General features: G+C 44.2%; 16 protein-coding genes and 3 long non-coding RNA genes across 29 annotated transcripts; 6 read left to right on the top strand and 13 right to left on the bottom strand.

Moving 5' to 3' along the window:
- Positions 1-7,268: 7,268 nt before the first annotated feature.
- Positions 7,269-8,018, top strand: LOC129589976 (uncharacterized). Its single transcript, XM_055484957.1, has one exon. It carries the CDS (start codon positions 7,269-7,271, stop codon positions 8,016-8,018), a length of 750 nt encoding a protein of 249 aa, XP_055340932.1.
- Positions 8,019-11,805: 3,787 nt separating this feature from the next.
- On the top strand, positions 11,806-13,285 carry LOC129581230 (uncharacterized). The gene is made up of 2 exons (XM_055472195.1): positions 11,806-11,911; positions 12,037-13,285. Exons 1-2 carry the CDS (start codon positions 11,851-11,853, stop codon positions 13,176-13,178), a joined length of 1,203 nt encoding a protein of 400 aa, XP_055328170.1. The 5' UTR covers positions 11,806-11,850; the 3' UTR covers positions 13,179-13,285.
- A 28,385-nt stretch (positions 13,286-41,670) lies between these two features.
- On the bottom strand, positions 41,671-47,616 carry LOC129600095 (uncharacterized). 2 transcript variants are annotated; one of them, XR_008692028.1, is made up of 3 exons: positions 47,345-47,616; positions 46,840-47,230; positions 41,671-41,965 (listed from the first exon to the last, which is right to left on the bottom strand). It is a non-coding gene; the product is annotated as an uncharacterized LOC129600095 (long non-coding RNA). The 2 variants fall into 2 exon arrangements; XR_008692021.1 differs by lacking the exon at positions 41,671-41,965 and having other exon boundaries at positions 46,617-47,230.
- Positions 47,617-48,012: 396 nt separating this feature from the next.
- LOC129602706 (laminin subunit beta-4-like) lies at positions 48,013-49,397 on the bottom strand. The gene is made up of 2 exons (XM_055501815.1): positions 49,118-49,397; positions 48,013-48,754 (listed from the first exon to the last, which is right to left on the bottom strand). Exons 1-2 carry the CDS (start codon positions 49,206-49,208, stop codon positions 48,231-48,233), a joined length of 615 nt encoding a protein of 204 aa, XP_055357790.1. The 5' UTR covers positions 49,209-49,397; the 3' UTR covers positions 48,013-48,230.
- Positions 49,398-50,762: 1,365 nt separating this feature from the next.
- LOC129602748 (uncharacterized) lies at positions 50,763-53,008 on the top strand. Its single transcript, XM_055501886.1, has 3 exons — positions 50,763-51,639; positions 51,791-52,582; positions 52,658-53,008. Exons 1-3 carry the CDS (start codon positions 50,959-50,961, stop codon positions 52,799-52,801), a joined length of 1,617 nt encoding a protein of 538 aa, XP_055357861.1. The 5' UTR covers positions 50,763-50,958; the 3' UTR covers positions 52,802-53,008.
- Positions 53,009-55,428: 2,420 nt separating this feature from the next.
- LOC129580698 (acidic leucine-rich nuclear phosphoprotein 32 family member A-like) lies at positions 55,429-58,867 on the bottom strand. Of its 2 annotated transcripts, XM_055471361.1 has the most exons (4): positions 58,839-58,867; positions 56,601-57,395; positions 55,741-56,241; positions 55,429-55,683 (listed from the first exon to the last, which is right to left on the bottom strand). In XM_055471361.1, exons 3-4 carry the CDS (start codon positions 56,225-56,227, stop codon positions 55,583-55,585), a joined length of 588 nt encoding a protein of 195 aa, XP_055327336.1. In that variant the 5' UTR covers positions 56,228-56,241; positions 56,601-57,395; positions 58,839-58,867; the 3' UTR covers positions 55,429-55,582. The 2 variants fall into 2 exon arrangements, with proteins under 2 accessions (XP_055327336.1, XP_055327328.1); XM_055471353.1 differs by lacking the exons at positions 56,601-57,395; positions 58,839-58,867 and having other exon boundaries at positions 55,741-56,283.
- On the top strand, positions 56,545-59,699 carry LOC129589753 (uncharacterized). Its single transcript, XM_055484645.1, has 4 exons — positions 56,545-56,670; positions 56,919-57,321; positions 57,486-57,680; positions 58,894-59,699. The coding sequence occupies exons 1-4, from the start codon at positions 56,665-56,667 to the stop codon at positions 59,697-59,699; spliced, it is 1,410 nt and encodes a 469-aa protein (XP_055340620.1). The 5' UTR covers positions 56,545-56,664.
- Positions 59,700-62,178: 2,479 nt separating this feature from the next.
- LOC129589658 (uncharacterized protein F54H12.2-like) lies at positions 62,179-63,516 on the top strand. The gene has a single exon (XM_055484533.1). The coding sequence runs from the start codon at positions 62,179-62,181 to the stop codon at positions 63,514-63,516; it is 1,338 nt and encodes a 445-aa protein (XP_055340508.1).
- Positions 63,517-66,658: 3,142 nt separating this feature from the next.
- Positions 66,659-70,689, bottom strand: LOC129589579 (uncharacterized). The gene is made up of 8 exons (XM_055484418.1): positions 70,626-70,689; positions 69,400-70,571; positions 69,190-69,330; positions 68,049-69,092; positions 67,536-67,969; positions 67,271-67,474; positions 67,127-67,206; positions 66,659-67,065 (listed from the first exon to the last, which is right to left on the bottom strand). The coding sequence occupies exons 1-8, from the start codon at positions 70,687-70,689 to the stop codon at positions 66,659-66,661; spliced, it is 3,546 nt and encodes a 1,181-aa protein (XP_055340393.1).
- A 621-nt stretch (positions 70,690-71,310) lies between these two features.
- Positions 71,311-72,916, bottom strand: LOC129581117 (uncharacterized). The gene is made up of 4 exons (XR_008689445.1): positions 72,749-72,916; positions 72,490-72,655; positions 72,352-72,402; positions 71,311-72,249 (listed from the first exon to the last, which is right to left on the bottom strand). It is a non-coding gene; the product is annotated as an uncharacterized LOC129581117 (long non-coding RNA).
- A 1,612-nt stretch (positions 72,917-74,528) lies between these two features.
- On the bottom strand, positions 74,529-78,003 carry LOC129600258 (MAP kinase-interacting serine/threonine-protein kinase 1-like). 5 transcript variants are annotated; one of them, XM_055498831.1, is made up of 4 exons: positions 77,383-78,003; positions 76,259-77,297; positions 76,019-76,183; positions 74,529-74,836 (listed from the first exon to the last, which is right to left on the bottom strand). In XM_055498831.1, exons 1-4 carry the CDS (start codon positions 77,399-77,401, stop codon positions 74,797-74,799), a joined length of 1,263 nt encoding a protein of 420 aa, XP_055354806.1. In that variant the 5' UTR covers positions 77,402-78,003; the 3' UTR covers positions 74,529-74,796. The 5 variants fall into 5 exon arrangements, with proteins under 5 accessions (XP_055354806.1, XP_055354882.1, XP_055354962.1 ...); XM_055498907.1 differs by having other exon boundaries at positions 76,149-76,183; XM_055499065.1 differs by lacking the exon at positions 74,529-74,836 and having other exon boundaries at positions 75,501-76,183; positions 76,259-77,048; positions 77,107-77,297.
- A 281-nt stretch (positions 78,004-78,284) lies between these two features.
- LOC129598728 (uncharacterized) lies at positions 78,285-81,343 on the top strand. Its single transcript, XR_008691792.1, has 2 exons — positions 78,285-78,590; positions 79,553-81,343. It is a non-coding gene; the product is annotated as an uncharacterized LOC129598728 (long non-coding RNA).
- A 195-nt stretch (positions 81,344-81,538) lies between these two features.
- Positions 81,539-83,175, bottom strand: LOC129589491 (uncharacterized). The gene is made up of 3 exons (XM_055484308.1): positions 82,348-83,175; positions 82,136-82,254; positions 81,539-81,544 (listed from the first exon to the last, which is right to left on the bottom strand). Exons 1-3 carry the CDS (start codon positions 82,853-82,855, stop codon positions 81,539-81,541), a joined length of 633 nt encoding a protein of 210 aa, XP_055340283.1. The 5' UTR covers positions 82,856-83,175.
- Positions 83,176-83,489: 314 nt separating this feature from the next.
- Positions 83,490-84,796, bottom strand: LOC129581629 (uncharacterized). Its single transcript, XM_055472825.1, has 2 exons — positions 83,661-84,796; positions 83,490-83,600 (listed from the first exon to the last, which is right to left on the bottom strand). Exon 1 carries the CDS (start codon positions 84,529-84,531, stop codon positions 83,674-83,676), a length of 858 nt encoding a protein of 285 aa, XP_055328800.1. The 5' UTR covers positions 84,532-84,796; the 3' UTR covers positions 83,490-83,600; positions 83,661-83,673.
- Positions 84,797-87,214: 2,418 nt separating this feature from the next.
- Positions 87,215-93,179, bottom strand: LOC129580733 (uncharacterized). 4 transcript variants are annotated; one of them, XM_055471416.1, is made up of 3 exons: positions 91,984-93,179; positions 90,648-91,287; positions 87,215-88,280 (listed from the first exon to the last, which is right to left on the bottom strand). In XM_055471416.1, exons 1-3 carry the CDS (start codon positions 92,659-92,661, stop codon positions 88,270-88,272), a joined length of 1,329 nt encoding a protein of 442 aa, XP_055327391.1. In that variant the 5' UTR covers positions 92,662-93,179; the 3' UTR covers positions 87,215-88,269. The 4 variants fall into 4 exon arrangements, with proteins under 4 accessions (XP_055327391.1, XP_055327369.1, XP_055327376.1 ...); XM_055471394.1 differs by lacking the exon at positions 87,215-88,280 and having other exon boundaries at positions 90,425-91,287; positions 91,984-92,728; positions 92,877-93,179; XM_055471401.1 differs by lacking the exon at positions 87,215-88,280 and having other exon boundaries at positions 90,425-91,287; positions 91,984-92,668; positions 92,877-93,179.
- Positions 93,180-99,709: 6,530 nt separating this feature from the next.
- LOC129581349 (uncharacterized) lies at positions 99,710-101,368 on the bottom strand. Its single transcript, XM_055472356.1, has 3 exons — positions 101,230-101,368; positions 100,301-101,164; positions 99,710-100,005 (listed from the first exon to the last, which is right to left on the bottom strand). Exons 1-3 carry the CDS (start codon positions 101,314-101,316, stop codon positions 99,880-99,882), a joined length of 1,077 nt encoding a protein of 358 aa, XP_055328331.1. The 5' UTR covers positions 101,317-101,368; the 3' UTR covers positions 99,710-99,879.
- A 7,180-nt stretch (positions 101,369-108,548) lies between these two features.
- LOC129581160 (uncharacterized) lies at positions 108,549-109,973 on the bottom strand. The gene is made up of 2 exons (XM_055472079.1): positions 109,757-109,973; positions 108,549-108,987 (listed from the first exon to the last, which is right to left on the bottom strand). Exons 1-2 carry the CDS (start codon positions 109,920-109,922, stop codon positions 108,692-108,694), a joined length of 462 nt encoding a protein of 153 aa, XP_055328054.1. The 5' UTR covers positions 109,923-109,973; the 3' UTR covers positions 108,549-108,691.
- A 598-nt stretch (positions 109,974-110,571) lies between these two features.
- Positions 110,572-111,408, bottom strand: LOC129580948 (uncharacterized). 2 transcript variants are annotated; one of them, XM_055471723.1, is made up of 3 exons: positions 111,325-111,408; positions 110,958-111,102; positions 110,572-110,903 (listed from the first exon to the last, which is right to left on the bottom strand). In XM_055471723.1, exons 1-3 carry the CDS (start codon positions 111,391-111,393, stop codon positions 110,788-110,790), a joined length of 330 nt encoding a protein of 109 aa, XP_055327698.1. In that variant the 5' UTR covers positions 111,394-111,408; the 3' UTR covers positions 110,572-110,787. The 2 variants fall into 2 exon arrangements, 1 of the variants encoding a protein (XP_055327698.1); XR_008689407.1 differs by having other exon boundaries at positions 110,573-110,903; positions 110,958-111,265; positions 111,325-111,387.
- A 6,965-nt stretch (positions 111,409-118,373) lies between these two features.
- On the bottom strand, positions 118,374-119,452 carry LOC129589400 (baculoviral IAP repeat-containing protein 7-like). The gene is made up of 3 exons (XM_055484195.1): positions 119,362-119,452; positions 118,812-119,027; positions 118,374-118,750 (listed from the first exon to the last, which is right to left on the bottom strand). The coding sequence occupies exons 1-3, from the start codon at positions 119,450-119,452 to the stop codon at positions 118,374-118,376; spliced, it is 684 nt and encodes a 227-aa protein (XP_055340170.1).
- Between the last annotated feature and the right edge of the window lie 19,339 nt (positions 119,453-138,791).

The following is a 138,791-nucleotide window of genomic DNA, read 5'->3' as shown; positions in this document are numbered from 1 at the left end:
TCCAGGCAGTGGTCAAAACTGACCAAACGTTGATCTCGGAGGTCCTGCTTGCTTACAGTTTACAGCCACCTCCATATTAGATAATTACCAAAAAAAATCACATACGAAATGAATGCTAAGCTTTATATGTACAAGAACGAGGCAAAATTTAGAGAAAATCGCTCACTGGTCAGTGCTGATCAATTGAAATACCATATCGACAAGGTTGGGCATGGTCCTAATTTGATTGATGTTACCATGTCGACACGGTTGGGCATGGTCCTAATTTAAATGATATTCTTCAAAAATTGATATAATTGGCAGAAGCATCGTATACGGTACAATAAACTACTAAATGGAGGCCCATAAAAATCTGTAATAACTGATCTGAGATCTGAGAATAATGATCAGCAAAGTGACCACTGGTCAGCACTGACCACGAAACCGTGACCGTGACCCAAATCATTACTAAGTGACCATGCCCAACCGTGTCGACATGGTAACATCAATCAAATTAGGACCATGCCCAACCTTGTCGATATGGTATTTCAATTGATCAGCACTGACCAGTGAGCGATTTTCTCTAAATTTTGCCTCGTTCTTGTACATATAAAGCTTAGCATTCATTTCGTATGTGATTTTTTTTGGTAATTATCTAATATGGAGGTGGCTGTAAACTGTAAAGGCAAGCAGGACCTCCGAGATCAACGTTTGGTCAGTTTTGACCACTGCCTGGATTTACGGGCAAGGTCGAGCTAGAGGTTATACAAATACATTGTATACTGTCGCCCAACATCTGTTTTTTTAAAATAAAACCAATAAAAACAACCTATGACCATAACTGCCAATTAACGCGTTAATTGAGGTTAATGCTACGTCGGCGATGCCCGCTATCCTTCGCCGCCGGCCCACCATTCAGACCGGATGCCGTTTGGACGCTTTGACGGCTCAGCGGCGGCCGCGTGCTTTGTTGTAGCGTTTTGCACACGCTCTTTTCAAGCTGTCTTGTGGCACTTTTCGCATGCTCGCCTCACGAGTGTTCATTTTACGTTAGCTCAGTTCTTGTTCAGAACGTCGCTGATTTTGTTCTAAATTTTTGGCCTTGCTCTCACAGAAATTCGACAGCTTTTACAAGTCTACTGAAACAGTCTCCTTCAGTACCTATCAACTCACTGTGTAATCGTTCATACGAGTACATCTGCGGACAATGTCTGGAAGAGGTCGAAGAGGCATTCGCTCACGCGGCGCCACAAGCTCCCGCAGCATCCGCGGGGGGCCACGGACACGCGCAGCAGCCGGTCTCAACACCGGTGGGAAACGACCAGCGGACAATCCTGACGGCACTTCCGCCACAAAAAGGATAGCGTCTACGGTCGTAGTTCCCCCGGAGTCCTCCATCAATTCTGCATCGCAGATCATGACTTTGTCGTCCCAGATTGCGGCCATGCAGCAACGAATAAACCACCTGGAGTCGCAGCAGGACAGCTCCAGCCGCAACGCGTTGCATGTCGACGGGTCCAGGCCTCAGCGCTCTCTATCCCCGTCCTCTAACCGGGTCACCACGGCGCAAGGTAAGGACACCGATGGTGTGCTAGAGGTTCCTTTACCAGCTCGCCGACCGGTGGCCGAGAGGCTCGGAGACCCAGTCAACAATATTCCGTCCAAGTACAGGGACCTAACCGCTGTTCCAAAGAAAATCAGGGATCAGCTATTGGACCGCGAGCAGTTCGTCGACCTGGCGGACCTGTTGCCACAAAACCGAGCGCCATCCAAGCGGCCAGCTCCCGGCACGCGCATGGTGCTTGACGAAAGCACCGGGGAATACACCTTCACGGCCGCGGCAAAGAAAGAGCAAATCACGACATTTGCTGCCTGGGCGCACGCCTTTGGAGTGTTTATGCAATACAGAACACTGGACGCGCCGGAATTCACGGTGCCAATGCTGAAGTACCTGGGCATGATGAGTCTCTTTGCCGATCCAAGTCGCGGTTACAAGCTGGAGAACGTCTTAGAATACGACGCTCAATTTCGGAATTACGCAACGAATAACCCCGACGACACCGAAATTTGGACCAAGAAACATGACGAATCCTTCCAGAATGCCATCGTGAGTCCTGTTGTCACCGTTGGCAGCACAGTCCCAACGAGCAGCAATAAGTACAAGTCCGCCAAATGTAATCGGTGTCATGAGATTGGCCATATAGCGGTAAACTGTCCCGATCGTGAGGTTTTTCGGACCAACTCCGCCGCAGACGGAGAAATCTGCCGGAAGTTCAACCGCGGCATATGCTCAACGCCATGCGCTGGAAACCGCAAACATGTCTGCAGCTCCTGTGGCTCCGTCTCCCACGGCGACTACGTCCACCGGCAAGCAGGCACTTCCAGCAACGGCGGCCGCTTCAAACAGGAGAACCCCGCTTAAGGCAGATGCATTTGCGCGGCGGCTGGCTGATCATCCCGATCAGCAATTCGTTGCATATCTAGTTTCATGTATCATCAACGGTGCCGACTTGAAATACAGCGGTTTATTGCGTTCTCGTTTTACCCCAAAAAGTTTATCTATAACACTCCACAAGAGCATTGCACAGAGCACCATCGATCAGGAGGTGGAACTCGGACACACGAAAGGCCCATTTGCTACGCCTCCGTTTAAGCATTTTACAATCAACGCCCTGAACATGCGCCTAAAGAAGAGCGGCGGGCATCGCATGATAATGGACCTTTGCCGCCCGGCGGCCGATTCCGTGAACTTGCACATTGCCAAAGACGATCCCCCGTTAAGATTCTGCAGCGTTGACGATGCTGTACGGATGCTGTTGGACTTCCCAGTTGGAGCTGTGATGGCTAAACTGGACGTCCAGTCTGCGTTCCGTTTAGTGCCGGTCATGGAAAGTCAGCACCATTTGCTCAATTACAAGCTGTCCGCAAAATACTACTACGACGTAGTGCTGCCTTTTGGATGCAGATCTTCTCCTGGCATTTTCTGCAAATTTTCTGACGCGATTCTGTGGATTTTCAAGCGCAAAACCGGCCATGCTGCCATCTTTGTTTACGTGGATGACTTTCTTATAATTGCTCACAACGCGAGAGAATGTGCGGATTTAATTCGTAAATTCAGGGATCTATGCGCTAACCTCGGTGTACCGCTAGCCATGAACAAGCTAGAAGGACCGGCGACCGTTATCACCTTCCTCGGGATCCGTATCGACTCTGTTACTCAGACCCTTTCCTTACCAGCTGACAAGTTGAACGACATGACGTCACTCATGACCACTTGGGAGCCGAAGACTGTATGCACGTTACACGATCTCCAAAGCCTAATTGTAACGTTGCAGTTTGCATGCCGATGCGTGCCGGCGGGAAGACTGTTCCTGCGAAGAATGATTCGGCTCATTAGTGGTTGCGATAAACGGCCGCTTACTCAGATACAGCTAAGCGCCGGATTCCATCTTGACCTTCAGTGGTGGATAAAGTTTTTGCCTCTATGGAACGGCACGAGCAAGTTCCTCCATCCAACGTGGTCCTGCCCGAACGTAACTGACCTATTTACGGACGCATCAGCCGTCTGCGGCATCGGAGGTTACCGTGACGGTGAGTGGTTTCAGTCTCGTTGGCCTGCGTGGGTCATCGAAAGGAAACCCTGTATCGAATACCTGGAAATGACCGCCATCCTTTTTGCACTGCACATCTGGGCTCCGGAGCTACACCGCATGCGAGTACTGCTCCATTGTGACAGGTAGCACGACAACTCTATGACTTTCATCTCGCTGACCGACAATTTGCTGACCGACTTGTTGCTGACTACCACAACTTGCTGACCGACAAATCGTTGACCGACACTTCCCTTTTCTACAAACTTGCTGACCGACATCTTGCTGAAACCAATTTGCTGAACGACAACTTACTTGTCGGTCAGCGAAATGTCGGTAATCGACAACTCGTTGACCGACAACTTGTAAAAAACGAAAACTTGCTGACCGACAATTTGCTGACCTGTTCAACGCACATAAGCAAAATTTACGCGAAAATTAAAATCTACGTTTATTTCATAAAAAAGAAGCACTACAGTGACATTTATAACTGAAATCTGACTTTTTGCAGTTTATTACGCCATACTCATTTAACCAATTTGTTGTTGTCTTAGTAAATAATAATTATTTATTAATAGTTTTTATTAATATATTTATAATTACACCGGTGGTATTCGGTCTGCGGCGTAAGTATCTGTATCACCATCAAAACTCAAGTCAAACTTGTATCATTAGTGGTAAAGTGTTTCTGCACAGCACGAGAACGGATTTCGTTACTGCATACGTATGCGCACAATAGCATCCTGCTGTTTGCACAACCTGGAAACAAATATCTGCCAGTAACAGTATTGTTCATTCACTAAGTGACCAGGGTCAGTACCTAGAACCTAGCAGTGCATATTGAGAATGCATTTAGCAAAGTCCGGCAAGGCGACTGAACTTTTTACGGGGATCGCCGGTACTATTTAAACTTTGAACTTTAGTCGCATTAAGTAATTGATTTTAAGTAAGGCAATCATTTTGCCAAGTGATATTCTCGAGGGAGTTTTAACATGGCGCACACTATTTCCTATTCGAAAACACAGCGCGGGAACGCTTTGTTGCTTTTGGATGAAGTTCATTCGTATACGCTTGAGCAGAAGAAAGGAGAAATGGAATACTGGACTTGTCAGAAGCGAGGACGCCCACATTGCTGCAAAAGCCGGCTGCGGTTAACAGCAGGAGAAGTTGTTGCGGTATCCGATCACAATCACCCGGGAAGCAAAGCTGATATTCTGGCCCACGTCGCCCAGCAAGATGTCAAGAAGCGGGCACTTGAAACGAAAGATACTCCGCGGCAGATCATGCAGGCTGTAACCAAAGATATGTCGTTGGTGGCAACTGGTAAAATGCCGGCATATTGCGCCTTGCAGCGGACCATTGAGCGTACTCGGAAAGCTGATGCCGGTAACCTTCCATCGCCAGACTCACTGAGTGATATCGACCCGGATCTCCTGAATGTGCTTACCACGCGTGGACAACTATTCCTCCTGAAAGACACTGGAGCCGCTGATGCCGAACGAACTGTAATCTTCGCCACCACTGAAAACCTCAAACTCTTGGTTAAATCTGCAGTTTGGTTTTGCGACGGAACGTTCAAGGTTGCGCCACCGCTGTTTGCGCAGTTATATACAATCCATGGTGTGGTTGAGACGAAAGTTTTCCCTTTGGTGTACGCACTGCTGCCGCATAAGAATGCGGAAAATTATCAAACCGCTTTCCAGGCCATCAGAGAAAAGATTGTAGATGTGCTTCCACACGGAACTGTATATAACGGACCCGCATACTGCATCATGGACTTCGAGCAGGCAGCAATCAAATCCTTTCATAAGGTGTTCGATAAATCCGCACTTCAAGGTAAAATTGTTGAATCGTGGCTTTACGTTTTAAGGACCGCTAGTTTCTTAAATATTATAAATTAATGCGATGTAGATTTATTGTTTAATTTGTGATAGTCGAAAATAACCGAAAATCCAGTCTATTCAATTCACAGCGTGACAAAAGATATAGCTTTTATTGTCTGATTTATCTAATTTTTTGATATATCCTTTGTTCTTTAAAATTATTAATAATTTCTTTTCTAGGCTGCTTATTTCATTTGGGACAAAGCGTTTATCGACAAATTCAGGACACGGGCAACACTACAAAGTATGCAGCCGACCTAACTTTCAACCTTCACTGCAAGATGGTACTGGCGTTAGCATTCGTTCCTCCCTCTGACGTCAAAATGGCGTGGTTAGAGTTGCAAGGTACGAGCGGTTGGACTTTACCAAGCAATCATGCTTTATCCGAATACTTTGCGAAGCATTACGTTGGGCCTTTGACGCGTAGTGGAGGCCAGCGAGCGCCCACTTACGCCGTGGCGTTTTGGAGCTGTTATGACTGGGTAATCAAGGATATCCACCGAACGAATAATTGTGTCGAAGCGTGGAATAACGCATTCACTCAAACTGTCGGCAAAAAGCACCCCGTAATCTATGACTTTATTCGAGCTTTGCTTCATGAGCAGGCACTACAGGAAGTCGCCATTAACGATCTGCAAACCGGAAAGTCTCCAGCAAAGCGTCGACCAGGGTATGTGAAGCTGAATGAACGGCTTTTAAAGGTCGTGCAAGGTTATGACCGGGCAAATGTGGTCGCCTATCTGCAGAACATCGCAGCTAATATACGGTTCGGAATTTAAGGTTAAATGTTAGAATTTATTTGTTTCGGTTTTTTAGTGAGTACAGACTGATATTCTGGTAACCTTACACTCACACTTGCACTCTGTTGTAATAAGCATGTCATAAGGATAGCACTATAAGATTAATATTAGATAAATAAATGCTTACTGGTATAATATAAGATAACATCTGTGCCATTAGTGTCATCCCTTCTGGGTTGCATTTGTACTTGTAGCATCTTTGTAGCCTTTTATTCGAAATGGTGTTTTTGTTTATTTGTTTATCACAATGATTCGATGGATAACAAAAATAATAAACTGGTGGTCAGCGAGTTGTCGGTATTTCCACGAATCGTCGGTCAGCAAAATGTCGGTCAACAACTTAGTATGTAAGCAAATTGTCGGGTAAACATTTTGTCAGTCAACAAAATGTCGTCAGCAAATCGTCGGTGTCAGCAAACTGTCGTTCAGCAAAATGTCGGTCAGCGTTTCGTCGTTTCAACAAACTGTCGGGTCAACATTTAGTCGGTCAGCAAATAGTCGTCAGCAATTTGTCGGTCAGCAAGATGTCGGTCAGCAAATTGTCGGTGCGCCATTGTGACAACCTAGGGGCCTCCCAAGCGTGGGAGAAGCTGGGTTCACAGCATAGCGGAGCGCTAGACTTAATGCGGCGCATGTTAGCGCTATCAGCCCTGCACAATTTCACTGTGAAAATAATGCACATTAACGGATGCGATAATGGAATCGCTGACGCATTGTCACGCTTTCAGGTAGCGCGCTTCCGGAAATTGGCACCGCTCGCAAAAGAGCTCCCGAAAGTCACCCCGGACATCTGGACCGAATTGCGGACCGCTTTCGATCTCCCGACAGACTAGACGTGACAGTACCACCATCTTGCCATTGCAACAAGAGCGACCTACGGTGCCGGTTGGTCACGGTTTCTGCAATTCTGTATCAAAGACGGCGCCCTGTCTCTACCAGCGACAGAAGTAACCGTGCTACGGTTTGTGGCTCAACTTTATCTCCAAAAGATATCGCCTGCTACAATCAGAGTCTACATGGCCGGAATCGCCAATGCGCATGTTGAAGCGAATTTGCCGAATCCCACTGTTTCGTCGGCGGTGAACAGAGCCATCGACGGCTGCAAGCGCATTTGCCCCACAGTGTCGGACCGCCGCCTTCCCATTACTCTGGACCTCATGCGGCACCTGAAAGATAGTATCAGATTGACCGCCGTATCCCACTATGAGCAGCGGCTTATCTGGTGCATCTTTACGACGGCGTTCTTTGCTGCGCTTCGAGTAAGCGAGTTTGTGTCCCCATCGCCCAGCAAATATGACGAGCGAAGCACGCTGCTCATCAGCGACATACTGGAGAATGATCCCTCGATGACCCTAACGATCCGACAATCCAAGACGGACCAGTTTGGACACGGGTACAGGATCGCGCTGCACGCAACCGGCCGATCAGTCTGCCCTGTCACCGCGCTACGAAACTACATCGCGGCAAGAAAATCTTCCAATCTACACGCACTGCCGCTGTTTGTTCAAGAGAACGGTCAATTTGTCACTAGAACGCATGTCGACCGATGGCTTCTAACCCATCTGCGCGGGATTCCCGAAAAGCATCGGTATGGAACGCACAGTTTCCGCATCGGTGCGGCTTCAACAGCAGCCTCACACGGAGCTTCGGAAGCCACGATTCAGAGGATTGGGAGATGGAAGTCCTCCTGCTATGCAAGATACGTCCGCACAGCTGTTCCGACACACGCCCTCGACGCTTACGGACAGAGCAGTGGTTTAGGGTAGTTTGGGGTTGCCTGTGCGGCTGGAGCGATCAGAGGTGGCCAACGCACTCGCGTTCACGCACCTTGCTCGCGCTTCCGGTCAGCAGCTTCTCCACTATCCCCCCACGCTCTGCCACGATTTGCATAGGAGACGTAGAGCATTAATTACGGATTACAGAAAAGTTTTCCAACATGTCGCCCTAATACGCATGGTGTGGAACGGGTTAATCAATGTGCTAATGCATTTTCTTCCGGCATCATCTGCGGCATAAAGAAGTTAAAAAATAGTTTTACATACTTGTCTTCAAACAACACCTTTTTGACAAATACTGGTAACTAAATGTCTTAACGACTCGTAGTCATTGAGCATGAGAATTCAGCTGAACTAAAATATAACAGAGTCAGTCCTTAATCGGCTGTCCGTGGTCAGGGAGGGCGGTCAGATGAAAACCTGTCTGTTGAGAAAATTTCGAAAAATTGTGATGGAGCGGCATCGAACCGCTGGCTACAGAGTGTGATCCACGTAACACTACCAATGTGCCATCGCCGTTGTTTAAGAAGATCAAGATATTTGTGCTTAAGCTTGAGCCAACCAGGTAGACGGCGGATGGGCGGCTGCTCTGTGTACAGAGGATTCTCCTCTTACAAAAACGTACCGAATGTGCCGGAATGGTAACGCCAACATATGTATCATGCATTGTAGGCACACCTCGGGACATCAAGGAATAACAGCAAGAAACAGCAGCAAACAGCAATAACAGCAATCAGATACAACAGCAAAATTACAACGAAATTCTCGAACTGCGTTTTTTAAATTTGATACCTAGTACTGTAGTAATTACCGCAACTGTTCCCCGCTTCTGCAATTGTCCCCTACTGTTTGCCGCTGTGTATAACTGTTCTCCGCTGTATGTAACCGTTCTTCGCTGTTTGTAACTGTTAACCACTGTTTGCTGCTGTATGCAACTGTTCTTCGCTGTTTGTGACTGTTCCCCACTGTTTGTCGCTATGTATAACTGTTATTCGCAGTTTGTAACTGTTAACCACTGTTTGCTGCTGTATGCAACTGTACTTCGCTGTTTGTGGTTGTTAACCGCTGCAGGTAACTGTTCTCAACTCTTTGCGGCTGTGGGTAAATGTCCCCCCCCCCCTCGTACCGGAAAATGTGTGTTCCTGTAATAATAAAAAAAACTAAAAATTAACTAATTTTTAAAAAACTCATCCTAAATTTCCCCTAATCAAATTTCCTTGCAAATGTACCGAAGAGACGTTGCCTGGATTTTTTTATTGCAAAGCGCACTTGGCAATTGCGGAAAAAGAAGGTTTACCCCTTAGTGCTAAGGCTGAGAAAACGGCGAGGCTTCCCGAAGCGGCTTTGATTGCGGCGGAAAGCGAAACTGGCACACGTGCAATATTCAGTTCTCCGCTGACTTGCAAAAAGAACTTGGGTTTACATAAGTACCTTAAATCGCGATCACGGGGATAGCTGTTTTTTGTAACTGCTGGGGGTATCATCAAACTGTTGCGGGTCTTCCGACCGTGATACACTGTATGTGTAAGTTTCAGCTTTTACAAAAAATATTGCGCCTAATGAAACAGGTTTCTGTTTCTGAATCATCGTCGCAGGTGTTTTTCCATACAGTGTTGAATATCTGCTTAAAGATCTATCCACAGGAGACCCGGCAGAGCTTTCGAAATTTACTTTATGCTATGATGACATGTGCCACTTAAACGCCATTTGATAAGCAGCGAAAAAGTTGCCATATCCGGAATTCCGTTGCCACATCCGTTGCCATTCACGGATGTGATTCGAAATTCAAAAAGTGATCGACAAAATTTCATATGCGGAACCACAGGCCGGAGTGCTTTAAAAGCTATAATGCTGACGAAGTGCTGGCAGCGATACATGGAGCTGAGACATCCATCAAAACGGAATCTGCAGAACAAGTATTTTCTCAGGCTCTCAGCTGCGTAATCTGAAAACTTCGCTGTTTGTCATGGGAAAGAGAAGACAAGAATTCTTTTTGCATGTTATAAGCAGAATGCATGATTTTCAAGTGGAGAAGTCAATGTCAAAAGGTTGTAATACTATATAGCGCTTTTTGGATGGGAAAAGAATTTGTTTGTTATGGAAAAGTTGCGCATGCTTTCTCCTTGGTATAAAAATAAGTGATTGTTGTATTACTTCTGTTATCAAAATGGCAATAACACGGTAAATAATAAACCGATAGAAATTAGAAACCGCGATGTTCCATGACGAGCAGTTACTAACAGTGAAGAACAGTTAGACACAGCAGCTAACAACGAAGAACAGTTACAAACAGCGTAGAACAGCTGCTAACAGCGAAGAACAGTTACAAACAGCGGCTAACAGCGAAGAACAATTAGAAACAAGAATAAGAAACAGTTGTAAACACCGGCGAACGGTTACCAACAGTCTTGTACATTGGCGAACAGCAGAAATAATTGCAAACATCGTTGAAATCACTCTCGCTGTTGTACATATCTGTCACTAATGTCCAGAAGTGTGCCTTCCCTCGTATCATGCAGTAATGTTATTTACAGTTACGACAGCCGACAGAGCCAAGGTGAAAATGTTCTGTTGATGAGTGTCGGTTAACGAGTACATTCCGAAATTCAACTCAATTAAACTTAAATCCTGTCGGCTGTCACCACATGTTTAAACCGCATTCTAAAATAATCTAACACTTTTAATATGGATTATTTCTGTAGCTTACAACTCCAAAGGACGGACAACAATTTTTTAGACGTTGTTATGATCGGCTGCAATGATTAAGCCAGTAAATACTGCATTTACCGATTTACGTATTAGCAAGTGGACAATGACACTAGACACTACACCACTATTCACCACTCGTGCCGTGAAATTTAAAATCGCAAATGAGCACATTTTGCGTCACTTCAGTTTTTTTAGAAAGGTTGATTCGGGTCCCATGACCATTAACCGTCCATCCGCCTTACTTTATGCCGATGACACACGCACTTCCATACCCGGATTTCAGGAAGTCCGATCTTCGCGTTTCTGGCAAATTTGCTACAGACGCACCAAGAACTAGTCAGCAGTTCGTCGTTTATGGTCACGTTCACGGTCCACACCTTTCTCACTTCCCATGGCCTTCTCTTTACTGTCGTTTCCGTTGACCATGCATTGTGCACTGCACTCAGTGTCCAGGGGCGGCGTGTCGCAGTGCGGATGTTTCTCAAACAGATCCACAATGTGCACTACATCGAACCGCCAGGAAAAACGACAGTGGGAATGCAGAACTTAATCAAGGGTATCTACAAATATCCAAGGAGTACCCGTAATTTATTACAGTCAGTTCATTGTCAGCAGCAGCGATCCCGGAATTGAGCGTGACTGCTTTCTGCTTGCGGTGCAGCATGCCAGCTCGTTAAACGTTCTAAGAAGTGCTATACTTCTACGGATGTTTACTGGTGTGCTAATGAATGGGAAGTTCGTAACGACACCGTGACTCGTACTTGCCAGCATGCCAGAATCTGACTCTGTACCCAGCAGAAACGTGCTTTTACGGAACTAGATTTATCATCAATCAACATCGAGCATCACAGAACCCTTTAAGCACAATATGTATCATAATATCACGTTTATGCATCGTAATCAGGATGCAGAACTAATCTGCGGTTTATTAAAAGATTTCGAACTGTTACCGGCACATACGCGCCGTTATTACGCCTTAAGCGTCTCCAGCATTTCATCAATGTGCTACGTTAAGCTAGCTGCTGCATATAAGCACACAATTTAGTGTTATTGGTTAACTGAATTGGTGGCAACATCTTAAATAAGTACATGTGTTCCGTTGTCGTTTCGTAAAATGGGCGCGTTTCGAAATACTGTACTGTTCATTTCCCTGCTCGTTTATACCGGTGATTGCGGTGAGTCTACGTATTCATGCAAAATGAACGTATGCAGCAACCGGTTGGCATTACATTTGTGTGACTTGTGTCGATTCCATTACAGAGAACCACTCATAAGACACATAAAACTGTTACATTTGCAGAAACCCCGTCGAAGATTAAAATTCCCTACGATAGAATACAAATTCAAGTATTTAGCAAGATTTCCGATAGGACGCCGCTGTTTTACGCACCCGTCGGAAGACTCTTGACATCTACTCTGGTTTCGGCTTCCGTGACCATAGAGCCAAATACGAACTGTCTGTTCGGATCGGTTACAATCACTCGGGTGGAGGATGAATGGGCTTTTACCGGTTTTGCACGAGACCAAGCTTCCTGGCTCATGTACCTCCGTGTGCAAGCCAAGTTGCCTCCGTTCGACTTTAAATGGATGCTGGTAGGCTACTCAACCAATGACTCCACCCCAACGACCACAACCAGTGCTTGGCAGTTCCTGACCAACTGGGACCCGACGGCCTCCGTGCGCATTGCCTGTCCCACGGACGCCACGTACAACGATACGATGCGGGACGATAGTGGGATTGTTGCATCGCGTTTATTTGTTGCTTTCGCAATAGACTCGAGCGTTCGTTCGACTCTACTGTGCATCGATACAACCCATCTTCCCAACAACACGATTGTTAACTTCGTTGCGGAACGGCTCTCAGCCGGGCAAAATCACGTGTTTATGTCCGCTAAGGATTACAACAGTTTTACTAAAACGCTCGTTGCAGGAGCCGTTGAAAAGTTGTTAGGCGAAAACGAGTTCGTTGAAGATGACGAAATGGAAAGACTGGAAAGGGAACGGAAAATGGAAGCTGTTTTCCCGTATAATTGTACCACAACCGCTAACTTTACGTCGGAAATGTGGGAGGCAACGTTTTCGTCGACTGAGCGTCCCGATGTCAAAGCACGCCGATTGGATGCCGTTCTCAGCGACCATGGAGATTGGGTGCGAGAGATGCTGAATGGCATTCACAGTACAGCACCAATTCCGGTAATGCAAGCTTATAACGAGGTGTTGGAAGATGACGATTTGTACTTCACTGACATAGCGAAATACACTTCAGGGAAAGTTCACCTGAAGGAGTTGTACGTGTTCTATGTCAATCTGGAAGTCCTCCGTCAAAAGACACCGATTTGCATCGGGAATGTTACTATTACGCCCAAGAGTGCCAATTATACTGCTGCGGTACCTGCGGATGTCGGCGACAAGATCGTGTTTAATGATGGAACCAGTCTATAATTAGACCAAGCAGGTTGTTGCAGAGTTTAAGGACTTCAGCTTCAGTGTTAAGAAGGAAGTAAATATGACGTCTAAGCTGATATTGTCGCTTTAAAGCTATCGCTTTTAGAGTGGTTGATTTCACTTTTGCTATAGCTGATGAAATGTTCAGTGAATAAGTCAGACGACGGTGTCGTGCCAGGATTATTCTAACCGCTTGCCCATTTAAGCTCTATTAAATAAGGTTCACCCGACGCCACAAATCATCCAAAAATGTAGAAAGTAACGCACAGTTGTCGTCCGCCACCGAATATGTCAATCCGTCAATAAAAGTGTCAATGTGATTCACTGTCAATGTGTTTCCCTGTCATTGTGATTCGAAACAGTGCTGTTATAAAGTGACACCGAATGAGCCACGGAAACAATGTAGGCATTGTAGGAACGACGATAATACCTATGAAGCGTTACGGGATAAGCATTCGGGAACGCCCATCATGTTGCGAAAGCTGAAGTGGACAGCAATACACAATATTTGTCGTCGGGGAATCTGTCAAATACATCAAAAACGTCATGGACATCCGCAACGACCGCCCTAAAATGCGAATGTACTTTGCTAGACTTAGATTTCGAAGTGGCTATTTTGCCGCAGTCTTTGCGGCAGAATAGCCAGTAGGCTATTTTACCGCACTATGGTAGGCGCAATAGCCACTAGACTATTTTGCCGCACACTGCGCTTAATTAGCCATTAGGCTATTTAAACGCACTACGGTCGGCCCAATAGCCGTTAGGCTATTTTGCCGCACTACTGATTCAGTAGTGCGGCAAAAGTACTGATCCTAATTGTTGCGCTGTGCCAGAATATTGGTGCCTGTACAGCTTTTAGTGACAAATTCATGCAACCATTTTAGGCAAACAGCTACCATTTATGATCATCATTATCCCGGAAAACTGGAGCGACAAGAGGCGCAGGGCACTTATGAAAGGCGGAAGTGAAAGGCTGATTTCAGCGATGACTGACGTTACAAATACACCTTGGGGGTCACCTGGACAGACTCTTAACCCTCCAGCGGGCGGTACCCGAAGGAATGCGAGTTTCCTTTTGAAAATCGGGATTTCCCGATGAAAAAAATCAATTAAGAATGGGAATTTTTTGTAAGCTTGTGCTGACCATAGATCAGCCGTTGGTGACTAGGGTGTTTGCCAACGCCAATGCCCATGGACGGTCTACAGCATAAAACGTTTAATTTTGTGATAATTAGACGAACGGAAATTAAATAAAAGTAATAAATCCATTAAATAATACAAAAAAAGGACTTCCAAACAAGAGCATAGCAGTGGTCAACAAGTTGACCACTGGTCAGCAAAAAATTAAAAACTGCCATATCCCGTTGCCATGTATTTTGACCACTATTTACAGATGGAACACAGAAAGTAAACGATGCTAACGATATTTCTCTCCCATAACTTTCATTATACTCTCATACGAGACTGCACGAAGCATCATTTTTGAAGTTTAACATTGCTTTTCTTGAATGTCTGGCACGCCTAGCCGCCTTTATACTGCCCGCATAGTGCGCATATGCATTTTTCCTTGGTATGGCCGCAAGTGCCACTGTCCAAAAAGGCGGCGCGGATAGTCCAGCTGCAGTGGTTATTAGCGCAAAATGAGATATTAGACACCGGTCACTAGCACCTTCTGGAACGCGTTAGCGACCGGAAGAAAATAGCTAGGCTGCCGCAAAGGTCAAGATCCCCAATGTGCACGCGTATAGTGAGCACTAGCAGTTACTGTAGTTTTTAACCGCCCGAGACTGATGGAACAAACTTCATGTTTCTGAAAAGCTATGCAGCTCTCGCATAGCTTGCCCAAGCAATACATTAATATGTAGAAACGGGCCGCCGTGGTGTTGTGCCGCCATTTACATTGTTACTGCAACGACGGTATAGAATTACAATTAGGACTATCATGTTCGGTTCCTCTAAGCGTTCCGTTTTCCGGAAGCCGAAAAATTTAGAGACGATTTTGTCTTTTTGCCGACCGCCCGGGGTGTTGATACGCAGAAGCGTTTTTTGCCAGTTTCCGACCAACAGAACCGCGTGGCGCATGTTTTGCGTACGAACCGACAGTAACTTGATCTGATTATGTGATAAAGAGAAATAGTCGAAATTGCACCCGCCCGTGTATTCGAGACCCTTCATGGGCAATGGTGTTGGCACGCTACACAAATTTTTGACGGACTGTGGTCTTCTACGGTTCAACTTACGAGACCCGTGTTAATTGATTTGGAATAGAACGTTGTTAGTTGTCCTTTTTTGATTTATCTCTTGTTTAGTTATTCATCCACTAATTAGTTAATTAGCAAGATCTGCGAGAGCTTGAAAAGTCCGAAATTAGCCATTTTCGGGCAACGGTCATTTGTAAATACACTTGAGATATAAGTTTGAATTATGTTTTTACTGCTGCTTTAAAGTCTCTTATTGCTAATTATGCTAACTGATATTCATTCATTTTTTTTGTTCCCAATCATTGGGAAAAAAATTCAAAAGACCATGTTGCGTCCTGACGCCAATACCCGTCAACGGGTTAACCCCGCACTGTACATCTCCTTTCCATAAATTCGTCGTAACAATGACTCGGAACAACTGATGAAAGCTGTTATACATTTTAGATTCGTACCATTTGCAGCATGGTATGGCCAACAGGAAAATGTATGCGAAGATGTGTTAATTTGAAAAGTTGGCTGCGGATCATTGTCAGATTTTAATAATCGCCGGATGCCGGCCATCAGTCTGTCTAAATAACTGTGATTGTTTGCTTCTTTTTTAGCACAACTGGTAATTTAGAAAGCCAAAACTTTCCCTTCTATAATGTGCGGGATTGGTCCTAATTGATTGACCGTGTAGGAACTGCTCGCTGAACAGCTTCGCTCCTGGGTTCGCAGGATGTAAAATGCACAGTTTATCACCACTCGTGAGCTGAAGATCTTTCTCGTGGTTTTTTAAAAATATTACTGTCCTTTCTGTCATTACAGATTTGACGACGATTCGATAAACCGATTTGTGCAGGCACCGGCGTATCAAAAAATTTTCAAAGTTGAAAAGGGTTGATTGAATGAACGACCAGTGGAGCAGAGCCGTTGGTACAATTCCTTCAGAAAGGCTACGCACGGGGTTCGACCGATGCATAGAAGTAAAAGTCGAATGTCCTCAATGTTCCGCGATCACAGAAAATGTAAAATTTGTTTGTTGATCGCCACTACCTGCAAACATGCGTTGTTTTTGCTAACAGATGTTGGCGCACCAAAGACGTATTAAAAAAAAATCATCGGCCTCACCAAAGACTGTAGATCCTTCTAACCCAAAGCGTATCTAGAAATCTGAGACCGCAGTCAGATCGGTCGTGGTTCATAACCTTTGCCTTTTGGATACGTCCGAACTGAATCCGGGCAGCGCGATGCCGTAAAATGTCAAACCCAATTTTACGGTGACTTTGAAACTTGGAAAGAGTTTGCCTAGACAAAATATTAGACAACATATCTGCGTAAAATAAGTATTGAACATGTAATTAGACTTAATCGAAAAACGGCTTCTTTACTTTTTTTGTCGGCACGCTTGCACTACACATCGTATATGAAGCTCTTAGCCCGGCTAGCCATACAAGATCTGGCCGATGCATGTATTGTACGTGCACTAGTACTGTAAGATTATTGGGGTGCTTGATTTTGCTAGAACACATTCTCAAACTTTTTCTAGAGCCGCATTTTTAAATACAAGAAACAATCCCAATAATTCTGCTCTTCTGGATTCATCAATCATGCTAAATATGTTGAACGTACCATGTTTTCCGGTTAATCGACAGCGCGAATTTACAGCTAAACTACCGCATGCCCCTATCCAGCGAACAAAAAACTACCACGCACTATCTGAAAATACAGTAAGTATTGATTTGTTATCAATGCTATCCAGGTAACTGGTCACTGCACAAAATCACTAGAGGATTGTGACCGAGGTCACCGAGATGCCATCGCAGCACAGCGCGCAAAATCGATAATCAAGACAGTGACAGAGCTACCACCGCTTTTCAGTGCACGAAATCTATAGGTAAGCCAGCTAACGCCATTGTGACGGGCAAACTGGTCTCCAAAATCGCAAATAAACTGCAACCGCTATCCAGTACACAAAATCTTTAGTTGGGTGAGTGACGGAGATCACCGAGCTACCACCATTGCATAAACAAGGCGAGTGAGTGAGCCTGAGGGAGCACCGAGCTAATAATACTTTTCAATGCGTGATACCTCTAGGTTGACTGAGCAACTATGACTGTACAGTTAGCAAAACCGTTAGTTTTGTGAGTCACCGAGCTCACAGGTCATGATTAAGTTAGCAGCACTACTACGCTACTGCTCAAATGAGCAAAATTGTTAGGTAGCTGAGGTGCCCAAGCTGCCGCCTCTGTAGAGTAAACAAAATCGCTAGGTGATTAACTGACCAACATACCACCGCTGTCCACCGCACAAAATGTATTTAGGTAGATGGGCGACGAATCTCACAAATCGTAACAGAGCTATTACTACACGACGGTTCAGTGATTAAAATCGCGAAGTAAGTAAAGGGCGTAGCCATCTACGCTGCTCAGTGCACGAACTCTCGGGAATTGTACATAAATTTATCGTCCATATTGTATGTATTATATAGTCACTGCTGTTAACTGGTGGTGTCCGTCCGTTGGTCATCGCCACTTAATATGAAAAGGGAAACGCTACAGCGAGCGTGTTTCGTTTGTATTTACGGTCTGCAGAAACTTTGGTCTCCTTCAGTTACCGATGCGACAACGCCCATCTATCAGCGCACTCGATAATTTTATGAGATTGCACACATTGTTCTAGAATAGATTCGAATATTTTCCCGCTTCATGAGAATGCGCAACATAGCCTTACACAAGCTGCGCGATGTAACGTGTCCGAAGCAAAGCACACACCGGCCGGGCCTTGCAGCTGTGCAACTAAATCGAGCGGTTGAAGTAATCAAATCGTTTGGACAGAATTTTTCTCTAAAACCATTTTTACGAACAACAGCTATTTTGTCCAAAACTTCAGACGGTCAATTTACTGCAGCTAAGTGGTAAATGGCGAAAAAATAAAAATATACTGAACTTATAGTACTCGGTTCCCGACTCGTGACAAGTAGTTTTTATATCGTCTAGCAGTGCATAGCCATCCGCCGCCTCAAAAAAATGTTCCACGTTTTTAGTTGATGAATGTTTGATTGTAGGTTTTTTTAATACGGGGCTGTGAGCGACAAAAGTGTGGACATTGTGAGCGACCCAAGCGCGGACATGGTGATGCCACATGCGTATGTACTTGTATACCCAAGTTTATTCGGATAAAAGCTCTTTTTATTTACCCAGATAACATTTTGTGATCGACAGATTATTTGCGGGTGCCAAATATAATTGCATGCCCGGCAAAGCAATATAACAAGAACAAAAATTAGAGAAAAGTTGAGCAATAATGGCGCCTTGGTGTAAAGCGACCAATCAACATTCGCACGGCATATGCATGGCCGGAGCTTTTCTGACTGAGATAAACGAGGTCACCAAGATTTTGTTCGAATTTCACTCGCACAGAAACAGTGTGGATGAAGATTTTCAGCGATCCACTATGGAAAAAGATTATTAAACATGTATTCTGCATTTTGAAATATTTTATTCTTGCCTAAATTGCGTCTTTGGGCATTTGGAATACCGTGGCTACGCAAAATGGAAGACAGCGAACTGAGCGAAGACGCTGAAAGCGCTGTGCAGGCACCTTGTGGCGATCCTGGTCAGCGAGCTTCAGTTTCCGAACCTGCTGAATTGATCTTAGTTGGCGGCAATTGGCCGAGCACGAAAGATTTGATGAATTTTATTCAGTCTTACTCCGAAAGAACAAAGCAGGTTTTCCGTAAAGGAAGGACAAAGTTTCGACATGATATGCCAGGCGAGTACCTTAGGCTGGAACTTCTGTGTACTCATGGGAAAAGAACAGGATCCCGGAAACCTATGGAAGTTCGTCCAATTCAGAGCACTTTCAAAAGAGACTGCCCTGTGAGGCTTGTTTTTTACTACAACCAAGGGGCGCTTGCATTCATTGCACACAAAGTTCGCTGCAACACAATCATGAACTTCTGGATGCAGCTTATACTCACTACCCTGCTGTCCGGAGATTGGCACCAGAAGATCGCGAGAAAGCGAAGGAGTTGCTTCGAATGGGAACTGGTGTAAGTGCAATTGTTGCGTCAATGAAGCAAAACATCGGTAAGGAAGTGCGTCCCAAAGATATCCACAACATCCGTACCAAAGACAAATGCAGTGTACGAGGCGGAAAGTCACAAGAGGAGATATTGCAAGAAGGACTGCAAAATGCATTAAAAACTGACCCTGGTCTGGAAGTGAAGTATATGGCAACTGCGCATGGAGACTTGGAAGTGCTAGTTCTTGTTTCAAGCAAAATGAAGGAGACGTTCAAAAGGTAATTAGAAAATGTTTAAATTTGCTCAACTTTTTACCATGTACCATAATTATCGAATTTATGCCGCGAGAATTACACCTATTACAACGCTCGGTTTAGATTTGTTTCAAAAAATAATGGCCCACTCCAAAGCGATTGTTTGAGAAATAGTAGCACCTTATGATAACCGTAACTACCCAAAATAAGCGCACATGCACCAGGTAATTCGAATTATCTGCCGCCCAGTGGTACAAATTCGATAATTACGGTATACCCCGAACTGTTAAAGCCGTACATTAAATATAAGGTTGTTGCAGTCAAGTGCTAGTTTTTTTCAATAAATTTACTAGTTTAGTTGAACCGCTTTTCTTCGCGTGTTTAAGATTTTAGGTAGTAGTGACCGTGGTACGAAATAGCCGCTAATTGCTTGAGTATGAAGGGTAAGGTCACTAAAGTACATATAGTAATGGAAAACGCCTACTTTCAGATTTCCCGAAGTTTTATTCATGGATGGAACGTACAACGTGACTGCTGAACGTTACCCGTTGTATGTGTTGGCGGCCCAAGACAACAACGGATATACGAGACCGGTAGCAGTTGGTTTTATTACGAAAGACACAAGTAATCTGATTGGCGGCTTCCTGAAACTGTTTAAAGAAACCACGACAGCGGAAAACATTGATCGCATTTCGGCAGTATTTGTCGACAAAGACCGGAAAGAGATTGCAGCACTAAGAGAAGAATTCCGGGGTGTCGCTATACTGTTGTGTTGGTTCCATGTACTGAAAAGTATCAAATTCGAAGTGGCTGCATCAGGAGAGACGCAGGAGCGTAAAAAAGCGATGTTTGCAGCCTTTCAGTTGCTTTTATACTCCAAATCAGTAAACGAATATCAGACTGGAATGCAGCAGTTTGCCAAAATCTGTACGGACGAGTTTTATCAGTATTGCGTTCGCAACTGGTTTCCTTGCGTGGATATGTGGGCATTTTATAACCGGAAAGAAATGCGCGCGCTTGGCAACAATACAACGAACCGAGTGGAAGCTCTTAACCGTGCGATTAAATCGCTTCTCCGGTAAGCTGCTTAAAACGGTCTTCATCAATCTTGTAAAACAGTTAGACGAACCCATTGTCCCGTATCTTCTAAAAAGCGTGTAGATCAGTATGGGAATTTTTATCGTAACTACTATGTTGTAAGAGTTTCTTCCCGACTGCAGTAACCTTTCGGTATACATCAGGGAATCTGCCGCCGAAGATTTTTACTGCTCATCTCCATCTGTAAAAAATGCTCTCGGTATCGCCGGTCAATGCACAATCGATGCGTCGCCGGAATTATTGTCTGATTGCATGACGAATGAGATAACTCTTAATGAAGGTTGCTCTCATTTGTGGTGACCACTCCGAGCACAACCCTTCGCTACCTTTTCTCCGTATATAACTTTTTGCACCACCTTTCGTTCCATGTTCAGCATTTTTGCGCTTCATTTCATTCGGCATACACTATCTTTATCAGCAATACCCTTTACTCCGTACATAACAATTGCGTACTACCTTTATTTGCGTGCATACTCTCAGTTTTTTTTTATTTTTTCCCAGTTAAGTTATTTTTAGAACTGCCGCTTTCTAATTAACAGCTGTAATTGCTGCTTAATTCCGAGCAGCATCGGCAGTTCTAACATCGAATTCGCGTAATTAATAATTCTAGGCGCCCGTGTGCCGGATTTTCTTCACAGATTTTGAACATCGCCGCCTTTGAACGAATTTTTGACCCGATTTTGTGGGTCTCTAGCTGAATAAGAAATTGTCGCGCGGGCTTTTCTACAAAGGGCAATCTCTGTCGCGAGCGCCAAAGAATAAAACGCGCAATCTTGACCGTAATTTTATGTTGAACAGCAACGTTTTTAACCCTAATTCCCTTAAGACTTCCGCTTTCTTAAAATTAAGTGTTTTACATATATGTAATTTGGTCGCGGACGCTCAAAGGTCAAACAGAATTATTCGTGCGTAATACTCCATAGTGAATTCAAAGCACTGGCGCAATACTTTTGAAGCTGTTTTGTAGAATAACTTGCAGACCCAGCGCAAAACTGCGCGGAATAAATAAACGATGGATACTCAGGCCTGAATGCAAAACTTAATTGCTTGCAACTGGTAAAGATTTATTTTTAACTAGTTTCAGGGATTATAGAATCATAATTTAACAGTTATCTTTAAAAATCAGCGCCACTGTGACAGTTTTTGTACTGTTGCAATAGCGCACTGCACCGCAACCCCCGAATGGGATTTATAGCGTGTCGTCTTAACCTTTGCACACAAAACTATTTTGCTAATCGTAATAATTATGGTGGTATGAAACTTTCGTGCTGTATCTGTATCAAAACTATTATACAAACAGCCTATACGAGCTATTCGATTGTATTTCGTAATACAGTATTACGTACTGATTAATTTTGTTTGGCCACGCCTTTTGACTGTCGGCAGATGAAATTATTTTTTTAATAATAGTACTATGGTATACGAAGTTTTTGCAAAAGATAAGATTTTTCTGATATGTGCCCTGGTGAGTGAAAGTTAGCGTGCAATTGGTAGTGTACCAAATGAATGGTAGTGTCGAAGGTAGTCTACCGAAGGAAAATTCCCAAAAACGTGGTGCACGGAATGAATTGCAACGAAAGGTTGTGTACGGGGTGGTCACCTTATTTTTTTCCCGAATGCTTGCCTCTGCACAGTTAATTTAATCATAGGTATATTAAGTACACTTTTTTTAGTGTTAAACCCGCGCAGGCGCATTATTATGTGATGTGCAGTCTTGCCTACACAGTCATAAACTAACTGGATCTTTGTGATGGTCAGCAGGCGTATTTAGATCGGTGTTATTTTCAACGAGGCTCTTGAATATGGAAACCGACATCAGCGTTTCAGTAATCGGTGAATGGAGACACCTTCACGGTAACTCGTTCGAAAGCAAGCACTATGTTTCATGTTCGGAGTCCGCCAGCTACATGTAGTGTGGGTATTTTATTTCTTTATATATATAGCCACCGCCAAAATTTCCTGTCGGCACCAACGATCACCGTGCGTGGATAGGGCGGTGACCAAGCAGAAAGTATCTCAGCGCTTATCTAAATTCTGACATTAGCTATTCATACAATACACGTACTTTAGCCCTGATAGTGGTATACACACTTCACCTTACTTCTCTTGTTACTGGAGACTGCACAGCGCTAAAGGTTGTAGCAGTGACACTCTTTTCACTTAACGATGTCAAATCTCATCCAGCACGAGTAGCTACATTCAAGATTACGGGTCATTATTGCATTTGGTGAGGTATTTTCCGCTGCCACGGTATTTTCCGCGCTATTAATTTTCATATGACAGACTTTTTCAGAAACTGGTTGCGCTTTTGTACAAGGTTGTTGTGACATAGTGGTGATGCCATAGAGAATGTGCCGTCCGCTCAGTCCGCTGTGGACTCTGTGTAGTGATTTCGCAGGACAACGGCGACAGCGGCATGCCGATGTTGTCATGTGCACAATAACAAGCGACTTCATGCGCTCTGAGCGGTGGTTAGCATATTGAAGATAATATTATCGCCAATTGAAGTCGTTACACGCATGCGCAACATCAACTAAAAATAATTTTCTACTCTGATGTAGAAGAACTCAAAGAATACCTTGTCTATGGTGTTTGGTACGCGAACCTATATTTTGGGGAGATCCGCTATGCGGTAAAAAAGAAACATCTTAAGTCGTTCCTTCAGTATTGAGGCGTTGAAGATTGGTTTTTCGGCTAACGAGCCGCTAGACCGTGTTATGTATGACATCGCGCAAAAGCATAACAGTACGACTACTATAACATTAATTTTTTCAGATCTGTACAGAGAACTTCGATGCGTACCAGCGAAGCTGTTTCATCGCTGATCCGGTATCTTTGTATGGCGGATGCTTCTTCCCGGCATTCTGAATTTGCAAACCTCGCTAAGATCACGTACGTCAACTGCGAGGAATTTGGATCTACTTTGCAACAGGCGGGACAAGTTTTGACGGAAAGTGCCGTGCGTCTAATTTACATTCAAATAAGAAAGCTGCGAGGTGAACAGATACATTACGAAGTGCAAGAAATCGATGGTGGTAATTGGACACTGGTCAACAAACAAACAGATGCAATGTACTCCCTACCAGACCTGGGCAGTTATTAGATTTCGACTCATAGTTAGAGTTAAGAGTTAATCGCAGCTCGCGAGTTACGCTACGAGTTAAGTTAGCCGCAATAACTAGAGTTAACTGGAGTTAACTTCTAATAAAAAAAATCATGATTTTATTAATCAACTTCAAGTAGTCTTTTATGCATACCGATATCACTTTTACCAGATTTGAGACACAGACCAATTATTAATTTTTTTCTTAAAACTGATTTTTAAAATTCATGCTTTTTCTAATGTTCCTTTTTCATGTTTTTCCTGAGGGAGAGAGCGAGAGACACATTTTTCTTGAGGGAGGAAGATAAAATATAAATAAAACATAAGAAAGAATAAGAATGAAACAAAAGAATGAAACATATACGTAAAGAAAACATGCTTGTGTTTTTTGTGTTTTGTTCTTATTGTTTTTCCTGCCTGTTTTCTCTCACCCTCAAGAAAAAATCAAACATAAGAAGTTCTTATCTGACAAAATTCCTCCCTCTTTTTGACCCTGGCTTTTGGGGCCGAGCGCCGGCAACGCTGAACTTTTTTACTAAGATTTCGCTTCACATGGCTACCGAAGTTAGTGTAGCTGTTTGACAGCGTTGACCGCATTATTACGCTTCCCTAATGGGCAGGTAGCGAACAATTACAGGTAGCAGGTAGCGCACAGACGATCAGTTCCCGTGTGATTTTGGCGCGGAACATGATTTGTCCTCTCGTTGACAAAATTTTGCTCCGCAAAAATTACGTTCTCTGCACGCTGTTAATTGAGCTCAAATTGAACGATCACATTCACTGTCAGCATGGACTCTCCGATGCATATTCATCGACCGAAGCGTAGCGAAGGTAGATTAATACATACTTTCGTTGATTTGTGTCCGTTACGAAAGGTCGTTACGAAAGGTTGTCACGTAAGCCATTTCCAACGAGTAACTGGAAGTCTATGCTTATGTTCCTAAGTCGTTTTGCAAAATAATATAAAATTTCATTATTCAACATATAAAAATAGTATTAAAATACTTAAACAGTTTGTAATATAAAATGTAGTATACTGTACTCAAAGGAAATGCTGCGCTCCGGTCTGTCAAATGCACGCCAACGTGCATTTTTCCTAGTCTAGTCAAAGCCTTGGGCGGTCGTAGTGTACGTCTGCGCGAGAAATTTTGTACAGATACTTTTGTAATTATGGCAATTTATGCGATCCACGGTTAACATAACATTTTTCTGATATTTTCTATTTTTTAATTTCATTTTTGCTTTCAACTGAAACCTCCAGAGTTACGTTAAACTCGAGTTGCGCTATATTATTTTTGAGTTGCGCTAGAGTTAAGTTTTCATCCTGGCGAGTTAAGCTTCAAAGTTAAGTTATAACTCGTTAACTCGAAAAAAACTCGCGTTAAGTTAAATAGTTAAAATTAACTGCCCAGGTCTGCTCCCTACAATTCGAAAAAGGGGACTGTGACCGTTCAATGCCGGAAAAGCCAGTATCCCGGCTCGTGTGCTCATGTTTTTTCAGCTGTGGATTTGGGTTGCCTTGCCGGCATGTGATGCACATAAGACAATCGTTGACTGGGTCGTATGTAGAAATCAGCGATGTGATCACGCGATGGCAGCGTTGTTTCTCGGGGGTTGATTCGGACTTTTTGCGATCAGCGATACTGATTCAAGCCGCACATCGACTAGATGATGACGAAATTGAAAACTACGTGGACAGTGACGCCGTTGTCAAGCACGCGCTGCCGCGTGAAGCCCGATACAACGTCGCACTAGGCACTGCGAAACGGATGTGTTCTGCTATTGCAGTGTATGCAGGACGGCGCTACGCGGAGTACATGGACTTGCTGCACAAAGTAGAAACAGCCATTAAAGATGGCATTCCTGGCAAAGACATTGTCATCGCGATAGCTGAACAGCCCAAAACAACGAGCAGTTCGGAACTTCTCGGAACTCAGGCATCGGTTCATACCGCAGCTGATCTCGCAGTATCAGAGCAACAGCCCGAAACAGTCGTTCTCGATCCCATGACTATCGAACGTCCACCAGCTCTGCAGTCAGAACCTGCTGTGAATGCCAGTAATAACCGTGAGACAGAGGATAAGGTACCAGAGGAAACCAATAAAGGTAACAATACGCGGCATAAAAGCCGTAGAAAACAGCAGTACACGTTTCTATAGGTTCTCCTGCCATACACGGTTCTCCAATAGACAAATCAGAGATGCAGGTCACCTTGCAAACTTTGGAATTTTTATTTATAGCTGCTTTAAAGCCGACGAAATCGAACTGCCCTTCCCCTTCGGTCGGGAAAGACGGCAGCCGCTGTCACGACGTAGACCCGCTTAAGCAACTTCCGTTTAAACTTGCAGCAATGACTTCGCAACCGCCAGGACGACCGAGAGGTGATAAAAGGAAAGCGAAGTTCAACATTCCTAGCAAGAAAACGAAGAAAACACAAATGGAAGAATCTCTCACGGTAAAATCTAACGCCAGTAGTATTTATAAAATCAACTCACCCTCAGCGGTCGCAGTGCGGCCGCAGCCGCGGACGTATGTGACCGGCAAAGCGTTCCACATAACGGAGACTACTAACTTTGATTCAGCAGTAATGTCCCCCATGCCGGACACAGCTAACGTCGTTCCGGCAATGAGGTCTAGCCTCCTGGCAGTGCTACTGCCGTTTCAAGTTGTATTGGCCAGCTAATGCGGCAGTTTTTCAAAGGTCACCAACTGACATTAAAATCGGGTCGGCCAACTTCGCCTTTGCCGTCCATTTGCTTTTGCCGTTTCAGTCTGCCGTTTTCAACTTTACCTTTACCTTTGCCTCTGCCGTTAGCAAAGCTGTTATCATTCCAGTTTTTCGTTTCAGAACGCCGTCTGTAAAAGCCTTTGCCGCTCGAAAACGAATTACTGTTAGCACATTGCCATTTCTAACCTTTTTTTGCGCGTTTCCGGTTTCACGGGTTTTTACACTATTCTGCATTTTGTTATGTGCACAGTCCGCAAAAGTTTTAAAGCTTTTGGTATTTTGTTTTTCTATACACCGCCATAATTAAGCTTGAGATGCACAAGACGTACACTTTAATTCTCATTCGAAATATACTTAAAGGATCAAAACTGTTGGCACTGCAAGGTCTAACGCAATATACAATCCTTAAATGAACACTTTTCAAGATTGTCTGACATTCGAAGAAGTAGCAACGTGATACGCAATGTAGACCTGTGCCTAATAAGGCGAACAACAAAAGTGAAAGTAGCAGACTGCGGATATACAGTCCCCACAGCATCTTGTTGCCTCCAATTATGCTGACCGCAGCAGAATTTCTACTGCTGATATTTCCACTACTTCTCTATAACATACACCCTCCCTTCCTTACATATGCAAAATAATGTGAAAACCCGTGAAACCGGAAACGCGCAAAAGAAGTTTAGAAATGTCAATGTGCTAACGGCAATTCGTTTTTCAAACGGCAAAGGTTATTACAGATGGCGTTCGGAAATGGCAAATTGGAATGCTAAAGGCTTTTCCGACGGCAAAGGCAAAGGTAAACTAAAAGTTGAAAATAGCAAGCTGAAAGGCAAAGGCAAATGGACGGCAAAGGCGATGTTATCCGACGTGTAATTTGGAAGCGACAACCGATTGGTCAGACGTTTGTAAAAAAGGTCACTGTAGCCAGTGTCGCAATACAAAGACCGCAGGCTTCCCCTAGCATTTGCTTTGAAAAGACTGCTGCATATTGTCTAGAGAAACCTGGCATGCTTTTTGCTGTAGTGAGAGCCAATAATTTCTGATTACAAGATCAAAGTTGATAATGAAGCTGGGCTATACTTTACAGGTCACTGGAAAAGATCAACGAGAATCACCACCGCGAGAAAAACAAAATTCCGATGACCGTGGTTCAGCGGAGGACGAATGCGATAGCGATATGCAGATCAGTGACTCCACCGATAAACCTAAAGACCGGTGTACTGCCGAAGACCTTTGCCAACTCGCTTCTATCTTCTCAGCTGACATAATTACTCAAATAAGGTCGTTAATCAAAGTTCCAGAAAATGGTGTCCAAACAAAGGGGATGTTGCGTACTGCGCATTTACGTATCGGCGTAGAGTATCCTAAAAGTATTCGCAGTTGGAGGAATTTTTTTCGCACGCTTTGTCGTTTGGCACCAGAAGCGCGGCGAATGCTGGATTGGACTGTCGTTCAGCATTTTTACCAACTCGCTCAGATCACCTACGTCAAATTTACTGTTCTTGGTAGGTACAGGTAACTAGCACAACTATCCAACATTAACTTTGTCGATGTTGACAGGAAGTTAACCAACTTAATATTTCGCAGCTGATCATTCTCAAATAACAGTAGCAGCGCTCTTTTCTGCGGCACTGTAACGCTGCTAAATGCGTTAGAAGCCTTGATTATGCTCTTGCGATCGTGCGTTTTTAGTAACTAAAAGGCTGTACCATTAATTTTTGTATTGCATTCAGATCGCATGTCAAACCAAACTAAATAAAGAAACTGTATAAACTAAAGAAGCTGTATAAACTCTAAAAGCGACAATTAACCTAGTTTTGTTTGTTTGGCAGAAATAGCGATAACTCGTGACTGTAGCTGGGTTACCTGTGGAGACCAAAGCCTGGGCCTATGGGATCGTTGCGTCATATTGGATCAAACGGGCAGAGGATGGCTTGACGACAAAGTGTGCACAGCCGCTTTGAATCTACTGAAGGAAGAAAACCCACACCTCGGCGGTTTCTTGAACACCGCTTTCTTCCGCACACATGGTTTGGATGATGATGACGAAAGGGGATCTGAAAAATGGAAAGAATCGGGACGTAATTTAGTGTATGCGTGGCGCGAATACGCCATTTTAAAATGGTTCGACCATAATCGATCAGAGTTCAGAAAAGTGCAGATCATTAACCGGAGTAGCTGCCACTGGGTTACCGCGACCAATATCCACGGCGGACCGGACAATTACATCAATATTTTTGATAGCCTAATGATGTCGATTACATCTCTAATGGAGCAGGCGATTGCTTCTGTATTTCAACTTCCCCCGGCTTTTGAGGAACTCCAGCTTTTTATGCCCATGGTGCAAAAGCAGCGCAACGGAAAAGATTGTGGAGTTTACGCAATAGGATATTCCGATCAGCTATGCCGGAACATTGATCCTACGTTCACCACGTTCGACATTCAAAAGGTATTATAAAAAATTGAGCTTGTTGTGAAATGATTTTCATTAGGGCTGCTATAGGTTGACGAGAAAGCTTATGTACGTGAAAATTCTTAAGGAAGGACTGCAGGTCGGCGTGTTGATGTCGCCTGCCAAACAATTCTAAACGGGAATTGGTCAACCCGTAGTGCATATGAATCGCCGCTTATTACATACTTCAAATGCACTAAGTCTGTGTAATCTCTTTCATTTGCACTACGGTGAGCCACGTAGGGCTGGATGGTTTGGAAACTTTGTAGCTCACTCATCTAGCGATTAAGTTGACGGTACATTGTTGGCAATTCGGTCGCTCCCTTATTTACCGATTTTGCTCAGTTGGCAGTGGTGGTATTCTAGGCTTTGGAAAGGAAAAGTCCTTCCCCAGCTTTTAAATTTTGCAATACCTTCCAACCCGTGCACTACCTTAGACTCTGTATAATGCATTCGGCACATACTTCCTTTATCTGTGTGCCCGGCGTTTCATCTCTTTAATCTGTTCATATCAAAGCTATTTCAGGAGCTAGTATCAGCAGTTGAAAACTGAATGTCCGTGAGTTAGTAACTCCCAGCTCCCATGTACAGCTTTCCTTTCGGGCTGGTGTAAATTGCGCATATGGATTTTTCTAATTTTTTGTCTAAGTGTCTGAAGAGTGACCGAGGGCAACCCATTAGAGTTATCAGTTGAAGAGAAAAATATTCTGTTTATTGAGACCTGAAAACTGCAGGAAGAACGGTCACTGGGCGTAGTATACATGTTTTTTTTATTATGCCGGAGGACTGGCAACTTTTCACTCTTTGTGACAGCACTTTGCAGTATCATTGTACTCGTAGCATATTGTTGAAACATTATAACATCAGAAAAGAAGCGGCTAATGATCTGCTGAAATCAGATAAGGTTGAAACGTTTATGTAATCAGAGGACAATCTCGAAAATAGTGAGGGGAAATGCGTCCTGGATGCCACTGAACGGGCGCCGTATTTGTTTACTGCCATTACCCGGGAACGCGAAAGTTCGAACTAGACATAATGCTTGGTCATTCATGAGTCTTCTAAAGGCACTGAACGATTCTCTCGAACTACTTCTCACATAAAATCGCTTACCTATTCCGGTTGTTAAAAATAGTTTGTTGAATAAAGTGGGAAAAAAGCGGTTTAACAAACGATGAAATTACCACTGAAACGTAAAATTCAAAAACGACCTAGACCAGATTTGCATTGATGCAAACTTATGCAACTTTGCTTTAGAATGGGCATGTGCTGACAGTTTCCATCCTATACATAAGCGCAACCTTATCTCTCATTGGCACTTGCAAATAACTCACACATGCCATACCGTTCGGCAAGACGGTTCATTTGCGTTTGTATTCTTATAACGATTATTCCAGAACAGAAACCCGTGCTAAAAGCGAGCACCAGTTGCCGGACTCTGTGAACAGAGACAGATCCCGTTCCTGCGCAACATACATTCATGCACATTCAAGACCCTTGCCGGGCGCCGAGCACGCAGTAGACGCCACAGTTTGCCCGTGCACGCAGCACCGATCTTTAATAATTTTCTTCCGTGCTAAGCTCAGTTTGTGTTACTTCATAGTACTACATCACGGGGTAACTTGCTTAGCCCTACCAGCTAGATAAAGGTGATGAATTCAAATACCTATAATCATTGTAGCTCGTCAGCGTCAGTACACTGAAATACCTATAATCATTGTAGCTCGTCAGCGTCAGTACACTGAAATACCTCAATGGTGATAGATGCCTTCAGAGTCGAACTACTGGCGACTAAAGTTGAGATACGGCTCCCGTTGTACAAAACCAACATTTATTTCTATTGAGCATCCGTGCCCTTTTTGGAACAGCACCGAGTCTGCCGACGATTTCCAGGGCCATCACTAAAGTGTTTCCTTAATAAGGTCCACTTTTGACCTTTCATACGGATGATATAAAAATTGTAAATGTAGTTGCCGTTGGGATAAACAGAAGTGAATGGAAACAAGTGCATCAGCCGAGCTTAATATAGGCTTTGTCGTAAATTTCGCTCTTTTTAAAGAGGACCGATCAACCGTTTCAACGATGTCGGGAGTATTTGGTTGAAAGGCTCGAAGCAGGTTCATTCGCTGCCGGCCACGGATTTCCTTCGGCACCGGATCGTCAGTACACTTCTACCATCCGGAGTAGTCAAGAATCAGCGACCACAGTCAAAATCTACTGTTACTGTCGCATGCCGAAAATGCCCTCTGAATTTACCGACTGTTTCCATAATGACCTTATGATAAAGTGCGCTAATAAGTCATGCGTCGTTAAATATTTTCACCAACAGTGCGTATCGGCCCGCGAAAAAGGTGCAGGACAGGAGCGTCCGAAATGGATTTGCGAATACTGCAGGACCGGGGATATGTGCTCAATTGGCAGCACGGAAAAATGCTCAGTTGTTGGTAGGCCGTATAAAAGTTACGCAAATTTTCATTCAGTTTAGACTAGAGATCATATATTTTTCTTGGTTAAAAAAGTGTCTAGTACAATTTTTTTTGAGACGTCTTTTTGGAAAGTTGCTCACAGTAAATAATCTTGCTAGGAAATCTAAATTTAGCTGTTATTTTGAGAAAACGCGTTGACTTTTGATATTATTGCAATAACGTTTGTGCCGGTACAGGTTTTAATTAGGAAGGCTTCGAAAACGTATTTAAAGCTTTACTTTCCTTCAAAGTTTGTACAACTTAAAAACTGTCAAAGCCATTAAAAAATTCTGTTGACACAGATCAATAATTTCGGATCCTCTTAGTTACAGATAACTGCGCAAACGGCGAGCCAATTGAGTGATCCAACGATTTGGTGTTCACGCAAGCGTCTACCGTCGCAACTGTTTCATCATCCTGTGGCTTCTGAGCTACATGCCAGTGTACCAAAGAAACCCGAGGAGATGCAGCTTGTCTTTTTTCTTAAGCATACCATGAGCTGCCCCGTTGAAACTTAGAAATCTGTCGCTTAATCACTCACGTATTTACCATTGAGGAATTTTACTTTACTGTTTGTTCCGTGTTTTGCTGTCTGCTAATACTGCGCCACTGAAATTAACAGCGTTGCCAACTTTATCTATGTTTTTACTCTAACACTTTTATACAGAACATTTGCTAAACTGCATCAGTTCGCTTGCTAGCAATTGAGTTCGTATTCATCCTTTTTTGTACGAGTTACCATCGTGGCCATTCCGCCTAAAAAATTTTGAAAGTGTGTTACCACTTACGAACACTTCGAAACCAATTAGTATTTATGACAAATTATTATGGCGGTAATATCAGTAACAAGAAACGGCTCCGACTTATTTTGTGGTTTAAAAGCGCTTTCAAAATAGCTTTGTCTGAGCACAATGCGTTAGCTTCTTGCCGGGTAAAGGCAGTATCGCTCTATGTCCGTTTGTTCTCTTGCCGACAGTCATAGGTGCTCCTTACAATTTACACGAACTTAGCAACCGCAAATTCTCGACCGCAAAAAGAATGCAGCAAAAGGTCAGCACATTTGAAGCACCCCTTCTAGTGTAACGACAATAACAAGTTTCTTTCTCCACTACCGAATCGCTAAACTACGTTAACGAGCACTATTATTTTCACGTTATACAAATTGTATACATCTCTAACGACTTCAAAAGGAATTTATTGAAAGGTCAGTTGGCTCAAAATTTTACTTAATTGTTCGATTATTATGGCTATTTTCGCTACAACATAACTTCGATACTACAACATAACTTTGACCACGAGGCAGCAATCCTGATATTTCTCGCTGTTCACAAATTTGATAATAACCTTTATAAGTATCATGGTACGAGTGCAAACTATGCACCAGAACAAAACGGCGTTTACAAAAGAAACACTTTCTCTATGCTTTCCTGAGGGATCGGAGATCGTACCCATTACACAAATCGCGTTTCCCGTTGGATTTGCATAGATATTCGCTGTTTAAAAACTCTTTCGCCCGCTATTGGCCGGTTGAAGTCGCTATACCATTTTCAACCGTTTCTACTAGCTTTTTAGTACCGTCTCCAAAAGGTCCGTAAATTTCGAAGGCTGCAGCAACGAAATCGTATCTTGTTTGCATTCAGCCGTGTTTCGCTAGTTTCTTCCTTTCAGCGAGTTTGGCTGCTGCGCCGGCGTTCACGGAAGTGCGCTCGATATAGGAGGCCGCCAGTGTGTCCACGCAGGTCACATCAACTGCAAGCGGTTTTCCGCGCTTCCACGGTATGAGGGTGATCACATCCGGCCTCTTCTTATCTTTCAGCGATAGACCTTTCACAAATTTCATTTCACTGAGAGGTATTGGAACAGCTCCCTTAAATGCCATTTTAAACTGGCACTGGACAACCGGGAGTGCAATATGTCGCCGCAAATAAATTCGACGCGTGAATTTTTGCCATAAAGACGCTTCAACGCGGAACGTACGAAAGCTGCGACATTTCGGTTTTTTGCAGTTTGGACCGAATTGCTTTGAAACATTTCATCTCTGGGATCTCTTGGTGCGAGCAATCCACAGCAAAACAAATTGATCCGGATAGCTTTCAAGTTTTCTTTGTTTTCTTCTTCGGTTTTCCTATATTTCTTAAGTTTGCATACGTTTATGCTTTCGTCTTTTCGGTTTGTTTTGTGTTTCTTGTTTTCGTATGCTTTCTTATGTTGTCCTTCGTTTCATGTTTTCTAACCTTTCCTAGGTTTCTCTTAGGTTTCTTAAGTTTTCCTAAGTTTGCGTTGAGCTTTTAGGTGTTCTCAGGTTTCACCTCTCTTAGCTTTATTTCGTTTTTTGGTTTGATTTTTACTTCAACAGATTTTATTTTTAACTGCCTGGCTTGAGAATGTAAAAGTTTTGTGAACTCTTTGTACTTGCCAGAATCGCGCGCGTGGTGCAACACAGAGAAGAATTTAGAGATAAGCCGTGCAATTAAATCAAATCGACTACCGGTTAGATTTTAAAGACGGCATGTCGTAAAACCCAAAATTAAGAATTAGTAGTCAAGATGCAAGCTTGCAGATGCAGTGATAACAGGTAATACGGATCGCGGTCCCGTATGTATTGCCAGTACAATGTACGGTACACTGACAATACATACGGCACTTTATTTTTGGCCACGACCACTGAACCATTGCCGACAAAAGTATTTCTTAAGTGTTCGCCACATCTGTCTTTAAACAAAATATGAAATTTTTATGAGGGGGAGGTGGTGACCGGTCCCTCTTAAATTTAAGACTTGCATGCCCTTTAGAAGTATTTTGAGTAGTTCATAATCAAATATCTGGATCTTTTGGATACCTAGCCTCATTAAACAGTGTGATCCTTTAGTAATGCCATGGGCTGTCAAACGCAAAAGCTTGTCCATAGAAGAGACACATTCTGTGTGACATGATCTCTCATAGTCTACGGTGTTGGCGAGTTTAAAAAATTAAAAATTTTTGTTAAAAGATAGTAGCTGGCTCACACAGAGAAACCTTTTAATTTTTATGGTTTTCTTAGCTTTTGTTTAGCATTCCACGCAATAAGTCGAAAAGGCAGCTATAATTCATAAACGTCAGGAAGGCTTTGTTTACTGTTTTCTAATGCCGCGATCGAGCACTCTGCCGTGAATGCCTAACCTCTGCCATGAGCGTTCTCATTTACTTTAAATATGCAGCGCTAAATAACTGTAACTTTGCAGCTACTAGTAAAAGGAAGATTTCGTACTGGAGGCCGTCCCAAGATTCTCAGTTGGCACCGGGACATTTTGCCGAGTACAATTAGTCGAAGTATATTTGGTAGCAGACATCTCGCCGCAAAGGTCATCTCGCCGCGCGACATTTCGTTGCAAGACAGTACGCCAAGAAACACTTCTTCGCGAGGCTGTTAGGCGCCTAGATAATTCACTGAGAGGCCGATTTGAGAAAGAACCATGTCATCTTGCACACAATGCTTTGCTACTTCTATGCATAGTAAAACAGCCATGACGTTTTCACCAGTCCGATGAACACCGTTTAATGAGAATACATACTTACTTCATACGTACATTGGCCAATATAGTTTAAGTGCCGTATGTACAGCCAGTGCACTAGCACAATACATACGGCAGTTAAATTAGTTTTTGGCCACGTCTACTGGACCATTTCCGACGAAAATACTTTTTTAAGTATTCTCAATACCTACCCTGTCTTTAAGCAATATACGAAATTTTTCTGAGGGGGGAGGCGGTGACCGGGCCCTGGGTAGTTAGTTGTCGCCTTGTCGGTAGCAATCTAGCTAACAGAAAGGTGTTTGAAAAATTAAAAATAAACTGCGGCAAAATAGCGTACTAGCTATTCCAACGCAGGCTGCGGCAAAATAGCCAACAAGCTATTTCGCCAACCATAGTGCGGCAAAATAGCCAACTGGCTATCCCGACGCACTGTGCGGCAAAATAGCCTGAGGGCTATTCCAACCCTTATTGTTATACTGCGGCAAAATAGCCATAGCCCTTAGATTTGGCTATTAAAGCATTCGGCAAAATAAATTACTTTACGACCCGCTTTTGATTTCGTTCACGTATCAGTGAAATAAGGATAAACAATTTTCAATCACACAACAATGACACAATGAACAAGAAGCAAGCCACCATAATCACCGTAATATTTTGAATCTCTTTATTTTACCTGTGGTACAACGAAAGCTACTAATAATCGACAACATCAGCAGTTTTGACAACATCAAAATGTCGAATTTTGAATTATTTCCATACTCCACTAACCACTGTACGATTCAATGCGCATCCGCCTTGAGCAGGCGGCTTCCGTGCCGTTTCGGCTGTTGCCTGGTGGCAGTCTGCACTACTGTGCCAGTTTGTCCCCGAGAACAGACTAATTTTTTATCCAGTACTGTCTTGTCTTTGCCGTTCTGGATTAGTTCGTGTGTAATTCCAGTTCTGATCCTGTGCATCAGCAGTTAGTTCTAATTAAGTGCTAGTTTTCTTATCTTCTCTCATCCGCTGAAGTAGGACCTGTCGGTGTGTCTGTCCGCTGTCTCTGCTTATCGCTTACAACATCATGGAGCAGAAACGTTTCAAACTATCTGACGCGGCCCTGCCATCATTCGCGCCTGTCCCAAATGCATCAGCTGCCCCTGGTGTGTTGTCGTCATCCAATGCGTCAGTGACACCGGCTGCTACACGAAGCCCTTTGCTTGCCCCGATAGCCCTGTGCGTGTCACGATTATCCACCCACGCATAGCGCTTACGACGCCACACATACGCTTGCACGAAGCGGTGCCGAAGCTGACAGTGCTTTCTCATCCTCCAGCGTCGCCCACGCTGCCCCCGAAACAACCACACCGTCAATTTGCTCGCAAGCGGGCTCTTGTGCCTCCGCCTGCCAAGAAATATCAGTCCCCAGTCCCAACCGTGCTAAGCCTCAGCGGGCACGCTCATCATCGCCCTCACCGTCTGCCCATCAGGGAAGTCGTGATCCGAGGTCTTCCAGTAGTGATGGAGATATCCAAGGTGCGTGTGAGTGTGTGCTGACTGATCAGCTACAACCTCGTTTCAAAAACCAGTAGTAAGTAGTAGAGGGTATGCACAGTGGATGGTTTAATATCTATTTGTTGCGAGAGAATTCAACATACAGTTGCTGACCAGTGCGCCATTTCGAAGCACACTAAATACTTTCATATCTAACGTTAACGTGATTGATGAATCATAGGCGACGTTAAGGAGAAAATTTAAAACGAAGGGAAATCAGAAATTTCCGAAGCGAGAAGCAATTACTGCCGTCGGGTGTGGTAGCGTAATGTGGTTTCTGCCTTGCAAACATTTCAGATTCCCACTCTATCCGTTTTTGAGTTTCGTTGCGAACGGTAGCTTGAACAGCTGTTCTTTAGACGCGCCGCCGCCTGCCGCTTGCCAGATGTCCATGGCCTCGAAAACCGCCGTGCCGTCGTGCCCAGCTGCCAGCGTACAGCCTGCGAATGCCAGTCCAAACGTTCCGGCTATGGCCGACGCGTATAATGCAGACGCGCATCTGACCCTCAACGCTCTTCTGGCCATTCTGCGGCAGGACTTAGTCCCGAGATTCTCCGAAATGGAGCTCTACCAGGTAAGAATGCTATGTATAGTAGCGTGTGATTTATTAGCGCAAGCCAGTCCCACTCATACAGAATATAAAGAGAACAGATTCAATTACAACAAAAATATTTCCTTGAATTTCTCGGCTCCATCCATGGTTCCGAGTATGGAAACTGCGTTGCCTCTTTGGATTTCAATCGACAAACGCTGACGGAGAAATTCGAGTGAGATGTAACGTAGTGCAGTGGCTATGCGCCATACACGTAGCAATATTTATATTCTTCGACCTACAGAAAGGACGAAATATTTCTGGTATTCTTTAGATATCGCCATCATTTTTATTAATAAACGAACAAAATACAAACCAGTAGGAGTTAAAACCAAACAGTTAAACTGCAGCTTAATATCATAACAGAAAGAGCTAATTTAAATTTTCCACGCCTTTTATTGTCCCCATAACTGAGGCCGCCTTCCCCTGCTGTATCTCCAAGGAAAATCGCTGCCGCAGAAATTGTTGGGATCAAATCTCTCTAGAATGATTCCGCAGGCGTTTTCCAACTTCCTTGGTAATGGCAGTAGCCGATGGTTCCCAGGGTCGCATAGTTTCAAGGGCCATGGATGCTAAATTTTAACGACCGTTTAGATAGGAGTACAATTTGCGATTTCTTTTGATTATTCTTTACTAGTTATCCGGCCATCACTGCGGCACAATGAAGACCCGAATCAATACGTTACGCAGTACAACAGTCGATTTTGAAATTTATTATTCAAATATCGAAAAATTTCGATTCGCAAGTGATCTTGTTCAGAATAGACGAAGGCTGCCCGTCGCCAGCCTTGGTAATTTGTTAGACGATGTGGCCGTGAGGATCGCGGTTGCGCTACGGTTGGGTGCTCCTATTTGCAGTGAGCATAAATGTATTTGTGGTAATATAGTTGACAAGTTCGGCCGCCACGGTCTATCTTGTAAGCGTAGTAAGGGACGGATACCTCGCCACGAGCATTGAAACGATATCACACAAAGAGCGATTGGATCAGCGAAGATATCGTCTATCCGTGAACCACCTGGTTTGGATCGGAAGAATGGCAAGCGGCCTGATGGACTAACTCATTATCCTTGGAAGAATGGCAAAGCGTTGGTGTGGGACGTTACCGTAGCCGACACGTTTGCGCAGACATATATCGGTCAGACATCCGATCATGCTGGCGCCGCAGCAGAAGCGGCCGAACACCGGAAGTGCGGCAAGTATGCTGACTTGGCTGATCGATACAATTTCCAACCCGTAGCGTTGGAAACAATGGGAAGTTGCGGTCCTCTTACCATGGATTTCATCAATGAGGTGGCTAGACGCATCAGAGAGCAGACCGGTGAAATCCGCGCGAAGCATTTTTTGTTACAACGTTTTAGTATAGAGATTCAGCGCGGTAATGCTGCTTGTGTGCTGGGAACTGTTGAGAAGCAGCTTGATCTTGATGATGTGTTTTTGGTTTGTGTATAGTTGAGCAGACGGTTTTGATAGTGTAGATTTTGCAGACCGAAATGCTTTATAATATAATTATATATTGAAGTACCATTAAACAGTACATACAATAATATACTCGTATATATCATAGAAACGATCCATTTTTGAGAAATGTCGGAGTACGAGCCGAAATAGCCAATATCTGTACCTTGTACTAGCTACTGTCTCGCCTGCTTTGACAGAAGGTGATGCAATGGTGGCGCGTCGAATATCCGGCGCGCTGGACGACGGAGACCTTCCAAGCTCTCCTACCGGAGATTCGCTGGGACCTTCTGCCCGACGTTCTGCCCATGGCCATCCTCACCGCTGCCGGACCGCTGCATGATGTCCTCCTGGACCTGCAGACCCGCCTCTTCCCGCCGGCCGCTATCCGTCTGACCGCCGCGCCGCGGGAACGTCACTTCACCGAGGTGGCCTGTCTGTTCTCTGCCGACCGGCACCAAGCCAGTCTGCGCCTGTACGATGCGCGCCAGAACAAACTGCGCCGTATTCCATTGCCGAAGGAACTGACGACGTGGATCATTGTTATACAGATGGGTCCGGTGGTGGGGAACAGGGTGTGGTTCCGCGTGGAGCGCGGCGCACACCTGCGGACGTACGCTTTGACGGTGATGGTGAATGAGAATGTTGCTGCGGATCCAATAAACACGGAAAGGGAGCTCATGAGCAAGGAGCCGACGGGCGCCGTGGAACCGCTGGTTAGCCTCAACGGTCGGGTGTATGGCTGGAGCACCGTCACCATGCAAAGCAGCGCTTCCTACGTGTTCGATCCCGACACGAGCCACTTCCGCCATGATTTCCGCAATGGACATTGGACACATCAGGTTAGTTGGTTTTCATGTCAGTGTACAAAATCATTTAGTTATACACAAATCATGCCGTCGAAAGTCTTCGTACGAGAACAGTGCACTACGAAACTGACTCACCTAGTTTGAGGTTTTCCTGTGGTTCTTATACCTGTACCAGTCTTGCGAAAATTCTCTTGGTTGTTACCATGGGTATTGGGTATCATGCGCAATACGAGTATTTTCATCTTTCGGCTGTCCATCGTTTGATTTTACTGGCCACTGCTGTAAAACGATCGCCGCTAGTCACACGAAGAATTTAATTTCTGTGTTAATGAAATCACTTGGCTACAGAATACAGGACATTCACATTAGCTTTGCCCGACTAATTCTTGTTAACGCAACTATGGGTGCCAAACTCCATTAACAGAAACTTTAACAGGCTACTGGAAATTTGTGGTTAAGTAATTCTGAAAATGGGTTTTTAGTTTTTACGGTGTACACAATATTTTTTATATGATCATTCACAGAAAAGAAGCGGCATTCAACGTGTGGAACAACCAGTACTTCTTCGTCATGGGCGATTATCCGGCCATGGGCCGTGTGGACGCCATCCTGGATACCGGCGAGGTATACAACGGCGCGACCAATCAAAGGAGTGAGCTGCCGGTGATGCGGCAGGCACGCTGCAGCTTCGCCGCCAAAGTGCATACCGGCTACCTGTACGTGACGGGCGGCGTGGAACCGCTCATCCTTAGTAGCTGCGAACGATTACAGTTGGCTGAGTTGGGCGTGGCCGGCTCCCAGTGGCAGCGCCTGGCCGATCTGATCGTGCCGCGCTACGGACACTGTATGTTTGCGCTGCATGACCGGCTGTACGTGTGCTGTGGATACACCCGCAGCGGGGTGCCGCTCGCCGACTGGGAGGTGTACGATATCGCGTCGAATCGGTGGAGTAGTGTGCGGCCGATCGAGAGCCCCGGCGCCCGTTCCTCTCCAGTGCGCGCTTGTGTGACGCTCACCATCAACTCCGAAGCGTTACGTTGATGGCTACAGTTTACACTTTGTATGGGTTCCTTCACTTCCTACCCATCGACCATCGTGGCTTTTAAATCTGTTAGAGGACAGTGTGTTGGTTTTTGTTGAATTCTTCTGTCTTTTATCTGCTGCTTTCATCATCGAAAAATTTGTGTGTATTATGTAAGTATGAAAATAAGCACTATAGGAATTTTTGTTTGACCAGCTTACGCATGTTGTGACTGCCAGCTCCGGTCAGATTGCCATGAGGCATGAGCGACTGACTGTACGACTACATATGATTGATAACATTAGGTACTTTGACTAATACTTTTACTAATTGACAACATTAGGTACTTTCAGTTCTGACTGCCTTATGATAATGCAGCCCAACGGATTGTGCGTCATGGTCCTATGTGTCATTCAGAGATAACGCAAGCGTTGTGCATTGGTTTCTTGCAACAGTCAACACATGCCCACTTTAAGGCAACATTGCCAAACAAAAAATCTAGTCTCGACTAGATTTTCCGTTGGCCATCGTTGACTTATCCATGCATTGTGCGTGTTACGCGTTACACGGTGTACACGAGTGCAATGCAACTGCAATGCATTGCACGTTAATGCTGTTAATACTGTGTTATTGACGCTGTGAAATAACAAATTCAGATTTAACATAATTACAACGCAGAGAGATATATGCTACCATTAATTTATTGACTTTGAGATGGCATTCATTACTAATTAGGTGGTAACTTCGCGCAATAATTATTAATTAAGCAATATTAAAGCTAACTCGATAGTCATTCAAGACGGCAGTAATTAGCTTTACCGATGTACTGAAGATAATTGGATATACAGTAACATTTTCGCGCTCTTTTTTGCATGTGCGATGTGAAGATGCATAAAGTACATGTACTCGGTTGTTTATCAACAGTCTGACTTAGCGTAAGTTCGGTCATTCATTTATCGCGGCAGTGACAGTTGGTATGTTATCGCATTATTGGGTAGTTTTTTCCGCGTCATTTGTTGTTACTCATTGCCACTTGGCTTTTTGTAAGTCTAACTTGCGGTAAGCCAACAGAAATGAATCTCTATATTGATTGTATGTACATACATATTTAGCGGAGCTGATCATGGTGTCTTTAACCCAATTTTAGTGTCCGGCTTTTTCGTTTTTCATACCGGATAGGAGTTATATGTGCATTATTAAAGAAGCCCACTAGAACAACCGAATTTTGGTATTTAACATTGCTCTAACATTTTTCGTCCATAAGTTTTATATTTTTCTGACGGTATAAAACATTTACAAGTTTTCACTGAAAGTAAAAGATCTTTTATGACAGTCTTAGACGGTAACGAAAATAGGCGGCCTAAACATGCAGAACAGAACGTTTCGTCTAAATTAGCCAATGCTGGTGCTCTTCCCATGACAGAGACCGCATTCCCGCGTTGGATTTGGGTGCTGATTCGCCTTCCGTCGCCCAGACCTCGCCCGCTTTCTGTCTTACCATCGACCCAACTTCCGCGACCAAGCGTGAGGCGTCCGGTCCGAGCGTTTCAACGCAGACTGCAAGGAGCATGCAGTCTTGACTCTTGAGTAATTTCCCGATACTTCGCCACTTTATCCTGCTGTGCGCGCGCCGCGGCTGCCCCGGATTTCTCCGAGTTCAACTGTGACCGGCAAAAATGTCCCCCCTGTCCCCCCGGACATTTTTGCCGTGTCCCCCCTGCCACCATCGCCAAAACGGTAACCCTTTGGCCAGAATGGTGACACGGGGGACCTGTTAGGGAAACCTAATTTTCAGCTCAATCGGTGACCTTTGAAAAACTGAAACCAGCGTTACCATAGCGTTACTAGCTACAAACTACTCAGAAATCTAGGTTACCGAAGGGACATTGATGTCAGACTGAAATTTGTAATCTCTGGCACGGGGGACATTATTGCCGGAACGAATTACTAGGTGTCCGGCATGGGGGACATTATTGTCGGAACGAGCTACTAGGTGTCCGGCATGGGGGACATTATTGCCGGAACGAATTACAAGGTGTCCGGCATGGGGGACATTATTGCCGGACCGAATAACTAGGTGTCCGGCATGGGGGACATTATTGCCGGAACGAATTACTAGGTGTCCGGTATGGGGACATTATTGCCGGACCGAATTACAAGTTGTCCGGTATGGGGACATTATTGCCGGAACGAATTACTAGTTGTCCGGTATGGGGACATTATTGCCGGAACGAATTACTAGGTGTCCGGCATGGGGGACATTATTGCCGGAACGAATTACTAGGTGTCCGGTATGGGGGACATTATTGCCGGACCGAATTACAAGTTTTCCGGTATGGGGACATTATTGCCGGAACGAATTACAAGGTGTCCGGCATGGGGACATTATTGCCGGACCGAATTACTAGTTGTCCGGTATGGGGACATTATTGCCGGAACGAATTACTAGGTGTCCGGCATGGGGACATTATTGCCGGAACGAATTACTAGGTGTCCGGTATGGGGACATTATTGCCGGACCGAATTACAAGTTGTCCGGTATGGGGACATTATTGCCGGAACGAATTACAAGGTGTCCGGCATGGGGGACATTATTGCCGGAACGAATTACTAGGTGTCCGGCATGGGGGACATTATTGCCGGAACGAATTACTAGTTGTCCGGTATGGGGGACATTATTGCCGGAACGAATTACAAGGTGTGCGGCATGGGGGACATTATTGCCGGAACGAATTACAAGTTGTCCGGTATGGGGGACATTATTGCCGGAACGAATTACTAGTTGTCCGGCATGGGGGACATTATTGCCGGAACGAATTACTAGGTGTCCGGCATGGGGGACATTATTGCCGGAACGAATTACAAGGTGTGCGGCATGGGGGACATTATTGCCGGAACGAATTACAAGTTGTCCGGTATGGGGGACATTATTGCCGGAACGAATTACAAGGTGTCCGGCATGGGGGACATTATTGCCGGAACGAATTACTAGTTGTCCGGTATGGGGGACATTACTGCCGTAACTAATTACTAGTTGTCCGGTATGGGGGACATTATTGCCGGAACGAATTACTAGGTGTCCGGCATGGGGGACATTATTGCCGGAACGAATTACTAGGTGTCCGGCATGGGGGACATTATTGCCGGAACGAATTACTAGTTGTCCGGTATGGGGGACATTATTGCCGGAACGAATTACTAGGTGTCCGGCATGGGGGACATTATTGCCGGAACGAATTACTAGTTGTCCGGTATGGGGGACATTACTGCCGTAATTTGCTGAGCATATAGCGTTGCGTTTAATAGCTTATTTTCCAGAAAGGAACTCGTTTTAGTTTTTCCATATTTATTTAGTTTTTACGGTGTTTTAGCAAGCAAGTACTTGAAATTAAATTTGTAAGTCTATCCAAATTCTCATCATATTTAGCCTTGTTTTTAGCAACTCGAGGTCAGGAATGGTTTAGGGGCTGAAGAAGCGTTTTGATGTTTGAAATTTTTGCTTTGTTTGCCTCAAAATTTTTCCAGGAAGAGGAAATAATAACGGATGAAAGAATTTTTAAGCTATGAAACTTCTATTTTATTTTCACATTCATCTTTTGGAATGCGATATACCCAGTGCAAACACATAACAGCAAGAACCAGTTTTGAAGAATAGCGTCAACATCTTAATTTTTCCGGTTTTAAATTTTTGAATCTGACAAAGCTTATTAATTTCTGAATTCAGTATACGAATTTTTGGTATTAATTTGACTAGCGCTTTTCGTCTTGCTATTAGTTGCAGGAAACTGTTACTGGTACTGCCGGTGAGAATCAAAACAAGAATCATAAGTACTGAGGATTGCAGCGTTTTTAGTACTGTGCTGCAGCGGTAATTACACTGGTACCGTTTGTATTTAGTGAATCTAACAACGCGATAGCATGTAGTTTTAATTGTTCTACGTATGTGTCACATTACTCACATACGTAATAATTGATGATTTTGTACAGAGTTATTCTTATTTACCTTTTGCATTGGTTCACATTAGTTAATCATTTGTTATGAATAAGTCAATTATTACTTGGGCGGCTTCAGCGTTATCAATTTCCGTATCCTGGAATACCTTTTACTTACGATTAGTCTGCAGACGTACTCCGCTTCGACAATACATGTACAATGCAGGTACAGAGTCAGTACTGTAGCGATCCTCACAAGTCACAACTGATCCTATAGAGTTGGTGTATTGAAATTAGCACTTGCAAGGGTAAACACTGCCCGCATTCGCAAAAGCAAGGCAATACAGTACAAAAATTTCCAAGTGCTACGGGTAGTTATCCGTACAACAACTCTGTGGTATCACTTGATGTGTCTGTGAATGACCGGCAACTTCCACGAACTCCGCAGCCATCTAATCCGAAAGGGCACGGAGATGATTTAAAAGCCAACAGTGTAGCAGTAGCACTAATCAAGAAGTGTGCCGGGGCATATATCAAAATATTACCGCCAGCTCAAGTCGTGACACACTTTTATGTTTCAAAAAAGTTTTGCCTTCCCTAAAAACATGGTAATTTTCTGGAAATTTGTTTCTTTCTTAAGCTCTGTCTGCGTTACTGCCTTGGCGAGGCTCGACAAATATTGGCCTAAATGTTTTTTAAAAACGTAATTGGCTTTTTAAGACCCAGAAGGTTTCTGAGCAGTCTTTTAATGGTCCAAAAGTCATAAGTAACATGGTTTCGTACTATGTAAATATAGGGGGAATTCAACTGCTGAGGCCAGCACTCCCTGTACTTGCTGCCGTCACCCGGCTGGAGTTTTACGTTGTGGCTAAACATGGTGCTTATGTACCGCGCCTGATTTAACCGTATTTGCTGCCGTACCGTCACACTCCAGGCGGGTGACGGCATCAAGTACAGGGAGTGCCGGCCTCAGCAGTTAGATTCCCCCTATATTAGATGTACAATGTACGATGTGGCGGGGTGCCGATGACGGGCCGTTTACCCGTGGTAAGGAGAAGCCTGACCGGTGTCATTTGGCCAAAATAAAGACAAAGTGAGAACGATGGCAATTTTAAACACATCGGAGCTGGCGGTTATTGACAGGAAGCTACGTACCGCCTTTGTTTCATGTAGTCTCGTCATTTTGTCAGTAAGGTCGCAGATGCGGCAGTACATATGGTTTAACCTGTTTCTGGCGCGGTAAGAAAGCGCCAGGTTCAGCCACAACGTCACACCCCAGTCGGGTGACGGCAGCAGTACAGGCGAACGGTGGAAGATGCCTAGTTTTGCCCCCAATATACCGGTAACGCATGGTTTGCAACGGAAATGTGTAGGTTACGGCATTTTATCATTATAAGATGCGCCAGTACTTTGTTTGTTATAACTATTATTAAACCCCATACCGGACACCTAGTAATTCGTTCCGGCAGTAATGTCCCCCATACCGGACAACTTGTAATTCGTTCCGGCAATAATGTCCCCCATACCGGACAACTTGTAATTCGTTCCGGCAATAATGTCCCCCATACCGGACAACTTGTAATTCGTTCCGGCAATAATGTCCCCCATACCGGACAACTAGTAATTCGGTCCGGCAATAATGTCCCCCATGCCGGACACCTAGTAATTCGTTCCGGCAATAATGTCCCCCATACCGGACAACTTGTAATTCGTTCCGGCAATAATGTCCCCCATACCGGACAACTTGTAATTCGTTCCGGCAATAATGTCCCCCATGCCGGACACCTAGTAATTCGTTCCGGCAATAATGTCCCCCATGCCGGACACCTAGTAATTCGTTCCGGCAATAATGTCCCCCATGCCGGACACCTAGTAATTCGTTCCGGCAATAATGTCCATCATGCCGGACACCTAGTAATTCGTTCCGGCAATAATGTCCCCCGTGCCAGAGATTACAAATTTCAGTCTGACATCAATGTCCCTTCGGTAACCTAGATTTCTGAGTAGTTTGTAGCTAGTAACGCTATGGTAACGCTGGTTTCAGTTTTTCAAAGGTCACCGATTGAGCTGAAAATTAGGTTTCCCTAACAGGTCCCCCGTGTCACCATTCTGGCCAAAGGGTTACCGTTTTGGCGATGGTGGCAGGGGGGACACGGCAAAAATGTCCGGGGGGACAGGGGGGACATTTTTGCCGGTCACACTTCGGCCCGCAAAATGCGAGTCCACTTTTCTAGCTCATCTATTACGGATTTTAACAAAGGCCAATTTATCACAATTACTGATTTTAACATTTAATCGCCATCAATTGTCGGATTAACGACGCTGTGCTAATATTTGGATCGTGCAGCGCTGAACTGGGCGCCAGTCGGCACTGGCTAATTTAATATGAGGAATAGTACCGACTTTTAAAACGCAGCGAGTCTGTTCTCTTTACGAAAGCGTTTTACAAACAGTTAAACAGCGCGAAAAATAAAAAACGCCTGCTTAACGACACCGACCGACGCATTGAGGAGTATTCTGCTGAGGATGCTTTCACATGGCTCGCACACTGGAAAGTTACAAAATCCGTCCAGACACGCATCGCACCAGTCGCCGATGATATTGGCGTTTTTGCAGGTGCAAATACCGTGCTCAGTGCAGTCATTGTTTACACTGCCACCAGGCGAGCACCGGCACTCAGCGCAATGGAACGCCGAATGATGGTAGGTGCCAGGTGCGCAGTCTTCGCACGTTCGTCCGACAAAGCCGGGAAGACAGGCACATTGTCCAGTACGTTGGTCACAGGGTGTCGGATGGATTCCGTTATCCTCAATACCCCACGGGTAGCAGTCACAGCTGGCGCACCCGTAGCTGCCGTCCAGAATGTTCCCGTTTCACAGAGCCTGCCGCCTAGAAAAACCATCCATTTTGGAAAAGCTCCGGAAAATGATCAAATGAAAGATTTTTTAGGCTGTTATGCAGCACTGCTCGAGTTGGCGGCGAAGCCGAAGCGCAGCATTTTACCGGATGATTCTGGGTCGCTTAGTCCCGATCCCGCTGTCAGCCCAAGTAGAAATGCCGCGAGACCAAAATATCGTGAAGCACTGGAAAGAGACATTCCGGCATCATATTGCATTTTAAGCAGAAATTCAACAATAGTTCGTTTGTCTAATTATAAGTAAAATTTCACCTATTTACACTGTATTTTAGCAGCTGTTATTATTAGGCGCTTTGCGGCGTTTATTGCCGTAATTTAAGTTATATGTAATAATAAATTGTAAATGGCTGAATTTATTCTGCGGTCTTAAACGCGCAGTAATGTGCACTGGACTGAGCTGTCAGACATCTTTCATGACACGATCACGTTATGCCTCGGGCGCGGTTTGTGCAGGATCGAGAAAAAGCGGTTGTTTCCATTACTTCAGTACAAATTATCTGTAAACAACTTCCCCGCCAACTAAGCGGATGGCTAAGCAAATGGCAAGCAACGGTTTTCGCAGAGATTAAATTTATCAGTAAATTTGGTCAAATATCTGTGAAAGCTCGTTTTTTGTAGCTGTTAAACAGCGATTGTCTTCTTTCCTAGCTAAACTTGCCGCTTTCTGACCAAAGTCTTCGCAAAAAAACAGTACGGTCACTACATGGGTTGGTTTTTTCTTGTACATATCGGATAACAATTCAGGGTTTCGGCATTTACTCGCACTTGCTGCTACATGAATACACGGTTTAATCTGGGCTTAGAGCTATTTTTTTAATGCTGTACTATACAGTACTGTACATAGATTCTGAAGTTGCTGTTCATTTTTCAGTTGTAATATCAGTTTTTTAGGTTAATGAATATTTACCTCTTCTGAAACCACCACAGATCTAAACAAATATGGAGAAGCATCGTATTTCAGCGTTTTTTGGGTTATGCAAAATAACCCCGTGCCATTGTAAAGTAGAAACCACGAAAAATGTTCAGCGTCGCATTGAGCACGGCTGGATAGGCGGCAGAAAGTGCCGCAGCGACAACATTCTCGCACGGCTCACACAGGGGATGACTGCAGAATCCTTTCCGGCACATATCGCACGTCCTGCCAAAAATGTTTGTGTTCCTGCATGTGCATTGTCCCGTCACCGCGTCGCAGGTATCATTTGTACTCGCCTCACGCTCGCAGTTACAAAGCATGCAGCGACCAAGCGGGCCACCGGCAACTCCTGAAGTGTCGTTGAAAGTGAGCGGTGCACACTGATCACATGCCCGGCCAGTATGTTCTCCATAGCATTTACACTGTCCAGAAAAGGCGTCGCACGGCAGTACACCGTCGTAATCTATGTTGAGTGCAGTAATCTTGCCGAGGGGAATACTGGTTCCAGGTCGGAAGCAATCGCAGTTGACGCAACCGAAGGATCCGTTGCGGTACATCCCGTATTCACACACAGAAAGATTTTCTGCAATACACAAGATAAGACAAAAAAATAGGAGTAGAAATCAACCGTTCAGTTTAGAGTTCAAAAAATCATCATACAAACAAAATGTGTGTAACAAGGGAAACGTTCAGCGCGCATAAAATGGAAGCGCTGGGTTACAACACAAAAGCCGTTTTTCTGTTGCTGTGCTTACGCAGCCTACTTGGAGACGAGACATTCAAGTTTCTTTCTGGAAATTGTAGCGGTGACCGGGTTGTCTACATATTACAACTACATACATTGATACATTGTAGAATGATAAAAATTATATAACATTGTCATAACTATGATAACGGCAAGATTACAGTACTTCGAAACTACACAAATATTTTCACCGCTGGCTACCTGTCGGGACTCCCAAGGCCGGCTCCGCATTCCGCAGTACCGAGTACACTGGTATCATAATAATCCATTGGAGTGCTGTAAACCGAAGCATTGTTCTTATTCCATAGCACTTTAGTTCACCTTATATTCACAGGTTTCAGTTATGCCGACAAAACGATATCATCCTGAAATGTTCAAGCACCAAAAGAATACAATTCCTCAGTAACGAACGCAACTCCTCAGTAGCGTTGATGCTTGTTTACAGTAACACTGACAATGAGCACTATCAATCAAGCATGTGTCTATATACTATAATATTAATAAGCAAGTATGTACGTACATGTACTACTATTCGTATATGTAGTAGTACCGCATATGCAACTCGACTACCAGTCTGTCAGGTATCTTTCACGACAGAATCACGTTCTGCCTGCGGGCATAGGTACACGTTTCTGAAACTAGCGGCATTTGTTAGGACCATCGCCCCGTTCACCCAACGTTGACAGTGCATGTACACTGACGCTCAAGCAAAGGCGACGATCGACATTTCTGATGCGAAAATGGGAACCTTTTCTGATCTGCGCAGCAACACATCACTTTACGTTATCCCATACCTTCCTTTACATGATCGTCAAGTGACGGTGATTCCCGCATGTGCTGGTAAAGCTGTGGTATGGAATGCTGCATGCTTGGGCACTGTGGATGCAGGTTTGCAGCCGCCTGGCAGAGTGTCAACTTTGGAAGACAGCAAACGTCGCGAATACACTGTCCTCGACGTGATGGACCACCTGTCTAACCCTTTGATCGTCGAGACATTTGGTGCAGGGTGACGGAGAGTATTCGCATTGTTGGTAGAAAGTTCAGCAGCGTGACTGGGGAACCTTATCGACCGCATTTTTGAGACAGCGTCTGCAATTTGCGACTAAATGGTGACTTGGTCCGATACCCCGCATTCGGTCCCACAACGAGCGTCAGTTTGTGTCAGACCGGTTTTCTAGCAGCATTCAACCGGAAGCGTGTGTGTCTTACTCTCTTCACGTAGAAAACTGTAGTTTGTAAAGTTGGTTAACAACACGGAATACAAAAAATGTGTTCTTCATTTTATAAGTTTGTTTATTACTGGAAGAAACTTTGCTATTGCTTTGGGGCAGTGAATGTTCGGTCTTGAGTTTCGGATAACGCAAATCATTTCACAGCTTCTTAATGCTCAATTTACCTCAGTTTTAAGTGGAGTGACTTCGAATGTCTTTCCGCATTTCTTATGCTGTTGTTGAATAAAAAACTAAAATAACTTGTTAATCCTAGTTGACACAGCACAGTTAGCCATTCGGCATACCAACGTTCACAGAATCATTACCAGTACGTAGATGTACAAGTACAATACGAATCCACTGCAGCTTAACTGTACCTGACCTAATATAAAACGGTTTACTACCACTGATTGACACAATGTTGGTGTCGCTTTGTGTCAGTTTACCTGCAGTTGGTTTACCTGCAGTTATCTCAGCAATATCTCTTTATCGGTTCTTTGAAACGATCGGTGCAACTTATTCGCAGCTTTTGTTCGGTGCGGTTATCAAATAAAGCTCTGATAGGAGCAACATGCATCTGTATAATGCTGCAGATCAACGGAACTTGATGTAATTACAATGTTACAGCATGCTAATTTGGTAATTTTCAACTGGATTTAGCAGCTGCCAAGTTTGGTTTTGTGCGGAATACGTCATACGCTCCTAATATTTGCGTGCTGTCAATATTTTTGCGTATTAATTTTGTGTCGAAGTTTTCTGTCGACAACCAACCAGACCTGGCTGCAAGCGGTATCGTGTATCGCATAGTCAGCCGCATGTTTCAGAGGAGGAATGCATTTTTATGAAATCAATGAGCGGAAAGTGACCGAGTGGAATTCCGTGTACGCTTTGATGGATGAAAACCGGCCGCTGCAGCACGGCAGCGTCGTTAACGTGGTGGAGAACGGGTTGATTGTTGATTTCCACTGTCCAGCCCGACGCTCCGTTCTTGTGGAATTCGGAAAGGTCTTCGATGCATGGTTCGACAAACCGTCATCGTGGTTCTGGTGCGGCAACCCGCGCTTTCCCCATCCCTGGGAGGATGACTACGGTCCACCGCCCGCGAACGCCGACAGACTGGCCGTGCGGGTGCTGCTGCGCGCCCGCCCCGAGGATCCGTGGGTATGGTATCCCGGAAAACTCCTCATTTTTGGGTTTGAGTACGGTGATGATTGGATGTTCGTGGAAGTGGATATGGGCGGAGCGTTGCGCCGCGAACTAATTCATAGCAGTCAAATGCTATATCCGATGACCGACGAAGAGCTGCAACGGATAGTTATCAAGCCCGGCGACTTTGTCACGCGCTGCGTTAATCTCCCGGAAGGGTACTGGACGAGTGTGACTCCAGCGTTGTCAGCGGCGTTATCGCAAAAAATCGACGACGATCTCGGCGGACGATGCATCTCCGTCCTCAGTGAGAAGATGCTGATGATGCAGCACCGCACTGGAAGACCGATTACGGCGGACCACCTCGTAGGTCTAACAATTTAATATGAATTTACTTTTTACTTTAATGTACTATATGTTCTCTTTATTTTAATTTATTATGCAGATTTATTTTAATTTAATCAAAATTTAGTAAGAAAGAATAACCTGAGAAAACGTTCAGAAAAACTGTTCTTAGGCGGGGTGCTTTGAGAAAGCGAAAACTGTTTCCGGCTTGTATGTGAAATGCGGACGCGAATACCGGTGCAGCTTTCATCCACCACCGCTTAAAACCAAACGCAAAAAGCCGCTTACAACATGTGGTCGCGGAATTTCGCTGCCGCTCATACTTCTAGCAGATATCTTCCAGTCACTGGATACCATTGGTCGTTTGCGGTGTCGACGTACCTGCTACGCATGGGATGCCATCCTGACGTCTGCCGAAGTGTGCAGCGAAGTGCGGGTGTCGTTCGACCATGCCGTTTTCACGACGCGCTGGTCAAGCATGGATTTAACGTATTACGCGGTGTACAATTGCATCCTCAAACACATTACACCTGCCACGCGTCGTATCTGTTTCTTAGACTATGATAAAAAGAATTTGTACGCCCGGGATTGGGGCAAACCGGTCATCGATTGTGTGCGGCAGGTGCTGAGCGGCACTGGACGGCGCATCCAGCGATTGGTCTTCTGCAAGCGCTACATTAACCTTCACGATGAGAATCTGGCAGAGTGCTTTGACGAGATGGTCGACAGTTATCGTAAACTGGCTGCGGTCTGCGATAAAACTGTATACAGAGCTGTCATCCTGGAAGATGAGTGCTTACGGTCACGTATCCGGCACGCCGTCATCGATTTGAAAAACTGCAGTGCGACGGAACTTTGGGACATGTTCGAAAGCCATTTGGATGCTGTAATCCCTCCGGCGGCAACTGCAGAGCGGATTGTCCAGGAACTGTGTGCGGACAGAAAAGAAAGCGTCGTTGCAAAGGTAAGTAATACATGGATGCGGGTTCGTGTTTTACGCCCTGAAAGGTTTGTTTTATGGCGTGCTCATTTTGTATAGATTCTGCATTCGTACCAAAGCGCTGATCCACGGCACACAAACCACTACCGCGACTGGAAATGGACGGAAGAGAATTTGCAAGCGTTAGACATAACCAAACTGAACCGCACGACGTTATGTGCGCTTAATGCGAAGGCACCTTGAGAGCTGATTTTTTATTGTAATAATATGCTTGCTGAATCTCTGCTACTCTGCTACGTTTTAAAACTGCACAAGTTCTACACTCCACGTAAAAAAGCGTTTCCCCGGAATAAGAATTTCATCAGTGACTTACGAGAAAATTGTCACAACGATTCACCGATGGGTAAAACAATATCGACATCGAATAGAAACGTTAATACCGACTGTGCAAACCTGTGATAATCAACCGATGTCCGATAAATGTATCATGCACGAATGCTCCGAAACTGTTTGGCGACTGTGCGCGTATCACTTAAAATGCAACACTGGGTACTACAAAAAGATCATTTTTTGGAGGCGTCGATCACTACCGCCCAGCACCTGCTGCACCCAGCCGATCATACAGGCTGACCCTACACCATACCGTTTCGTTGTCCGGAAAGCGTATGTCGGTTGACCTGTATGTAAATATTGCGCCTGTACGAATATTGCGAAAAAAAGCCAGGTATCAGCTGTCCGACTCATGTTACAGCTGTAATGTAATATTTGACAGGTCGATCTCAGCGGGAAAAAGCAGAGGAGTCATGGCAGATCATGGCTCGCAATTGCCTCCTCTTCGGTGCTTGCAAGTACACAATCCTTTCGGCTTTCTGTTTAGAGACAGATGCATCGCGCTTTGTAACACTCGTCGATTTGCTGCCGAAACGCAGCCATTAACGCCGGTGTTATACTCTTCAAGTATCGTTCAGACAAACAAACCAAGCGCGTAAAATCACCGGGTTCAGTGATCTGTTGCTTTTTTTTCCTCGTCATGCGGCGGATGGCGCACCCGCTCTTGGTGCACAAATTCACGAACCGTCCTGCGAAACAACTGCACTTCAGCGGAGACAAATCACTGTCACGGCGAAAATTACAATTGAGCAGATTTCCAGGATGCAACGTCCACGGACCATCGGGACGTGAGCGCGGCAGCACATATACTCCAATCTGCTGGCTTTCGCAGGCGTTAAACAGTAAGAATCTTTCCATTCTGATTCTTCAGGGAAGCGCGGATCGCCAAGCCGTTTGCTTGCTTTTATTGCTATTACTAGGCTACGTTGAGCCACCGATTATGGAGTTCTTTGTAGCAGCTGCACGAAATTGTAATGTAATTAGAAATTTGTTTCTGGTTGGCTGCTTTTTGAAAGCGTTGCAAGTCATTCGGTATTTCCTTAATTATCTTTAACGATGCCTCTGTTCGCTATATATACACCCGGCTTACATATCTAGCGTTCGCATTCGTTCGCAATCTAAACGCGTAGCCAGTTATTTAAGTAACTCTACGACTTACCTAAAAATCTGCAATCATCTACATGACAAGTGGACTGGCATTAATTAGCGTCGGGAGCTCGCTGCAGTCGAAGTCCGGGATAGCTTCCTGCGTATTCTCTTGTTACTTATGGGACCTTTGCTAGGTTCATACAACATGCGTACGAGGCAAGCGACAACTCTTTCCCATCGCTTTAGTAAATTTTATCACTTTCCCTGCTGCATCTTACCCGTGTGCAGGCGCTCACGTGATACTTGATTTCAGCCGTTTCACGTCGGTTTGCAGCTATAGTTGATTGTGCAAACTGATAAAGAATATAGAGAAGAGCACGGCAGGCGAGATTTTATCGCCGGCTCAGTAAGCGCTGATTACAATGGATACGATATCAGGATCACGTGAGCGTCTACACACGGGTAAAATGCAGCAGGAAAGTGATAAAATTTACTAAAGCGATGGGAAAGAGTTGTCGCTTGCCTCGTACCTCTGCCCTGTGTTAAACCATGCCGTAAACCAGCTATGATAAAGGACGATATAAACGTAGTAAAAATTATTTCAGAAAAGAATTTGCGCCGTTTTTTCCCCATGAATTACATGAATTAATCCAAGATGCCCTGCATGTATGAAGACACGTAATGTGAGACACTGTTGCTCAGTTACATCAGACTTCATCAAAGTGGTAGCGCATATCCCCGGCAGGGGGTGTTACCAATGAACTTGAGGGAACCACCGCATGTCCGGAGTTGTGTTCCCATTTAAATCAACAGGAACGGCGGTCATGATTTCCTCCGAATTCTCCAATTCACCAGCCCAGTTCCTTAACAACATGAAGTCGCTTTTTGAAAAGCTGACGGTCAACCAGTGTGCGCTGCTTTTGGTGTCGTAAAACTCTATTGAACTGACGCACTCGTCTCTATAACTGCTCCCGCCACAAACGTATATCCGATCCTTGATAACACAAGCAGAATGTAGGAATCTGGGCTCGCTGAGTGGGGCTATCTTTTCCCACGTAGATGTACCCAGCTCCAAACGCATGCAGTCCGCTGTTGCAACATAGTTGGAGTTTTTCTCTAATTTTCCGCCAGTAATGTATAAATAACCACCGACAATAGTAGTAGAAGGTACAAGGTGGTACACAGGCACTATATTTTCTGTATACGGGATAGCCTGGTACGCAGGCACTATAATGTCTGTATACGGGATATCCTGGTACATAGGAAATATAATTCTTGTATACGGGAGAGTTTAAGCCAATTTTTTTGAAGTGGATGGGGAATAAAATGAAAGTCCGGAGATATACTGTACACGCTGGTGTTGGTAACATTACTGTAAACGTTATGAAGACTGTAAAAGGTTGTTGTAAAGGAGGTAAAACATCGTACGGTATCACCGTTTTTCAATTCATTTATTTTATCAACCGCAGTTAGCGCATTCCAAGTCGCAAAACAATAAACACTTAAACTATAAAGTGGAGAATGCAATATCGATAAATGGAGCATTCAAATACTCTCAAGTAAGTCAATTGGCATGACCATTATTACTTCTAAATTGTCCATCTGATCATCGTCGAATGCCTCATCATCATCGTCCAGGTGTTCATCTATAATTAACGATCTGGTATTTATCAGTATATAAAAATGAGAGGTGACCAACTTACTGCAAAGAATCCGAGTAGCATTACCATCGTCCTCTTCATCGCCGTCCACATCGTACGCGACGATAATAAAATGCGTCACCTGTGGGAACGTGTCTTTCAGCCAACGGTCGTGTCCTCGAATTTCACAGATGTCGTTTCCTTCGACGTCCAAGGCGCGCAATTTGTTCAGACGCGTCAGCGGTTGCAGCTGATCCCGCAGTCTAATTCTATTTCCCACAACGGACAACTTCTCCAAGTTGGGGAAGCAGTTAGGAATGGGGCTGAGGTCGTCCAAATTGTTGTCACCCAGCATTAATATACGTAGATCGGGGAGCCGTGGTAACCCTTCCAGCGAGCGCAAGTTGCAGTCAATCAGGCTGAGCTTTTTAAGCCCTTGAAACTTGGCGAGATCAGGCAAAATAGATGGTGGAATCTGCTTTCGGTAAAAAACCAAGCCTGGTGTTTGGGGGCCCAGCTTTTCGAATAAATTTTGAAACGCTTTCTCCATGTCGGCGGCGGACACTGTTGACATAATGACGTAAGTATGATTAAAAAATTTTTATCTTTTTTCTTTTTCAAAGACAAAATGCTGGTGATGCGCTGCGGGTAGTAGGGGGTTTTATATATTCAATGAGATAATTAACTTTTGGTATCGGTAATCGTTTTCGATTACCTGGATGCTGTTGGTTAATCGTTTATAGTTATCATAATTTAGGTTTATCAGTAGAGTATAATTGAAGTCGGTTATCACTGCATTACAGATAATCTGTTTTTGGGTGTAGCAGCAAATATATAAAGAAGCACAAATAATTACATCGGAGCAAACCGATATAGTGCTTTTTCCAAAAAAGCTTCCAAGCTAAAAAGTTAAGTTAGCAAACCATTTTTTGTTGATACCAGTGAGATATCCAAATCCAAGGATTTACGGCTGCTGCGGTACCAATCATGCCGGTGAGTTATGACGTTAAATTTCGCATGGTTTTGTTCCAGTGATCACTTTGTAAGATTTTTCCGACTCCTTCCGTAACGACAAATGCAGCGAATACCACAAAAAATACAACATAAAGAAGAATCAAAAGCACTTTTTCACATTTTTGCTCCACGTTGCGCGCGTAGCACAGCATATGCTGTAGGTTTGCCATAATGTAAGCGTTAGCAAACGACTGCGTTCTGAGGTCCTTAAATAGACTTTCGTTTAGTTGCAGAATGCTGAGCGGAATATGAATTTTGCCGATCGGTTCAAGACGTTTGAAAAGTGGCCTCTGGCTTACGTTTCCCCACAGTCGTTAGCGGAAGCGGGATATATTTATACGGGTACAGGAGATGAAGTCAAGTGTGTCGTCTGCAACGTCGTACACTTCAACTGGATGATGGGTGACAAACCCATGTTCGAGCACCGGCGATCTAATCCTAATTGCTCTTATGCTGCGATGGTCCCTGATGACGAGCTCTACGTCCCCGCTATGAAAGAATATCGAGAGCGCTTCGCAACGTACGCTGATTGGCCGGGATGGGTTACGCATCGAGCGAATGACATGGCACGTGCGGGTTTCTTCTTCATGGAGGCTGGAGAAGACCGGGTCCGGTGCTTCTGCTGCGGTCGTAAGCTGGAAAAGTGGACAGTGGATGACGATCCGTGGATCGAGCATGCCAAGTTTGAACCGGATTGCGCGTACCTAATCGAAAAAAGGGTCATCATTTTATTTACGATGTTCAAAAGCTCCACAATATGGACACAATGAAATGGTCTCGCGGACCAAAAACAGATGAAGTAGAGTACTTAGTTGCATTGGCGAAAGAGGACGGTTACCACTATACATACCTCATCAAGGCCGTTCAACAGTACAAGCATCGTTTGCAAACGTTTCGTGAATTAAAGGATCTAATAAATGCCGCCAAGCGAATTAAAGCCCGCATCACCGACATGCGACTGGACGAGCAAAGCCAGCTGGACAAGGACTGTAGTGTATGTCTGGATAAGAAGGTATCGTTATGTTTTACACCATGCGGGCATGCGATCTGCTGCGATGTTTGTGCGAAACGGTTGCGAGAGTGTCCGCTGTGCCGTAAACGTGTTACTGGGAAAATTAAGCTTTTTTTTGCTTGACTTATCTATTTAAGCTCTCAGCTACTGTTTTCTGTTGGTATCGTAAAGAACAAAAATGTTTAGCATAATAAAGGATTACCCGCGCTTTTGCGCTCCTTTCGGTATGTGTGTTTGCGGGCCGACAATGTCAGGAAAAACGCAGTTTGTTTACACGTTAATTAGAAACGCTGCCCAAGTTTTTGATCAGTCCATGAGCCGGATTTTGTACTGCTATGGCCAGTGGCAGAAAAGCTTTGAAGATCTGCAAAAAGAAATTGCGCAAGTCGAGTTTGTGCATGGTTTGGATGACCTTTTCTCGGTTATACAATCGGTTAATGACAATGGTCACACGCTGGTGGTTATCGACGACTTGGCTTCGGATTTATGTAAGGACGTACGGTGTTCTGACTTGTTCACCCGTGGTATACACCACAAGAATATTTCTGTTATTATGCTTCTCCAGAACCTGTACAAACAGGGAAAGACAATGCGGGACATAACGTTAAATTCTCAGTACTTAATACTATTTAAGAACGTGCGGGACATTAACCAAATTTCATTACTGGCTCGCCAAACTGGACTAAAACATTTGGTGGATGCATACAACAAAGTCACGACGGAGGCATATCAACCGCTCGTGCTGGACTTACGCCCCATGTGCCCCGATTATTTAAGGGTTCGTTCCCATGTGCTACCGAATCAACAAATGCGTATCTATCTCGACCGAAACCGTTCCCATGATCTACCAAAATGTCCGAACGCGTGAAAGCTTTGGCACCCTTTATAATTACGCTTCAACACCTCAAGCCAAAACAGCGAAAGGTGTTGATGAGCTACCTGACCAAGACTCAGATGAAAGCATTGGAAGAAGTTGCTGTCAACATTGTGAAGAATACTGTGAACCTATCACCAACGCAAGCGGAGAAATGTAAACGCCACCGAAAAGCATTAAAGCTGATCGCTCTGCGCCGGTATCCACTCAAAGAAAAACGGAAAATATTTCAGCAAGGAGGATTCATTGGAGCTATCTTACCCGTCATTGCTGGAGTTTTAACATCCCTGATCGGTAATGGATGAATTCTTTATAGTACCGCGTCGTGTGATGGAGAAGCGGATGCAGAATCAGCTCCAGATCAACAAGGAGCCACCAGAGGCCCACAGCGTCATAACGTTGGATGCACTAGTGGCCGAAACCCTGCAACGAACCGATATAAGTGAATTTGAAAAAGCTGGTCAGCTAAGCAGCATTCTTGAACGGTTCCTCGCTCTGAAACAGAAAGCAATACCCGATGAAAATCCGCTGGAGTTATCGACAGACGTTACTGCACAACCACCACCGATAGCATCAGAGAAGCAACCGACAGTCTCTACCCCACAGACAGTATCGTCGCTACCAGCACGCCCCGTTCCACGCAAGCGGAAACACCCCGAAGAGACGGATGAATCAACAAAGTCTACTAAGCAGCCTCGACAACCTTTATTTCCGGCGGATTTGCCCACGAAAGGACAAAAACGGGACTTGGAAAGCGAACCGGGTGACAGCAATAAACCAAAGGCAGCTCGCGTTGCTTTGTTTCCACCATCACTGCCAAAGAAAGGAAGCAAGCGGCGTTTCCAAGACGAGAGTACAGAACTGCGACCTACCAAAACAGCGCGCATAGCCCTGTTTCCCCCGACTGCACCGAGGAAGGGTCGGAAACGACAACCGGAAGAGGTCGAGAACCCAACGTATCCACGCAAGCGACCGCGGCGACCTCTGTTTCCGGTCACCACGCCTTTGCGGGGTAAGAAAAGAAAAGCGCACCAGATCGAAGGCAGTGTGAAGAAGCTGCGCTCGCGTACCATCCAAACAGGATCTGGTCTGCCCAGAATACAGTGGATTACTCTGACGTAATGGCTAGCTTGCTGCCTAGTGTATTACGGTTATGCCGAATATTTAAGATCAATTGCGTGTCTACCTGTTGTAACAAAGCGAATGGAGAAGCTAATGAAGCGATACCTCAACCCACGCGACCCCGGCGGTCTTGGAGGCGTGGAAAGGTTTCGAAGAAGTCTCAAGACCAGAGCCAACAGACGGAAAGCACAGGAGATTCTGCAGGAGATCGATGCGTACACTGTGACCAAGGAAAATCGCCGGCGGTTCGCGCGCAATCGGATCGTAGTGACCAACCTTCGCCAGCAGTACCAAGCGGATCTGGCTGATTTGTCAAAATATTCCAAAGAAAATGATGGATACAAACACCTGCTCTTTGTGATTGATTGCTTTTCCAAAAGCTGAGCATTCAACCGATGAAAACAAAACGGCCAAAGAAACCAAAAACGCCTTGTCACAGGCCTTTGAAGAACTCGGCGAACCGGAGAAGCTGCAATACGATAAAGGAACCGAAGTTGTTAACACCACCGTCAAGACTTTTCTGAAAGAAAAAAAGATTCATTTCTTCACATCGGAAAACGAAGACATCAAATGTGCCATGGCCGAACGCGTCATTCGCACCATCAAAACACGGATGTTTCGCTTGTTCCGAGCGCGAGTGTCGACGCGGTACATTGATAAACTGCAAGATTTCGTGTACTCGTATAACCATTCAAAACATCGGGCCCATGGATTGCGACCCATTGACGTCACACAACACAATTCATTGGCAGTATTTAACAAGTTGTATCCTACGAATAAGGCCCGGCGACCTCGGTTCAAGGTCGGTGATGCGGTTCGCATCGCTGTGCACAAAACCAAGGTGGAGAAAAGCTATACGTATCGATTTAAGGAGGAGGTGTTCTACGTTAATAAAGTCATTTCCCATACCGTACCGGTATACCGACTACAGGACTACCAAGACCAACCTATCCAAGGAACATTCTATGAACACGAACTTTCCAAAGTGTCGCACCCGGAACACAAAGAACATACCATTGATCGCGTTATTAAACGCCGTGGAGAAAAGATATTAGTACGGTGGTTAGGTTACGGACCTGAACACGATTCCTGGATCAAGGCATCATGTATGAAGGAGCACCGTTCTACGTGACGCTGCCAAGCGACGTCGCCACGGACCCCAACAATACTCCGTCCAATTGGACGACCAAACTGAAGCATCCCATTACCCTGAAAGGGAAATGGGAAATGGCCCTCGTTGAACTACAGTACCTCAACTCCTTTTTCACACTTCCAGTTGAGCAAAAGATTGAGGTGCACATCGTTCGAGAATTCAGATTAAAAAAGGATGAAGCGAATTTTTTGGAGGCCGCGGACCAAGTTGTCCATACCGACGAGATCACTATCCCCCCTGGAAATTACAAAGATGCAGAGTTGTTACTGAAAACCATTAATTCATTGGTACCCAAGGTTGGATCGTACATGGTGGACGATACGGTGCACGCTGACAAGAGCGCTTTGACTGCGGACAGAGCTTTCACCGTTCAACTGCTGACCGCCACCAATCATCGGGTCCGACTAAATATTGGCAACGATCGGGTTTCCGTCGTCTTTCCCCCGTCGTCAATAGTCTTACAAAAAATGCTGGGATTTGAACATAGTGTATTAAAACCGGATGTGCCGATGGAAAGTAACAGCAATGCGTTCATCGGTCCATTTCCTATGGAGACAAAGAACATCAGTATCCAGTACCTATCATTTCTGGCCAAGCCTCCTAATCCCAAATTGACCAGCTTTATTTCGGAGCGACCGGTCAACACTCTGCTGGGTAATCAAAGCCTGTTTGTATACAGCGATGTGGCCGACTACAGCTTGATCGGCGATACCGCAGCGCAGTTTTTACGTTCCGTGCCTATTAGAGGAGAAGTCAATCAGATTGTGGAGGCCAGATTCGACATTCCCCACTATGTCCCTGTATTACGCCAACATTTCGAAACCATAAAGCTGACCATTGCCAACGACCTGGGAGACGACGCCAAGTTTCAAACGGGAAAATCCCTTGTAAAGCTACATTTCCGACCACAACGACTCTACTAAAATGCCTCTCGTTGCGTACGTGCCGGATCCCCGGCGATATGAAAACGTCTTTGTCAGTCAGACGGGTGGCAGCGCATTGATCCGGTACCGAGGAACCCTGCAAAACGGATCCGGCTTCCCGCAGATTTTGAAAAACCTGTTTGCCAAGCTATCAGGATTTGTTCAACCCATATTACGAAAGGCGGCACCGCATGCCAGAGCCGCTCTTGAAGCGGCTACCCCTCACCTGCAAGAAGCGGCGACCGGGGCTATTAAAGAGGTAGCCTCGCGTGCGGGAACAGCCATTGGAAAACGATTCGCTTCCCAAGAAGGTGAAGGTGTCCGGAAAAAACGACGAGTTCGACGTAAAGTTCTACGAGTTAAACGTATTCCTCCTACCAATATCCCCGACTTCTTTTGAAAAATGGCCATGTTGATGATGGAAAATTCGGAGCCGGCCATGCAACTGGAGAACCAGCTCTTTGCATTACCGGCGACTTTAACGGACCGATGGCGCACCGAGCATGAGAAGCTCAACCCCACTACCATCCTAACGGACAACGGATCAGCCGGTGACATCAATTTCTTCATTCCGCCTAGCACGTCCGGACTACTCAGTTTAGCGGACATGATCCTGGAATTAGAAGTGGGTATTAAAGTCCGTAAGAGTACCGGTGAATGGGAACTGATAACAACGGCTGATGGAGTGGCACCAGTTAACAACCTTCTGCACTCCCTGTTTTCCTCATGCCATGTGACGGTAGCCAACCGATTGATCTCGGATGCCGCAACTTTCTACCCGTACCGCGCCTACCTAGAATCACTGTTGTCTCACACACTGGACGCCCAACAAAGCCAACTGACATCTGCCGCTTTTTATTACGATAGCCCAGGTTCCTTCAACAGTGAAACCGCCAATAACGGTGAAAAAAATCGAGCGGCACTATTTAATGCGGGACAATACGTGCAGCTTTCCGGCAAGCTATTTTCGGACCTTTTTGACCAAAGCAAACCGCTGTGCACCGGTGTTCCCGTCAATATTCGCCTAGTGGTAAGTCGACCAGAGTTTGCCCTACGCGTATGGGATACGGACACCACCAAGACCTTCAAACCATTTATCCGTAACGCGCGTTTGTCAGTACGTCGCTACATTCCATCACCGGACTTTCTGACCGCCGTCGCTGGAGAACTGTTGAAAAAGACGGTCAAGTACCATATCGAACGCGTGGTGATGCGCGTGTCGGACATTCCCCAACGAACCCAAAGCACCGTAATCAGCAATTTGCAGATTGGACAAATTCCCAAGGTTGTCTTTATTGGTTTTGTGGACAGCGAAGACTTTCACGGATCGCAAAAGAAAAATCCTTTCAACTTCCAACACTTCAACATTACACAAATCAGCGTCGAAGTGGACGGTCAGAGCTACCCTACGAAACCCTACACTGCCGATTTTGCGCATAATCTATCGTTGGAGTGCTACGACGGGCTGCTGGACACACTGGGACACCGACCCAGTTTGCAAGGCGGCTTACCATTCAATCGGACCCAGTATAATGACGGATACACCATTTTTGGATTCGACTTGACGCCAGGACATACCGGCCGTGGACCACTGACACTGATCAAACAGGGAAACCTGAGTGTCTCGGTGTCTTTTGGCAAACCATTGAAAAATACCATTATGATGGTGTGCATGCTGGTCTATGACAGCATTATCGAAATCAACCAGCATCGACAGCTCATTGCGGACTTTACAACATGAATACACAGGAAATTACCTCAGCACTCCATGGGAAACCTCAGACCACAGCCGTATTTCGTGGGGTGTATGCCAGCGATCAAGTTCCAGCAACACTGGCACCTTTTCCGGGAGCGTGTGTGGTGAATACCGACCCAGCCGACCAAGAAGGCGAACACTGGATTGCGCTGTACCAAGAACAGGCTGGTAAAATGGAAATGTTTGATTCGTACGGGAAAACTTTGGAAAGCTACTCTCCGCATTTTGCGTCACTGGTGGCAGCCAATGAAATAACTCTACAAAATGAACAGTTTCAGTCTGAATTTAGCACTGTCTGTGGGCAGTACTGTTTGTTTTTTATTCTACGACGCTGTGGTGGTGAGTCATACACTAATATTGTGCATTTGTTTACGGATAGCCGAACAAGCAACGACAAAATGGTTTGTCAGTATGTTAATTCTTTTTTCGACATTAATACAACCATGGTGGATGGAGCTCTTCTCCGACAAATGTGTAAGCGTTTAATGAAATAAAAAAATCACTCACCCGTTTCCGTTATTCGTACAAGTAGATGAAAAACAGCAACTTAACAATAATCAGCCGAAATGATATCTCCAACCTTGGTTCGAATTTTATCACCATGTTTAGCCAAAAAACCAACCACATCGAGGTCCAGAGCCTGTTCAACACTTAGCTTATCCAATCCAAACAAGATCCCATGGACCATACGTAATTCCAAAAGGCGCTCCACGGCCCCGTTCCATTCCGCATCGGACGGTACATAGTTGTCTTCATGACAGCGTTGAAACGTCCCGTTGTCCAATTGCTTGACCAGTGGCGCCAAAGCATCAGCAATATTTTCACACAGCGTTGAGAAGGTCAGTCCTTCCTTGATTGGGTCTTGGGTACCCTGTTCCTTTTGGATTTTGGCAATGTCCTTGAACAGCTGCAGGTCCTTCATTAAACCTTTTAACCCATCATAGCATCGTTCACCGAAAGAGATACCGTAACGAGTAGGAATCATATCCCCACCCTTCACTTCAAAGCGCCGAATCGTGGCCACGTTGGTGCCATTGAAACGGCTCCAACCAAAATACATGCTACTGTCCAACAGATACAACGGTGTCAGCCGTCCAGTTTCGGCTGCGCTGGCCCGGGCCGCTTCATCCATGTCGGCTTTTTCGGTCAGCATGAGCGCGGCCAAACGGAGAAAACCGGTTTTAGATAGCGAAACGTTCTTCCCGTAGCTGGCTTTCCAGGAATTGTCCGGTTGCTCCTTCCATTCACCAAAAACGATACGAATCGTACTGATCTTCCCGTCGGTGTTTGGTCCCACGTAAACAAATTTGTCGTTGCCCAAGCGATACACCGGCCTTCCCACTTGCGTGAAAGCAAAGCGCGGATGAGAGTTCACACCATCCGGTAGATTGGCTAGTTTGCCTTTTTCAACATCCGCCTCCTGTCCGCTCGGTTTAGTCTTCTTAACGTCCGTTCGCCCCCCGTCTTTTCGCTTACGCTTGCTAGGGTCCGGCTGAGGTGGCTTTGCGCCAAACAAATCAATGAACTCCATATCTATTCCGGAAACTGGATAGGCAATAGAAAAAAAACTAGATTGACTAGCTGTTTCCTAAAGCTGCTAGGCTTTTATAGTGGGGTTTGTTGGTCGATGGGTTTGGGGACAAAGTTAATCAGTCGCGATTATCCGACGGCGCTTCAGTTATTCGGATTCCATAATTATTCTTGAACCAAGATGACTGTTTTCGGTCATCCATGGACCGTAAGGATAACCGGATACAGTTATCGTTAACCCTCATGGATATTCAGTTTCGGTTATCTATGTACTGTACGGATAACCAGTTTCGGTTATTTACGGTCCAAACGGGGTAATCAGGGCCGATCATCCATGGGCCGCACGGATAATCAGAAACGGTTATCACAATCTTTATGGATTATCAGTTACGGTTATCCGTGGTCCGTACCGATAACCAGTTTCGGTTATCAACTGTCCATACGGATAACCAGTCACGGTTATCCATGAACCATACGGATAACCGTTTCTGGTAATCGACACACCATTCAGATAACTGGTTCCTGCTATCCCGTGGTCCAACGTTCAACCAACTGGTCAGCGAACCTGATCGGCAGCGACCATCAGTTTAGTTGTCGTTTGGTAAACTTTGCGATTAAAAACACTTTTTGAAACATGGCAACACCCTGCATACTGGATGCCGACTGGTTTGTTATCGACGGAACGAAATATATTAAGCAACTGGCTTTCTACTGTCCCGAAAAAGCCGAGCAAAGCCTCTACACCTTCACGCTCCCGCGATTCGCTAGCAAGCATGACCGTGCGCTAAAACAACAAGCTCGTCACTCACATGGATTGGTGTGGTATACAGAAGGCGAGTACCGGCATAACCAAATGACTTGCGCCCTGGAGGACATTTTCCGAAGAATTGGACGGCCGAATGCAATACGGTTCTTTGCAAAAGGTCTAGAGAAGTGCCGGCTGCTGGAGCAGTACCTACCCGAAGTTAGAAACCTAGAGTCATTGGGCTGTCCCCCGTACCATAAACTCACTTCGCTGCCTGTGTCAACCCTCCGTAAAGCCGTTCGATTTGCTTTGTGGTACCACTGCGATGCCCAGAATCACCAATGTCGTTGCCGTTGCGGACTTAAACACTATCCTGGACCTGAGGAGGATTGAAAAAGCGTTACCACTGGCCCAATACATTCCACACAAGTTTTCAGGACTGCTTTTGCGCATTCTAACGCCTTACAAAGCACACTGTCAACTTTATCGAAATGGTAAGATTACCGTAAATGGCGCACGAACTGAAGATGACGCACAAGTTTTGGTCCATCGCTTTGCAAAAATTTTAGTTGGAATTGGTTATCCATGCACTGTTACTAACTATCGAGTGGTTAATATTGTGGGCAATCATGTATTTCCTGAGCGAGTACATATTGAAAAGTTCAGCACGTATTTTCATCTAGAATATACGCCGGAATTATTTAGTGGCCTGGCAATTAAGCTTGATGTTGGATGTGCAGTTTTGTTTCCTTCCGGTAAATGCAATTTTCTTGGATTGAAAACTACTGACCAGCTATGCATAGCCGTAGACCACATTGCGAAGATGATTGAAGAATTTAATAAAGCACCGCATTAACCTAGAATATATCCGTATGGAACAGTATTGTACTCACTATCAAAAATGCGACGTTTATCATACGTCACTTGAAATCTCTTTACCATGTTCACATTTCGGATTGTCATACTAGCTTTGTTACGCTGCAGAACATCAGGATAATCCACAGTAACAATTTTTCGGTTCGACAACATGTCCAACATAGTCTTAAAGTTGATCTGTTCACTCGTTCGCTTGTTTATCGTGAATCCTTTAACTTTCACAACACTGTCTCCATCATTGGTGACGTAGGAATAAGTTTTTGCTCCCAAGCTAACGAACTGTACAATATGCTGGCCCGGTTTCAATTCATTGGTAAGGTCGCCAAGAAACATACCCGTCGGTGGATCCGCAAAACCCGGTCGGCTTACAAAAAATATGGAATCTGTCAAAAGTTAGATTATGGAATTTATTCTATTAGAAATAAAAACTAGTGATTTGCTCACCTGTATCGAAATATAACAAACGACCTTCCACCATTTCCATGAAGTTCAGCAAGTGAAGGCGAGCCCAGCATGTTGTAAACCTACAACCAAGAAGAATAATTGGTTTTAAGTAATATTTCTTGTTTGACAGACCGTTCAGCTTACGCTGCAAGAATCACATTGGTGTTCGGATTCCGATCCACAAAATTGCTTTCGGTAGTGTAGGTGATCTGCACAACGTCATCGTTAAAAAGGTCCCAGGAGTGAACGTGATATTTCCCAGAGAGCAACATGTCATAAAATTTTTCTGGCTCGCTGATGTACATTGTATTCAATTTGTTGTCCTGCATTCCAAGCCGACCCCAAAAGCTATAAAACCAAGAGCTTTTTAAAATGCTGGCAGTGTTTATGCGACACAGTACATTTTTACCTGTTCAAACACAGCTTCGCTAAAGCTCTCAAACCGGGATTAGGATTGATTTTGTTGTACTCCAGATCCACGTTTTCATGATTTTTGAAATCGGTTATGTATTTCTGCTTCTCCCTCTCGCTCTGAATCTCGGTCGGCCAACCGCTAGCCTCGGTCTTGAGTTTAAGGAACCGGTTGATATATTCCTCAAACAACCGGTCTTCGTACTTGTCGAAATGCCACACTTCAAAAATTCTCACAACTGTGTAGCCCTTATCCAAGGCTTTGATGATTTCTGGTGTGCACCACGTGCCGGTGATAGTACGATCGCAGTCCGCGTGCTCGCATCTGCTATTTTGATGCTTTTCCATACATGTTCGGCATAAAGGAAAAGTCAACTTTCCTCCGCATCGATACGGTAACACCGGAAGCTGCAGATCACCAGGGGGTAAAATCTCACACAACACCATTCCGAAATAAGACTGGATATCTTCAAAGTTTTTTGTAATCACAATAGGGTGCCCAACAGGATACCGTCTGTTTTTTGTTAACGAAGGGATACTCGCTGTTGACGTCAAAATAGCAGATTTTTTCATCCTCGGACACTTCATGAAAAAGTTTCACGGCGTTTGTTCTCCCTCCATAGAAAGCATCCCGTGGGTTTAGGCGTTCGGTAAAATGCTGCCGCGTAATATAGGCCTTCATTTCTGGATTTGTTTTGAGTTCTTCGTCGTACTCATGCTCCCAAATAGAGGTGAGCCCGTAACCCTGTGTACGAATGTAATTTTCGCGATCAAGGGTTTCTTGGTAGACATCGGTCATTGGAAGATTGCGAAACGGATGGACAGTTTTAGGCGCTACACATTTCGGGCAGCCATGAAATGTGCATCCGTAGAATTCATAGACCATGTTGATGTCATTTCTGTATCCATCGACAAAGTAGGGTCCGACGCGGTGTTCGGAACCATTGATGGCAGATTGAATTGTACAGTTGCCATCCTCTTCCATCCAAGAAAGCCATTTCTTAGCCTTCACGGATTGATGCCGATTCCTTGCATTAAGTCCATGCGGTAATAGTGCAATTTGTTCTGGTTTCAACATAAACGATCTCCAATACCGGTTACACAATCCCGCGATAGTTAACGAGGAGACAAACGGACATAATCCTTGACTAATCTCTTGAAATAGCTTTCGAAATTGCTGGCAACAGAGTCGTAAAACCGTGACGTCCATCTTGCAGTAGTCCACAAACTCTTTACGAAAATCAAAAAGATTATTTTTTTCAAGCCTCTCTTTTTCATACCAGCGTTGAAATGAATCTTTAGATTTGGCATTCATAGCATTGTAACCGTACTCATCCATTGAGGGAAATGGAACGATGCAATTCCAGTTTTCTTTTCGGTTAAACCGGTGCGGAAAGGTTCCCTTACTGATTTCTGGCAAACCGAATGTCGCTGGCCATTTTGCAAGGCTTTGTGGGTTGTAGTTGATACTATCTCGAAACCGAATGTTCAATTGCGGCACATCCAGTTGCAGAATTTTGCCACCGTTCAAAATGACCTTTGGTACGATTCCGTTCTTTAAAAGCCAACTCATAATGAAGTAGCCATCAAATGACTACAAATAAGCTATTTGTTTTATTGGTACATACCTATTTGATAAAAAAATTACGTACTTTGAAATTGTGTGCGATGATGTAATGGTCGCGATGATCTTCACTGAAAAGGAACGTACATAATTGATTGGTAATATCTCCGTTCAAAGGTTCTTCTTCGCTGGGAAACACCCATTCATTTCCGTTATCATCTTGAACAACCTAAAAGGTATAAGGGAGAGATAAGCGAATCAAAGAAAATGTTTTTTTTTTCTACTTCAGCCAACTTACTGCTAGGTTGGGCACCAAAATTCCGTTTCCTTCCACATATGTTTCGAAATCAAAATACAGAAATTCGGCGTTTGAATTGAGTTCTAGTTCTTCAAGATTAACGTTATGAGGCTTCATGTAGCACCGATGTACTTGAGGCAATTCATGTTTCTGACAGGTTTTGCAGAACACTTCTCCACATTGATGAATATTACCGTTCCTTCGTCCTTTGAGGGAAACTATTCGCAAACATTGTTTACAGAAAAATACAGTGCTGCAGATGCTTTTTCTGGTTGGTTTGTCTCTGGTGCCGGCTTTTTTATGTTGTGCGTAACATTCTTGTCCGAAAAAGTCTCGGTTACACTCTTCACAGTGCACCATGGCAGCCGTGCTAGACGTGCAGGATGACAGAAGGCAAGCTTTGCAGATGCTGGAGCAACGATGGTCTCTTCGATCAGAGTATCCTTTGTTGCAGGAATAGCACCAATATTTTTTTTTAAAGAATGCCGGGAGTGAGTTCAGTAAATCAAAATGGCGGTCATGATGTAACAGAATGATCTTTTTCTCCTGGACCGGTCCGTTGAAAACTATAAGGTTTGCATGGTCGACACTAACAACAATGATTTGGTATTTATGCAGGATCTCTTGAAATTTGTGGACGTGCCGTAAATTGAATTCTTGTTCAACAAATCCAGCTCGATGAACAAGGCATTGCGCTTCTCTTGTCTGCAGTTTTTTCCCACGCATTAACTTGCGGTAAAGGTTGTTGTTTCCATCGGCATGAGCTTTCCCGATAACCAGTGCGCGTGCCAAGCAAATTTGATCCGAATTCTTAATGAGCACGACCGATTTCATCTTTTCTAGTCTCCGTTGCAGGAGGGCGGGCACTTCACGTACACACGTTCCTTTCGGAATATCGGTATATTGCAAGGATATCTCAAAGGACTCATCGATTACAAACTGCTCGTAGGAATTAAGTACACGGGCTACTTCGGCCATCCAGCGCTTTACGGTAAGCTGGGAACGTTGTATCGGTGGCGTCCAAATTGGTCGGTTCAAACAATTAGAGTCGAGTCGCATTCGAACCATTTCGGTTTGACCCACATTGACCAGAAGTGTATCTAGCAAGTTCTCAATGATCTGCGTTATGGCGATAGGGACGTCGGAAAAAGGAATCTTATCCAGCTCGGAAACTTTGACAGAGAAGCACTTAAAGTGTAGTCGATATTTTTTAGAAAATTTCTCACCCGTACACTCCACGTTAAGTAAATCTTCCACTGCATAAGGCACGTCGGTGACTAGGTCGTCCATGATTGAAACTTAAAACAATCAGACTGAGGAAATTAATATTTCGCCTCATTTCTTCGTTAACTCATTTATATATTAACGGGATTTTTTTTTCGATTATCGTGGTAACTGAAAACGGTTACCATCAATAAAAACCAGATATTGTGGATAACCGTGAACGATTACATCGTATATTTTTGGATCTGATTTGGATAATTGAAAATAATTACATAGTATACCCTGCTAGCTGATGTGAATAACTTCTTACAACCCTAGCAAAAAAGATGGATTAATTCGAATATTGTTTAATTCCTACTGTGCTTTTCTGAAACATTCAGATTTTTTCTTCGAATATCGTTGTAATCAAATACGTGTAACAATTTTTCGACCTAGTTGACGATGACAAATTGCTTATATTTTTTTATTTCTTTTTGGCGCCAGTGTCCTTTTGCAGCACTAAACAAATTTATTTTGTTCTCCTGCTAGCAGTGCTTTCTCAAAAGTAAACGAACGAATTTTGTTTTTTTTCTTGATTTTCTTTATCGTCATTCAGAACACATATGTATGGATATTATTGAGAAATCAGCTCAGGCATCTGCATATTTTCCGGAAGAAGAACAGTTAAATGCGCGCGCTGTTCCAAGATAGACTCTACTGCAGCAAGGTTAATATTGACACAACCTTCATAACAACCAAAATGAGAAATTCGCGTCAGCGTAAGGTAAGAGGTCGGCGGTTTCTTTCGCAATTTGGTTTTCGTAGCAAATTTGCGGTACCAAGCAAAGAGCGTTCCACTGAAACGTCGGTACGGCGCTGTTGGTACATCTTTTCCTTTTGTTGCATTCACTGCGGTCGCAACATCCGTGTACCATCCACCAGCAAACAAATACTTCAGCAACACTTGGAGTTCTTCTCGGCTGATTTCCAAGACACTAGGTTTCGTGAAGAAAATTAACATGGCGTGGCTAAACCATCCGTCCCAGTTTGTATTACCGCCGAAATACATGAGCAGTTTCTTGGCCTTTACATCCCACGGTACGCCTCGCAAAACCTCAGGTATCATGTCATGCACGATCAGGGTCTGGTTCGTACGAACCCATGCCAGCGATGCGGGTTGCAGCAGCGACACAGCAATCGCTTCATCGACCCAGTTGTTTTGAGCACGTCCTTGTCCAAGAACCGTAACAGTCGACAAAGCACCAAGATCATAAGAAACCGCGTTGCCACCTAACAAAAAACAGCGCCTGATAATGAGAAGCAGAAAAATTGTTCACATTAAACAAAGGTCCAAGAACTTACTAGTAGCATAATTTTCAGGCATGTAATTTTCAACGAACTGCTGCACCAATGCTGTGTTCAGACGTGAAACAACGATACAATTAATTATTTACATAAAATTGATTATTTTTAATTATTTATTCAGTAATAATTTAGGATTTATCACTGGCCCAAGATCGCAACAATTAGAAATATTTTTATGGGTTTATTGTTCTACTTCACCGTTTTGTGCTATAGCAGCCGCACTCTCGCCAGGGTGTCCATTATGAAGGCTTTGCATACAGACATCTTCGATAACTTGATCTTCTGCGAATGGGTGTTGCGAATAGTTTTGTAAGAAAACAATTGCAAACCAATAATTCGTTTAAAGAAGGTATGTTTTTGCGTTGTTTCTGAAGGCTTGCTCACCTGCAGAAATGTTCTGGTTTCGTAAACCTTCTTCTGAGGACCCTTTCGAAACTACATCGAGAAATTATTATATACAGTAGCGCAGTTTTGAAAACCAATAAAAAAAGAATAGGAATTACTATTGGCTAATCAACTCACGTTGTGTAAGCACACGGTTTAATTCATTGAGGTCCGAGGTTCCAGCGATTTGCGGCCAGTCCACCTCAGCTGCACGCTCATCCAACCAGCTGCTCTCTTCATTCTCCCTTTCAACATGTTGGCTAGCAGCATTGTTAGGTTGCGAGTCACCTATCGCTGCATCTAACTGCGAGATCAGATCATCCAATAAATCGTCCATGGGTATACAAAACCATTAAAAAAAATGTAAAGGTCACGAAATACATTGCAGTAGGCTGACCTTTTATATTATCCGGGAGACGGGACTTCCGATCAGGGATAATCCTACCTAATCATACTACGCTTGGCAACAGTTATCGTGGATCACCGACATCAATTATCCTTGTTGAATTGTAATCAAAACCAATTATCCGCATTGCACCCATCTGCATATAAAAGCAAGCAAGGGCATCGATCCGGTTCGCTGATTTTTATTCTCCCTGAAAATTATTGAAAAATGTTGCTTAAGGTGTTCATCAGTTTTTGGGTTTGCTAGCGGTCTTTGGGTTAGCTAGTCTTCGGGTTTGCTGGCGTATGGATAGCCCGCCTCAACGGGGCTGTTAACAATCACAGCCCTCCGACCCAGCAGTGAATTGTACAGCAGCGATGTTTGTAGACACCGCAATCTACCACCGCCTTGACATTTCGATTTTCCGACACTGTGTCACCAGTCGCTCCCCCTATTTTTGCTCCTGCACGCGTCCATTTTTATTCTCCCAGTGATAGGAGGGTCGGTGTAACTGCGATAATTACGGTATGTGTTGTACGCTCTGTCTTCCGTACGCTAACTGGACAGTATGCATCCTAAAGTACTGTAATAATACGGTAGTACTAAAGTACTGTGTAAAGTGTAGTATTGTTGTTTGTATTGCGTTCACAGAAAGGGACAAATTGTACAACAGTACCGAATATCTTGGTGACCTTACTCCTGTAAATGTTTCCGATCTGTAACCGTAACGTATGTTAGCAAATTTGTACACAAAAATTTTGGTTTCTGTCAAATACAACGATCGACATGGTGTGTTTCCAAATATAGTGAGAGCATTTTGTGAAACGAAAGCATTTTACTGAAGCAACACTGAACCAGTGCAGCACAGCCTTGGATCCGAATGCTAACCATGGCGTTGCCATGCAACCAACGTGACAACAGACAGACAGACAGCAGGAAGACGTACAGAGTACCGCTCCGACTTCGAAAATCTAACTTCAAGTAAATTTTCAATTTATCTTGCTTGCTCAAAAACTAACAATGGCTTCAGCCAAACAGTATCACTGTTTTACTAAAAGTTTGGTACAGAATGACCTTTGCACCAAAACGTTTGCATCTGAAAGAGAGGCATTTGAACACCTTTTCACAGAGGTCAAATTTGGTTGTTGTGAGAACTTGAGAGAAGCGGCGAGTCAGTCTATCAGCGCCTACACCAAATCTCGCAAGACCTTTGTGGCCAAAGAGGATGAATGCCAGTTACTCGTGAACTGCTTCAAGCCGGTCATGCCATTGTATTCAGATCATATTGATCTTATCATGAGAAGCGTAATCACCGCTACAGGACATGATGGGGAAGTCTTGTTCTTCGGTTTTCAGAGCATTTTCGACCTCAAATCCTACCGGGATTTGCGCAAACTTGGCGCGCATATTGGGAAACCTTTGCTGACTAACAGCAAAGCTTTCGATTGCATAATGAAGGCTGACGCTGTAATTTTTCCGTTTTGTTACGGAGGTGACACCATCAACAGTGCCAAGCACTATACGCTGGTTGTGGTTCTGAAGAACAGTAAGCGCAACATGTTGGTACATATACTCTTGCATTGTATTATCTTAAATATGTATAATATAGAAGGCCCACATTGCTCAGGTTCAGATATTCGGGATCTTACAAAGCCTATGTAGATTTTTTTGTGCAATATGCGCAGAAGATAACGACTGGTACCGTGTGTCATCACGATCCGGCGCTTATCTACGCTTGTACTGTACATTCAAGATACCGCGCTGCATAGCTCCGTTTTTTAACATAGCCGTTCTTATTTCTATGAATCATAACTTATGCACCATGGTGCGCTGCACTGGCGGTATACCAGTCAACAGAGAAAGATGTCTGACTCTTCGTATTGTAGTCAAGATGAAAGTTTTGTTCTTTATCTAATGCGTAATCAACATCCGCAGTGTCGTCAAAACGTTATTGTCGTAGCTGTGTATCACATGGATAGTTCAGGAAAATCTTTCACCGATCCGTGGTGCCAGTTTCTGGACAAACTGCGGGAGCTGGATCGTGGTGCAAACCCCCAGCACTACCGCCGGCTCGACCGTTGGCGACGCCCTGTGCAGGTTCTACAAGAGGACATTCAGTCACAGGTACATTCCCGACATGCGTGCTATGTTGCAACATACAACAAGGAAAGCGGCCTACTCAGTTCTAAAAGCAGGGGAACAGTATTGTTTAAAGCGAGGTTATGCCACCTGTGTATAGGAAACATTCTGTTTCGGTGAAAGGTTAGACGAAGTGCGTTACGTACTGAAGTTATTTACCGCGCGATTTTCTGTTTCAACAGTGTATACTTATGTGATTAGCTAGCTAAACTTGTAGGCGGTGACCCTCGAACTGGCTTGCGGCTTACTGGCATCCAATATCGCCACGCAGTTCTTACTGAACTACTGTATTCTGAAGGTGAAGGATAAGCGATGCATCGATCACGCCGTACAGCAGGTCTTGGATTTGTGCCGCCAGATGCAGAAGGCGGAGCGCAATGGCAGCGTGGATAAACCGAAGCGGCTCTGCGCGCGCTTCGTCGGTTACGCCGGATTGGGTGTTTTCAGAACCAAGTGGGACACGTCACGTTATAAAGGTGCTTAACAGGCGGTTATCAGTGCTGTAATATCTGCCCGCGTCACGGTTCATTTTGAACATTATTTAGAATACGCTAAAAGCTGGTGTGGCCTGCGGCGGCAATCAAATGCGTAAAAGCACCATCATATTTGCCGGACAGCGGTTCTATAAGGTGGAGCACAAAAAGTGGGGACCAGATTTTGACAGTACTGCTCCAGAGGACTACATCCCGAAGCGGTTCCGTGTACAACGTATGCGTTTGCGTAAAAAGCGTAACTGAATTAACTGGATGGAAAATTCTTTGATTGTATAACACCTTATTTTGCTTCGTAAAAAGTGTTGCTTTTGTTTGCTTCATACGTTTACGTATATATATATATATGAATCAATAGCTCGTTCTGCTAACCCTGTCTTTATCTTCCTTCCATTTTTTTCGCTAAATTTGTTAACTTTGTTTAAGAAAAAACTGGGTTTTTCGTCATCTTACGATACCGCGTGACTGAGCAGTGCAAATAATAATGGAATACAGACCGTGCAAAATTAAAGTACATACAGTAATCGGTATGCATTAACCTTTGATAACCTTTTCAAAGTGGCGTAAACTGTCCCGTATACAGGAATTGTACTTCCTGTATACCAGGCTATCCCGTATACAGAAAATATAGTGCCTGTGTACCACCTTGTACCTTCTACTACTGACAATAGCCATCGCAAACTTCATGCGCCGGTTTGGCAGCTCTGGTAAGCATTTCCATTTTTTAGTCACCGTGTCATACTGATACAACATGTTCTCCGCTGCGCAAAATATCCGCTCACCGCATTTTGCTACCGCTTGTCCAGGTGGATAAGCACTAAAAAATTAACCTAAACTTCTTTACATTCGTGACTACAGGTCTGGAGCAACAAAACAACTTAGTCTTCATTACCTTCGAGGAATATTTTTCAGGGTAGTCGCACTGCCGTCAGAAATGTTTATTTCCGTAAACATTTCGTCTGAGTTCCAAAAATAAATATTGTCACCTATTGCCACCAGACTTGTATCCGGATGCATATTTAAAGGATGAGCTGGCTCACGTCCCCACCAACGCCACCAATGTCCTTGGGCCACGTTCCAGAAATGGAAATTCACGTTGATCCCGTCATGGTCAGTTACCTTTTCTGTAAATAAAATGGTTCCTCCGATTGTGGTGATTAGCGGTTGATAGTCAAGCTTCCCGAATCCTTGCAAGTACACTGGCGCATGAAGCACTTCTGGAGCGTCTATAGAATCCGTTGATGGATCGAATATCAAACACTGTTTGGAATTGAATCCTCTCATAAAGCGACCACCTGCGAGAAATACTATGACGCTTTTCTTTTGAAGTTCATGCAGTAATTCACTAGCGGATAATCGGCTTCGACTATCTGTGTTCAAACTCTTTCGGATGATGTCCGCTAATTTCTCATTAATCCTGTCGTTCACCACTGGAACGTATCCGTCGATGATCAGGGTGGCGTACTGATAATTGGTCAGTTTACCTCCAGCGTCAACAACATCTCCATCCTTCTCCAGTTGCTTATTACTTACCCATGTGAAGGCTTCGGCCATCTCCAGAATTATACAACCGAGGCTCCACATGTCCGTTTTCCGTCCTGGCGACTCTGTTCCTGACACGACAAATTTTTTTATCATCTCCGGTGACATGTAGCGTGTTGTGCCACGTAACTGGGAAATATCTGCAGAGCAAGTTGCGCTTTCGTTCATTTGCACCAAATCATCTAAATCTCCAATCACCAGTTTCTCGCTGCCAGTTCGGGAAATACTTCGAAGAATATTTCCGGGTTTTAAATCGCCGTTTATTATTTCTTTCCTGTGCAGAAATGACAGTCCTAGGGCAACATCTTTTATTAATCTGATTATGTTTGCGATGCTGTTTAAGAGCCTTTTGGCTTTTTGGACATCCTTTAAAATGGAGGCAAGGTCACCTAAGAAATCAATAGCCGTAATCAAAATCAGCTGTAATGAAAAACCAGTTTCCAGCAATTTGGTAGTTTCACTGCTTAATGTCACCTTTATGGTGGTAGTCCATTGATAGTTCAACGCTCGTCCACCCACCAGCTTTGGTGATAGATACCCTATGATAAACCACCAGGTCTCGTGCTTCAATAGAAAAAGTTGTCTTAAGCTGTTCACGGATTTTCCCCAATTTTTTTGGCAGCAGCAGCTTCGAATTTTATCACTTTGACAGCTAAGAACGCTGGCCCCAAATAATCACCAGCTTCGGTAATTCTGGCTAAATAAACAATTCCGAATGCTCCTTGTCCAATTATGTCGGCACCGGTGTAACGATACTGCAACTTATGACCGATTTCCTCGACTTCGCTGGGATCTCTGAAACTGACGCTCTCCATTTCGGATCACAGATCTATATAAACAAATACGGGTCCGGCTGACGGTAATCTGAACGCTGTTAAGCCTTTTACTGAATCGCGTTTACAGCACAGATTTACTGCTTGAAAACTCTCAAACTCGTAGTATGCCATACACCAGGAACCTTGCCGCAGTGCGTTAATTTTCCAACTGCCTGCAGAAGTCGAACGCAGACACGTATGTTGTATTGATAATTGTGGTATGTCAGATTGGTATGTTATATATAAGTTGCGCTTATTATCACCAAAGCAGTTGATGTTATCATACAGAAGTGGCGCTTGTATCCCTTGACACTTCATCTGAGTACAAGGGGCCCTTGTACTCAGATGAAGTTCACCGTTGTTAAATTGCAGTGTTCTTACGCTGTACGTTTCTGGACTGGTGCAGCTGTATTGAAGTACGAGTAATGCGAAGGAGAGCGTGTAATCTATTTGATATCGCGAAAGTGATAAGACACCATTGCGGTACAACATTTATAGCTCAGCTGCATAACACGCTCAACAAAATTAATAACTGTTAATTCACGTAAAATGAATTCCATTTCACTTGTAGTCACGGGCTCGTGCGGTTTGGTTGCCCCAGTATCACCTTCCATCTGCCAGATTTTGCCCGCCGCCTTGGCAGTTCGAAGTACAGCCGTTGTTGTTATTCACGATTAACCGACTCGTCAACAAGAAGAGCATGAACTTCGCCTCAGAAGTACCATTTCATAATATATTGCTGATTGCTGTAATTAAGCATCGCTGCAGCAGTGAAGTTTGACAGTTATATTTTTTTTAAACGTGATTTGGGTTACCACGTTCAGTGACTGCACGAGACCCCTATCGACCTCGGGGCTTTTGTTTAGAGTAAGTCTGACCTCGGGTTAATTTTCAGCGCATTTTTCTGGTCCCTGTACACCGAATTTGCACATAGTATTGCCAAGTTAGGGTGTTTTGGTTTCAGCAGTTTGTTTCAACGGCTGCTCTGTTGAAACGCGTTTCGTAGCAGAGTTGAAAATTCAGACGCTTTTTTTTCTTCGCGTAGTCACGATAGTCACCTGACTCACTTGTAGGCATACCGTTGTCGCTAAAGTGACTCCTTGTAGGCATTGTCGCAGACTTATTTCCGTCTAGCAGCAACACGTTGACTATGCAAGCGGCTAAGAAAGATGTTTGAGCAGGAGTGGCCTCCCCGTACACCCGCACCAGTGTGGGTGCTAAGTTGCTTTGCTGTATTTTGATGGTATTTTTCTTCATCTACCAGATCTTCAATCTGGTAGATTCTTCAGTTGCTAGCTATCGTCGTCTGAGCTACCTGCTGTCCTTTTGGCTCCGCAGCATTCTGCTGCGGGAGCTTCTGTAGTATCTTGTGAGTTGGCCGATAGAGTGCGCAGTTGATTGTCGGGTGTTTTGCGTTTCCGCATAGCTCGCAGCGTACAACACTGCTCACTCAGCAGGATAGATTCCGTTTCTGCCTTGCCCTTGGATTCTTCCAGAATCCACCGTCATAGATGCGTAGTTGGAAATACTGTCTCTTGTGACCTTGTCCGATATTTTGGTAATCGCTGGCATCGTCTACCTATACATGAGAGTCTCGTGTTTAGGAAAAACGATATCACATTACTAAAACATCGGATGGCATGGCATATCTTTAGCTCTTGTTAGTTAACATAATATTTATGTCAAATTACCCGGTACGTCTGCATACCATCAAGCACGAAATATTAAGTAAGAAGCTGTCTTTTTATAACCTGTTGCATCGTAACGCGTCCAATTTTTTGTTGAATTTGAATTGGATTTCGTTGTACTTTGTATCTTCGGTTACACAGTGGCTAATGGGATTTGAGAATCCGCTTCCGGGTGCTATAATAAACCTTAACTTGGTGGCCAAAGTGGACCAATCATGTGAACGCGGAACTCAATGCCTGGTTCCTAGACGACGGAACCCTGGGCGGTGCACCGACGACGGTTGCTGATTGTTTCCGCCGACTTATTGAAGGCGCGCTTGCTGTCGGTTTGCAAGTTAACGAGGCTAAATGCGAACTGCTGGTATTTGGTGGGTCATCTGAATCGCAGCGCGATGTCACAGCGGAATTCTCGAGCGTTACCCACAACTACGTATTCTGACGGAATCCACCATGTCTTTACTCGGTGCACTCGTACTGGATGAAGCAATCGGGCCTGTACTGAACGAGAAGGCCAGTACCTTGAAGTTGATGTGTGAACGACTTCAGTTACTACCTGGTCATCAAGCCTTGTTTCTCCTTAAAAATTGTCTCGGCGCCCCGAAAATTATCTACATGTTGCGGTACTGTAATGCATGGAAATACCCCGCATTACTATATCAGCTGGACGAAGCAATGCGCTGCTGTTTCCAGAATTTGTCGAATGTACTGACTAATCACAACGACTACCCGCCTTGGCGTCAAGCAACGTTACCGGTTAGCAGAGGTGGAATCGGCATCCGCCGGTCGGAAGAATTATCCCTTCCAGCCTTCCTGGCTTCGATTCATTCCGTATCCGGTTTGCTATCCGCACTGCTGCCTAACCACGCCGCTGCTGACGTCACTGGTGCCTCGGAGTCATGGAAATTAAAAGCCCGTCAACCCGTACTCCCGGAAGCTGCATTTCGGAAGTCCCAAAAGGCCTGAGACTTGCCATTATTCAACGTGTCTCTTGCGGCCCTGCTGGAGGTGTTTCAAGACGAAGTCAACACAGCGCGCCTGCTTGCCCAGTCCAGACCAGAGGCCGGCATCTGGTTGAACGCATTACCGTCCGCTCACATCGGTAATCTACTGGGCGATGACGAACTGAAGATCAGCATCGGCCGCCGTCTCGGTGCTACAATTTGTGAACCCCACGACTGCGTCAAGTGCCACAAACCTGTTGGTTTTTTACGGGCACCACGGGCTGTCATGTGCCTTTTCCGCCGGGCTGCATCCACGTCACGGCGCGTTGAACAGCATTGTCTGCAGAGCCTTTGTATCCGCTGGTGTGCCCGGGAAACTGGAGCCGCAAGGCACCTCTCACACCAATGAACGCCGCCCAGATGGCTGCACGACTTTTGCATGGAAACGCGGATTATGCCTCGCTTGGGACGTGACCTGTGTAGACACTGTTACGCTTTCACATGTCAAGGCCACTTCCACCACAGCCGGAGCGGCCGCCATGCAAGCAGAGTTACGGAAATCAGGACTATATTCCTCTGGTCGGCCGCTAACTATTCGTCCCGATCGCCTTCGAAACACTGGACCCGTGGGGACCGTCGGCGATCGCCATCATCAAAGAACTGGGAAAAAGACTGCAGCAGCACACCGGAGAAGCACGCTCGCACGAATTTCTGCGGCAGCGATTGTCCATAGAAATTCAACGGGGAAATGCGGCGTCAGTGCTGGGCACGATGGAAGGACTGGATAAGCTGAACGAAATTTTTCTGTTATAGTTTAGCGTGTTTTCTTTTCTTCAAATTGGTGTATTGAGGCACTGATTTGACCAATAAAGTAATGAATATCGTATGACATTCTGACTACAGGATGCACGCAAACAATGGAAAAAAATTATTTGTCGGTGCACGAAAGCTGAAATGCATAATACAAATGTATAAACTCATGTTACTTTGATCGTTTCACTTTCCTTGAAACCGAACTACACAGAGCCTAACTTTTCAATCGAATATAATATTATGATTATATGTACAACAGTACAAGTACTTCAATACAAAGTACAGAAAATATAACTGTACGAGTAATCTTCAACCGAAGTTACGGAATTGTTCACGTAATCACAAGATAACTAGGAAAATGCACCGCTGTAGGCTAGCACTAAAAGACCGAAGCGAAGCTAGACATCATTTTCATCTCAGAACATGTGCGGCCAGTTTAATGCATAAGTACAATTAAGTATTGATGTGCACAGACAGCACAGTTAAGAGTGGCCAAAATGAAATGAATTACGCAGAAACACACAGTTGGGCTATTGAATGTTAGTTTTTACGACATGCATTTCAGCCGCTCTAATTCGCGCCTTCTTTGTTGAGTTGCTTTCTTGTGTTTTATTGACTGCAACAGAAGAAACGGAAAGACTGGTTCAATGGCCAAACCGCTCCAAGTTTTAACGCGTGAAAATCCGACGTAGATGAGTCCCGACGCAAATTCCGGTTTTCCAATATGCACCACGGCTTTGTCGCATGTTATCCCTTGGCCTTTGTGAATTGTAATGGCCCAAGCCAATGTTAATGGGAACTGCGTTCTGGAACAGCTTTGAGACCTTTCCATCCACTTGGTAGTTATGGGGGTTATAGGCACGCAATTATTTGCAAACGTTGGGCCAGTGTATTTATCAAATTCCACGAAAATGGCGTACGGCAGGGAATCAGACGGCGATGTTCCAGGTTCGTACACAATGTCCCTTACATATCCCAACGCTCCATTAACGAGCCCCTTTGACGTCCACAGGTTTCGTTTGAGCATAACTCTACTGCCTCGTGACAGATATAAAGTAGGTTCCAAACCCATTGCCTGCTCTTCTGTTCCTGTTGAATGAACAGAATATCCACATTTTAAACAGATAAACAGAAAATACTAAGTTTGTCTGTATGCAGAAATAAAATGGTATGACAATTAACCTTTCGCCGCAGTGCTACCGTTATGGTCCGCCCTTATTCTGGCCACCGGCATGTTAAGCTGTGTCAGGGCGTTCTCATTGTAGTTTTTGGCTGGTTCTCTTTCCGAAAACAGATGTAACGCCCCACGGAAGTTGATCTGCTCTTCAGCAGGCAAAAGTGAGTAAACCCTTGTCATCATTTTATTGTAATCTTCTTCGGTTGAGTCACCGGTGCTGATGCGGTCTAGAGCATCTCGCAAATGTTGCTGGTCAGTGTTGCCGCCGCTTTGCCGGTGGGACGTTTGCAGAATAAAAGACTTATTGAAAGCAGTTCGATATACCATCTGGCCGTAGTCGGCCAACTCCCCGTTAAAGCCATCCCCGTACAGTGGCCTGTCGAGCACCGGTGGTAATTGGTTGATATCGCCGAACAAGCATACAATGAGGCCACCAAAGGGTACATCCGAGTTTTCAGGCTTTGCTTGCCGGCATCGCTTATCCATTTTGGCAAACAATGAGCATCCGATCATACTAAACTCATCGATGATCAAACAGGAAATATTCTCAAACTCTGCCTGGAAACGATTCAGTTCTTCTCCTTCTAAATCCAGAAACTTTTTGTTGACGGGTATATGTAGAACCGAGTGTATTGTTTCTCCTTCGATATTATTGGCTGCAACACCAGTTGGGGCTAAAAGTTTGTATGACTTTGGCCCATATCCAGCGGAGGTCCGAAGTTTGATGATATTACGGTTGACTTGCCACTTCCAGCCTTCCCCTGAACCACGGTAAGCTTATTTTCCACTGTTCCATCCAGTTGTCCGCAAAAATAATCGAACACTGCGCGCTGTTCACCGGATAGCACTACATTAAGCGGTAGATGTGGTTGATCGCCTGCTTCGTTCCCATCCGATTTGTTCCTTTCTAGAAAGGTGTTAGCGCCACCAATGCCGGCGAAGTGGTTGTATGATGCGGTCCAGTCAAAATCCTTATCGATCTGGCGCATGCCGAGTTCTACCCTTGGCAAATCAGCATTTGGGGCGTGCCCTTGCAGAACCATATACTCTTCCTGTTCGCGATGCTCATTGATTTCCTCGTCGTCAGACAGGTCAATATTATCTTCTGCATCGGGCAAGTTGGTTTCGCTGGGAATGTCAAGTGTTACGTAAATGCTTTCCCACGTTTCTTCAGGACCACGGACAGAATCGGAGTTTCTCCAAGGTGAATGTAGCAAAACTTGCTGCCGGTAAAATTCTTCGTCTTTTAGTGCATCGCCTGTAAATATTCAGTGTTAAAATTAATGCTAACAGGTTCACTTCATTGCTGGTCGGTTACCAGTGAGCGTCAGTCAAGGAAATACCCGCACAACGGCTTCCTTGTTCGCCGCTCTTTTTCTCCAGTTCTGTCGAGACCAAGAATATTTCGACGCTACTTCAAACAGCGACAGTCCCTCCATCTCCGGAATACGTAACTTGTATTTCTCTAGGATTGTTTTCCCTTGTCCTTCAGGTGAATCATCATCAGTCTTTACACTTGTCAGAGGAACCCATTCATCGTTTTTTAAAGTGATGTTGACAAAACTGCGCGAACTGCGGTACAAATCGTGCCCCATCAGTAGATGCATGCATTCTTGTGCAGAAATATCTCGTTCTGATATGGATTTAGTGAGCAGTTTCTGAATTGATTTTCTCGCTTTATCTGATCCAGAGGCGCCCGCATCCAAAATTGTGCGAAAGATTTCTGCATAGGTGGCGGATCTAGGTTCACCTTTCGAGGCATACTTTGCGACGTAGTTGATAACGGCTTGCTTATCGGTAATTGCAGAAACGTCCACATTCGCTCGCCAAGCCTGCAGAATCCCTCTGTTGTGGCGGTTGACTCGAGGGTCATTCCGTTTGGGAGTGTAGCCCCACTTCCCGTCCGTTGCACACAAAGTGCTGACAGCTAGCAGCTTTTGCGGAAAATCAAAACGGCATTTTTCTGGACCGCTTTTCTTGACCTTTTTTAAACATGTTTCCGGTTTGCACATTGTATGGCGTTGAACTTTGTTGACGAGATTGACGTAGTCTGTATCCCAGTCGGCAACAGCGGTTGGGCGGATACCAGAAGGATGTTGTAAGGGAGCGATGGCGTTAATATCGGGGTTTGTAGCCGTTATGATTCCATCAAAATAGTCAGTTACATTTTGCACTTCGTCTGCATTCATCTCGTTCAGTCGGGTAACATCAGGTGCTCCGTCAAGCCATAACAGCCCATGCAGGTGAACGCTTCCACGGTGTTGAAACTCATATCGGTACCAGTAATCCTTGATCTTTAGTTTCGGCCCGAGTACTTTATGTATAAATATCTGCGACCTTTCAATAAAGAACCAATCTGCTATCAGCGGATTTTCCTGTAGCGCCTTTGTTTTCTTTCTAAGTGCTTCCCGTTCAGTGCATTTCTCTAAGTCCGTTTGGAGATCGATTAGGTCGTATAACTCTGGCCAGTAAAGATCTGCAGCTGACAAGGTTATAAACAATGTAGGAACTCCAATTGATCTGACCATATCCCCCAATTCCGCACTCCGTTGAAACCAATAGGATCTGGTTCCCCGTAGCTTTGATCCGTAATTCATAATTTGTTTAATTAAATTGGGGTTGGCATTCAGCATTTCACGTAGCTGTTCAGAGGTCACGTTTCCCAGCGAACTTTTTCTAACAAAAATTTGTCCCGTTTGAATTGCTTGCCACCGCATTAGGCTGTTCAAAGCAAAAAATCGAAACGTGGGGTGTTTTGCAAATCGACCATCCGAAATGCGCATCAAGTGCTTGAAATATTCGGCTTCGGATACTGGTGTATGCCGGCCTCTGTTGTCTCGTAAATCTGCATTTCCAGTTGGCAAAAGACAGGGAAATGCTTGCGCCACGTAACCCGCAGTATTGAATTCGTCAATCGGTATATCTGCCATTGCTGGATACGGTACACGGGTATTGTCCGCACCAATTGCGTCCCTTATTTTAGCTGCTTGATTGCTTTGCAGTATGTTAGGGACTCCTGTATCGTTCACACGTCCATCGTCTCCGGGTAGCACGAAATCGTCTCCACTTATACTCGTCAGTAGTGAGTGGATGTTGCCATTTTTTGGTAAAGATTTCAACGCAGCTTCATCGATTTCGATATCTTTATACCACATGTTGTTTCGTTTGAGCCATACCAGGGCGCGCCGTATCTTTACTGATGATACGTTGAACGCCGTGTAATTGTCAGCATCCTGGCGGTTAACAACCACAACTGATATCAGGTCACTCGGAAGATGAGGCAGTTTCTTGGCAAATTCTTTTACGTCTTGAAGAAAATTTATCACGTTGCCAGAATAACCGAGTTGTTGTCCTTTTCCAATTTTGTAAACGGATACAACGGGATGAACTCGGGCAATCAACTGTTGCTCAACAAAGGACAGACACTTTAGTTCTGGTGGCACTTCGCCGGGGTGCATGTTGTTCGCCTTCGTAAATTTTGGATTTGGTTTCCGGCAATGTGCGCAGAGCTGTTTTTTGTCAATTTTCAATCCTGGCCAAGCTTCGTTGCAACCCTTGCAGGTGGACCATTTCAGTGATCGCATTTTTTGCTCAAGTTCTTTTGCTAATATATGTGGGATTAACTGTTGCTGATTTGCCGTACGACGCAAAGCGGCGCGTTCCCTCTTTCGCCGGTTAACGCTTTGTTGTTGTCCAGATTGTGCAATAGCACTTCGTCTTCGGACAGCCGCTTCCCGGTCACGGCGTTGCTTGGATTGGCGCTGCGCAGACGTCATGCTCGCTCTCCTTGTCGCTTGACGGGCATTCTGTTGCCTCTGTTTATTTCGACGTACACTTTCCGTTGCTTGTGCTATTGGGTTTTCTGCTCGGCGCAATGCATGCCGTTGTCGTTCCCGTCGATTTACACTATTTTGCTGCCCATTTCGCGCATTAGCACTACGCCTTCGTGCAGCCGCTTCTCGGTCTCGTCGTTGCTTTGATCGCCGCTGTTCAGACGACATACTGGCTCTTCTTTTTGCCTGGCGCTCATTTTGGCGTTTCCTTTGATCCTTGCGCCGCACGTTGTCTTCGGTTAGTTGGGACGACGAGCTTCTACGGTCTACAAAATTCTAATTAATAATTGTCTGCCTAAAAGTACGTCGAATAATGCTCGCACTTGTTGGTGGAGATAAACGATTACTGGGTGATCTCTTCGACGGAAGTGGTTTTGCTGCGCGGCGCAAAGCGGTATCCCGTCGTTTTGCACTCTGTTGTTGGCTGGATTGCTGCATATTTCGGCGTCTAAGAACGGCAGCATCTCGGTCGCGGCGTTGCTTGGAGCGTCGTTGTGCGGACGTCATTGTGTCTCTTTTTTTTGCTTGGCGAGCATTCTGGTTGATACGCCTCATTGCTCCTTTGCTGTTTTGCGAGGATGAGCTGCTTCGATCTATGCAGTACCCAATGATGATTGTAGCACAAGACTGCGTAAAATGGTTAGCCAGACTACATACTTTGTCGTGGCGGTGTGCGGTAACCGGCTGCCTGAGGAGATTGGTCAGTGACTTTTGAAGGTCCTAATAAAACGGTCTCTCTGTTCGTCACCCACGCAGTTTTTTTCGATAAAGTATCCAACCTACCTGCAGAGTCATCCCGCCTCCTTCGTGGTGATCGTCCCAGTGACGTTTCGGCTTTTCGCTTTCGAGTCATTTCCAAGATAATATCAGATTATGATGAAAATCTATTTTCTATCATGCCGGTATGTGACCTTTCTCTTTTTCAAGCCTTGCCATGTTAGTGCGGTTTTATGAATTAGGTTGTGTGTACATATATCCATAACAACAACATGCAGTACATAGTTGAACTTGAGAACTTCTAAAGTACTAAGTGCTTAAAAATAACATGAATACATATAATTGTATTCAGCGTGACCGACGCGCAGCGTGACCGACGAAATACAGCGTGACCGACGTGCGTGACCGACGCACAGAAATTCCTGTTTTCTTGAACATAGAGGACCTTCGCTTCGCTTCGGTCGATAAATGGAGGAAAAATCGCTAATAAAATTCTACCGCTTAGTGTTACGTTCGGAACGTTTCCCAGTGGTAACCGTATCCAACCCACGTTCCATAGGATCCTCTAAAACATCCGACAATTGCACCACACCGCACAAATTCAGCGGAATTACTGCGCGCGCAATACGTGACGGTCCCAGCTCGTTCGCCGTTAACGTTAAAGATAATTGTGTCACAACATGACGCAAGTGCACCTCGAGCTATCTCTTTAAAGCATTCCATGAGGGGCTAGCTAGAACTACGCAAATGGATGCGACGCCGACAGAAAACCATGCGCTGGATCCGTTGGCCTTCCACACTCAGTACTTGCTGCACACAGTCAAGTACGCCGAAACTCGATGCTTGAGTCTCCCACCAATCTTTGTCATAATCCAGGAAGCAGAGGGTATGCGTCGTTGAGTAGATGTGTTTAAACACGCAGCTGTACACTGCGTAATGCGCCAAGTCCTGATACAACCACAGTGATGTGAAAACACTCCGGTGAAACGACACGCGCATCTCGTTGCACACTTCCGCTGACATCAGAATAGGCTCCCATGCGTGGCACGTGCGTCGACACCTCAGACGTCCGATGGTGTCTAGTGACTGGAAGATCTCCACCACAAGTATTCGATCCAGCGGCATTCCGGGTCGGTCGGTTGCATTCGGCTGCTCCGACGTGGGTATGGCCACTGGATTCCAGCTGCATCGGTATTCTTGTCCACATTTTACGTACTGCTGAACACGAGTTTCAGATGGGACTAAGAAATCCTCCTACAAAATTCGATTCAAACATAATCAGGAATTTCAAGGTGTGTTTTGAAGGTACGGATAGGAAACTTCGCAATTGAGCTGAGGGTATTGCAGTTCTTCCTCCAAAATCGGTCACTTCGGTCTTCAGCTATTTACTATAAATATTTGGTCACTTAGAGTTACAGGTTTCATTTAAGAGTTATCAGCTTCTATCTGGTTTCATTTAAGAGTTATCAGCTTCTATCTGGGATACATTTTGCGTCTTTTGATGATATTGCTTTATGGTATGGTGATATTAATTATTTTTTGATGATATGATTGATTTTGCTTTTTACGGATACGGTAATTATCGAATTACATAAAAGCCATGGGCGTATATTTTTCGGAACACCTCGAGAAGGGCTCCAATTAGGGGTGGGGGGGGGCGGAGGATGTTTATAATTCAGTAATCGCGGTTGCAGTTTGTGCCTTGAAATTCTTGAGCGAAGTTACCATACTTCAAACCAAGAACTGCACATTTATGCGGGTCACAACACATAGGAAACTGATTGCACAGAAGCGTTTGATTAAAGTGACTGTGATATGAGAACCCGATATTGCTTAACCGTATATAAAGCGTAATTTAGTTCAGTTTTAATACCTATTTTATTTTTCAACAAAACAAAAATACTGCACTAGACGCGGGTTCCTCAGAAGAAAACTTGCGAGACAATAACTCCCTTGACTCGCAATATCCGCGCTGCGCTGCAAGTACACAATCCCTTCAGTAGATAAAACCAGGCATCGCGCATCGTACGTGTCATAGATTTGTTGGCAAAACGCCGCCTCTAAAGCAGGCGTAGAACACTTCCAGTACTGGTCGGGCGCTTGAACGGAACGGATGACAAAATCGCCGGGTCCAATGATCCGCCGCTGCATTTCCCTGTCGGACGGGGGAAAGCGTATTTGCGACTGTCTCACTACTTTGCGAACCCTAGTACCGCTTAACTCCACTTCTACGAAGGCGTAATCATGGTCCTCTACGAAATCGTACATGACCAGTTTCCCGGGATGCCACAGCCAAGCACTGTCTGGGCGGTCACGCAGCAGCACCTGTACATCCAGTTTGTCAGCTCCCGCTGGTGGTGGGCAGTAAGAATCCTTCCAGGATTTGGGAAAACGCCAGTCCCAGTGGAGCCGTTTTCTATCGAGCCACGACGCGAAGATCTTTCCGAGTTTGACTCGCACCGATCGCTGGCCGGAACAGTGGAAGTCGATCACCAAATTGGTATCCTCTACGTTAATAACACTGCCGTGCTGCAGCTTACCGCTGTCATCCAGCATTACATCAACCGAATTCCATGCTCTTAATTTCCGTTCGGTAGTTTCGTAAAAGTGCATTGCTTCAGCTGCCAGTTAAACTACTTTACACATAGGAAAAATTTATTTATACTATTTTGCACATAAGAAAAAATATTCAACCTGCCATTAAATAGAGCAAAGTCGGTATTCGTGTGTTCTTCTTTCGCGATTGCGATTTATAGCGTACTGAACAATCGTTCCGCTACTCGGTAGTTACACGAGCTGCAGTAAAAGAAATAAGCTTGCGATACGATAACAGTAACAGATAAAAGTGAATGCCAAATTTTATATTATATGCATATCCTAATGCCGGATTGAGTGGAAAAAGAAGTAGCGAAGGCGAGCAGGTGCGCCCGAAGCAGACACAGATAGTACAAAAATACGTCAAGAAAAGCGGTAATTAAAACATTTACTCTGGTAAATTCCAACTTGTGTCATGAAAAGCTGCTACCTATCACGCAAATTCTTACCGATGCTGCAGTTGCATTCAGGTATGATGTCACGCTCGAATTTCTGTGCTTAATTAAATGGCTGCACTAGCTGCTAAGAGAGATATCGCTGATTTCGCTGAATAATACTATTATAGTGCAAAGATAAGACATATCAGAATTAATTAATAATCAACGCACCGCGTGTCAATTCTTCAGCTTATCTAATGCAAGGCTGAACATGCAGGAAACGCATTGAGACCTTATTTCCAGCCCCGCCAGAAAAGCATGACAATCCATAAAGTGTACAAAAAATCTCACAAACTCTGGTGCTAATTGGTAAATTGACTGAATACGCAATAGGAGATCAATATTTTGATAGTCTAAAATTAATAACCATCTAATAAAAATTGTGCGGCACCGGGCGGAGAATACGATAATTTTGTGAGTCATCCAACTACTTCATTGCGTTCCGAAACAGCAGGCACTCATTATGGAAAAAAAGCACTGCATGGCGCATCAATCGAAACTTTATTTTAACAACATTCGCTTCTAAAAATGTACACGATTTTACGGTAAAGTACGTTAACAATCGCGAAGGCGCTTTTGCCGCTTTGAGTTACATTTTTTAATATTTATTTGTTTTATGAACAATCGCTTCCCAGCAGACCTTCTACATGTTTCCCAAAACATTCCGCTTTTGCACCATCACCATTTCGCTTGCGTTCAGTGGGATAACGGCGTACACGATACGTGATTCCGCGTGCTCGCTTGTCAACACGACGTCTTTATGGATAATTTTTTCACAACATGACGCCAGCGCATCGTAATTTTGGGTCATCTCTTCAAAGCATTCCATCAGAGGCTTGCTAGTGCCGTGCACGTGGATATGAAACCGAAAGAAGACCAGTCGTTGGATGCGACGCCCAACCCCACCCAGCACCTGCTGCAAACAGTCAAGCACGCCGGTTCTCCAATCCTGATTCGGTTGCCAACCATCATCGTGGTCAAGGAAGCAGATAGCGCACGTTGCCGGTGTCACGTGTTTAAGGACGCAGCTGTACACTGCATAGGGCGCTAAATCGTGGTCCAACCACCGAGACGTGAAATCGGTGCGGCCAAACGACACCCGGACATCGCGGCAAGCCTCATTTGACGTAAGAATGACCTCCCACCGGTGGCAGGTACGTCGACACCGCTGGCGTCCGATGGTATCGAGGGACTGAAAGATCTCAACTAGCAGCAGGCGTGGCAACGGAAAGCAACGTTCCTCTTGCATAAGCGGCGTTTCTTCGTTGGTTTTTATGTGCGCGGGGTTCCAGAAGCGCAGATAGTCTCGACCGCATTTCACGTAATGCTTGGCAAAATATTCCGCTTGGATTAAGGAATCCAGCTATTGTACAGAACTTCATTTTACTTAGATCTCACTTTTCACGGCATTTCTGGCGATCGCTGTTTCTTTTTTAGCGTATGAAACTTTATTAAGAACACGTAGAAATAAATTTCTAAACAGAAAGCAAGATCCAAAGTAGATAGAGAATTTAAAAACAAGAAACTTAAGAAGCTTATGACTCTGAGATAGTTCATCAACCTAAGAACAAAAAAAGCGGAAAATTAAGAAAGAAAAACATAGATAACTAAAAATTAAAATACTTAAAAAAATTAAACTCAAAGAAATCTCAAAGAACCAAAACAATCCAAGAAAAGCTTAAGAACTAACCTAGAAACAACTTTGAAAAAGGAAAGCGTGACTCTGCATAGTAGAAAATTAGAAATACTACGACCATAACCAGTACAAGTTCCCTTGTCACTACCAGTACTATTTCCGCGACGGAACGGAACCGACATATGGACCGGGCAGGAAGTGCACTACCTATTATTATCTTTAGGACCCTTATTTATTATTACTGGAGGGATATTATTTATTGTAGAAATTATTATCATAACTTTTTTTATTTACTTGTCATTATTTATCTTTTTATTTATTGTTTTGTATTGTTATTACAATTATTTATTATTACTGGAGTCATTTCCCTATTGTGAAAATGAAAATAAGCAGAAGAGGCACACTGCATTTAGGTGCACGTACGAGATGACGCTTGTCTGGAATCGCGAACCCGTTCGTGCGTTGCAAATAGTGAATCAAATTGCTGAATACTAAAAGGCACCGTGCATGGTACATGTCATCGATTAGCTGACAAAACGCCGCCGTTAACTCCGGCGTGTAAATAAACTGCCAGTATCCGTCCGGCAGATCCACGGTGCGCATAACGAACTCACCGGCTTGAATGATCCGTCGTCGCATCTCGTCTTCGGACGGGGGAAAGCGTACCTGCGACAGACGAACCAATTCGTGAACCGTAGTTCCGCCCAACTGCACTGCCACAAAGACGTATTCATAGACCTCGACGAAATTGCACATGAGCAGTTTCCCGGGATGCCACAGCCACGGACCGTCAGGGTGGACACGCAACAGCACCTGCACATCCGGTTTGTCGGATTCCGCGGACGGAGGGCAGTAGGAATTTGTCCATGATATGGGGAAGCGCGAGTCCAACCACAAACACTTTTGGTCGATCCACGAGGCAAAGACCTTCCCGAATTTCACCAGCATCGACCGCTGACCGGCACAGTAAAAGTCAATGATCAAGCCGCTGTCCCTTACGTTGATAACGCTTCCGTGTTGCAGTGGACCGTGTTTATCCAGCAACGCATCTACCGAATTCCATGCCCGCAGTTTTCGCTCAGTTGTTTCGTACAAGTGCATTTCCGCTCTAGATTGATCACCGCCAACGGATTCAATTTGAGTTTAAGTCTTAGGACAACTTATCTGACTACAAGCCCGTCCGGGTAATGAGCACGTAAAGGTACAGCTAACCCATATTAAGCGCGATGTTAGCGCTTAGCACGATGGCCACTACACTACGTTTGCCACAATGCGTAAATGCGCTCCGCAGTTAGATTGTCCCTTACTGCACCCACCGTTTTCTGGTCACCTTCCGCAGGCAACTACGATTATTTGCATTGAAATATATGGCGTGCACCAGGCCACCAGCCAGCCAAAGGCATGTTACGTGGTTGAACAGTTAAGCGTGGTGTTGCGTAGTATCTTGTTTGGCGTAATCCATGAATTTACATTTTTCGCTGTTCTCTATCGTGCTCATCATCCGGACGGGCTTGTACGTGCTTCATTCATTCCAGAAACAGAACACTTTTCACCCCACAAATTCAGCAACTTTCTTAAGAACCCAGAAAACAGTTTGCTAATACGTAGAGCTAAACTCAGTGTTTGTAAGTGTTTGCACTGTTGGTTGCAGGTACCGGTATTTGTTTATACTGTATATTACTCCGATTTGCGCGGTTTAGTAGCGCATTGAAGTTCAATGTTCAATGATTGAACAGTCATTCCACTGATTGAGAATTGCTTAGCACGCAGGTGCAGCTTTGCATGCGGCGATCAGTCATAAGCGTTATCAAAGATAAAATAGAATTACAGCGAATGTCGGATTACTCATTGCGGTATCTAACCGCAATTTAATATCCGCAATGCAACGCTTGAGTGAAAAAGCAGCGTACGTGCGCACCATTTTAAGGAAACCTACATGCTGAGCGCAATGTTGTTGTTGACATAAAAATTGCCCGACGGAACTGTTGTGTTTGCTTAACGCAAAGGCACGCTAGTAGCCAGTTTCCTGCATCTGCTGAGCAAATGCCACGACCGAGAAATTGCACATATTTCAAAATGCACTTTCGTAACATCATCTGCTGTTTACCAACGTTATTACACCGTATGTTGCCTTATAGCAAGCAGACTGACATCATGCGAAGTGTGGAGCTATAGACAATGACCTCGACTACCATTATCGAAAACAACGGTCGTTCATGTAACACTGCCACTAAAGCACAGCATTCATGATTCATTACGTCAATCATAAAATACTCCAACATAATACTAATTGTGGTTTGATGAATAAATGACTGCCACGTGTGTCCTTGTGGATATCTGAAGCTTCTGTACGTGCCCAACATTCCAGCTTCGATTAGAACAATAAGGGATAAGGCTTGTACATACAGTATGTTCAAGGTATCAGTTTAGTATACATAAAATAAAACATTTTGGTTTGGTTTTCGCGCACTCCCACACTTTCCTGCAATACTTTATTGTTGAATGCCAGCATGCAGTTAGCATCTGCACTGTACAATAGCATTTTGTTTTGCCCTATCAGTAGCATATTGAGCAGACCAGTCAGTTATCCCTGTTTTCCTATGGCGCCCTATATAGTGCAGCTTAAGTCAATGCTGGGAATCAATACTGGTTTTTATACTGATTTTATCTCATACTGCAACATTGATTTTATATCATTTTCTGCAATACTTGTATGCAATGCTGCTTTTATCTCCTTTTAAAACCAAAATAATTTGTGTAAACTCTCCTGACGCCACCCGTGAGTCCAACATCCGGCAACATTAAGCCGATGGCTGAGATATGTCCAATTAAGCTATACAAGCAGTCCATAAAATATGCTCGTCATGCATCAGTGTATCGTAAAACCATCCTCATTCACAGTGAAGGCGGCTTCAGTGGGGAATGATAATAATTATAACAAAACGTTATCTGAAAAAATGCAGCTTCCCTCCATTGCACCAGATTCCCAGCATTGACTTAAGCTGCACTTTCTAATGCGCCATACGAAAACAGGGATGACTGACTGGTCTGCTCAATGTGCTACTGATAGGGCAAAACAAAACACTGTTGCACAGCGTAGATGCTAAAGCATGCCGGCATTCAACTTTCAGCGTATCGATCGAGAGCAGTAACCACATAATAATCTCTCCTGAAAATAACCAGCAGATCTGTCGACTATAGACGTACTTAACAGACGTACTTAACAGCCAGGCAGCAGGTTTAAGCATTTTTTTGTGGCCATGCGCAAAAAATTACAGGACTATAAAAACAGCCTGCCTGTCTTAGGCACTGCCGTGGATTTATAATCCAGAACTAATGATAAAATGCGCGTATTTCCTGCATTTATTGTGTGTTTCGCAAAATTCTTTACGGCTTAGCGTTGCAAATGCGCTAAGAGAGTACTAATGTGCCCTACGAAAAAAATGCCGCGGCTTACCGTTTTTATACTCGCTGTTTTGCCTTTTCCGGTAAGTATTGTAATACGGTGTGATCCATAAATTGTTATTCTTTTTTCATTGACTACTCGTGGCGGCTTGATAATTTTGATTTAAGTCTCTGCAGAAAGTTAGACTGATACTCGTATTACGGAGCTAAAAGTTCCTTCTAAATGAAGAACATAATAATCTTTGTGCGAATGAAATTATTTAGGTAAACGTTACCAAGATATCGGGACACGCAGGAAACCTTTTCACTGCAGGCACTGAAGCTACCGCTCTGAAATGCCACTATTACTTGAAGAATTTGTTGTCGGATTCGGATCCGCCTGGTACGGAGTGAAAGAATGCTCACTGGGCGAAGCGTGCATGCCGCAATCCAGCAAGATTATATTGGATGGCAATGAAGGTAACGTGCGTGCTGTCCACTACTGTAGGTACAAAGGTATCTCAACGCTGAGAAAAAGGGTGCTGAAATCCCAGTGCAAAGAAACTCCCTGTCGAAAAATATGACCTGGCCACTGAGCCAGACTCGGTCCAAACTGCAAGCGGTGGCACTTGCCACTTACTTCTGTAGTTCGTTGTCGTAGTTAATATTGTATCGACTGTTATGTCGCTGAGTAAACATAAATAAAAAGTCAGTAATTGTATCTGTATCACTGTACGCACTATGCAGATATGTTCCATAGAGTTTGCATGTAAAGCATTCCAAAGTTTTGCTGGCATACAGATAGTACATGGCAACCTGCTAGTGCATGCTGCATAGATACCGTATATTACTAATTAGTGCCCCGAGGTTACCAAATTTTTTGCCTTCGCTAGGTGACACTGAACGGGAGGGGGGCTGTATTGCGGACAGTGATAGTGTAGATTTTGTCGTTGATTGTTCCTCCAAAAACAAAGCGAATCTGCAACATAGTCAGAAAAAACACGAGAAAATACCGGGTTTTTAAGCTTTTTGCATGTGAAAGCCGCAAATTGCGCGGATAATGAGCAAAAATCGCGAAAAAATCAGCAAACGTAATGGCACGCCTTCAAAAAATGTGAACCAGATAACTTAGCCTTTTAGGACACAAGTTCTGGGGGAACTTGTGCAGAGGAGGAGGCTGCTATAACATATATAACACGGGGGATGACATAAACTGATAAAATATTTCATTCGGGCGAACCAGACGGAAATTATGGATTTTGGAACCATGCAACGCCACTTTATGAGTGTGCGTTGCGATCTTACGATCAAGCTGGGTGTTTCACTGCACTGGAATAATAGCGCGCTGTTTGCATTACATTGGGAACTTAGGAAACCCTCGTAAACAGCATATGTATAAGTATACAACACAATCCGTGTGCAATCAATATGAAGTTTCAAACGTAACATGAAAATTTGACAGACCTTTGGCAGCACTAGGGCTGCGCGCCGGTCTCCACCCCGACCAACATGGGCTGCGTCGTGAGTTCCACACGCAGCGCGATATCCAGGGAGGTGACCTGCTACTGCAACATGGACCTATGCAATACGGAGTTACAGTTCCCCAAGTGGAAGGCCGAGGCGTTGCTGGCGCCAGCACACCGACCCATTACCAACTGGCTCTCCTTTGTCGCCATGCAGTTTGTGCTTTTATTGGCTTCCTAAAGCGCTTATTGTTTCGGAACGTTTTGTGCTGTGTTGATTCGCACTTTAGTGAAAACATAAATTTAAAATACTGAGCGTGTGCAAAACATTGTGTGATAAACCGGGCGCGATGTTTGTTCACAGAACAAAGTACACAAGCGCGCAGTATTTTGAAAAAAACACGATTGAAATTCGACAGCTGTCGTCAGCGTTCATTGTCAGTGAGGCGGCTACGTGTTTGTTCAGTAAACTGAATTAACGAAAGCCTTTCTAAAGTACGACGGCCACTGGGTGCCGTCAGAACAGCCATTCATCCAGGCATGTACCAAAGACATTCCCAAGCTCCACCAGCACCGACCGCTTGCCGACAGAGTGGAAGTCGATAATCAGACAATCCTCGACGATGTTCATAACGCTGCCGTGTTGCAGCGGACCGTTGTCATCTAGCAGCACATCCACCGAATTCCATGCGCCTAAAATTTGTCACAGTTTCATAAAAGTCCGTTTAATGCATGTGCTAAGTTCAGCACACAACAGCAGTGGCCGCCAAAAATGTATGATAAAAGTCATGCTCTAGTTTATACGCCAAAAAGCCGACATATCGCGCCAATGGAACGTTTTATTTCATCAACATGCGCTTTGCAGGCTTGCTGCCTATTTAACACACGTCTGGCACTGAATAATTAACTGTACGGTCTGTACCGTAACTGTCCGATCTGTAACGAACGATACGTGCTTCTTACTTCTTAGTAATAGTTATTGCGCAAAGATAAGCGGTGTCCTTGATAAAACCGATGGCATGCATATTTGGATGGAACTTACATATCTAATGAAACGATAAGGGAAATGTGGCAAAATGGCCGGCACTTATGCATGCACTTATCGTATTAGTTTCTTATACATATGCGGTAACACCGGTGTGCACTTATCGTATTAGTTTCTTATACATATGCGGTAACACCGGTGTTATTGCTTTAGCACAAAAGGACAGCGTCATTGCATTTCTAGCACGTGGCCGCTTTAATGCTTTATGAGCGATCAGCGGCATCATCAACGATAATTATGGAAAACAGCGAATGACTTGCAACGCTTTCAAAAAGCAGGCAGCAGGAAAAATGTGTATAAGTAATCGTTATCACAATTCCATGCAGTGACTATAAAGAACTCCAAAATTTGGCGGCTCCACGGTTGTTTAAGTAAACCACCTTAAACAGAAGATTACACAAACGGATTCTGAATAATCGGTTCCGACTGACTGTGTTGAAACACTTTCGGATAATGTCCGCATTTGCACCAGATCATCTACAGGCTGCCTCTCCAATTAAAAGCTTCTCGATGCCAGTTCGGGGATTATTTAGAAGAATATTTCCGGGTTATAAATCGCCATGTACTATTATTTTCTTTCCAGTGCAAAAATTCCAGTTGGGCAATATTTTTTAACAATTTGATTAAATTTGCGCTGCTTAATAGCCTTCCGGCTTTCTCTACATCCTTCAGAATAGAAGCAAGGTCGCATTCAAGATCAGCAGCCGTAATGGTAAAATAATTTTCTAGTATTTGACACAGTTTCTTTGATTAATGTCACCTTTCTGGTGGTAGTCTATCGCTACTTCAACGGTCGCCCACGCGGCACGCGCCAGCTTTGGTGATAACCACCCTGCGATCTGCCACGAGTTTTTCGTTATTTGTTGTATCACGAAAACATCGCCGCATATCTCAAGGTGTCTATCAATAGAAAATCAATCTATTATTAGACAAAAATTGTCTTAATCTGTTTGCGGATTTCTCCAATTTTCCCGGCCGGCAGCAGCTTTGAAATTAATCCCTATATTTATCACTTTAACAGCTAAAAGCGCTAGTCCCGAATAATCACCCGCTTCCGTAATTCTAGCTAAGTTAACAATTCCGAAAGCTCCTCTCCCAATCATGTCAGCACCGGTGTAGTGATACTGCGACTTACGACCGATTTCCTCGACTTCGCGGGAGTCGCTGAAACTGACGCTATTCATTTGCGATAACAGATTAAACGAGTTGCCACTGCCGGCAATCGGAAAATTTCTAAGTCTCTAAATGAACCGCGCTTAGCGCACACATTTAACGCTTTAAACCTCTCAAAATTCTTGTATGCCAGGAACCCTGCCGCAATGCATCAAATTTTCAAGTGCCTACAGAAGTCGAAAGCACATTCTTATTGCTATGTAGTTATCATCAAAGCACATATTGTTATCATATGTAATCAGATAAACTTCACCCTTATTGAATTGCAGTGTTCTTACGCTGAACGTTTCTGCACTGGGTACCTGTGAATTAATGTACGAGTATCTGCATATCAAAAGAGCGCGCGCAATCTATTTGATATCGTGAAAAGTGATCAAATACCGGTGTTACGAAATTTAAAGCTCAGCTGCTCAGAAATTTATAGCCAATTCAGATAACAATGAGCTTGCGCAAGTAGAAACTACTTTAAACTGATTCAAAATTTAAACAGGAAACCAAGACTGACACTGCTGGCCCTCCTTGGGGGCAAACAGCCACTCACGCACCCCAATGTTAGGCCAGTTTTCAGGAGAGAACATTTTGTCTGACTCATGAGCAAACGAACCAACACGCGCAAACAAGCTATTACTCCTACACGTCACGCGAGAAAGGTGGGCTCGGAATTTACTTCCTTTGGGCAGATATGCCGAACATGGCCGGAAACGGCCCCAAGCCATCAAACAGAGCAAAAGCACAAAAAAAAACAAGAAAAATTTTACTCTGGCAAGTGACACAAGTTAGCACTGTACATTCTCCAATTTATACCAGTTCACAAATGCATTCAACTCTAACAGAGAGACCACTATTAAAGGGGGCGTGTCGTGTGTCGTAATACCCGGATTCCTCTGTCCGTCGGAATCCACTCCATTACTCCTACACGTCACGCGAGAAAGGTGGGCTCGGAATTTACTTCCTTTGGGCAGATATGCCGAACATGGCCGGAAACGGCCCCAAATACCCAAACCCAAGGCAAAAACACAAAGATGACTGGAGGCGATCCAATACCGCGTAATGATGGCAACGAAAAGTGTGATGAATGTGCAACGATAAAGCAGGCCGATTCCTTGAATTCAAGGAAAACAGCTTATCACGATACCAAAGGCGCGGGATTCCGCGCATTGTTGGGCATTCGCGAAAGTAATACCAAATTAGAAGATCCACGAAAAGTAAGTAAAGCACTGCTCTGGCGGAAATCACGCCAGCGCAATACGGCATTTAAGGATGCATGCAGTCGCCAGACCGCATGCATAAAGCAGGGTGCAAGGAAGTCCTGTCGCATCCCACGGAATATGGCAAGGCAAATGGAGGTTTGTAGTCGGACTGGGAATTCCACAGTTTGACCTAAATCCATGCAGATTTTAAATTCCATACAATGTACGGAAGGCTATAAGCGCAAAAGCATACGCTAGCAAGTATTTAAGAAGGTAACGAATATACGCAACGAGGCTGAAAAATGTGCAATGTAGTATAAAAGCAGGCAGGGACAATGCGAAGCGGACACAGGATATGGGGGAATAATAATGCATGAAAAGGTAACAGCACGAAGCAGGCAAATCCGGGTCAAAAGTTAAAGAAAACAATCGTCTCGGTAAAATGTCAGGCAAAGGTAACCAACCCGGAATTCGACAGGTCATACCGAATGGAGGTCATTTTGCCGACTGCTCGGTGCAGGCCGTGGCGCGATGGTCCTTCCGGCAGAAACCGCAAATGTGTGGAAAACGGCAAGGGATATCCCGGCAGGGTCTGCCTTCGTTGTAGTTGAAACAGCAGTAATTCGGAAAACGGGGTTCCACGGTAGCTGTGCGCTTCGCCTGTCCAAAAGTGACCTTTGGGTTACAAACTTGAAAATCCGACGTTCGACGGGAATCCGCCGAAAAATATGCGTCAGCCGTGGGGTCGCGATGCGTAATGTCAGAAAGGTCAAACTCCTCAATCTGGGCGGCTTCGCGAAACTCGCAGTCAAATTGCACAATGGCTTCGTCATCATACATGCATCGTTTGCGAGCCAAAAAGACCTGGTATTCCAGGAACTCATCAGTGTTGGTAAGGCGTTGGTCTTCCTTGCCAAATCCAATGCAGCCATGATGTTGCCGGCAAAAAGTTCGTCGCATGAAATTTCATGCGGCTTAACATCTTTTGCGGCCTTGTGGGCTGCTTTCACGAATGGAAGCGTATGCGGTCTTCGAAGATTTCGGGCCTGAGAGGAGGTACGGGAGCCGCTGTTGGATTTACGGTGAGCGCTAACTGGACTGCCGGAACTCTCGTCGTCTGAGGCTGCTTGGTGGTGATTGCTTGTACGTGTAGTTGAACGGCTCCGACGGGGGGCCACATTGTCGCTTGCGGATGTCACGGGAGGAGACATGGGAACGTGGGGCATAACAAACACTTCAAGCTTGTTGCGATCGCGGGTGTTCGTGATGAATTCCAAGTTGTCGGGGAATTTCTTAACCTTTGCCAACAAGATGACATCGTCAATGGAGTTATATCCGTTGTCGTACAGCTGGGAAACAGACGCCGCGCAAATACCGATGGCTGTAGCGAGGTCAGATGGGGAGTCACCTTTACCTGCTGCAGCATCGGCTTCCAAATCCAGAGATTCTTCCGGATGGAACAGGTCATAAAGCCGCTGGACAAGAGCAGGTTTCGTTTCATCGAACGCTTGCTCGCCTTCAACTTCGACGATGAGCCGTTTGACCTCTGTGAGATTCAGGCGGCCCAACTTCTTCAGATTGAACGTGCGAGCTTCATCGAGTGTAACAGACATGATGATAAATAAATGCGAAAACGGTAACGTAAAAAACACAGATCGAGAATTTCTTAAAATTTTAATTTCAAAAATTTTACTCTGGCAAGTGACACAAGTTAGCACTGTACATTCTCCAATTTATACCAGTTCACAAATGCATTCAACTCTAACAGAGAGACCACTATTAAAGGGGGCGTGTCGTGTGTCGTAATACCCGGATTCCTCTGTCCGTCGGAATCCATTCCGTTCTTACGACCATTTTTAGCAGAATAAATAGACACAAATCTGACAGAGATCCCGTTTGATTCAATTGCACATTTGATATCTTTGCCGTAATCTTCAAGCGACAAATATTTGGTCCAATCCAGAGGGGGGATGCCGTGTAGACAGAAGTCTTTCTTCTTTTACTCTCTGTCTGGTTTTATGACGCGTTCCAGCTGCAGTGTTGACATCACGGCGTCTCCGCTTTCAGTTTTTGTACTTTGTTGGCTTCTTGTCATTTAACTTAAGTACTGTGAAGAATTCAATAGACTTCGAAGTATGCGAATAAAATAATAATCAGCGTTCGAATTATTATTACAAAGTATCGTACAAGTCGTTGTGTACTTTGTACGATATTCGGTTTGCCACGACAGAGCTCTGTTCAAATAATGTCCAGAGCATACTCTGCAAATACATCCACATACATCTGAAATGTTTCCAGAAACTTTTCTTCAAAATTTCTGCGCATGCATATCTGTACTTTAACTTAGAAGAAACATGTATGTTAGACATATATTTCGGATGAATTTATAATCCAAAGACAGATTTTTGGATTCCGTGTGTATTTCCGTATTTCGCCAAACACACGAGGTATGAATATACCTTAACACAAACCCTGTTCCCTGTGTCACTGTCTCGGAGACAATGCGCATCCGCATTGACCGGGCGGCTGTTTGCCGTTTCGGCTTCATATGGCAGTCAGCTGTACTGTGCAAATTTTAAGGCGAAAAACTCTTTTGGACATCAATGCGAACGGTCCAATAACTACTACAGACACAGGTATGCAGGTGAATAGCGGGTACAATGCCGACACCCTCAGTGTCGACTCCCTTGCGTTATTTAATACTAACATTTACAAGTGCCGATCCATTTTTATTTGCAGCGAGATCCTTTTACCGGTAACTTGATCTTGTAACATTATTGCGTTTATAACCTTGAACTTCTTTAGTAAAACATCATAGCAACATATAATTTAAGTTATTATTTTACTAAAACTTTTAAAAAAATTATGGTGATATGCAAAGTCAAACGTGGTGTGCAAAAGGTGGTTCTAGGAGCCAAAGGAGGTATGAAAGGTGGTACTAGGAGCAAAAGGTGGTACAAAAGTTGTATGCGGAGCCTCCACCTTTTATTAATAAGATCAATTCCACCGAAGAAAGGACATCCGCTTTATCTTTGCTAGCTAATAACAAACTAATATTTTGTAATTAGGCACGTGGTGCCGGGATCATCATTCGTTTCCAAGTTCCAGTCATGATTTTTTTGGATATGCCAAGCGTGAACGAAGCAGGAGGTGCAGCAGAATGATAAGGAAGCGCTGTGCAATGCGGGACAGCTCCTCGCAGCGCAAACCATGCAGTCCCTCGGTGCACCACTGCTTCCCGCGGTAATGCAAGGACGGTCGCGGATCCCCGGTCTGCGTCGCACAGAGCACCTACCAGCGGTAGGGGTAAATTAGAAACTGATCAACACAGAGCACTTGCATTATGTAACTGCATAAATTACGATGCATTTCTTATGCGCACGCAGAATACTATAAAGCACCGTAACCTTCAAAAAAGTTTAACTTTATTTCCCATTCGTCCCACATCACGTTTACCTTAAATAGCACACCTCATTTCCAAAATCTGGGTGGGATGACAACTTTACTTGTTTCGCTGCGTTGAGCGATTTTCTACTTAATTTAGCTGTTAAATATTTGGATACTATTTGCGATAGTATAATTATATTTACCGTAGCCTAATTATAGTTTAACATTTGGATAAAGTTTACAATAGTATTTGTTAGGTATATTTATAATTACCTATTTTATATTCACATTTATTCCTGTTTAATTATTTATTTTAGGTTTAATGTCTACGTATAATAGGGGATGTCAGTAGCGCACCTAGATAATCACCTGTACTGCTGCCGTCGCCCGCCATGAGTGTGACGTTACGGCAATACATATGGCTAAATCTGGTAGGACTGGCTCAATCCGTACCAAGATCCTGTTGTTGCGCAACAAATTGCGGCACCAACAAGATTATTTGACGCAACGGGCCGCAACCAGTGCCAGCATGTGTGCTGGACTGGGCTGCTGCAACGCCGCAACAGCCGCAACACGGCTTATAAGCCGTGTTTTAAAATGTTAAAATTTGAAATTTTAAAATGACTTTCAAGAATTTTAAAAAATTCATTTTGAAAAAAATAACTTAAATTTCACAGAAGTTTATAGATAAAATAGCACTGTAGCGGCATTTCTGGATTCCCTCGGCATTAGTACATTCCGTGCGCAAATGACCACAATTATTTGCATGGTTGCGCATTCCTACAACACAGCACTGGAATTACTAAAGTACTTACTCTTGCACATAAAGAGCTCTTAATTAGCGAAAGCAGTTCCATTAAAAAATACTGGGACATAATGCAGAAAAACATGACACAACGGAAGAATATTTGTATTATAAGTTATGTCTTGCTTTGCTTTGTTTGTGCTGGCGTTGTGATATTTATTAATGTATTACAGTGGACAGATAGGTGCTGGATGATACGAAAGCAGTGCTGCGAATGACATGTGGTTTCTTTTCAGAGCCGAAAGTCTTGGACAAGTGTAACTTTTCATCGCCAGCGCACTGTACGAGAGAAGTTGCGCCGGAAAAGTGGGGAAACATCTTCGTATGTTATGACAACATCTGTCAACTTAACCGACTGAAGGCTGCTGGCGAACCTTTGCCCTTTCCCGAGCCTTTCGATCAACTGTGGAGTCGGGTATCCAAAATCGTTGATGGGTTGCACATTCAAAACCACAAGGATCCTAAGTGCAAAGAAAAATACCACCCCAATATGTACTCTGCGAGACATCCTACTACCACTGAACGAAATACCATGGCTGCCGAGCAGACGTTTTCTTGGCTGGCCAAGTACAAGAAGCAATTACATGCAATGAATAAAAGCAGGCAGTTTTTTTTATTCACCGGATGGCAGTGCGTCGAAACGATTATCTCTCGAACTGTTTAGCGGACAATAACCGGCCTGTTGGAGGAACCATGCGCACTTTTAAGGAGAAGCAGCCACATTTCGATTCGCAGGCACATACAGTAGCCAGCACTGGATAGAAACAGTCCTCCTGAAATTGGAGTACTGGAAAGATTGCAGTTAGCTCTTGATTGGTTGGCTTAATCTCATTGCGTTGTTGCTAATTTTTTTTTGTGGCGTTTGTAATAAGTGATTTCTGTAATTTGCAACAAGACCTGCTAATCGCCTTGTTCACAAATTTTTGAACGCAGATTAAAATCAGTGTATGTTTGCCAAAACGTTCTTAAATTTTTCTTGCTTTACAGTTTACGGCTGCAATGGCTCAAGCAGGACCTAGCCCAGAAGCAGATGAACTTCTGTACATAGGCTTTAATTACAATCGCAGCTGGAGAAATAATGAAATGTATATTTGTGATATCTTCAGCACCGATAAAAATAGTTCATGCAGCCGTCATGTCACCAAGTAGATGTCCGATAACGAACTGACGATGACACTGGCTAGCTTTAGTGTTTCGTGTAGCTCGGATTACAAGTTACTTTACTTACTAATATTCGTTTTGCTTTCCGACAATATGATGTACGACATGTTGTTAGATGCCGCGACTTGCTAACCAACAGACTGCTAACCGACAATTCGCTTTTCTGCAATTTCGCTGCTCGACTTTTTCCAGACACTCTTTTGTTGGCCGCCCACCTGCTTATCGGCTAGGTATCAGGGTTTCTGAGCTACCTGGGTGCATTAACTGGATTTCTTATAATTCTTAGTGCTTTCGTAGGTGCTCATGTTTTTATAGAGTTATGACATTGATTAGGATATTTCGTTTTTAGTCCTAGTCCTGCATTCGTTAATTTTACTGATTTTGTTAGGTTTTTCTTGTGTTCCTTATGCTATCTATGTTTTCCTATGTTTTATTAAGTCTTTTAAGATTAAAGGGTTTTTATTGGGCATTGGGAAACTGTTTTGCCGGTCATTAGGATGTTGTCAGCACAACGTCAGCGCTCAACGAATTGTCGGTAAAATTTTTCCGGTCAGCAAAGCGTCGTTGGCAAGTTTTCCGTCTGCAAAATGGCGGTTAGTGGTTACTGGTTACCATATCGTCAGTGTGCCGCCCTAACTTAGTACGATGATTCCATAAAACCACAATCAGTGTGGGTCGAGAGTCTGCGGTATCACCCACAAATACCGATTCAGATTCCTCCTACAAGGCACACAAGGGTAAATTTGCCATGGTGTGCGTGAAGTACCTAGAAAAGGGTATTCGAAAATTAACATTTATCGTACCGTGAGACCGGCTTATCAATAGTACTATGTAGTTCATCAAAGATAGTGTTACCGCATCGTGAAGAGATAAGGATTTAAAAATACTCGAAGTAATAGTCGACGGGAGCGAAGCGAAGGTCCTCTTTGTTCAAGCCAAAGGTACTGGTTGATTTAAGTCCGTGACGAAAGCTCGTTACGGCCGTTTTACGGAAGTGCGTTACGGAAGTATAACAATGACGTCAAGCAACTGATCGCTATGATGTGATCGCATCCCAGGTCTATTACGTCGTCGTTAGATGCCGCGATGAAGCGTGGATACACATCGGTACTACTGCTTAAGGCTTCTTTTCGCTACAGAAAATCGTAACGAAATAGCGCTGTTGCGTCCGTGCATTTAACCGCTACAAAATTATTGCTTGCTGCCGTGTTTTTGCGGGTCCGACTCTTTTGAATTCGGTCCGAATTTAAATTTCTGCGACTCTGCCGATCGCTGCGACGTCATGGACGAAGCATATCGCTGCGCTGCGGTTTCTGGTGGCCCGACGCATTAAAAATATTGCCAACGGTACTGCAATTTCTAAATCCTTTCCGTTACGGACGTTTATTTCAAAGTTACGCTGCGTCACCGCATTTAACCACCATGATGCCATTGCTGGCTGCCATTTGGTGCTGGCCTTCGCAGGCTGGAAATTTAATTTATGTCCGCTTTGTACCAACTAGCCTGAGCATGAAATCTTCACAGTCTCCTCGTGCAAACAGAAAACCTAGGGTTTTACTAAAGAGAAGTGACTTGGTAAATGGTGCGAAATTCGGGTACATGCACGAAAACATTTATTTTCCCGCATTCCCTAACCCTGGTTGCCTTGTTTTATGACAACGTGTAGCCAAATAGGTAGTATGCATTGGCGTAAAAACCAGTTGGGGCGCGCAAAACCGGCCTTTCTGGCCGGGAGTTATATGTGCAAAAAAATTACAAAATGTTTAAACGCAAGAAGGTGTAAAAAAGGTTTCATTAACGACCGATCTCCTTCACATTTTGCACAATGGTGCAGTAAGCATGAAGATCGTTTTGACACGGAACCGGAATTCTGTCACTTTTCTCCATTCTAAAGCAGACTTTAAAATTTCGAATATATGTTTAAAAATACGAAGAACTTAACGCAAGCCTCATTTCGGGCCAAAACGATCTTTAGGCCAATGTGCGAATCTGCGCAAAAAAGACCACTCCATAATTTGACTTTGTTGCCTTTTTTGTTTTTAAAAAACCTTCGATTATATTTTTGTGCACAGTCACTTCTTATGTCAATTTGACAAATAGAACAAATTCTTTATCTGATTGTATAATCGAAAAGAAAGTATAAACTGAGTGGTGCTCGTTGACGTGCATCGTGCATATTGAAAAATAGGTAAAAATTAATAAAATATTTTATACTTTATTCACCAAACGAATGGTGTACGCTTAAACGTTTTTCGCATCATTGTATACAAATCAGTTTACTAGGGAATGCAATAAACCGATTCATAAAAGCCTTTGGGAGTTCGGGAGATTGAAAATTGTTTTGGGTCTACCCGAATTCAGCGTCATGTACCTGGCCATTTCCTTTAATAAAACGTACATTATTCACTACAATTTAAGTTCTACCGCAAACTTAGATTCTGACTCATAACATATGCAAAATGCTTTTTGTGGACCAACCAGTTTGTTATGCCAAAATCTGCGTTACGCTTTCGTTTCAGAATGTCCAAATTTCACGTTGCTCAATATCTGCGAACATACTTCACCTGCCTAAATGTCATAACAAAAACTACGCATGACAAAAAGAAGAAAATACAGCTATGGGTGTATTTATAAAAAACTGATAGAGGCTATAACTATAAGTATCAGTTGAAAAACATGAAAATTTTCAGTAACGGTCCAACGAAGCAAAACAGTATAGCGCGCCGTTGCTGAGTCGCGCCTTTTAGGCCGTTCTCAGGCCCGTAGCAACATCTTGCGGCTGTTGCGGCGTTGCAGCAGCCCAGTCCAGCACACATGCTGGCACTGGTTGCGGCCCGTTGCTGCGTGTTGCGGCTTATAAGCCGTGTTGCGGCTGTTGCGGCGTTGCAGCAGCCCTGTCCAGCACACATGCTGGCACTGGTTGCGGCCCGTTGCTGCGTGTTGCGGCTTATAAGCCGTGTTGCGGCTGTTGCGGCGTTGCAGCAGCCCAGTCCAGCACACATGCTGGCACTGGTTGCGGCCCGTTGCTGCGTGTTGCGGCTTATAAGCCGTGTTGCGGCTATTGCGGCGTTGCAGCAGCCCAGTCCAGCACACATGCTGGCACCGGTTGCGGCCCGTTGAAACGTGTTGCGGCGTCGCAGCAGCCCAGTGTAGCATACATGTTAGCGCTGTTGCGCTCGTTGCGGAATTTGGTCCGCAACGAGACAGAGACGGTTAATTCCGAACTTGGTACAGATTGAGCCACAGTAGTAAAGGGCGTCCCGCAAAGCGATTTTGTATTCCAGTTATCCACTGGACTTCCTGACTGCAGTTATTGACGTCATAATAATATAAAAAAATAAAAAAAATACAAACAAATTATAAACAAATAAATTCGGCGGGCGGCCGTAAAACTGGCGCAAAACCAACGGCTTCGGGCGATTTTGCAGCGTGTCGCTTCCATCCTCACGGAGCGGGAGGACTGCTCGGTGCGTTGGACGTGGAAGCGTTGGGTACAGGTCCCAGCCGGTTGATCATGGTCAACTTAATCGTCTGCTTCGCCGCCTTCCCCCATGTTGATACTAGCCGGGGAATCTGGATTGTCCTGTATCCGAATGTGACGCTCCTCATCCGGGAACGCCACGTTATTTTTAATGGGACGAAAGCCGTGGCTGTTTGTTGGCTCATCTAGCAGTGGTGCGTTGGCGATGTCGGCATTCACCCGGCGCACCGCCGTCGCGGTATCCTCCAGCGAAACTTTTGCATTCTCATGGGGCATGTGGTTCAGATGGCTACGCAGATCGTCCGGTTTATGTTGGGCATTGATTTTATGACGAAGATCTGTCAAGCAGAAGAAGCACGCATGAGAACTGCTATCAGTGTTATGTCAACTTTGATTTCCGGCTACGATATAGTTCGGCACGTTTAAAATCAGCATTTCAATGCATCTAGGCAAATAAATGATCGAAGCAACGTGTCGGCATCGCAGTCGTAGGTAAGAACGGTTCGACAGCCAACTTAGGAAAACTGGATGGCGCACACGGTGCAAACAACGTGCACGAAATAAACGACCATTTTTAAAGCAGAACTGCTGTATTATTATTGCAAATTATAGGTATTACACTTGTAGATGATATTAAGCAACTTCAACATTTTTTCTCCCATTAATTTTATTGGATTGTTTAAACTGTAAATCCCTAACGCCGCAGCACAATAACGGCCTCAGTCGTGACACAACAGAAAACAAAATAAAAAAAGTTACAAAAACAAAACAAAATATAGAATAAGCACCAATGTTACAGTTCATCGGCCAGAGTATATGCAAATATTAAAACTTTCTGTGAACTGTAATCAATGCAGTATTCGTATGCTTAACCGATAAAACGAGAATAAAAACAGAAGAAAACTGCACTGAAACTGATGATAATTTCGCTTTTAATGGCAACTGCAATCTATTGATTACAAAGAAGCAGCACAAATAAATTATTAAATCATTTAAGTAAGTACTTCTAGAAATTGGTGCCTCAATGCTAAACAGCAAATATTAAATAAGCAGGGCGATTCGTAAAATATTTGTATGACGCGTAATCCTTGGTAAAACACTTCGCACCTGTGGGCGCTGGCTGTACAAAACTACTGCCAGCATCATCACCAAAGCGCACCGATCCTCCATTCCGCTGGCGGCCCACAGTGACATCCAGTACATTGTCCGCACCGTCGGAAAATCGAGTACTCCGGCTGTGGGAATGAAAACCCAGTCGATCGGTGACACGCATTTGGAAGGGAGCATTCTGAATGTTGAACAGCGCGGCCTCCAAGTCATCCTCCGTTTTCCCATACTGATCAAAGCCATCATCCTAATTGTCCATCGGGAAATTCCTCGGATGGCCCAGTCAATCAACCAACTCGCGGGGCCGATATAGAAAGGAATCGAATACAAGTAAATTAAAAATTAAACCAAGAAAATTGAGCAGATTTCTGTGAAATTCTTAGTGCCATACAGACTGCCGTCAGAATAAAGAATACAGAAAAATACGGGGGAAAAGTACAGAAAAAAATGCTGAATTAAGCAAAATCATTTATTAGTCTGCACTAGGCTTACCTGTGAGTCCGCCAGTCCAACGTCTTCCGTCTTTCCCCCCGTCTACCGTCGCATTCAGCGTGGCCTATCCCAAAATCCTCCTCGGGTACCCCGTCGTCTCTGCTTTTGTCGTTATTCCCCATCGTCCGTTGTTGTGGCCCGCAAATTTCTCAGCCCCGCGTCCATTACAGCCCCGCATCTGTCACAGCCCCGCATCCGCTACAGCTCTGCGTCCGTCACAACCCCGCGCCCTCCGCAGCCCAGCTTCCTGCCATTCCCTCGGTTCCCCCCCCTCACCCCCGCCCCCCTCGCTGCGCAGCCCCTGGTTGTACTGTTACCTATAACGCCCCTGTTTGTACCGCTACCTATATGCGTTACAAAGCCACACTGCGCCCGATTATCGTCTGAGAATTTTATTTAGTTAATTACCTTCGTATTAAAAGAATTGCCACAGAATCACCAAGTATACAGTTTTCAAGTAACAAATTACTAAAAATTACTTTGCCATCCTATTTCATATATCTAGTTTAATTTGGCAAAGCCAAAAACACTGGATATTGTCAAAACTGCTTTTTATGGTAAAGATCGTCGTCCAAGTCGGCCTTCCATTTGGCCGCCTGTTTCATTTCTTCATGCATCTGGGGCGTAATTTTAGAGGCAAAAAATGCCAAAGGCACTAAAAAATGATTTAATTACCTAAAAGCTAAGAAAATTTATAAACACGACTTACAATTTGCCTGCTGAGCGCTACGACGCAAAAACGCGATGGTGTCCGCATCCAGATTCAATCTGCGGATTTCTTCTGGAAGATCGCTGTCCTCCGGAATGGTGGATGAAATCTCGTTGCTTTGCTGGCTGGCCATGTTGTTGGAAATCTTGAAGTTGCAGACTGGAGATGACTGACTGAATTCATTCTCACTAGCACAGACTTATGAGGTTAGAAAAATCTTTAACTGTCAACACGATGGAACGTGATGTTCCATCACTTTCTGTTGAACAATCGCATTGGAATGCATACGTTTTCGATTGCGATTCTCCCTAAAATACAATATCTCTAATTTTACGCTTAAACGTTAGAAAATTTAACAGGTACGTACAAATATGAGTTGTATATGCTTGTGAATGAAGTATAATGGTGATGTTTGTGATCTAGCTGGCCGTTCCATTGTGATATCGTTTCTTCCTTTTAGGCGTCTGTTTAGCGTGTGTGCGTGTACGTCTGTGGCCAGAAAAAGTTCCTGGTGGCACTACACACATTTTTTCCGCACGAACTCCACCGTAAGTTCTATGTCTAATTACTATGTACTAATTAACTTTTTTTACCTAATACTCCGAAGGCTTACACTAAATACTTTCTGTTTTGTTGTACTTGTGCAGAATTAGGATTTTGTAATCCAGTAAACAGTTTCGGGACTTGTAAAGTTTGCCCTGGCTCTATCGGAAAATTTTCAACACTGATCTAGACGAAATTTTTCTTTCTGCCTAAAAATCAACTTTTAATCTTTTGCTCTCTGTTTCATACTATAAGACTTGTTAATTATTATTGAACATTATATTATAGGTACTTTATGAGTCCGAATGCAATTAATGACTGAAATTAATTATTTACAGGTTATTACATGCGGGATAGCGATACTATTAGGAACACCATCTGACCACACACACAGCATTGCGTGAACGTCTACGACGGTACAATTTAATATTCGGAACCAAATTATTCTGTGTTCCTAGCATAATATTAATATTGTTACATCCGAATTAATGCTATACCTTTAGTTTACCGCATTTTATTTTTAGTATCATTAAACTGTCTTAATTGCAGATAATTTACCACAATTACAACGGACTGCGGCTATATCAAGCGCCAAAGTAAAATTCACCTTAAATAATCGTTTGTCAACTATTTGAATAATTTATTATAATTTTAATGTATTATAGCAATTGATCAGTTATATCTGCTGTAAATATCAGTGTAACCATTTGCAGGCTGACATTACGACTGTGCTAGCATCACAACGCAAGTCTATATGGCTGAGCAGGAGCAAAGGTCAAAGCGGAAAATGGGACCAACAGAGTAAGCTGATTTCGTAAAAATATTCAGTGAAGCAAAAACATTTTTCTATAGCATAATTTTTACTTTTCATGATAATCAATTTCGGTTTTCAAAATTTATCACGTATATACTGCTACTGAATAATATTCAATCTGCTGTACAACCAAATCAACCAAGTCTTGCATCTGTTTATCTTTATTTTATTTTAAGTGTAAGCAAAATAAAAATACAGTAAAATCAAAATTATTCAATAGTTCAAAGACATCGATACTATTTAAGTCATCAGTCAGCAGAACCGCCAGTGATGTCGTGCCAGAGTTATTTGCAAAAATGGAGCAGCAAAGAAAACACAAGCCAGCTCTCACAGCGCTTGCTGCGGCTTGTATAATTATCCTGGTGATAATAATTCTAGTAGGCGATATTATTCTGCCTATCGCAATAGCGACAATACAGCAACAACAACAGCAGCAGCAGCAAGAGCTTGATAAAAATCAAACAGGAACGTTATTTTCGTCGACGTACCCGAACGGGAGCGTCGTCAAGTCCGGCAGTATCCTTCGTTTATCATAGGTAAGCTTAAAGCGCTTTACCTGGTCCACAGCATCAATTTCAAGGGTCCGTTTATTACGCCGTATCACGGAAGAATACCGTAAGGGGTACACTTGAGGTCCAGGGTCGTCCAGAGTGAAGTGAAAGTATTTAAATTAAGTGTTTTCTTGATAGTTCGATTGAGTGTAAAACCTTTAACTTTGCAGACATGCTTTCCTTTGTTCGTCACATAAGCATAAGATTTAGGAGCGCAGACGGTGACCTCTGTGATGAATTCACCATCATTTAATTCGTTTGTCAAGTCCCCCATGTAGTTTCCCAATGGAACTTCAGGATCTCCTTGCCGATGAATCCACATTAAGGAATCAGTATCAAAATATATCAGGTTACGTCCAACTTGAGACATATAATTGTATAAGTGAAGGCGGGCATGGGCCGTCGTGAACCTAAATCATCCAACCAATAAATATTTTTAAAAAGAACATATTTATTATATTTAATTTACACTTACGCCGCAAGGATAACATTAGTCTTTGGGTTAACTGGAATAAAGTCTTCCTTGGACTTGTACGCAACTTGAATAACGGTGTCACTGAAGAATTCGATATTGTGAATTTCCAACGCATCATTTAATAAAAGTTCGTAAAAATCTTTGGGCTCGGAAATGAACTGTGTAGACAATCTATCCTCGCGCATCCCGAGTCGGCCCCAAAAACTACAAAGAGAATAGAAACGTTAAGCAATTTCAGCTAATGTATACCTAATGAAACAGAAGACATACTTGTTTAAAAATAACTTTGCAAGGGCGCGAAGCCCCAGGTTTTTTCCACTTTCTCGGCGTCAATAGATGCACCTTCTCGAAGTAAAAATTCTTCCATATACTGCTTTTTCTCTTCTTCTGTTTTAACATTAGAGGGCCAACCGCTGGCTTCCGTTTTTAATTTCAAGAAATGCTGGATGTACTCTTTAAATAAACCTTCGCGAGAACTCGGAAAATGCCAAATTTCGTAGACTTTTACCACCGTATATCCCAAGGATAGTGCCTTAATGATTTCCACAGAGCACCAGACGCCCGTAAGTGATCTTTCGGCGTCTGTGTGCTGACAGCTAGAATTTTGCTGCGTTTCAGCACATAGCCGGCATAGCGGAAAAGTTAATTTTTCGGTACGGTAAGGTAGAACAGGTAACCATAGACTTTTGGGCGGTAGAATGGTCAGGTAAAATAGTCCAAAATAATTTTCCAAGTTTGGATCAAAGTCCGCAGTAATTCGCACGTGTGGGCCAACTGGATATCTTTTCCGCGAATTCACAAAGGGATATTCCGAAATGACATCGGCAAACCTAAAAAAAACACTTCTCATTAAAATTGAAATTATAATCTTTACTTAACTAGTTGTACCGTATTTGTTCTCCGGGCTCGCATTTATAATGCAACCGTGTCCCGTTGGTCCGGCCGCCATATAGAGCATCGCGGGGTTGAAGAGGTGCGTGAACATGAATATCTTTTATTGTTTCACGAAAATCCTCATCGTCTACCAATTTCTGATCGTACTCGCTTTCCCAAATTTTAATAACAGAGTATCCCATTTGCTCAAGGGCAATTTCCCGTTGGACGGTTGCCGCATGCAAATCCTCCATCGTTTGCTTGAGATGAGGATTTACAAATGTGCGTTTCGTGGTTGCGGGATTGCCGTGCCAGAAGTCGCCATAGAATTCGTAAATAATTTCCGCTTCTTCGTCATAGCCGTCCACGTAAAATTTTCCAATCTTCTTTTCCCTTGCAAGTGCTTTGCCTTCCGTCATTTCAATGTAGCACAACCATTTACCACATTTGACTGATTGCATGCGCTGACTAGGGTTTTTTACAATAGCAATAAGGTTTTTTTCCAATATCCGTGCGCGCCAGAAAAAATGGCATATACCCGCAATTGTTAGCGCGGAAGTAAATGGGCAAAGCCCGCCTGAAATACCCATGAACAACTTTCGGAATTCTTGAGAGCAGACGCGTAGAGTGTTAACATCCTGTTTGCAGTATTTGACGAGCTCCTCGTTGACATTGTACTTCCCTTTCTTTTTTCTCCGATCTTTTCGATAAAATCCTTTGATAAAGTCTTTTCTTTCTTTGTTATTCATCAAGCTATAGTTGAAATCCTCCCTTTTAGGATAGGGAATAATTTTGCCAAAATTTTCTGGGCGATTGACCGGATGAGGGAATTTACCCTTTGCTCTGTCGCTCCAAACGCTTGAGCCCAAGCGTCGAGCGATTGGGATTGTAATTTAAAGTATCACGAAATTTTATGCCAAATTCAGGTACATCCAGTTGCATAATTTTGAGCCGTTCATTATGAGCTTTGGAACTATCCCATTTTTAATAACCATTTCAGAACAAAAAACCGTCGAACGCCCGAAGGTTGTGGGCCAAGACATAAAAGTTTTTAAATGATCCGGAAAACAAAACTCGCAAAATTCTGTTGTTATATCCCGGCCGATATCGGACGAGTCGGCAGGAAAATCCATTCCTGGCCGTTGTCGTTTTGGATAACGGCCAGGTTCGAATAAAATTGCCCGTTTCCGGACACGGGTAAGTCTCAAAATCGAAATAGAGAAACTGGGCCTGTTCGTGCTTTTCGAGATCCTGGTCCGTCAGGACTTCGGGCTCAATGTAGCAAACATGGTCATTTGTTACGTGTTCTTTGCACACCGTGCAAAATCTCACCGCACACGTGGTCCGTGGTACGAAAAGCTCTGGAGACAAATGATTGGCAAGATGAACAGACAAATAGCGTTTGACATACCGTAATCCCGTTTTCTCCCGAGCCAGCAGCGCGGTGATGATTGAAACACTCTTCACCGTTAAATGTTCGGCAGCAGTCCGAACAGTATATTCTATCTTCTCCAGGATTACATTCGAATCGCAGGCATTGTTTGCAACGGTATTGGCATCGATGGCGATTTTTATGATCGTATCCGCGACTGCAACGGTCGCACCAGTATGATGTTTTGAACCAAGCCGGCAGGCTTTTCAAGACATCAAAATGGTTATTATGATGTAGCAGACGAATCTTTTTTTCGGCATATTCGCCGGCATAGACAATCGTATTGAGGTGGTCGACGCTCGTTATCAGGATTTGGTAGTCCGGTAAGGCCATTTGAAACTGTTGAACGTCTTCCAAAGTATATTGTCGAAGTTCTAGTCCTGCGCTAGCAATGAGTTCGTTTGCCATTTTTGTCTGCAGCGTTCTGTCGGAAGCCGTACAGAGTCCTTTGGTGCGATACAAGCATCTGTACAGCGGTATATTATCATCTGCGAGGGCCTTAGCTATAACAAGCGCACGAGCCAGACAGAGGTTGTCTGAATTACGCACAGGTATTACGCTCCTCATGGTCTCCAGCTTTTTGCGCAATAATAAAGGAACATCGTATCGACAGGATCCAGCGGGAAGGTTGGAATGGTGAATTTCCAGCTCAAAAGAATCATCCAGTACAAATTCTTGGTTTGAATTGAGTACGCGGGAAACTTCTTTCATCAATCGCGCAACGGTTAACTGATCACGACGAATGAAAGGTGTGTGAATAGGGTACGAGAGGTGACGGCTATGCAACTTGATTCTTACCCGTTCGTGATCTGGGATGTCAGTAAGGATTTCATTTAAGATTTCGTTCAAAATGGCTGTTATGACATCGGGAATCTCAGCAAAAGGAATATGATTGAGCTGATGAACTTTGCAAGCAAATCTTTACACGTCATCTGATAACGGCGGTTGTAAAAATCATTTATCGGTTTCAACACAAAAAAGTTCTTTATATGAAGCGGGTCTTCGGTAACATCGTCATCATTAACAGCATTAGTATCGTTATCATTATCAGAATCAATTAAATCAGCAGCAGCATCAGCAACTATGCGAGGCATTTTCGCAAGCAGAAAGGTCACAGCAACTGGTTCTTAATGACAGAAAAGTGTTCCTGACACTGCTTTACAAATTCTAACTCATCTGACTTTATATCAACACAATTTTTTATGGTATCGCCAGATCTGATACGTACAGACATGGCTGAGTCATCGGAGGCAGTCGTAGTACGGTTTTCATGAACAAAAGCTGCTTGGGTATTGGACGTGGTGTCGATAATGCACCACGATAGGGTTTCCGGATGCGCATTGGCGGTGGAGGCGGAGACTGTTTTTTGGCGGTATTTTGCAAAAGCAGGCGTATTGGTCCATTCTATAATCTTTTCCAGAATATCCATTCCGACAACCAGTTCATTGCACCGTGTATTTTTATGGCGGGCAATAACGAACTGTACGTTGGATTTTTTATGCAACCGGTAGAAAGCCATGAAAGGATTATTGGATCCTTTTCTAACAAAGATGCTATACGCATCGCGGTACTGTGAATAACTTCGGAAGGTCCTATCGTCCCGTTTATCAGTAAAGGTCTGGTAGAGCCAGTCCACGGATTCAGCGTTTGCTAATCTGATACGTTTGGCAGATGGCACGAGATACTGGTCCCCAGAATCCGCTGGCGCTGCAGTAACAGTATCTACAGAAGAAAATATTCAAAAAAAGAGTTTAGGATCAGGATAAGAAACTTACTTTTGACGATGATGGAAGTGCAGATGTACTGGGTTCAGCAACTTCAGCAGTTGGAGATGTAGTGGCACCAGAGAACGGAACGGGAAAGCGGTGAAACGAACGGCAATTGATCTGAGATAGGTAATGGATCGGGAAGTTGTTGGTCACCAGGGAGAGCTGTAGTGTTATGTGGCGACAGAATAATGTAGAGATGGCGCTGCTTGTAGTATTCGTAACGCGCTATATATCCTTGCACTGGATCAATGCCTGCAACATCACTATATTTTGAAAAAAAGTTGCAAAAACAAACAAAGCATCAGACTCGCTTTTCAAGTCTTCCAGGCGGCCATATAATGGTGTTAAACGGAATATCTGGTCACCCACTGCAATATGAAAATGAAACTTGAGGCATATGTTGCTGCTGCTGCTGGCAGAGAAATAAAATTAGTGTAGATACCGTGGTGGCGGATTTCCGCACCAGTTGCTTCATCTATAAATTAAAGAAATGCTCAGCTCCAAAAATTCAGTGAACGAGATGATAAAAATAACTAAACCTTTAAAAATCGGCTGAATGGGTGGTGGAGACCACGGGCTTGATTGAAAGTGTAGTTCTGGCTGTTGTTGTTGTTGTTGTTGTTGCGTTACTACAATAAATTGACATTTCAACAGCTGTACAAAAGTTTTCGCGTTTAATTATACCCAAAGCACTTGTTGCCGGAGTGGTAAGAACATTATAGTCCTGCAGCTGAATTTCCAAGTCACCTAAAACTTTATCCCAAAGAGCCTCGCCATCAAAAGCATTAAGGTCATCCATTATCCATTACGTTTAAAGAATCCACAACAAATGAAAGCAAGTAGAGAAAAAAGGAAGCAGAATAAACGTATTGCAGTTATATAGTATCAGCAGAATGCAACTGCAACATTTTGCAGTGCAACATTTTGTCACACACAATTTTCCAGAACAGCAAAATGCATCAAGTAAAATAAAGTGACGTGACGGCTTCAACAGGCTGACGACAGTACGGGCAGAGGCTTCCACGGTCTAGGGTCGCTTTGGCGCACTGTCCGCACATGACCAGATGTTTACACGGACTGATCAGCGTGTTGGCATACCGCGACAGACAGATTTTACATTTCAACTGCTCAACGGTGCGGGCATCGTCTCCGACGGGTACTTCGGTGGCATAGTGCAAAAAATGCTTTTGTTCCAGGAAATCGGCGTTATGGAACTCCACCGCTTCTTCCAGTTCCTCCCAAAAATAGAAACGACCCTTCTTTTTAGCTTTAGCGGCATCAATTTGGTCTTGACTGAAGCCAACGAGCCGTGCTTTGTTTTCCAAAACAGTCATACCTGCATAATATTATTAAAAAATATTACGCAAAAAGTAAAAGTGACAACAGATCAAACACACCTTGTATTCCAATGTCGGTAACAGGGGACTTGCAAGCTCGTATAACATCGTTGATGAACCGTTTGCCTTTCACGTTCATCAGATATGCACAGGCTGGTGATTGGCGGGCATGTTCAATCCATGGTTCCAGATCCAGCGGCAATCCAGAAATGAACACGTAGCAGTAAAAACAGCGTACAGCATCCGGGCATACCAAAACACCCGGCACAGCAAGACCTGCATAATAATAATAAAAAACCCATTGTCCTGTAAACAACGGGCGACCGGAAGCGCGAAGCGCTCGGTCGACGTTGCCCCGTCCGACACATTAGCCAAATGTGTCGGCAGCGAGCAACGGGGCCCCCCACCCCCCTTCGCCTGGTTTAACTGTTCGACCAGTAATCGTAACCGTTGTTTTTTTTGTGTCGATCTGATAGCCAAAAAATGCTTTGTTGTGAAGCTCACCGCAGTTGTAGAATCCAGCTTCGGCCAGTTTGTACACCAAGTGTTTTTTTGTCTTCGGGCCACGGTCTATCGTCAGGAAAACGCCCGCGCATACATGGTGTTATACTTTGCGCAGTCGGGATTGTTTGGGGTGAATGGTTGTACTCAATGTTGTCCTGATCGTAATCCATCCGCACCCCGTTGCATTCCACCCACATCTGTGGAAGTTATCTTTAACCGCTTTGCCAAAGCATGGATTCTTGCACGGTGTGCGATAGATGCCCGTTAGACATGTTCCCTCAATCTCACAGCAGTAAACGCAACGGATCTGGTGCTGGATCCCCGTGCAGTACCAGCCCAGTTCGGCGTACTCTTTCGCCACTTCCAGTGTAATTTTACCCCACAACCACGAAATGTTTCAATGCGATTCTCAACACTTTCGGCTGGATAGCGCGGATCCCCACGAGGGCCAAAAGCACTTGCAAAACCGTCCATTGTTCGGTTAGCGTGTAGCCGTGCGTACGTGCGTGTGTGCTCTATACTCTACGGTTTTATAAAGCTCAGTGTGAACAGCAAAATGCTGAGCAACAATTTGCTGAACCGGATTTTGTGGTCAGGGTGTTTAGAGTATTTGATTAATATAAATACAGGCTTCTAATTCCAACTCGTTTTCATTATTCTTCCTGACACTTTTAGTTAGTCTACCTTTTCTTCTGATATACCATGACTGGTCTACCTCCTGCCAAACGCGGTTTCGTACCCGATAAAACGGATCTTGTTGGGGAAGCAAAGCGCAAGTTTGCGAGCGGAAAGATCGCTTTCCACTATGAAGGATTCCCACCATGAAGTTCGGGTACGACAAGTTCATCTGCACCCGCATCAACAGTGACACCCAGGCCTTGGAGTTCATTATTGGCGACTTTACGACTGCCAATCCTCCTGGACCAGCTGCGAAATGGACGCTGGGAGAGAAACACATTTTTCTCACCAATGACCAGTTCATGCGCCTCGTTGGACTCATCTACAACAACATTACGACTTTAATCCGGGACCCACAGCTAACCAGCGGTAACCTGTCCACCCTGTTTCACCTCGGAAACGACGTCTACTTTGTGTGGTCAAGCTATGACAGTGTAGCGCTGGCCAATATCCGCCAGTTCTGCAAGAGAGGCAACGGCGACATGCAGGCCACCAAGAATGGTGTTTCTTTTGGGATAAAGTCGTTTGAATCGCTTCGTACCACCATCCAAGACCTGTCAATGTTCAAGGACATCAATGCTTTGCTGAAAGCACGTGGCTCGCTGGTGATTCACAACGAACCAACGGCAGCGGATTTCTCAAGCCTGCTGGCTGGCCTGCCGTTCACCATGTATGGTATGTGGCTTGACCGTCTGCACGAGAACTGTGCACGTTGCGGGGAAATGGTAACGTTGTTTACACAACCGACTGTTCGTGAAGCCAGTCATGCCTGTGAATGGGGATTGGGCACACTGAATCTAACGGAAGAAATGATGAACGACATCATTACCGAGCTTGAAATGGCAAACGTCTTATTGGCATGATGTTGTTACTGCGTCCTTGGGGCCAACTTACCGGATTTGACGACATTTTGGGTTTTAACGCCAAACAGTTTTGGACCAGCACAAGGATACCCTGTGGGAGTCTGTCAAGCGTATTGCCATGGAAAAGCTGAAGATTACGGAGATTGGAGACGGGAAGATGAAACTACCTATCGAAGTCAACCAGGCCCAGGAAGGAACAGCGGCAACGGTGGTGAAGACGGTAGTGTCTAAGACGACGGAAACGTTTGCGCTTTGTGTTACGGTAAAGCATGACTGTGTTACCATAAAAATTTGAAATGTAAACGCGAAAAAAACAGTGCTGATTGCTTCTACTTCTACCTCAGGGACATAAAATGTGAAATGTAAAACCCAAAAAATCTGCTGCTTTTTTATTTTATTCAAGTTCTGCATACATTGCTGTGTTCATGTTAAAGTGATTGTTTACCCATTGACAAACCATTGCATCATTGTTTGCGTAATTTTTTGTGAAATAATGAATAATGTCTTTATATGATTCTCGCTGGCGCGCTTATAAATAAAAAAAATGCAAAATTGACCGCAGACTGTCGAAAACGTTTGTTGTATACGTTCCATTTGATAAACAACATGTAAATCAGTTAACCATTCTCTGATCTCGTCAAAATACTCCACAGATCGTCCGTACGAGTCAAAAAACTCGATGGACGACGGCTCGCTCTGATAGAATGCTAGCCAGTGTTCACCAGAACCACTGGATTTGTCCGTGTTGACGATGTAGGCGGCAGGTAAAACATTGGACAGTTCGGGAAGTGTATCCCGGGCATAAACTCCTCGAAATATCCTCTCAGTTTTTGGATTTTGGCAAAGTAGCTTTGTTATTGTTCGATTATCCATTTTAGTTAATTGGTAAAGTCACAAATTAGCTGACGGAAGTTGTTAATTTCTATTACCGCGTCAAACGTAAGAAACGTGACCATGATCGTGGGCTGCTTGAGCGGTTGGTTGAAGACTACTCGGATGCCTAAATTACCCTGACGGATTAGACTTAGAGGGCCGAGTCCGGTCCCCCTGGCGTCAAATCAAAGCCGTAAATACAAAATCCGTTTGCATACTCGTCGCGATTAAAAGGCAGGCGCCAAAAGGACTGTTACGCCGTCCTAAAGTGTCTAGCAGACCATCATAGCACTCCAAATAATTACCGTTTGCATAATCCGGCTCGTACGGCCGATTAGGAAAAGACTGTCCATCAACTTCGACGCTGATTTGAGACAAATTAAAGTGTTGAAAATTGAATGGATTTGTCTTTTCGTGCCGTTAAATGCATCCGCTGCGACAAAAGCCACAAAAGCACCTTGGGGACTTGACCAATGTGTATGTTATTAAAAACAGTGCTTTGTTTGTTGGCAGGTAATTCGATTGGGCGCATCAGAACACGTTCTGTAGGAAGTTTTGCTGTCGCAGTTATTAACTGCTTGCTTATAGCATTCATGTATTCTGGAACTGTAATAGCGATGCATTAGATGTTTTTTGCAATACTTTCAAATTTTTTCTTCTCCTTGCCAACATAACGGCAAACAAAAATTCTTGGATTGCGTATGAACAACTTAAATTCGTCCTGCGCCGGATTTGCAAAATCGCGAAGGTAGAATTCGGGTTTATGTAAAACAAAGCGTATTTGTAATGGGACACCAGTTATCAAAGGCTTGTCTTGCATGAAAATATCCGAAAACAATTTCCGCTTAAAGGAATGTATTCATGTTTTGCGAAAAGCCTGAGTCGAGACTGTTCGGCTGAGTTGTTAACAGAATCTTCAAAACTTCCAGCGACATCCAAGTAAAAGCCACAGGATGTTAGCTGTGTATTCATCGCCTCCTTTGTGTAATTTAGCAAGCACTCAAACATTGCTCTGTATGGATAATAGATTGCGCAGTCGCTGACCAATCGGTTAGCAACCGAAACTTGAACTGATTGAAACATTGAGTGAATCAAATTATTTACAGGAGCACAGGTATCCGTCGCTTTGATTCGCTCCCAACTACCATCAGCAATCCTTTTTTTCAATGCTACTTCTAATTCTATGCTTAAGTCCGGTAAAGAAACCATGGCGTTTGATGAAGGAGCTATATAAAAGTTTATGTCACCACCCGCCGGAATATTTTCCGGAATGGCGGCTGTGGGGCCGATTCTTTCTTCTTCTGTCCGGAATCGGTCCGCAAACGAAGGCGGTATGGCAAAAATGTGCGATTCTGCAGCAATGGCAGGTTCTGACCCTTCGATTATGGAAGTCATTTCTAAATATAATCAGGAAGATCAAATGGTGGGACACGGCGAATTTTGGTAGTGCGTTTCCGCTTCGGTGGCTTCTTTAATACCCCTTTTCTTCCTTTTTTACCGCCGCTAGATGTTTGTTGAGTTGGTGCGAGAACTTGGGCGATTTTGTTGCCCACAGATTTTGCAGCTTCATGTACCGCTGTACTAGCTGCTTCTTTTAAGTGAGGCGTAGCAGCTGCTAATGCGGCTTAGGCCTGCGGCGCTGCCGCCCTTACAACTGGTGCAACAAAACGAGCAACCTTGGAAAATACTGCACGCAGAAAACTACCAAAACCTCCACCGTTTTGATAGCTTCCACGATATCGAACAAATCCGCTCCCCAGCTGTGTATGACCCAGTAAATCATCAAATAATCCTGGATCAGGCGAAAAGCTTTATATCCCATTTTCAGTATCTTGCCGGTCGGAAATGGAGCTTCACCATCGATTTTCCTGTTGCGAATTTAGCGTTGTCTCCGAGATCAGTGGCAATTGTTACTTCGATATTGTCGAAAATGGGTCGTAAAGTGGAACATAATGAGGCATTTCAAAACGTTCCGTGATAATTTTGAAAGCCTCCGTTGCCTTAATAGGCACTGCTCTTAAACTTGCGCATACGTGTCACCAAGCAAAGTAAAATCTGCAACATCGCAATAAATATATAAAGATTGGTTACCGATCATGGCGTTTATAGCTTCCTGGGCAGTAAACAAAAATTTTGGATAATTATCGGTGCCGGCTTTGACTTTTTTCGTTCCGGTTGTTGAACGCTTTCTGAAACGGACGTATTTTGTTTTGAACCGGTTCCTTCGGTATTTTTTGATGACGGTAATTCTGTTTTTTCGCAGATATAGCTGTTGCTGCTGGCTTGGCGCGCTGGTGTTTGCGCAGGCGGCGGTGGCGGTTGGGGCGTTGAAACTGTATTTGCTTTCGCAACTGTTTGTTGTCGAGCTTTCTTTTCCTTGAAAAATTCCTCCAGCTGATTTAAACCGTCAAAATTTTGCGCAAGGTCAACAATATTTGCAGGATCAGAATACGCAAACAGTTGTCGATGCTGACACCCCAATATGCGTTTCAGCAGTTCATTGTTAATAGCCAGAATAACGGTATTGGCATTAATTGCAATTTGCACTTTTTGATTGTTAGCTAGTAATTCAATAGAAAATGCTCTCCTCTTTTTGGATTCTTGTCCTTTTGCCAAGAGGAGCTTCGGAATTTGCGAAGAAATTGTTGCAATGATTTGTTCGTTGGTATAATTACCGGCGTGTAAAGTAATGCGCTTTTTCTCAAATAGGAACTTTTCCAACCCTGTTTTAGCATCCGAATTTGTTACAATATCGTAAACCTGCAAACAATCCATGGTCTGGTCTGTAGGAGATTGTACATGGAATTTGGGTAATAGAGTTCGACAATTGCAACTTCCCATTTTCCAGACAATGAAATTGTTTTGCATAATTTGGTTTTCCAACTGGATGCAGTGTTATTCGAGTAAATATCTGTGCAAGCATCACTCGGCAATGTGATGTAAAATGGCTGTTGATATTGCAAGCTATTCATTTTCTAATCCGCGTTAGCTCCCTTGCATAAAATTTTCCTACTATTGGCTCCTCTTTTCATCCTCGAGCTGATACACTGGCTCCGGTGTATGTGGTATTACCTTTGCTATTCGAAAAAGCTCCTCCTGAAAGTTTGTTTCAAAACCTTTTTCAAAGTCCTGCTTTTTTTTGGCAATTCTGACGACATCTTTCACCTTAAATACTGGTTTCTTTTTTTATGGTCTGTTTTCTCGTATAATCGATTAAACACAAGCAGGGAATTTTCTTCAGTTACATCCGCAGGACAAAAGCCATGTGAAGTGTGAGGAGTGTGATTATATGTCTTTACAATATTTTGTAGCCGATCGTAATATTTTGGAGATTTTCGACTAGTAAATAAGCGCCATATGCGCTCACGCAGCGTTCGAATAACGCGCTCCGCCATCGAACATTTTATGTCATCGTTTTCCGAACTGAATAGCATAATTTCTTTCCGTTTGAGTAAATCCCTCACATTTTTATTGAAAAATTCACGGCCTTTATCAGCCTGTATTTTGTCGAATGGACCCAGGCGTTCTAGTATTTTTCCAGTGCTTTTGCCGTTGATAAACCATCTTTACACTTAATTAGCTCGCATTCTATTTTTTTAGAAAAACAATCAATAGCAACTAACACGTAGCCATAATTTTTGTTCCACTTTTTGAACTTTTGCATATCCATCAAATCTACCTGGAGCTGGCTATTTTTATTTAGGACGACCACCGGATTCCTGCGGAATTTTCGGTTGACAGGCTTATGTAAAGTGTAGGCATCGATCCCTTCAAGAATATTTTTGGCTTTTTCCTTGGAAACATTTTCTGGAAGGTTCTTGTGAAACCGCTCGAGCCCCTAGGCTGCTCAGTGCACTAGGATTGAGATAGTGCTGGTCCATCGGAAACAGGCTGAGTAATTTTAGGTACCTCGTTGGCTTTATCACCAGCTTTAGACGAATCTTCTATTTTATTTTCGTCACTGTCATCAGAACAGCAAGAAGAAACACAATTCAATTTCATCCCTTGTCCAAAATTTAGATTTACCGGCACACAACCCGACATTTTAAAGAACCTTTAGCCAGCGGCCTTTAATACCTTGCCCTTTATAAAAAAACTTTGTCTGCTCTCGTACCGCTCGCCACGCCGGCGTGGTACCTCTTCTTCCGCGCTTACAGCTTGGAATTTATTATCGGGCGATATTTTTGTTTCGTTTAGCGTTTGTTCCAGTACGCGTTTACCACGTTTCCCTTTTTCATTTGACGGTAATGAAAACACTGGGAGATCATATTCATCCGAATCATCCGAATCAATATCAGTCAGGGTTTTTTCTTGATTTTTCTGCGTGATTTTGACGATGCTGTTGTGGCGCGAACTCTTTTCTTTTTTGCTTTCTTGGGTTCGGTTAACGGTGTGGTTAAGATTGATGGAGTCGGAGTTGTGGCGTCGTTTACACTTACAGACAGACTATCCAAGGGATTACCTTCTTGAAGTGCTCTGGGCTTTAATGCCATGAACCGTTCTAAATTTTTACTAAGTAATTGTGCTTTCTGCCATTCACTTAAATTTTGACTTGAAAGGATTTTTGATGTCAAATCGCCAAGCGATAAAATGTTGTTCGCTTCAGGTGGAGCCTGTAAAACTGTCAGCTCGGCGGCTCGCTTCTTGATATCCCGCTCAGGTACAATATAATGTACTTCCATGACCTTAAATTAGGAATTTAGCGCTCCGGCCAGAACGCTTGCTAAAACTGGCAGCACTGCACCCAGAAAACCACCTTTTTGTGTTAATAGCGCTTTTTTAGCTTTTGTGGGATACCGTCGAAGAGCTAATAATCGTATCGGCTTTTTCCAGCGTCTGCAAATTCGCGTACTTTCTGGTGATAAATTTACGGTATTTTTTACGATATTCAAGCAGCACTCTTCCAGTCCTTTAATATGCTTTTTGTTACAATGATTCGCGACAGCTCTGCGATCTTTGGGGTTGAGCGACGAGAGAAACAGTAAAAAGAAGCAAATTCTTTCAAATGTTTGGTCATGCTGACGGCACTGCACAGAAATTCGGGTCGGTGTAAATTCTTGCTGTTTGTAAGTCCGTTTTGTTTTCTTGCACAACATGAGATCTGACACGCAAATAATCGGGACAATTTGGTTTTAAATCCAAAATCAAAGGTTCAAATGGAGTAGCAGTAATCTTTTATACGCTTTTTTAGATGCTTAAATCCTGTTTGTCGTGATAAATAATCCAGTTGGTTGTTGTCGCGAACATTTTTAAACAACACAATATATTGAGTATTTAAGGCAATATCCCGACTTGCTTTACCTTGCTTGAATAAATTCTGTGTGATATAAATTGCTGACAAATTTCTGTGATGTATTCCTTGCGTAAATAGCTTTGTGGCTAACTCACTGCTTGCCATTTCGCCCGCTAGATCATCTATAATCAGCAGATTATTTTCTGCTTTAGAAAAAACTCCGAATCTAGTAAATCGTCCTTTAATCCTTTAACAAATTCTGTTTGTGGAAAAATCTTTTTAATTTCTTCGTACGAGTTTTGCCATTGACTGTATGCTACCACTATTCTGGTTGGGACGACGTCCATTGCATTTCCTTTCAGCATTTTAAGAACATATTGTGTTTTACCACTCATTGTTGGCCCACATATTATTGCTCCGAAAGGCCATTGGAACCTGAGATCATAACCAACTTCTGGATACATGGCGCAAATAACTAATATCGTCGCAACTGCGCACTTGAATGTGCAAATCGACTTGCAGCAGCTTAATTTGAACAGAGACCTTATCACAGAATACGATCCTAAAAAATTCTCTTGTCTTTTGTGGCGCGTATTATATCCGAAAAATTCCACTGCCAATTATATCGCAACGGAAAATTACTGTTAATGGTGGACGCACACTACGCGAGTCACGAAACTGTGCAAAATACTTTTGCGAAAGCTTATTGCTACGGGTTACAAAGGAGCACGAATAACAAATTATAAGGTCGTTAATATTATTGCTTCATGTCAGCTGCGACGACAAAACCTTGAAAATATTGGACATTCGACTGGTGACAAATATTACGAGCCAGAGATTTTTCCCGGCATGACAATAAAGATGAAAAAAGCCACATGCATAGTCTTTAATAGTGGAAAATGTAATAGACTTGGTTTAAAAAAATTCGAACACATTGAGGAAGTTAATCTGGAACTTTGCCAACTTCTCAAATAGATTTTGCTCGAGTTTCTCTTTAGATTTCGTTCCGTTTTCCTTAGCTGGTGATTCGACACTCTCCGTTGACACCGAGTTGCTCTTCGGTACAATCGAGATCGTCTGAAAGTGACACATATATGGAATATTCTTTTTTCCAGGATTTTCACAAAGTTACCAATTTCTTCTTCTGTTTCATAAGAGCTGAAGGAACTGTTCGAATCCGTAGCGTATCCTATAATTTAAGGTGCGGGTGACTTGCAGTGTTACTTAATTCACATCTGTCTCACTTACCGGAGTCGTTGGAAGCGTCCGGCTGTTCATGATTGAGCATTACAATAAATCCAGGAGTTTGGTTACAATGCTTGCACGTATTTTTTTGAACTGCGTGAACGCATCTGATTATAACTGTTTATATTAACAAAATACTGTGCATGCATTTTCCTGCACAGCAATTTGTTTCACAACATTATCTTTCTCGGTAAACTATTTTGCGTGTGAGAGCGCTTATATAAACACATGTGAAATTAACCAAGTCAAGTCATAAATGTCAGTGCGATGTTTGCTGTGTGATTACCTTCACTGCTGATTCTTCTCCGTTTGTCGTAGAAAGACATTTATTTTCTAGGCAACCGAGTAGATAAAGCTGTGACGGCTAATTTTTACTTGTTATTACTTTCTACTGGCCGATTCCAGATACCCTAATTAGCCGGAAGAACAGGACTGTATTTTATGGAGCAGCTGTCGTTTGCGCGCTGACAACAAATGCGTGCAAAGGATAGATGTTCCCAAAAATAACCTTTGAATTAAACGAAAAATTTGACCGCAAATTTTAACTTCAGACTACTCTCTGCCCCGTTAATTATCCGAAAAACAAGGGTTGAATTTTTGGGCAATTGTCGTTTACGTGCTAAACAACAAACGCACGTAAACGATAAATGCTCCAAATGATACCCTAACAAAACAAAACGAAGTGTTGCACAATTATGAGTAATTCTGTTTAAATGAACATGTACAATAACGTTGGCAAGCGCAGCGATTATGTATTCGTTATTTAATCATAATAATTCTGTAAGTTTCACCCACTGTTGTAGTTGTCAGTTTTAAGTCCTAAGTAAAGTTGAAAAGAAATGGCAGTATGTATTAACGTCTGCTTCTTTTTAGGGATTCCAAAAACCCGCTACGAAACTGCCACAATATTTTGTGGATTTTGCCAGCCATAGCAATGTCTACAACATCAAGTATAGAAACAGGCTGGCGGTGGACACCACTAAATACTTGAACATCCAGTCCGACGAGTGGCGCACTAAGACGGTAAGAAATGTTTTATGCAGTAACCTAATTATCAATTGCATTTACTTACAGGGTAAACTGGTGCGCAAGTTCCAGAAGAGCGCTCTCGACCTCGCGTACATTCACCACCATCAGAAAGCAATGTTCACTGCTATTATTGTAATACTGAAGAAGCTGTTGGACGTTGCACAAGCAATGGAAAAGTATCACATGGAAAGCATTGCAACTCTTTTGGCTTCCTGTCCGCCAGACAGTATGCCATCGCCTGATGAGGGCTACTGGATCGATGAAATATCAAATTACCCACCACATAACTCGCAGAAAATTACACGCATCATTGCTGACAACAAAAAGAAACAAGACGAAACGAAACTGCTAGAGAAAAATTCACGAACTCACATTGGAACGACCAGTGAACTTGTGCCTACCGCTCAGCTGTCGGAAAGTGAGCTTAAGGCCAGAACCAAGGCGTACAAATCCTTGTGGAAACAACTGACTGAGCTGTCAAACACTGTATCAATGTATAACGACAGAATTAAGGAACACTGCCTCTCCCTGATAAACGGCTTTGAACATCTCAAATCAAAGCTAAACATTGAGAAGATGACCATTGGTAAGTAGTGCATTTAGCTTGTATTAAGTTTTATTTCACAGTTTCTTTTAGCCCAGGAAGCGTTTCTTCCCATTGTCCAAGAAATGTCCACTGTTAGCACTCATCGCTGACCGATACCTGACCCAGTCTGAGAACGGACGTGATGTCACCGCTGCTTTGAACAAACTGGATATTGCCATGAACCTGGCTAAGAACGCGCTGCATGGTATGATCAGCTTATATTTGTATTCATTTTCCTAAAATATTGTGGTTTTATTTCATTTTGTCAGGTGACCATCCGGAAGTCCGTGATGACCCGCGCGTGGATGACGTAGAAAGCGATTCGGAAATGAGCACCTCGGACGATGACTAACAAGCTATTACTTACTGGTTGTCATTTTGCTGTTGTGCTTAAAAACTATATAACAATTCTGAATAACGTAATCGTTTTATTCGTCTAAACTGCTTTAGTTATTAAATGCTTTCACCTTCTTTATACCATCCCCGTACATAAATCAAATAATAATACAGTACAGTAAATGGTCAAGGGATTCCTTACACTATGAAAACTAGGAGTAAATATTTAAATACAGTCAACAATTAACGATTTAATCAGTAACTATGGTAATATTTTTGTAAATTATTAATACAAAGTATATTTTTAGTTTTAATTTTTTTGCGGAATTTATTTACTTATCGTGACGTCACAAACTGCAGTCCGGAAGTCCAGTGGGGAACTGGAATACAAAATCGCCTTGCGGGACGCCCTTTACTACTGGTCGTCGACGAATGGAATGGTCAGTGCATCGCCGGCGCCATCGAGCTGCAGCGAAGAAAGAGTAACCAAACCGCATCAAAAAGCCGCTGAATGCCTTCATGCTGTACATGAAGGAGCAGCGCGCCCGCGTGCAAGCCGAACACATGGTGACCGACCGTAAGGTCATTACTCGGATTTTGGGCGAGAAGGTGAGTGCTCAGTCTCGTGCGACTGAACGCCGCCTGTCCCTCTAAGAAGCTTTTGTAGCAACTGTCGCTGCGGCTTTGTAGCGAATGTATTGTACAAGGCTTTTGTTTTGGAATGTTTATTTTTAGTGGCACTCGCTGAATCGTGATGAGAAGAGCAAATATTATGCGATGGCTCAGCAGGAGCGAGAAAGGATTGCACAAACCTGTCCCGGAGGTACAGCTAAGCACAAAATATGTTCGGCGCCGTTGCACCGCTTTAAAATATTCGAAAGCTGACGTAAACTCAGAGCCACCGTATCAGTTGAGTTTTTCTATAAAGCTTATGCGCGCCAATAAGACGAATTCTACCGCTTGAAATTTCTTAGCGTAGTATTTGATTTCTAGTATAAAGATTTGCGGCGTCGAGTAGATTAATACGGGCCCAGACAACCCTCCAACTTGTTTTTATTTTAAACGAGTCTGAAAACTGCCCTGTTGTTGGGTGTATGGTAACAAATTTCCCTTTCGCGCACTCCCAAACATGTTTTCACTCTGTTTTACGGCGTTCTGTGACCAGATGAATTAAGTATATAAATTTACGTGAAAACCGTCGGTGCGCGCAACATCCGGCGCGAGAGAAAATTCCAAAAATTTTAAATGCATTCACACAAACCAAAAGTCTCATTACTACCGGTCTTCTTAAAACTTCGCACATCACTGGATATAAGTTTGAAGATCGCTTTTCACCGAATCGGATTGGTAGCCATCTTTACAAATCTTATAATAATTTTTAAAATTCATTTTAAAATGTGAAGAAAAATGGCAGAACCGTTCGGTTTAAAGACAATCCTCATGTATATGTGCGTTCACCTGCGAAATTTAAGGAAGATCGGTCTTTAGGGAGACGTTTGGTACACCGGAATGCATTTGTACTTTGTGGAATTTCCTTACAGCCAGAAGTCCTGAACCGGATGTTGCGCGCACAAACGGTTTTCACGCGGCAGAAGCACGCCAATGTATAGCAGAATCACCCAGCTGTTTTGAAAACAGCTGGGTACAGAATATGTCATACAACAAAGCATAAAAATGTCTGGGATGCGCGAAAGTGAACGTTTTCTTGCCTATACACGGAAATGTCGGCGACCAAAAGCTGTTCTCGGCGGAATGTCGCTGTGCGCTTGCAACGCTTCATGGCAAGAACGTTGGAATGTGGTGTGTAGTGACTGTGTACTACACTATTACATAACTGGTGGGAGATGTATCTTGCATTTTAGACGCAAGCACAAGTGTATACGATTCTCACAAAAGGCAGCTCTTCCGCTCAACGAGGAAGTGAGCAGTTTGCCTGATTCAACGCCGGCTGCGTCCGTGTCCGTTGTGTCCTTGTGTTATGTTTTCTTGTGCATTTCATGTTTTAATTGTGGAGTACTGGGATTGCGTTAATGAAATGGAGAAGTTACAATCGACCAACGACTTCCTTCTTGCTTCTGGACTGGACTGATGATGATTGGGAATTGGCATATTTCTTTAAATTGTTTTTTTTCATATTAGTCATTTTTGCTGTACGGAAACGAAACAGTGTCAGCTTTCATGATTGCTTGTGAAAAAAGGCCCTCTTATGCTTTTTTTATTCCGCTGTTAACTGTCCCATGTTCGTACCCTCGGTTATTTCTGATGACCTTTACAGTGTATTGCACAAACGCTGCTAAGTCGTTTTAATACCGCAGTGCTGCGATCTGCGCCGTTGGTAAAGGGAGATTGATTTGCATACGTGCCACCAAATGAGCCTGTCGAGCGGCAATAATACCTCAAACTCGGTCACAGCTGGGCGGGAGTAATGAATTCAAGGGTTGGGTCATAAGTGGTGCTATCTATATCCTATAAGCCTCAATATTAAAAAAGCATCTCAACTGGAATTGCTAATGCAGCGCTTCCCGGGAGCAACCGACGGTGCAGATTGGAAAAGGATGCGAGGTCACAAAGCAGCTATGATTACGATTACCAGAACCGAGACACTTATGATCCAGACCAACATTTCTTAGGATTTCTTAGGTCTTTCTGTTTTCCATGGTTTGATTGTCTTTCCCTGGTTTAGTGGTTTAGTGGTCTAGTTGTTTCAGTTTGTCTGAGTGCTTCAGTAAACTTGATAAAACTATTCACCCGGTACACGCGGATCCGAAACGGTCTCCCAACTGTCGCGCTGACCAAAAATGACCTTCTGACGAATGTTAGCGGCGCTAACTTAGCGCTGCGATTTGGGTTGTGGCGGCGAAATGTCGCGTTGGCTCTGGCAACGTTTGCAATAACAGTGTCTTGCATTAATGTTTAGACGCAAGAAAAAGTGTACAAGGTTCTCACGAAACGCAGCGTTTCCGCTCCACGAGCCAAAGAGCTATCGGCCCGCTTCAACGTCGGCAGCCTGCGTGTCCAGTGTGGCCTCATCCATGCCGATCCCGGCGCCGCCCGCTAATGCAACGCCCTCTTGTCCCTCTCCGGATATGATCAACTGGCTAAACGTGTACCTGTCGTTGCCGGAGTATGATCTTATGAACGAGAAGAGTGCCATGGATACAACGGACGACTGTTTTGACTTCGAGGATCTTTGATTGTTTTTGTGGATGTTTCTTCACGTTTCTAATGCTTTCCTATGTTTTCTTGTGGAGCTGATTGAGCACGCGGATTTACGGCTGTTTGAGTTTTTGCGTTTCGGCCAGGAGAAGCTGTATCATGACGCATTTTGAGCTGTTTGCGCCACTGTTTTATGCGCGGAGTTATTCTGTTTGTCGGCAGCATTTTTGTGACCTTTTCCTCAGAAACTCGCACTCTCAGCGCAACAGTATTCAAATTTAGTGTTTTTACATTTTGTATTCTTTAAGTGGATGATGATTTGTGATTTGTGTATAATTGTGTATTTTTATCCGGTTGGATTTTGACTGTAAGGAAATGAAAGTGTCCACGTTTATGGTCGGTTGTCAGAAGTGCCTCTCCCATGCCTTTCTCATTCCGCTATAAATTCCGCGCAAAAGTACAGGCACGTTTTTTAATATGGCTGTACGCGGAAGCCATACGGTTTGCGCTCGTACGGTTTTCCTTGTGCATTTCAGTGATAACTCAATCCCTTCGACTGGCGCTCGCACAGGAAATTCTCCAACGCCGTTTCCGCTGCATGACTGAGGGGGCGTTCCCGTCTCGCACACTGCTGCCCGCAAATCACCATCCGTGATGGAATCTGCCGGCAGGCGCGGTGCACCATATATTCCGCCTCACACCTGACGGGATAATCGATTTCCGATATACACAAACTGAGATAGATTGTGCTGGAGATTTTGCGGACATACTCATAATTCTTTAGCCTTGGCTTCCGGTTATTTTTTCTATTCTCTGGCAGCAGAACGCTGAGGACATTGGGAATGATTTTTTTTGGAACGGTCCCTTTTGTCGACCAGAAGCTCCGTGAAGGTACTGGAGCGCCTCGATCAACGGCCTTTCTGACACAGTGTTTAAGTCGGGCGGTAGTCAGAAGGAATGCAGCGGCTGTTTTAGGTACACTGAACGCACATTGGCAGATTGCGAAGAACAGTAACGATTTTTGTTGTTTTTTTTTATTGTTTAAAATTTCATCATCTTAATTATCTGTTAATTTGCGCGGACTTAAGATTAAATAATCGTCGTCTTTAAATTAATTACGTTCGCATTTTCAGTTGTTGATGTGCGGTACACGGAAAATCCCACTTCATCCCACAGACTGCGTCAAAATAGTCGTAAGACCGGTCCATCCGACTGGTCCAACATAGTTTTCCCCTTGGTGTACTTATGGGACGTTATTGGCGCCCCAACTGGTGGAGCTAGCAGAATGCGGCAGCTGTTTTTGACCCTGGCGACAATTGGTGCATGGAGGATATCGTCGACCTCCAGGGCTTCACCTCCTTTGATTCCAACAAGGGCACGGCCCAGTGGCCATACCTAGGCGCTGCCGGTTAACGGGGCGAGCGGTACAGGCTACCGTCAACCGCACCAAAAAGAGCCACGTGGCCACGTAGCTTCTTTGTTACGGTTGACGGTAGCAGCATGGCTTTGCGTGACGACGATGACGGACCAGTTCGATGCGCCCCAGGACGGCGTGACTGGAAGGCTCTTGCGACTCCTGCCTGCGTTGTGATGTCGAACATTCGGCCGAATGTTCGGCCGAATGTTCGAAATGACAACCCAGCTGGTGGCCGGCTGTCCCTCGTGTGATCCACACTGCTTCTGCGGGGGAAGGCGATGGAGGACATGCTGTTATCTACGCCGACAGATATCGCTAGCCGGTAAAGTCAAGTAAAGGAAAATTTCCCGGTACGTAGTGTCAAAAATGGGATACATACAACAACACTTCCGCTTTCGCGCACTCCGAATCACTTTTTTGTATTACTTTATGTCATTCTAAAGCTAAATCATTTGTATATATTGTTCTGAAAACCGTTTGGGCGCGCAGCATCCAGTTGCCGAGATTTGGTGAGCTAAACTGGACGAAAAGTTTGAATGCATTGTTGGGTACCAAAAGTCTGGATATTACTCGATCTTGTTGAACTTGGCCGTAAAAGACACATGGCGAAAAAGTCGACAGAGAGCCAATTTCATGGTCATAGCACTGTCCGATAATTTGGACAGAATTTTAAAATTTCTGAATGAATTTCATTTTAAAACGGGAAAAAATGCTATGGATCTATGTATGATATTGGTTCACTTTCGACTTTGTGGTATTGTGTCTTTTACAGCAAAGTTTCAAGAAGATTGGGGTATTAATAACCAGACTCTTGGTATACAGCAATAATTAATAACCAGACTCTTATATTTTCCGCCCACTGTAGTCTGCCAAATTTCAGCAACCGCATGTTGCGCGCACAAACGGTTTTTGGAACATTGTATGCAAATCATTCACCTAATGAGGTGTACCCATCATTTACAAATCATTAGCTGTAGAATGACATAAAGTATTGCAAAACGGTGATTCGGAGTGCGCAAAAGCGAAATTTTTAGTATGTGTCCCTTTTTTCTGACACCATGTACCGTGTCATTTTCTTAAGCGTGGACTGGGAAAGTATGAGTGTGAGCGTTCCCATCTGAGTGTTAAGTCACTGTGAGGAGGAGTGGCCTCCCCGTACGCCCGCACAGGTGCGGGTGCTAAGTTGTTTTGCTGTTTTTGCTAGTGATTTTCTCCATCTACCAGCTCTTCGATCTGGTAGATTCTTCAGTTGCTAGCCATCGTCGTCTGAGTAACTTGCTGTACTTTTGGCCCCGCAGCATCTGCTGCGGGAGCATCTGTAGTGCTATATGAATGGGATATAAAAGTGTGCAGTTGATTGTCGGGTGTCTTGCGTTTCCGCATAGCTCGTAGTATACAACACTGCTCACTCTGCAGGATAGATTCCGTTTCTGTCTCTGTCCGTGGATTCTTTCTAGATCCACCATCATATGGTAGCAGAGCGTGTCGTTTATCCATTGGGACCATTAATCGTTTAAGCGGTTATAAGGATACCGCAGCAGCAGCAGCAAAGGGAACGGCTATACGGATGCCGTCATCGCGAAAAGAAGATGGATCGCGAAAGAAGATGGAACAAGAAGAACGGCTATACGGATGCCGTCATCGCGAAAAGAAGATGGATCGCGAAAAGAAGATGGAACAAGAATGTCAGCAACCAGCCAGCGACGACTACGCCAACTCCAGTCCACAGCAGCTAAAGGACTGCCAGCCACCGAAGCCCACGTGTACCCTGCCACCACAGACGATGCAATGAGCTGCTCCGCAGGGTCACCAGTGTCAATTTGCCCCAAACCCCTGCCCGATTTTCCTGGGATGACGACCTTTCCTGGACGGGTGCAGCGGAATTTCCCCACTGAAGAAGCGTATTTTGGTGTTTGCAGGGTCACCAGTGTACCAGTGCCCCAAACCCCTGCCCGATTTTTCTCAGAACGTGACCTTTTCCGACTGAAGAAAATTGGAATTTGCCCAGTTCCGGGTTGGACGTCGTCGCAGTCGTAAATTTCGTCGCAGCCAGTGCGTCGACCCAGACAAGGTTAAAGAGGTCAGAGCGGACTGGATCCAAAACCGAAGCGAACCGTGAACCGAGCCGAACCGAAGTGTACCGTAAACCGATGTGAAGCAAGCCGTATGTGACGTCTTTCCAGTACCGCAGGCACCGGTGACGTCAGAGGATACAGAAATGAAACGAATCCGAAGCGAAGGTGCGAAAAAAGTGAAACGAAAGTGTATGTGTCAGTTTTTCCAGTACCGCAGGCACGAGGCCGTGTCTGCAGTGTGAAGGATGCGCATCGGCTATGTGGACTGGTGAGCGGAGGTTTACAGCCCCAGCGGCCACCCATGACTTCAACCCGGGAAGACGTGGAGGGGAGTTCGCGACGCCGCGCGATACGCTCGGAGGACCTCACGGGTTCCACCCGCAGGCATGTGAGGAGGAGTGGCCTCCCCGTACGCCCGCACAGGTGCGGGTGCTAAGTTGTTTTGCTGTTTTTGCTAGTGATTTTCTCCATCTACCAGCTCTTCGATCTGGTAGATTCTTCAGTTGCTAGCCATCGTCGTCTGAGTAACTTGCTGTACTTTTGGCCCCGCAGCATCTGCTGCGGGAGCATCTGTAGTGCTATATGAATGGGATATAAAAGTGTGCAGTTGATTGTCGGGTGTCTTGCGTTTCCGCATAGCTCGTAGTATACAACACTGCTCACTCTGCAGGATAGATTCCGTTTCTGTCTCTGTCCGTGGATTCTTTCTAGATCCACCATCATATCACCATACCAGCGCAAACTGTTTGAAAAGTTCTACAATGCGGCATTGACAGGTTTCTCATGTGTTTTCTTATGTCTCTCCGAGTTTTCTTGGCAGCAAGGAATATGGACTAGTATGGACTATCTGGAATTGATTGCAATGAATCTGGAAATTTTACTGACGAAATATTTATGGGGATATCAGGAGCAGAAGGGCGGGAAAACTGCTGACTCGTGAGTAAATGATGTTGCGCACCTTTAGAACGTTATGCGGAAGCTGAGTGATAATAATTACAGTTTCTTATAACAGTTAAAGATTCGTTTAACATTTCTGTTAAGTTGAGTCTTAACCATGCGCTGCATACGCGCGCCCATGCATAGCATCATTAAATGTGTTGGTTTTTAAATTTCCTGCATGTTGCGTTCACTTTACTTACACTTCATTGAACCATGGTAAACATTCCTTTCGTTTGCTCGTTTAAGTTTAGTTATGGAATAATTTTAAGGGCGGTTCTAATTCGGCAGAGATTTTCGCCGAATGGAATGGTCAGTTCATCGCCTGCACCATATCGCGCTGGTTTCCATCTTGGCCGACATCGAGCAGCACAATGCCGGCGCAAAGCCAAGAAAAAGGAAGTAAACCGCATCACAATACTGTCGTTCAGCTGTATTCTATTTGTTCTGTATCTTCCGAAGTCGCATGAGCCCGAGTTAACGCCCACCTTCCCAAGTAATCGACCGGAGCGTAGCGGAGGTCCTCTATGTTCAAGGCTACAGCATTGTTGAAAGCAGTCCGTCGGAAGCAGTCCGAAGCCGTCTGGTTGTACAAGATCTACAACCGTGAAGTATACAAGCCACCGCCCTACTTGGTCGAAATGGTCAACTTCAAGGATTTGTCGTCGCAGTATAACCTCCGGAAACCGAAGCAAATCCACGCCAGAGCATAGAAGGAAAGCGGAGAATGTACGTTGGCAGTGCGCCTGAAGAACGTGTTCCGCCAGGCGGGCATCGTCCAGGATCTGCCGAACGAGGCGCATACAAGGCCCTTGTAGGGACCTCGTTCTGCAGATCCTGAGCGGGTGGCAGTATGGTGGCAACCATGGATAATCTGCAACTTATCCGTATCACTCTGCATCGAATCCGTATCAAAGTTGGGTCGAAGCTGATGTTCCTGCGTATGTCCGGCGTGCGGTTGCGAAGTCGTGACTTGATCCAGATGGAATCCGTATTGACCATAGGCATCCAGGATGACGTACACGTCGGTCCGTACGGTCAGCGCTGATACCGACTAGCCATCTCACACACAAGCATTGTGGGACGCCCACTCGCAGCATGAACTCAGC

Source organism: Paramacrobiotus metropolitanus, unplaced genomic scaffold (genome assembly GCF_019649055.1).
Source record: "Paramacrobiotus metropolitanus isolate TYO unplaced genomic scaffold, Prichtersi_v1.0 Parri_scaffold0000001, whole genome shotgun sequence".
Lineage (NCBI taxonomy): Eukaryota > Metazoa > Tardigrada > Eutardigrada > Parachela > Macrobiotidae > Paramacrobiotus > Paramacrobiotus metropolitanus.
This window is presented reverse-complemented; position numbering and strand designations above follow the sequence as displayed.

Excerpts from the sequence above, each read along its gene's own strand:
- LOC129589976 (XM_055484957.1), top strand. The coding sequence starts at position 7,269 with ATGGCCGGAATCGCCAATGCGCATGTTGAAGCGAATTTGCCGAATCCC.
- LOC129581230 (XM_055472195.1), top strand. The coding sequence starts at position 11,851 with ATGGGCGCGTTTCGAAATACTGTACTGTTCATTTCCCTGCTCGTTTAT. Across the intron at positions 11,912-12,036 it reads CGTTTATACCGGTGATTGCG|AAACCCCGTCGAAGATTAAA; the intron begins GTGAGTCTACGT and ends TTACATTTGCAG.
- LOC129602706 (XM_055501815.1), bottom strand. The coding sequence starts at position 49,208 with ATGCTTCGGTTTACAGCACTCCAATGGATTATTATGATACCAGTGTAC. Across the intron at positions 48,755-49,117 it reads GGCCTTGGGAGTCCCGACAG|AAAATCTTTCTGTGTGTGAA; the intron begins GTAGCCAGCGGT and ends TGTGTATTGCAG.
- LOC129602748 (XM_055501886.1), top strand. The coding sequence starts at position 50,959 with ATGCATTTTTATGAAATCAATGAGCGGAAAGTGACCGAGTGGAATTCC. Across the intron at positions 51,640-51,790 it reads CGATTACGGCGGACCACCTC|GCGGGGTGCTTTGAGAAAGC; the intron begins GTAGGTCTAACA and ends AACTGTTCTTAG. Across the intron at positions 52,583-52,657 it reads AAGAAAGCGTCGTTGCAAAG|ATTCTGCATTCGTACCAAAG; the intron begins GTAAGTAATACA and ends CATTTTGTATAG.
- LOC129580698 (XM_055471353.1), bottom strand. The coding sequence starts at position 56,251 with ATGTCAACAGTGTCCGCCGCCGACATGGAGAAAGCGTTTCAAAATTTA. Across the intron at positions 55,684-55,740 it reads TGCTACTCGGATTCTTTGCA|ATGAACACCTGGACGATGAT; the intron begins GTAAGTTGGTCA and ends CGTTAATTATAG.
- LOC129589753 (XM_055484645.1), top strand. Across the intron at positions 57,322-57,485 it reads CCGGTGCTTCTGCTGCGGTC|ATGAAGTAGAGTACTTAGTT; the intron begins GTAAGCTGGAAA and ends GACCAAAAACAG. Across the intron at positions 57,681-58,893 it reads AAGCCAGCTGGACAAGGACT|TACCGCGTCGTGTGATGGAG; the intron begins GTAGTGTATGTC and ends AATTCTTTATAG.
- LOC129589658 (XM_055484533.1), top strand. The coding sequence starts at position 62,179 with ATGGCCATGTTGATGATGGAAAATTCGGAGCCGGCCATGCAACTGGAG.
- LOC129589579 (XM_055484418.1), bottom strand. The coding sequence starts at position 70,689 with ATGGACGACCTAGTCACCGACGTGCCTTATGCAGTGGAAGATTTACTT. Across the intron at positions 67,970-68,048 it reads TCGTTAACAAAAAACAGACG|ATTTTACCCCCTGGTGATCT; the intron begins GTATCCTGTTGG and ends GTGTTGTGTGAG. Across the intron at positions 67,475-67,535 it reads GCGAAGCTGTGTTTGAACAG|CTTTTGGGGTCGGCTTGGAA; the intron begins GTAAAAATGTAC and ends TTGGTTTTATAG.
- LOC129600258 (XM_055498764.1), bottom strand. Across the intron at positions 76,184-76,258 it reads CTGAAAAATATTCCTCGAAG|TGCTTATCCACCTGGACAAG; the intron begins GTAATGAAGACT and ends TTAATTTTTTAG.
- LOC129589491 (XM_055484308.1), bottom strand. The coding sequence starts at position 82,855 with ATGATCGGATGCTCATTGTTTGCCAAAATGGATAAGCGATGCCGGCAA. Across the intron at positions 82,255-82,347 it reads CGGTAGCACTGCGGCGAAAG|GAACAGAAGAGCAGGCAATG; the intron begins GTTAATTGTCAT and ends TTCATTCAACAG.
- LOC129581629 (XM_055472825.1), bottom strand. The coding sequence starts at position 84,531 with ATGAATGCAGACGAAGTGCAAAATGTAACTGACTATTTTGATGGAATC.
- LOC129580733 (XM_055471394.1), bottom strand. The coding sequence starts at position 92,661 with ATGCACTTGTACGAAACAACTGAGCGAAAACTGCGGGCATGGAATTCG. Across the intron at positions 91,288-91,983 it reads TTCCAGACAAGCGTCATCTC|CTGGATTCCTTAATCCAAGC; the intron begins GTACGTGCACCT and ends TCTGTACAATAG.
- LOC129581349 (XM_055472356.1), bottom strand. The coding sequence starts at position 101,316 with ATGAAACGAAACCTGCTCTTGTCCAGCGGCTTTATGACCTGTTCCATC. Across the intron at positions 101,165-101,229 it reads GGAAGCCGATGCTGCAGCAG|CTGTACGACAACGGATATAA; the intron begins GTAAAGGTGACT and ends TCTGTTTCCCAG. Across the intron at positions 100,006-100,300 it reads GGCAAAATGACCTCCATTCG|GTCAAACTGTGGAATTCCCA; the intron begins GTATGACCTGTC and ends GCATGGATTTAG.
- LOC129581160 (XM_055472079.1), bottom strand. The coding sequence starts at position 109,922 with ATGCGTGTCACCGATCGACTGGGTTTTCATTCCCACAGCCGGAGTACT. Across the intron at positions 108,988-109,756 it reads TGTACAGCCAGCGCCCACAG|ATCTTCGTCATAAAATCAAT; the intron begins GTGCGAAGTGTT and ends TCTGCTTGACAG.
- LOC129580948 (XM_055471723.1), bottom strand. The coding sequence starts at position 111,393 with ATGGAACGGCCAGCTAGATCACAAACATCACCATTATACTTCATTCAC. Across the intron at positions 111,103-111,324 it reads AGCATATACAACTCATATTT|ATTTCCAACAACATGGCCAG; the intron begins GTACGTACCTGT and ends TGCAACTTCAAG. Across the intron at positions 110,904-110,957 it reads TAGCGCTCAGCAGGCAAATT|TGCCTTTGGCATTTTTTGCC; the intron begins GTAAGTCGTGTT and ends ATCATTTTTTAG.
- LOC129589400 (XM_055484195.1), bottom strand. The coding sequence starts at position 119,452 with ATGTGGGTGGAATGCAACGGGGTGCGGATGGATTACGATCAGGACAAC. Across the intron at positions 119,028-119,361 it reads AACAATCCCGACTGCGCAAA|GTCTTGCTGTGCCGGGTGTT; the intron begins GTATAACACCAT and ends ATTATTATGCAG. Across the intron at positions 118,751-118,811 it reads TACCGACATTGGAATACAAG|GTATGACTGTTTTGGAAAAC; the intron begins GTGTGTTTGATC and ends AATATTATGCAG.